Here is a 144,179-nt window from a genome sequence, read left to right as displayed (position 1 = left end):
TGGGGGAAAGCACCACGGGGTGTGGGAAGCTTTTTGTTAGCCGACTGCATTTAAAGAGGAAACGCGGGACTGCATGAAGATGGTGACTTTGTCATCAGTAATTCGACCTCTGGCTTCTCAGCTTCAGCGACAGCTCTTCAGACACACCAGGATGAGTCAGTGGCTCACTCCCGTCCGTGGATGTAATCTGATAGCGTGTTCCAGCAGATATGTGTTGTCGCAAAGTGAGTACCTGCTCTTGAGAACACCAAGACGTGCTATAAACTGAATTGTGTTCCGGCTACTGTTTGTGTGACATTTTGGCACCTGCCTCGTGGAGCTGACGATCAGCAGCAGACTTTCGTTCTAGCTATTTTTGAAATGTATTGGACTGATACAGCAGATTTAATTGAGTTCCCGCTTCCCTGTAGTGTTGATAATCGTAAAGTGTCGTACAGGGACGTCGTATGAGCCTGCGTATTTAATCTCTTTACAATCCAGGATGCTAGTATGTTTGGTTTAGAAGCATCACTATGACGTAGCTGTGGGTAGAACCTGACTAAAGTTATAATATGTTAATACAGTATTTTGCATCCCATTCAATTATGCATACTCCTAAACACTGCAGCAACACATTGAGTATGTTCCTGGTACATGTTTTGAACCTTAATTCAAATCATACAAACGCATATGTGAGAAGTGGCTGCGACTTGTCCGCCACACCCATGAACCGGCCTTTCTTGTTCTCTTGTGTCAACTAGAACCAGTATGGATATTTTCATTCAAGGTGTCTGACTCAGAGACAAACCATTCATGAGCTCACCTCCCCCAAAGGTTAAGGGCCCATTGTGCCATACGCACATGTTCACTTCAGGGTATTGAATACTAACATAGGATGCTTTGTCACCCATAATCATGTGCATAATGTATTCTTGGATGGTTTGACTTAATTCTACAATCAAATTACAGAGGACTTAGAATACTGTATGTACCAGATTTCACTCAAAGGTGCCCCACTCATATCAATATGTTTTTCTGTTGGAGTGCTGCACCTATCTGTCCATTGTGTTCAGGTTAATCACTTCCAATGTCAAATTGGCCGTTGGAATTTTGTGTGTGCAGAAAACAAGTGTTATTTGACAATTGTTGTTAACATTTTGCAGCATGGTAAGGTAGTGGTTAGCACATCTTATTGACAGCTCCAAGGTTTGAGGTTTGAATCTCGGTTGCGGCCTTCCTGTGTGGCGTTTGCATGTTCTTCCTGTGCTTGCGTGGCTTTTCTCCGAATAGTCTACCTGTCTGCCACTCTCTAAAAACATGCATGTTAAATGAAAACTCTAAATTGCCCATCCGTGTGAATGGTTGTTTGCATGTTCCCTGCAATTGACTGCACCCTGTCTCTCAGCCAAAAGTCAGCTGGGATAGGTTCCAACACACCCGTGACCCCAATGAGAACAAGTGTTATAAAAAATGGACTCAGCCTATTTCTTTGCACAAAATAAAAATATGTATTATAAAAAAGACAATGCATGTTCTCTCCAGGTACTCTGGCTTCCTCAACATGCCGTAATCTAAATCAAGGGTATCCAGACTTTTCTTCATAGGGCCACATACAGAAAAGTCAAAAGATTGCCGATTTCTTAAATCCTACTATGTTTATATTGCAGGTTTTTCACTATATTTTTTCACATGGACCAATATTAATGCAGATCTAAGTAGTGATAAAGCGCAAGCCAAGATGAAAGAGTGCATCAAAGGCAGAGAATGTCCAGCGGTTGAGATATTTTTACAGTTGTGAAATGCGTTGTACAAATAAAATTGTATTGTATTGTATTTTATAGAAAAAAGAAGATAACATGGAGTATCGACTGCAAAGAAAAAACAGCTTATACAACTGCACGTCTATGATAAAGGGTAGCTAATTTAATATAGCCAATCACCATTAGTTAGAACAAATTGTAATCAGTACTGTAATACTGTACTGAATTGAGAGTCTTTTTTTTTTTATCTCTACCCGGGCTGTGCGCGCTATACAAGTGAAAGACCATTTACCATTCTCACTCCCTCACTGATGAGGGCTGCACAACACTTGCTTCCTGTAATTACCACTTAGGGCAGCAGAGGCTGCTATGGCTGTTCTCGCCATCATATGTAACATGGGTGTACTTTAAAATTAAGTTTTTGTAACCAAACTAGAAAGCTTTATATGAAAAACCAAAATTCATAAAAATGTATATCAACACCCTGCTCAGTATAATACGCACGCCAGTCGACAATGGGACAAAATTAGCATCTTAGTATGGATGGATAGATCATACCTAGCACTCAATTTAGATCACTTTTGTGTCTGTGTTTATTTTTTGGGGGGACAATACACAGCCGAGTGTTCAAAAGAATGATCAACAGACCTCGCCACTCCTCCTCACTAAGTTCAAAGTTTCTGTCTTGTCCTCGTCCTCATGTTTGCTTACTGTGTGGTTTTAAATCCCTGTTAAACTTAAATTCTTAGCTACATTTGTTAGACTTAAGTTGGGAGCCCTCGGAATGAACTTGATGGCTTCACCTCCAGATTTCAGAGACGTAGTATCTTGCACCTCTACTGACGTTTGCTGCTGTATTCTGGAGTTCTTAAAAGTTCCATTTAGGTTTGGCATTGTTCTTGTTCAGTTGTCTGTGGCTTTGCGGCGAGGAATACTCGTGACGTAGACAGGAACGGACTCCGAGCAGACGCGCAGCGGCCGACTGAGCACGAAAAGCTCGGAAAGCACGTCATTCGCACCGTTGCAATAACAGAATTTGGCAGCCAAGTGCTCCCAGGAGGAGTCGCTAAAGGCTTAAGGAGATGAAGGTCATCCCCCAGTCAGACCTGTTCAGCTTTGCTCGCAGCGGAAGCCTTAAGCCTTGTGCTGCATGATTGCGGATGACGACAACAAGTGGTTGTTTCTGAGTCCTTGAAAGATACACTACAATGATTGTTTCCTCTGTAGATGCACTTTTTAATGCTTAAGGCAGTGAGAGACTGTCCTCATAGTCTGCCCTTTTAAACACGCAAGTACATATCGGTATGCTTTCTGTGACTTTCAGGAGAAGATACAATCAGACGAAGGTGGGGAGAGAAAAAGCAGACTTTTGTCTAATTAGTCAGGTCCTTGTACAGACTTTGGCCTGGGAAGGCTTTTTGACCCAGCCAGTGGTCCAGGTCTGATTCCCTCCCTGTGGAGGGAAGCTGGGGGCGTGCCAGAACATTCCGCAGGTCACTTTCTGTACAGCCGGCCCACTCGGCTCTTATTTAGTCATTACCTTTAAGGAAGAAATGTACGGCTAGAAGGAAGTTGAGTTAGTCAGCTGCTACTTTTGCATTCAGTTCTTTCAGGCAGCCCAAGAAGCAAGTCTGTCTCGAAGTGTCTATTACTGAGTCATTTCTTACGGTGACATAGTTTCGTTAAAATTTCATTCTAAAATGGATTGCTGTTTCACAATGCAGGAAGCAGCCGAATACAACATGAAAAGTAGGTTTGTTCTTTATGTTTCCATAGACATACGGTTATAATAGTGTCTATTTTGACATGTGTTGTCTTTCTCTTATTTGATCCACCTACCCCTTCCACTATCCAGTGCACCCCATGTGGCAAGGCCCCCTCGCAGTTCCCGGAGGTGACCGCCAGTCTCCGATTGATATTGTCGTCCGCAAGAGCGTCTTTGATTCCCAGCTGAAACATTTGATCACTGACTATGACCCAACGACTTGCCAGCAAATCTGGAATAATGGATACTCCTTCCTGGTTGAATATGATGACACTACGGACAAGTCAAGTAAGTGATCTCCTGTTAAATGTTCTCAAAATAAAGTGGCTCAGCTATGACTGAACCCTATACAGTAGTTTGCTATTTGTCATTTCCACAGCAGTATTACTGAGAGCAAAGTTTCCCCTTTGAATTCCAAACAAACTCTGCAAAAGATGCTCTCCTCTGTCAGCTGTCTTAAAGAGCGTCCTGGGGTAAAGTCAGTTGTGAAGAACCACAGATAAATATACCATGTGGATCTGGTGACTGTCATGTGACTGTGGCTGTGTCAGTCATTCTCTAGAGTGCAACAATAATAGTGACTGGGTTACGCACTCAAACTAACTGTTGACAAATCAAGTCTTGTAACAGACTGATTGTTGTAATTTGTTTAAAAAAAAAAGAAAGATTACTCTGATTTAGGTCATATGTTTGGAGTCTTTGTATTATGAGCTTACAATGTTGCTGGGAGAACCACAAAATACGACACGTTAAAATTGAAATGTGGATTACAATGCTTTATTACTCTTTTAACAGACTATATACTTGGTCATTTACGTTATGACCATTTGGCTCTCCATAGGTAATACAAATCAAGCATTATTAGCTTTGTAAGAGGCCGAATCTTTCATACAATCATTGAATTCAACTTCATTAGATTGCGCAATTGCTGATAAAACAAAGTTATGACTACCCGGCAGTTGGCTTAAGTCTGAAATATAAATCAATTCTGAATGATATATGACAGCAACTTGGGTAGTTCAAGGTCAAATCAGTATGCAGCTATTTGTTCCTTTTTAGTGATGTTCACCTGTTGCCATTTAAGTTTTATGCCAAAGCGAGAACAGTCTACATATTGAAGAAATATTGTAAGACGTTCAAGGAAGCAAAGGTCAAATGCACTCTGGTCATTTTTTGCAAATATCTCTTCAAAAGTGCTACGTTATTCCTTAACGCAACAGTCGTGTTTCGTAACCTGTAAATTATGGTAGTAATACTGTTTTTTTTTTATCAGTTAAGTTGCAGTTCTGAGTTTTAGCGGGATATTTGAAAGTTTGACATACTGTATAGCAACTAGTTGGAAAGAACACTTTATCGAGTGCTGACTATTGTTGAGGTGCCCTTGAACAAAGTACCGACTGGATGTATTGCAGTGGGTTAATAGCTGCAATTACAGTTATATGACAATCAAAAAAAACAAAAAAAAAACTCAACAATCAGGATATTTGTAGGCCTGTTTTACTTTATGTATAACCTGCTCACCTGCCTTCATTTTCTTTTCCCCAGAGACAGCAACATAACTAACTGTGATATCACATTGTCTCTTTTTTTTAATGACTTTTATTGTTAAATTTGCATATTAAATTCAACATAGCAAAATCACGTTCTCTCATTTGATGCCACAGCTTTGAAAGGGGGCCCTCTGCAAGACAAATTTCGGCTGTGCCAGTTCCACTTCCACTGGGGCGAGAGCAACGCCTGGGGTTCAGAGCACACCGTGGACAGGAGATTATTTCCTGCAGAGGTATGCTACGATCTCTATACTGTGCCGTTTCACTTATTATAGACCTTTGCTTAGATGTTTAAATGATGTTGTCAGGTGAGAAAATTACTTTTCAGGATTATAAATGCTTACCTTCAAAGTCAGTTCCACATGATGGGTGTGTGTGCAAGCTTGTTTTGCAAAGAGGCGTACGAAGGGAGAATACATTTTAGGAATAACATGCAGTACGTAAAATGGAATATATGATAAGATATTAGGGCAGCACATTGGAGTAACGTTTAGATTGTCTACATGATAGTTGAGTGGTTCTGGATTCAAATCTTAGCTCAAACCTTTCTGCAGAGGTGGGCGGGCCAGCAAATTTTGCCGGCCTGTCAGAGCGGCCGGGTCACCTGTCCGTCATGGTCACCCCGTCATTATTTCAAACCGAACGAAAACTGTAATGTCAGTCCGTCAGTCCATCAGTGTTAGTTTAACCGCTAAATTACTTCTTCTTCTCCTCCTTCTTTGCCTTCTTCTTTTCCTTCTTTTTCTTCTTCTATGGCGGTGCATTGTTGACAGCTAATCGGCATCAAGAAGGTACTTACAGCGTCACGCGGACTTACAACACAAGCAGACAAACAGCCAAATATAAGTTGGGTGAAATAAAACTAATGTTGGACAATATCATTGTGGTCCGTGGGACCGAGAGGTACACAACACAGCCAGCTTCGTTTACTGGCCAGGACCGAGACAGAAAAAGGGCTTGGAGAAAGAGAAACGGTGAGTGTCCAGGGTGTACTTTGCCTCTCACCCAGAGTCAAATGGGATTGGACTTCAGGCCACCTGCTATCCTAATCAAGATGAGCGGTATAGAAAATGAATGTAATAGACATTCATTTAGTTATATTGTGTGTTGGCTTTTGAGCGTGAATTAACAATCGTTATTACATCATACGAAGTGCAGCTGTCTGCACAAAAACGAATGGAGTAGCTTACATTAATCACTCAACCCCACAGTTCCCATCAGCTCAGTTTCAGTGTCATTCAGCTCATTGTTTTTGTTTCAGTGACCTGAATATTTAATGTTATGGTACAGTGTTAACTGCTGCCATCAGTGACCCCCGGCAGGCAGATTTATGTCCCAAAAGAAAAAAAGGATACTGTGAACATTACTTTTCCAGCACCAATCACTTGCACGCAACTCTCACTGTTAAAGTAGCATGCTAATCACAGCGACGTTAACGTGTCATGCAGTGCTAATGCTGAGAAACAAGAAGGGTGCTTTATAACCTAATCTTATGTTTTGTCCATATTGAAATGAGTTTTTTTCTTCTCTGCTAGTTGCATAACTGCTACACCAACAGCATATGTGCTGCTGCAATTTCCTTCAGTTATGGGTGCGTGTTCTATATGTCTTTTGCCAAGCCCTAATTGCCGATGCTGGGAATGTGCTCGTGTCACAGTTCCCATCACTCAGCTAGCTACCTTTGCATTAAAATGCGCTTGTGGAGGCTCAAATTGCAGTCACTCACATATGACAATGAGCAGTTGTTGTAAATTGCATTTTTTCCTGTATGTACAGTAGTCTCATTGATGTAACTTATCACTTACTATCAGTGTGGGAAATAAATTGAGATTTACAACCAGAATAACAAAACAATAAAACATGTACTACTCGTACAACCTTTGAACACATCACCCAGGAGGATTTTGAATCAGCTGACATTTAAAATATTTATTGATCATGTTTCGTGCTTGCGTAGGTTTTCTCCGGGTACTCCGGTTTCCTCCCACATTCCAAAAACATGCATGGTAAGTTGATTGGTTACGCTAAATTGCCCCTAGGTGTGATTGTGAGTGTGAATGTTTGTCTCTGTGTGCCCTGCGATTGGCTGGCAACCAGTTCACGGTGTACCCCGCCTACAGCTCGAAGAAAGCTGGGATAGGCTCCAGCACGCCTGCGACCCTTGTGAGGATAAGCGGATTGGATAATGGATGGATGGATGGATGAATGGAAATTTACTGAAGACCTGAAACATCCAGTTAGCCAAAATACATACAGTACTGTGCATTTTCAGAAATCATTTTAATAGTTTTGGCATAATCCTGCTAACTAACATACAAATGGCCTAATGTAACCTACTTGGTACAATAACAATCCCCAAGAAACACGTGGACCAATATGTGCCATACATTTCTGCAGGTGCTACAATGACTTAGTCACAAAGAAAGTGTTGTACAGTGTACTGGTCAGAGAGAAAGCACGCAAGGGAGAGTCGATGAGGAGTTTGAGTTCATAGTTTATTGTCTCTTCCACCTGCATACAAACTAATGGTTGACGTGTACTGTTTGTGTTTTCAGCTTCACTTGGTCCACTGGAACTCAGACAAGTACAGTCTGTTTGAGGAGGCGGTGATGGAGGACAATGGCCTGGCTGTAATTGGAGTCTTTCTCAAGGTAATACACACGCACAGTTTCAGAACGTTCAGAGAACACAGTCAGCATGTACTTTGCACAAATTGTATGTGGTTACACGGTGGTTCAGTTATTAGTACATTCACTTCACAGTTCTGAGGTTACAGCCTTCCTCTGTGGTCTTTGCATGTTGTTTGCATGGGTTTCCCCAGTTACTCCAACTTCATCCAACATTCCAAAATTGTGCATACAAGGTTCAATGAAAACCCAAACGTTTCTCTAGATTTTAATAGTTGTTTGTCTACATGTGCTCTCTGATTGGCTGGTGACTGGTTCATCGTGTACTGTGCTTCTCACTTTAAAATAAACTGCAATAGGCTCCAGTTAACCCGCAAGTCTAAGGAGGACAAGGGCTATAGAAAATTGATGGATGGATTTGTCCTCAGGAGATCTCAAAACAATTTTTTTACCTGCTTGTTGTTGAACTTACTACAGCTTAGTTTGGCTGCAAGCTACTTGGGTCTGAAATAAGCTCTCTTGGTAGCTGCTAAATTCTCCCTCCATCAATTTACTACCTAGTATTAACAGTTAACATTAAAGAATTAGCTCCACAATTTGAACCATTAAGAATGACCCGATCATTTATCATGCACATCCCTAATTCAAACAACTCTACACTTGTGTAGGTGGGAAAGAGACACGATGGCCTGCAGAAACTGGTGGATGCTCTCCCTGCAATCAGACACAAAGTAAGTCCCCTATTAGACACACGCATGCACTGAGTGCCTTTTTGCATAATGAATACCTCTGTGAGAATATCAATCCGAGTTTACAATAACTAACCTTCTTAAGGCAACATTTGTCATACAAATCTTACATTGGACCCATTAGATTATGCAGGTCTACCGAATAAAGTGGCTTTGTCAACTTATATGTAGGTCACCTGGATGGTTGAATCATTTCCAGGGGACTGACCTGCTCTCATGCCTCATGCTAATTATTAAGTGACAATCCAATGGCTGTATATTCAATGATGTTATCAAATGCGACAGTCGATAATGCATTTAATAATGCAATAGTGTAAAGCTTATCTGTGATGCTTATTAGTCATATGATTTAGTTGTGATTGTACACTCTATATCACAGGTGTCTAACTCAATCATTTTATGTGGCACTACAAAGGAAATTATGTGCCTTGATTTCATGTTTCTTGCTGAATTACCAACATTGTATTCACTTTAGAAAATGTTGGAATGCTTGTTGGCAATCCCTCGCTTAAAGTAAATGTAACAATATTTGAACAAACCGTTTTTGCTGGCCTCTGAATTCAAAACGAGTTATTCATCAACTTGTTCCGTTTATGTAATATGAGGCAATCAAAACGGCCCGCCGAAGTTATTTGGCCCATGACAAAAATTACGTTGAGACATGAGCATTTTTTAACATACATTCATATTTGTATCTTAAAATAGCCTCAATTGTGTGCTGTGTGTAATTTCTGCAGGGAAGTGTGGTAGAGTTTACAAAATTTGACGCTGGCTGCCTGTTGCCGAATAACACTGAGGATTACTGGACGTACCACGGCTCTCTTACGACGCCTCCTCTGACAGAGTCTGTCACCTGGATTGTCATGAAGCAGCCCATAGAAGTTAGCCATGATCAGGTATATGAAATAGCCTCTAATAGTCACCATTCTTCCACTCCTATCACTCTGATGTGTCTTAGTTTCCTATTGGTTCTGTATGAGATAAAAGACGTTTTTTCTTTTGAGCGGCAACAGAAAATTACATTTTTGTGTAATAATGTACAGGACATCAGCATTTTTTTCAAAGTGCATAAGTGCTATATAAATTCTCCACTGGCGACGCTCCTCCCCCAAACCAGACATCTGTCGTAGTACCAAGACTGACCTGTGAGAGGCAGCATGGCGCCACAGGTCATCCGGCCTCCAGATAATTCAATGAAGATGAAACAGCACAAGTACTGGCAGTAGCAGAAGAAATGGAAGAACCTCAGCTAACTGTTAAAAAGGGTCTTCTTTAACTCTTTAACTTTACATATGTGGCTTGATTTGTACTAATTAATTGGTTTAGGTTGGAAAAATGCATAAGAGCTGAACAATACACCTCCATATTAATATATTTCACTTTTATGGCAACATTTTCAACACGGGTACGTCCATTATGGTTCCAATGAGACACAATGTGTGTAATTTACTGCTTGACAATAGAAACGCATTGGACAACGAGGAGTACACAAACAAAAGAAATGCCATAATGCGAAGCAACATTTGCAAGGGGCCGACCAGAAACAGCTTTTTGTATCGGTCTGACGCAGTTAAATTTATATTATATATGACTGATCTTACTGGACATTATTGTGTAATTGGGTTAGGGTTATAAATATCTGCATATACATCTCCATGGCACCCCATCAAGTAGTCCTAGGTTGTTGACATGTTACGTTTAAAATGTATCTTGTTTACACTTACAATTAAGACATAAAACAAAGTGGATGCTACTGCACTTATTTAGTCTTCTATATTCGTTTTAAAATTGTTTTTAAAATGATTAAATGTACATGAAAAGTAATTGTTAGCAAATTAATTATAAAGAAATGATTACCGTTTTACTTCTGCAAATGGCATACATGTGCGAAGTATCCATTTAACTTGTGGTGACTCCATTATAGTTGGAAACTCATCTGACTTGGGAGAAACATACACACTAGTGATTGGAAAGTGAAGCGTCAGGATGCTTCATGAACCAGTTGTATTTTTTTAGTAATTGGTAAAAGGTTCTGAGATGTTTAGTGACATCACTTCAGATTTTCTCTTGTTTATTTTTTGGCTAGCTTGCTGTACAAAGTTCTTGTCTCTTGCATGTGTTGGTGAGTGTGTGAAAATGGAGCTACTGTAGGTCATGAGCAAAATCAAGGTCTTCCAGTTCTGAGAAGAGGGTCCATCGCGCACTTCTTGTTTTGTCTTCTGTCTTCTGGCCCATCACCCAGTCGATAACGATGTGGAAGAGCAATGCTGACATTGCACGTCCTTGTCTGACTCCTTTCTCTACTACCACTAGACTATTTGAAATGCATAGAAGGTCTTGATGAGGTCCACCGTTCTGTATGTTGTGGGATTCCATACATCCTTAAAATTGTCCAGTGGCCTTCACAGTATATGCTCTTGAAGGCCTTTTCAAAATCTATCCAATTTATACTTGCCTCTGCCAATTCTGTGCATTGTTATATGACGTGAATGCAAATAAGATGTTCAGCGCATCCGCCATGCACTTAAGGAATAGTGCCTGTTCATTCCTGACCTTTTCGTCTACTGCCTCTATAAGATGCCGCACAATGATTTTTATCAATATTTTGCTTGGTATCGATAATTAAGGATGAAAATAATGTGCCAGTTGTTACAATTTCTCAAGTTGTCCAATGGTAGCTTTATTATTGTGTCTCAGTTGTTCATGGTTTCTACTCATGATTTTGGTGATCTTTTAATCTTTCAGAGCAGATCAGTGCGAAAAAAACCCCCAATTATTAGATTTTTTTTTTTTTTTTTTGTAAAGCAGAAGTCAACCCAAACATATTTATTTCAAGCATATGTTCCCAGCAGGACCACTAGTTGAAACACGGCATTCTGGTTAATTTTGCGTTTGTGGAATATAAGTTAAGCAGCAAAATGCACTTTTAGCCATCTCAGGGGGCGGCCATTTTGTCTTCTGTCGACTGAAAATGACATCACAACTTCTCACAACGACCAATCACGGCTGACCTTTTTTCTGAATCTGAGCCATGATTGGTCGTTGTGAGCAGTTGTGATGTCATTTTCAGTCGACAGAAGACAAAATGGCCGCCCCCAGAGATGGCTAAAAACGAGTGTATTAACACTTATTCCACAAACGCAATATTTATCAGCATGCCCTGTTTCAACTAGTGGGCTTGCATACAACATGACTTCCGCTTTAAGTTACCATGTACTAAGGACATGACACTTACGTTGATAATCTTGATTTGAGTTAAGAAGGCTCAAGATAGTTTTGCCCTCTCACAAGACCACCGGTTGACATCAAATATTTACCGATTGAAGTGTCATACTGCTGTCCATTTTCTATGCTGCTAGTCCTCATTAGGATTGCCGGTGAGCTTGAGCCTATCCCAGCGTACTTTGGGTGAGAGGTAGGGTACACCATGATCTGGTTGCCCGCCAATCACAGGGCACTATAGAAATACTGTGCCTGAGAATAAAAACAACAACTTCAGCGCACTGCTTTTTATTAAAATTCACTTTCTTAGCATGTTATGGTGCTCCCAAACAAACATTAATGTTTGTTTAGTTCCCCAATTCATACTTGATTAGCATTTCTATTTTCTTTGTTGCATGAAAATGTGTTTGTTTTCTATTTGGTTGATAATCACTCTACTTCCCAATGCTTGGTATTTTAAATCCTGGAAGTCTTTGTATAAGTAATCAATTTCTGCCTTTTGTCCCTTCCAAGCTGGCTGTCTTCCGGAGCCTTCTGTTCACCTCGGCCGAGGAGGAGGTCCAGAAGAGCATGGTGAACAACTTCCGTGTGCAGCAGCCCCTGCGGGGTCGCACCGTGCGTTCTTCCTTCAGCCCCTTCCTAAAAGAGTCGCCATCTGACCAAGATGACCAGCACACCCACTGATTCCACCAAGTGCAGTACTTTGCATCCTGTTACAGTTGGTGCACCAAAACAAGTGTATTTTCTCAAAGAAATGTATTACAATCAATCGCTCTTTGACAGACAAAACATTTTTTATCATTTACAAATGGTACTGGAAGGATGTGAGGAAAGTTGTATTTTCGGCTAGTTTTGAAAACGCCATTCAATTTGGGCTATTGGTTTTGCAAACTAATAACTGGTTGGTTACAGGTGAAATCTGTTGTTTTACATATTTGTATTCACATAAATTATATTTATTTTAAATTGACACTTTATTGATTTTATGTTTAAGAGGTTCTATCAATCAGTAGCTGAAGGTGAACGGTGGAGCTGCTGGCGTAGACTCAACAGCGCCGTGTGCTGGCCACAGTCGGTGTAAAAGTGAAAACAACTTTTTGCACCGCGCTCACGTACAGTATACTGATATTACACCAGATTTTATACTGAGAGTCTTTGTTTTTTTTACCCTGTCTGTGACAAGAATCCCACACAACAAATTCAAGTTTTTACGCAACATTAATTAGCACTTATTCAGAACCGCTCATATACATTTACACATGCCAGTTTATGTGGATATATTTGATCCTAAATAGATAATCTAGTACAGTGCCTTAAATTATGTTGAGCGGACCTCCACAATTTAATTGCTGAGAGGAACTCCAATTGCACTTCTATTGTGGGGTAATTGAAAAGAATGAATCTCCTCAGTGGTCTCAAATGATCTTCTTTCCTTGTTGTCAAGGCTTTTGTTTACGTCTACTGCCACATTCATTGTGATAGTTTCCACCGCTCAAGGGCCTGCTCAAGGGCCTGCTCAAGGGTTGTCAAAAGCTAGAATGACCGCATTTCCTTGCGTATTTACAGAATTTTATTGTTTCTTGATGTCTTTTCATAATGTTCAAAAAGCAGCCTTAATTTGAAAGAGCTCAACCAACTCTAATCATATCCATCAACCGTGCCTTGAGGGGTGAATCTTACTATGCAAGGTTTGGCAAAGAGGCACAACTTTGAGGCGGTCTGTAGACAAAAACACAGCCCGGCTGATTATGAAATGGGGGTCAAAGGGGAGTTAGGACGAGACGACAAAAGTTTGACAGTGTAGAAAACTATTCTTCAGGTGCTTGCTACATAGAATGGTTCTACTTGAAGAGTGTATCTGACTGTGATCATAAGCGACGGCCACCATTCATTTTCATTTGAGGCTGAGCACTCACGGTTGTCATTCTAATCCCATTGTAACAACATGAATGTCCATAGTGACCCCCCTCCTCTCTTGAAGTAGCCTTTTATCCCATGAGCTCAGCCACCCACCCTGAGGCATCTCCCCAGTAGGTCCTTGTTGGGGTCCAAGTGGACTGGTTGTGTAGTGAAAAGACATAATACGCACTCGCAAGTGATTGAAACAGGATGTGAAAGCTACACACTATCCTAGATGAGCAGGTCATGGCTGGCAGTTTCTTGCCGGGCATATTTATGAAACGTAAATTTGTGCATCAAAACAGTTTGTGTCAATTTTATTGTTTGTGGTTTACCATCTAATGCAACACAACACTGCCTTCATCTCATGTTTCATAGATGCATTTGAATGATGTTGTCTGCCATCATGTGTCATGGCATTTTATTATGTGAAACTTCATTGATGCCTATTTGAATGCTATTAATATGAACATCATCAGTATAATGTTTCATCCAAGTGACTCATAGCTTTCTTTGTTGCAATCAACATTTATTCAATGATGATTTCAGTGTAATTTTGTCTCTGTGGGTCTCTGTATGATTTTTTTTTTTAGCACTGTATTTTTTTTTAGCACCGTATTAATGAGTCTGACATTATTCAGATAACATGCATTCTTTTTTACAAATCAATTGTTATTAGTCAATTTCATGATGCCTTTTATCATCTGCAGCTCTTGCAAACCATTCTGTTTTTCAGTCCGGGGATCATAGAATGTCCATTGTCATGTATGTTGCACACTTCCTATATGCACTACATATTATGGCTGCTGTTTTGTTCATGTTCATGAGGCGGTCAACATTCCTGGACAGCAGGGACTCATCAAAGTCTCTCCTCTCACAGCATGCCTTTCTGGATGACTCTTCTGTTGTCTCGCCGTGCAACCAGGAAGCACTTTTCTTTTAAGGGATTATATGAAAACAAATTGTTGATTGTCCAGATGGAGATGGATGGAAATTGACATTAATTCATGTCATAGGCATAGCAATAAATTGGTGTGTAATGTAAGAAATAACCGTGTCTGTGATTTTTTTTTTTTTTGTGTATCCTTGTTAACAATCCAATTTTATATCCACATGATAGTGACCAATGTAGACACCCAGGGACAAAATTATTGGTACCCTACCTAAAGAAAGAAGAATAGTCACCGAAATAACGTGAAATTGAGAAAATAATTCATGAAAATTAACTGAAAAGTAACTAATGAAAAACAGGGGATTGCTATTTTGTGGCCCTACAAAATGGAAATTCTGTTGTGCCTGCTCCAGATGGCATGATTAAACTCCTTCCACAATTGTACAACAGGATTTAGATCAGGGCTCAGATTAGTCCAAGGTTCTGTTCTTCGCCATTCTTGGGTGTTTTTCACTGTGTTTTGTGTCATGAGATCCCATGACCTTCATCTGAAACCAAACTTCCTGACACTGAGGTGAACATTTCACTCCAGATTGTAATGAGTCTTGAAATTCCCTTACGTCCTGCTCAAATTCAGGACAACTTGCGCCGGATGCAGCAAACAAAATCCACAACAAAACTGAGACCCCCCCCCCCATGCATGTCTAAAGGTATTCTGTTGTGTTCTTTTAGGGAAGAAATGTAAATTAAAAAGTTCCATATTGTAAATTATTCATACCCTTTCTCAATAGTACTGACATATCCAACGTTTAATAATATATAAGTGATCAGTATACTCTTCTGAAATTAAGGATTCCTGTTTCCTCAATATTGCCATCAAAGGAGCAATCAAATTTTATAGCTGTATTAAAAACAAACTATCACATGGACAAAAACATAATGTTCAGACCTTTTGCTCAGAACAGAACAGGAGGAAGTCTTGCTGTTGATAATGGCCTCGAGTACATTTGCAACACAAGAGATGTTCAATAATGTTCAGTTAGGCTCTGGCCATGTCAATGTAGTGTAGTGTCAATGTCAGTACTTGGCAACTATCCCTATTTCTCAAGTTCTTGCAGGTGGACTGTGTCTTGAGTGTCTTTTATTTCAACTCAACATTCCTTGTACATGAACATACAGTTGTCCAGTAAGAATCCTTACAACACTCTCAGTGAGAAATGAAGGACCTGTAACTGTCCCTCAACGCAATGAACAGGCAGGACGTTTTCAGAGAGGTGCTTGACGTTATTTGCAGTTTGGCACAATCAGACAGTGCCATCATCAAACACTGTAAAAATTCAGTATAATAAAAGCAACACAAGATCAGTACAAAATACAGTAAAACATAAACCTATCTTTTTGTGAGCATGAGAAAAAAACTACCTGCCACTGACAGCAATCCAAAACTTTAACTCTTTTTCTTCTTAACATAGCTAACAATTTAAAGGGATCATTCAGACGGGACGGTTCATTTTTCAATAGCAAGCTCAATTTATGTTTTTTTTTTTTTTTTCATTCAAAGTCATTGTAAATAACGTTGCTAATATTGCCAAAATAATGGGGATCAACCAGCCCCAATACATGTTAACATCTCTACTCAGGCCCACTTCAACCTCTGAAAACATCACAAAATGATGAGCCTTTCCATGTGTGACCAAAAAGAGCCAGAATTGAGCAGGCTACATGCAGCTAAGGTGCACTTGTCACATACGTCGTTTCATGTCATGTGATCACCAAGATAACGCAAACACATTGCGTTCCGAGAAGCTTTTTTCGTTAGCTGAATAGATTACATTTAAAGTGTTAGCTTGACTGACTTTATCTCCGAGGTCCATCCCTGCGCCGTCTATCCAAAAATGAGGTGCGTTGAATGGCCATACTCGGCTGAAGAGACGGCCTCGCTGGAAATCTCTTAATCTTTCCAAGTCCAACTTTGACATTTCGACAAGCCGACTTACGGGCCTAATATTTATCCGAAATTGACGCGCAGTGGCCGGCCCACTCGCACGGCGACGCCGCTGTATCTCTGGCTGGACAGAATTAAAGCGTTCGCTGCAAGAAGACCTCCTCTGTAGCAAACACGATGCTCCTGGCTGGCTGACCGGCAGTGGAAAACACGGCTGAAGGTGGACACGGAGCTTCTTGGATGCCTAGACGGCAGATATCCGTGAAACGGAGCCCCGTGTCTTTTCAAAGTTTATACCTCCATCCATTTTGTCGAATTATTAGCAATCACACGGCGCACCGGTGATGCCGAGCGGAATCCGGCAGAACACTGGCTACTGTCTGACCGGTGGCGGCGTGGAGCAAACTCTTACTCGAGCAGGCAGCTTGTCCAAGACACGAACCCTCGTGTATGGACGGTAAGAAGAAGATCTCCTTCTGCTAACTTTGACTATTAGCAATCGAAGCTAATTCTGCCACGAGAGCTAGCGGGAGCAAAGAGCAATGGCCGCTTAGCTGCCTATGGGAAAATAACAAAGCGTTTTGCTGAATGTCCGAAAACTACGATCAATTGTCACTGAAATTCATATGCACATTCCTGGTATTGTCCACTGTAACAGGTAATTTAAAAAAATAAAATAAAAAAAGATCGAAAAAACGATCAGCACAATTATGTTTGATTTTGTGGAGGTGATAAGTGTTTTCATAGGAGCTCACGTTTGATGTTAATAAAAACTAAATATTATGCCGCCCACTATATTTTCACAGTTTGAAATGGACTAGAGTAGGAATGTGCAAATGCATTTTATTGGCAATTAATCACTTTCAGACACTAGGTGACAACAGAACGTGACAAACCAAAACAAGGAACAACACGGATCAAGCCTCCCTGTGATGTCGTTGACAGTCTGAGATGGACAGGAAAAGAAAAACACGCTCCAAAAGTGGGCGTGCCAATTTGCGGCTTTAGTCGTCACAAAAAAGCCCATAAATCACCACAGATTTTTTTGGGGGGGGGGAATTTTAGTGCTGAAATATTTTTTTCATACAGACTTATTACGTATAGAAGTGCTGACGTTCAGCCCAATCAAGTGTCCCTTTAAAGATCAGAGCATAAACAAATAAAGACAACACAATTATATAGGCTATGTGAAAGCACAGAACATTTACCTTAGGTATGTCATATATAGTATCTTGAAAATCAGGACATAGTTTTGCTTTGTGTCCTAAAACTCCTCTTTCCAAAGAGAGAGTTTGTCCTTGAGACCCCTGGAAACAACCACAGGATTCTACACAATCATCCACGTGTTACCTCTTGGGAACTAAATTTGGTTTATTGAATACATTAACTTCAGCAAAGCAAAAATAAACCATGTAGCTAACCAAAACCAGTGTTGTTTTCTATTCAATGTAAAGCAGACAAAACACCAACATTCAATGTTTTACAAATGGTCTTAATGTATATATACTCCCATTGTTCTCCAGATGATTCACCAAAGCAAAGGCCTCTATTTAGACAATATCAAAGCAGGAACAAATTTGAAAATAAAAAATGTTGGTCAATGCCTTTCGTAGGAAACCCCCATCCCATCCTCGCGGAAATCTTTGAAGGCCCCTGACACAAGAAAAGGATGTTTAGTGGCCCCCACCCAGACACCTGGGGTCCAAAGGGTGGGTTGTTTATGGACTCTTTTACACTGTTACCACAGCTGGGTGTGATCCTACTCTCCATTGGATTCAAAAGATAAAAGTTGCCGTTGAAGTTGACCTTGCAGGGTGTGTTTTGTGTTTAGCTGCAGGGGAGAAAGCTTCGGTCTGCCGGGACACAGCTTTCAGTCTCCTCTGGGTTTCCCTCAATTGTATGAATGTGGGGCCTGATTGTGTGCGTGTTGATGATTGCAGTATACCTATGTGACATCCACAACTCGATAGTAACTCAATGATTATTATTATTTTATGACACAACTTGTCTTGAAATCTGTTTAAAACAGTTCCCATGTGTCTTAATAAAAGGTCACTGACATTCTTCGATCAAAACACAAAGTATATAGAATTACAGTAGCCTATTTGTTATGCTGTACTTGTAAATTGTAACCCCACCTGTAACGCTGTGGTTGAAATCATTCGGTTTTGGAGAGGCAGCTGTAACAAGCTTACGTTAATAACAATGTTAGCTAATGTGCTTATCTGGTTCGTACTCATGCTTTAAGCCTTTGTTATTGTATTTTGCCACTTTTCCGAATCTGTTAACAACAACAATTTCTCGAAAGACGAATCCAACAACTTTTTGAGATGAGATTGTCGACTTTTGGAGACTCTCAAACTTCATTCGAAGCAGATGTTCTCCCCTTCGCGTCCAGAGATGCTCACGGCAGATGTTTGTTTTAAAGTGGAAGTCAACCCAAACCTAATTTTTTCAAGAATATGTTCTATGCAGTCCCACTAGTTGAAACAAGGCATTTTGATAAATATTTAGTTTATGGAATAAGAGTTAATCCCCCTGTTCTTAGCCATATCTGGGGGCGGCCATTTTGTCACTTCCGTCGACTAAAAATGACATCACAATTGTTCAGGGCTCAGGTAATGACCAATCACAGCGCACCTGTTTTCTGAAGCTGAGCTATGATTGGTCATTATCTGATTTATATGGCTAAAAACGGGTGAATTTTGGTGCTTAACTCATACTCCACAAGCGCAATATTAATCAGAATGCCGTGTTTAGACAAGTGGAAGGCCATAGAACATATTATTGTAAAGAAAAATTTTGAGTTGACTTCTGCTTTATGGTTGTGTGTATGTCTGGGATAAAGGACATTAACATACATGCAGTACATGATGGTTTTCTGGTGTCTTTTGGTGAACTTACCAGTAAAGAAAAATGCAGTTTAATATCATTTGTTGATAAATTTTTTTTTTTTTTTTTTTTTAATGTCACGGGGGGCCAGTCCAGGGTGAAGTCTGTCTTTTTTACCGATGGGATAGGAGGAAAGAACTCTCCGAAATTCTAAAGGGGATATGCGCTATAGAAAATGGATGTATGGTTGTTAACTTTTTTATATCTATTGGTATGGAAGCTATGGTATGTTCGAGGTGAAGTTGTGCACTAACACTTGCATGTCTTCCTGTCATTCGTTTGTGTTCTGTTTGAAGGGACCAAGCCTTTATTGGCGAGATACATTAACAGGAACCTCTTCCTCTGAACAGTAGGCCAACCACAAGAAGCTTTCTCATCATCTTCCCACATTTTCACTCATAACTGCTCCTTGGACTGCCTGGGGTGTTTGTGTAGCATTCCTGAGCTTGGTTTTCCATGCAGACACTACACAGCTTTGCTGAGATGCATTTGTGCGTTCGTCTTATATTACTGGCTTATGATGAGCTGCGTTACATTTGGCCCACTGGGATAAACAACAACGGCCTTAAGAATCATAAGCAAATTTCACGGTAAACATTCAGCTTTTATTGCCAGATGATTCAAAAATAATACATAATAATAATAATAAAAAAAACAAATACATAAGCAATGCTGTTGAGTGTTGATTTAGAATGATGGACATCAATTGTGGAAACCCACTAGACATTTTTAATGGGTCAGACCCTAAAGAACTGTCTGGGAAAGAAGTTGCAGGCACATTTGCAAATGTATCCCACACCCACACCACAGTGTCACTTGGTGACTTGGCCTTTCCCATCAGAGCAGATGGATGTCTCTCATAACTGTAATTGTTAAATGGCAGTGGGCACATTGTTTGATTTATTCAGGGGCCCAAAAGTCATTGCCACATGAAAAAAGATCATTATTGAAATCATATGGGACATTGGGATAATCACAGACCAGCGGCTCACAGTGGTGGGAAAGATTTCAAACCATGCACAAGTCTTCTAGTTTCTGCTGAGTTGGACAGATACAAACTTGAAGGAAAGCTTCCTACAGGAGAAACTGTCATTATTTCATTCTTGTCCTACGTTAGAATACCCGAAATTAAAAAATGTCATTGTCAACCACACAATGTCATGTGACAGAAAGAAATGCATTTCTACATCTACTCTCCCTATCCTGTAGTAGAGCATATTTGTTATTTTGAATATATTTTTGGAGTCGGGTCGGGGCCGCATGGTTCGGCTCTGACCTTCCCGTATGATCTTTGCATTTTCCCCCATGCTTGAGTGGATTTTCCCTGGACACTCCAGCTTCCCCGTCCATTCCAAAAATGTGCATGTTTGGTTGAGAAATCGTCCAACGTCCATAGGTGTGAATGTGAGTGGGAAGTAGTTGTTTGGCTGTAAGTGCACAGCGATAGCCTGACGACCAGTTCAGGATGTACCCCGTCTAGAAACTGGATGGATCAATGGATGTTTGGGTCTTTGTCATACTAAAGGTGAAACTTCGGTTCATCTTTATCACTCTAGCTCCCAGGGTCTCACGTTCAGGGCTGTGTACCAAAATTGACTCAAGTAATACAGTATTTTTATTTCCCAACCACAAAGTAGCACCATATTTACTGTACAGTATGTTGTTCTGCTGGGGATGTACATGGTTGTATGTGTGCAAAACACTATAGTTTAAGACATTATGGGAAAAAATTAAAAAATTGCACCAAAAAACATAACATACCCAGATGTAGCACACAACGAGACCAGTACTGGCTTATGTCGTAAAATGCACAAGTCATAGCTACCTTTGGGCCAAGGTGGGGGAAAATCCTGGATTGATTGCCAGTCAATCACAGAAAATGTATTGAAAAAAAACAATCATTTATGTTCACCTTCAAACCTAAAGCCAATTTAGAGTTTCAACTTGCATATTTTTGGAATGTATGAAGAAGCCCAAATACCCGTATGTGAAAATCCAAAGTCCACGCGGAAAGGCCTGAGCCAAGATTTGAACCCAGAACCTTACGACTGTGATGGAAATGCACTAACCAGGACCATATGCAACTTTGAGCAGCCACAAAAATAATACGTCAGGAAAATCCTACTGGATCAGCTAACCTTTTTTTTCCCCAGGGTCATTTAAAGTCTGTAAATGAAATCTCCCCCCCACCAGGGATTAAAATGAGTGCATTAAATGTAATGAATGAATGAATCATGGTGTATTTCTGTCTCCTGGGCGGAGGCTTCACTTGATATGATTGTCCTACATTCTTCAGGCTTTGGGAAGCCAGACATGCAGAGCCCCCTCTGGCCAGTAATATGGACTGAACCTGTCTTGTCCGAGCACAGGAAATGACCTATCTGTAGCTACATGTGTGGCCCCTGATGTGCGAATGAAAAAGAGTAAGCGCAAATGACAATCTGTCTAGTTCTATGAGCTAGAAGTGTGCGGAAATGCAAATGTGGACTGTCAGTTTTAATTGCGCTGGGGCTCGTCTCTTGCACAGCACGTTTGCGTTGGTGACCGTACCTCCTGGCACACAAAGATGGTATGAGCAGCAGCTGCAGCACGCACTCAGCCTCTGATTACATTTAGCGGCTCCTGAACGTTGCCACAGTCATGTTCCCATGTGACAACGATCAATGAAGCACAGCTCCCTCGCTCAAGCTCAAAAGCTGTCGGTTGAGTGCGCAGCGCAATAAATTTTACCACGCCCTACCCGTAGGCCGGACACAGGGCCACTACAAATAGAATCTGAGACATTCTTGAGTCAATATGAACATCATTTGCATGAGCACACTCATTTACTGTAGTTTCGTATCTGTACATGTTCACTCTCTGAGATTTTAATTTGAAAGAAATAGCAGCCCTTTTTAAAACGGTTCTACAACTGCATGTCATCTATACATAATCTGGTTCAAAGTGGGTCATGAAAAGGGACAGTTCAAATACCGGAGTTACTGTATTATGATAGCACATAACTGATGTTTCATCCTAACAAAAACAAATGTACTATAAAAAATAAAAAGAGTCCCAATAACACATGTTCTCCAGTTCATGTGCGGGCGTCAGTACCATCAACTTCCACGCAGTCACCCTGTGATTACACAACTACAAAACAAGCCTGGCTGGTTTTGAGCACTTTTACTGAAAGAAACTGGTTGGACTTCATGTTGCAACAGCAACAAACCTGTTCATACCTCCGGTATTTTACACATGATCATGGGCCATCGTTATGTGGGCGCACACTACTTGTCCTTGCGGTGCTGATGGCACATCAAAAGGAACTTGGCATTTACTTCTAAGAAAAATGATGATTAATCCTCTCCAGGGTTTAACAGGTTGGTTTGGAGATCTTTTATATCCACAATTTTGTCACACAGTCTTTAATGCACAGGTGTGAAACTCAGGGGCAAGGCCCAAAAACAAATCTGGCACGCCATGTCTTTTTATGTAGCCCGTGGAAGTTTGCACAGCCTTTCATTTTCTATAGTGTCTTAGCTGGAGCCTATCCCAACTGAGGGATTGAGAGGCGGGGTACCTCCTGAAACCGTCATCAGCCAATTGCAGAGCAATTTTGGGTCAAAATCCACTACTTGGGCCAGATTGACTCAACTTTCTGGGTTGTTTTTGCAGAAAAGCAAGTTGAATAATCGGTCGGGCCCTATTGTATAGATGTCACAAGATAGTAGAAAAGCACTTTATTTCTATGAGACAAAGATAAAAGCCTGACAAAATAAAACTCCTCCCCTCAATTCAACAACGATGCATTGCACAAAGATGCCACCAGATAGTGCCAAAGTAATATCTTAAAATATGACATGGCTTTGCCTGTGCACAAAAACAGCAAATAGACAAGTTTTTCAGCAAATAACACATGATAGGTTTTCAAAACACATCTGAGATTAGGCGAATTTGTGAATATTAAAATGCAAATATCCTGTAAAAGCCCTTTAAAAAAAACAAACAACAATTTCATGGATTGTCATGATATACGGTAGTGGGGGTGCAAATGACGGAACCGTGGAGGAACACTGTGTTTTTATTGAGTAATTCACACTGTTCAAACGGTTACTGTTGCACTTGTCTACATTCCTCCTACAAAGAAGACACATTATTGACATTGAACTATCATAAAAATAACATATTTGAGATATTGTTTAATTTTAAATGCCATTAAAACAATTCCTGTTTACACAAATGAGTGACAAGTAGGTTGTTTTGCATTTTGATCACTTTGGACAGCAGGGATTCCAATTCACTGTGTGCCTTGTGAAATTATCGAATTTCACTGACGACAAACGATGTTCAGTACCTTTGTTTAACTATTTATGCCAGCTAGCAACGTATATTAACAGGCAGAACAATAAATTGATGTTCCACTAGATGGCAGAAGGAACATAAGTCGCCTGTGCATCTGCTGTTTGTGACGTATTTGTTTGGTGGTGTGCAGTAAAAAAATGGATATAACGCAACATGTGGCGTGTCTTAAATAAGGTTGGGCACTGTACCAGAACTGTGAACAAACATGAAGCCATAGTATAGTGCCAATTTCCGCCAGTAGAGGGAGAAAACGTTGTTTGGGGGCATGATTTGGAGGCAAGTCAGAGCCAAGCGAGCGCATGGGGCAGGCCTTGGAGGAGGGACGACATGGCAACTCGGCCTCGTTCTCAGCGCACTGACAGACAGACTCTCTGCTGTAGAAAACCCGCTGCCCTGACTCACACCGACCACACTCAGCGGAAGCCTCGTGGTTGAGCCTGGCCGGCATCAGGCAAGCACACCGGCCCAGGAGGAACAAAAGAGTAAGACGGCCGGTAACGTGTGCCGCTTTATGAACCTATAGAATCAAGGCAGCACAGAAAAGGGAACCTCCACGAAACCATGTCGGGAGCAAAAAAAAGACACTCGAATTCCTCGTTAAGCAATGAGGAGGACCAGCAAGTCACGGAGAAGATGCTGGGGAGCCCCTCCAACGTCGTCGCCGGGGGAGACAAAGGCGAGCAAACGGTCGTCTTGCAGAGAACCATCACGCTGATGAACGGCGTGGCCATCATCGTGGGCACCATCATCGGCTCGGGCATCTTCGTCACGCCGACCGGCGTGGTGAAGGAGTGCGGCTCCGTGGGCTTGTCCCTGGTGGTGTGGGCTGTATGCGGGGTCTTCTCCACGGTGGGGGCGCTGTGTTACGCCGAGCTGGGGACCACCATCACCAAGTCCGGAGGGGACTATGCCTACATCCTTGAGGTGTACGGCTCCCTGCCGGCTTTCCTCAAGCTCTGGATCGAGCTGCTCATCATTCGGCCGTCGTCGCAGTACATCGTCGCCTACGTTTTCGCCACATACCTCCTCAAGCCCATTTTCCCCGTGTGCCCGGTACCGGAGACCGGGGCTAAGATAGTGGCCTGCCTTTGCATCCGTGAGTATGGATGATGCAACTTCTAGTAAAATAGGAAGCTCAAAGCTCACGCTGCTTTTTTTTTTTTAAACTCAATTCAGTGGTGTGTGGGTAGAGAACCGGGTGATCTACATCGAGCAGCGTTTCCCATTTTATTTCCGGATAGGGTAACAAAAATATCGCCATAAAAGCGCATGCTTGTGCATAAAGCGAGCTATAGCAGCGAACAAGTCGCACGTGTTATTACGTCAGTCACGTACAGCACACAAATGACAGATATTCATATTAAATGTCATATTGCTCTTAAATTAATTTATTGTATCAATATTTCAACTTTTTGTATCCCTATCTTTTTTCAAACACTTTTACTTTGAATTATAATTGTTCAGAAACTTTAAGGCCTCGAATGCTTACGACAAATGTATCCCTTTTTGCAGCGTGTGAAAATGTGTAAGTATAAAATATTTCCACTTCAGCAATTACAGACGCAACTTGAGTGTAAATTCACTAATTCTGAGCTATGGAGTAATTATTACACCTACCAATGTTTTTAATAATAATAATAATATTGCTTCACGATATTGGAAAAACATGAGATATGGGTGTTGAATATTTGATCTCTGTATATATTATATATATACTGTATGTATATATATATATATATATATATATATATATATATATATATATATATATATATACACATATATATATATATATATATATATATATATATATGTATATATATATATATATATATATATATATATATATATATATATATATATATATATATATATATATATATCTCCGTATATATATATCTCCATCCATTATCGATACCGCTTATCCTCACAAGGGTCGCGGGGCGTGCTGGAGCCTGTGTTTAATATTCAGTGTCCATCATAAATGAGTACGCCTCAACAGGTTTGTAAGGACACTTTTAGTTTCCTTTCAGAAGATTTTCTATGGAATACTATACTACAAAATACTCCCACAAAAGTGGGCCATTGAATGCAAAAAAGATTTGTTCATTTGTATGCACAAAAAAGTAATTTTCTTAACAAATATATTCAAGACCATGTTGCATAAAATAAGTTGACCCAGAGAAAAAGACTGACAACTTGTTTATTCCAGGCCTAGCAAACATGTTGCTGTTCATAAAAGCCATGGCGGTCATACAAAATACTAGATATAGTCATTTTTGTTGTGGGCTGTATTAATGTTTTGCATTCATTACATTGATTAAACTTATTATCTTATCAACTTTACTTTCATGTTAGGAGTTAAACTCATTGTACAAAAAATATTTTGTCAAAATTGGGAACTTGTTCTTATGTTTGGCAATTTTTGGAAATTGTTTGTATGTTCATTGAGATATTGAATAAAATATTTTTCAAAGGGGTGTACTCATATGTGCTGAGCACTGCACATGTATCGATAGTATTGCGAAACGTAACATGTACCAAAAGAAATGGCATCTTTATCATCTAATGATTTTTTTTCATGTGTAAAAATAAGCAGGCTCAGTGTATCCTTATCTAAGTGATTTAGTGTGAGTAATGCTCCAGATTCTGTTTTCCTATTGGATTGTGTGTGCATTTAAGCTTGCATCTGATTGGTTTAGGACAGATAAAAGCTAAAAAGATACAATTGTTGTAATTCACATATTTGCGATAGACGTATTGCATGTGCCATTATTGCGATGACAGCATATTTTCAATATATTCCGCAGCCCTAAAAAAATACTGTATTCATAAACTATGTGTGTATCGGTGTTCCTTGTTTATTTAAAAAAAAAAAGTTTCGTTTCAAGTTAATTCAATGTGAATTTTTAGCCTTTTTGTTGGACGGTACATGTTTGATTAAGCCGTGATGGACTCAGATAAAATTCAAATGACATCTCTTGTATAAATGTGGGCCCATGTAGGAACATTAGCAACTAATGCATTGCCATGTGTGGTAACAGCCATTATGTAGCACCTTAATGTATAATCTTCTTACGGTTTGAGGGCTAATGCCGTGTGAAACCACATGGCAACTAGATGGAGGTACTATTTTTTTTCTTACCTGGCTATCTTAATTCATTGTGAAAGTGCATGCCTGTATAGTTGGTGCGCACATGCCTGTGATACACGTTCATCCCAAAATGGAATGATCAGCCTGTATTGATCTGTATTGGGTCAGTTGTATGTATGCTTGGATCAGTCTGTTTTATATGAGGCGTGTGTGCTCTCCACTCTACTGTAGAGAGTAGACTGTCCTTTCTCTTGAACAGAGAGCCTCATTGTGCTCAGTCTCATCTTTGTGTTGTGGCTTCGACCTGATTTAGGAACTGTGAAGAGACCTGCTGCTTTGGTTATTCACTTGTAATGGCGTGCAGCGCCTTGAGGTAGATGAGGCATGCCAGCAGTGGTGGTACGGTGGCTACGGTGGGAAATGTTTTCAGCTCCCAAGAATGAGTTTATGTTCTGTGTTGAGCGCAAAGAGCACTTACATAAAGGTGCTTTCTCTCTCACTGGCCAACTCTTTTCTTTCTCTTTTCTGTCTTGGCAGTGTTGTTGACCTTTGTGAACTGCTACAGCGTGAAGGCAGCAACCAGAGTTCAGGACTTCTTCGCTGCAGCCAAGCTGCTGGCTCTCGGCCTGATCATCATCATCGGCTTTGTCAAGCTTGGCCAAGGTACCCCAATATTTATATACCGGTCGACCAGCATATATTTATTTTTTGTTGCATTTTCTAACCATCTCCTTCAAAACTTTAATCCATAATTGGCCTGGGTCAGAACAAGAATTCATCCATCCTTCCATCTATCACATTTTTTAAAAGTACCACACTCACTGCAGGTGAATTGGAGCCTATGCCAGCTTTTGACAAGAGACATGATACTACCCGAATTGGTCGGCAGTCAATCGCAGGGCAAATAAAGACAAATATATAAACAACAATTCACACCCTCTTAGTTACAATTAAATTAACCCACGATCAATACAATAATATTATGGCTGTCCGATGACAACACGATACAAAAAGTTAGGGATAGTTAATTTTCGAGTGAAATTTCAGGATGATCGGTCCATTCATGGACTTCCCTCCACAAATGTAGGTTTCACATAGCAGGTCATTCAAAATTTCTGCAGGAATTTTTCTTGTTATAGTATGCAACTTTTTAGGTCAAGGGTGCCCATTACATCAATCTCTCATGTCATTAACTCAATCACTGCTGGACCTCCCAGTTTTATGTAATTTATATATATTTATATAATTTATTATATGGGTTGCACATATACCCGTTAAACAGAAAGGAAATGTAAAAATTGTGTAGCATAAGAATTTCCAACATCATTATTCATTCCCCTTGAGGCTACCAGCTAGTTACGGCTGTACCAGGTGACGCAAACTAGCGTAAGCGAACCAGTTTCATCTTACCGGTAGTTGTTCTTCTATAAACCTGTTAACTAAAAACTACTTTACATCAATTTCAGATATTAACTGGATGTAAATGTAAGCCAATGGATTGTTTTATACCTACTAATAAAGAACAAAGTAACATAGGTGGAATTTAGTAGAAGGCCATGGAACACACTGAGTTACAGATGTAGGGTGTGTGTTATAGAAAACTGCAGGATGATTCTCACATTCCTTTTCAAAGATTGTACACTACAACCAGGTAGCTGCTTGTTAACATTCTCTGTATGTTGCCAAGACATGCTGTACTTTACAATAGCATTCAAGACTAACAACCGTTTATTAGATAAGCAGGAGACCGGAGTCGCTCTGCCAACCGATTTTGTGCCAGAAAATAGTATTGTTACTGTAAAATGGGAATATCGCAGCTTTACCACTTACCTCTCTGCTTCTGTTTCTTATCTGTGATCTTTCACTGTTTTGCTTAGTGCCTAATATTTACTGCTGTTTCTAACTGTTCTTCGGATTCTTAGATGACCTCAAATGGTAACACCAAAGCTACATTTTTATTGCAAACACAGTATCAAAGTAATTTAAAATCATTGTGTTGACTCCATGCTGTCATTTATGTCCTCTTACTGCATCTGGTGAAAAGCATCTGCATCAAATATCTTTCCATAGTCTGTGTAGTCTTCGCCAACTTGTCAGTGTAAATTTTACACTGATATCATGTTGGAGCGTACTAAAGACTTAATCAATAATGCAAATGAGTGCTTCACACCTACACTAACGATGATTGACTGTGTGAAACAAGGATATTTGTAATATATAGTTTTCATTGTTTAGTGATCATTTCCTGACTAAGCAAGAAAAAACCTGACATCTTTGTACTTGGTATAGTAGTGTTTAATAATTGTACAGACGCTACTCTACTTAGGAAATTTCAAGAACATTCTGATATACCAGCGGACTGCTGTGTTAGCTACCATTTTTGTGCAATACTTCTGCGAGACAAAATCAAAGAACTGCAGGCCTTCCTCACCTCAGTTATGGTCTGTGTTCATGACTTAACAATCAATCAAACAATCAGAAAACACTGCTGACCAAAAAGAAGGCTTGTCTTAATCTTGAGAAAAAAAATCATGTGAAAAAAAAGATTTTTCAGAGACTGTTCTATAAACTGACAAGATGAAATTTGAACTTTTAGGAAGGTAAGTGTTTCGTTACATCTGGTATTGTAACACAGCATTTCATAAAAAGAATATTAAATTATTTTTACATTTTCTCAACGGTCAAACGTGGCGGTAGTTTGATGGCCAGGTGCTGCTTGGTTCCTTCACGAGCTGGACAACTTGATGTGATTGATAGAACCATGAATTCTCCTCTTTACCAGAAAATCCTACAGGACAATGTTTGGCCATCAATTTGTGACCTCAATCTGAAGCAAACTTGGGTTCTGCAATAGGATAACCAGCAAGTCAACTTGTAAATGGCTTAAAAAATAATAATAATAATAAATAAATGAAGGTTTTAGAGTGTTCTAGTCCAATCCTGATTTGAATCCAACTGAAATGCTGTGGCATGACCTTAAAAAGGCTGTTCATGCTCAAAAACTCTCCAATGTTGCGAAATTAAAGCACTTGCTTGAAAGAGTGGGCCAAAATAGCTCCACATAAATGTGGAAGACTCATTGCCTATTATAGAAAACATTTGATTGCAGTTGTACACGGTGGGCCATAAAATCTCCCAGTAATTGGGAGATTTTATGGGCCAGATATTTTTGATAGCTCTATTTTTTCATCAATGAATTAACTCACCATTTAAAAAATGCATTCTTTGCTTACTCGGGTCCTCTTGTTTTGATATTTACATTAGTCTGAAAATCTCCCAGTAATTGGGAGATTTTATGGGCCAGATATTTTTGATAGCTCTATTTTTTCATCAATGAATTAACTCACCATTTAAAAAATGCATTCTTTGCTTACTCGGGTCCTCTTGTTTTGATATTTACATTAGTCTGATGAATGAGTTCAACATAATAATACAGGAGCAAAAACAAAAGTGTGGCATTTATATTTTTGTTCAGTCTGTATAGCCCTCTTTTTTATTTTATAAAAAGGTTCTTTGTGGCTATATGGTCAGTTTGACTGACTGTCACAGATTAAGGGCAATATAATAATAAGAATAAGAATAAGAATAAGAATGCCTTTATTGATCCCACAGTGGGGAAATTTTCATTGTTACAGTAGCAAAGATATAGGTCACACAGGGGCGGCGGCATAATGTGGCCATTAATGTATAACATTGACGGCAAACATTTAGAATCAAACCTATGTAGATATACGCAGTAACATGTGTATATACACATGTGTATACACACCAACCTACATCTACATAAAAAATATGAGGAACACTCATTTCGGCCTGTACATAGTACAGAGGAAAAAATACTCTAAGTGACAGTGCTGCAGTGCTGTAGTGAAATGTAAGGAACAGCATTGGATAAAAATAAAACTAGACTAACAGTAGTGGGGAATGTTGAGTATTGCACGGTATTACAGTAGTGGGGAATATTGGGTATTGCACGATACGAGCTCAGGTGCAGGACTGCACAATTGCACTAATGTCCGCCAGTTTGTAGAGACTACACAATGTTCTTGTTAAAGAGTCTGACAGCAGCAGGCAAGAAGGAACGGCGGAATCTCTCCTTTGCACAGCGAGGGTGTAACAGTCTGTCACTGAAGGTGCTGTGGAGTGCTGTTAGGGTGCCCTGGAGGGGGTGGTCCGGGTTGCCCAGCATTGATGACAGCTTGGCCAACATCCTCCTGTCCCCCACCGAGTCCACAGAGTCCAGGGAGCAGCCCAGGACAGAGCCGGCCCTCTTGACCAGTTTGTCCAGCCGCTTCTTGTCCCGGGCCGAGACGCCGCCTGCCCAGGTGACCACTCCCTGGAAGATGACCGATGCAACCACCGAGTCATAGAAGTTCCTGAGGAGTGTCCCCTGAACCCCAAAAGACCTCAGTCTCCTGAGGAGGAAGAGTCTGCTCTGACTCTTCCTATAGAGGGCGTCTGTGTTGTCGCACCAGTCCAGTTTATTGTTCAGATGAACACCCAGGTACTTGTAAGTTGAGACTCTCTCAACATCTGTTCCCCGGATGTTCACTGGTGCAGGTGAAGAGTGCTGGCGCCTACCGAAATCCACCACCATTTCTTTGGATTTCCCCGCATTGATCAGGAGGCGGTTCTGCTGGCACCAGTCCACAAAACCCTGAGTAAGTTCTCTGTACTCCCGATCATCTCCGCCTGTGATGAGGCCGACAATCGCAGAGTCGTCAGAGAACTTCTGCAGGTGACAGGTAGGGGTGTTGTAGTTGAAGTCCGAGGTGTAGAGGGTGAACAGGAAGGGAGCCAAGACAGTTCCCTGTGGGGCCCCCGTGCTGCAGAGGAGCACGTCAGACACACAGTCCTGTGTCCTCACATACTGTGGCCGGTTTGTGAGGTAGTCCTGGATCCATGTGGTGAGGTGGTGCGCCACCCCCGCCCGCTCCAGCTTGTCTCCCAGTAGGGTGGGCTGGATGGTGTTGAAAGCACTGGAGAAATCAAAGAACATGATCCTCACAGTGCTCCCCGCCTTCTCCAGGTGGGAGAGTGAAGTGTGGAGGAGGTAGATGATGGCATCATCCACACTGGTGCCAGGCTGGTATGCGAACTGGAGTGGGTCCATTGAGGAGCTCACCAGGGGGCGCAGGTGGACAAGGACAAGGATAATCTGATTATCTGTGTTAAATCTTGCCTTCGGGGATTTACAGCCTGCCCTCACAGTGGTTTTATACAGGATCACTCGACTCCCATCTTAACAGAGTTCAAGATTGTCATATCTGATCACCTTTTGTATCTCTTTGTCTAGTAAACCAGTCAGCACTATTTGACGTATTGTATCACGTGTAATGCCTCTATGCATTTGGTAGGTTAGAACAATCAACACGTTTTTTTTCAAAAACATGTTGTTCTCCTTCACCCAGGAGCTCAGTTTTGGTTGACGGCAGGGTTTGGTACTTCCACAACTACACTTTTGTATGATTCGTTGTATTCTGACGTTTGGGGGGGGGGGGGGGGGGGGTAGTCATGTCCAGCACAAGTCAAGCGCAAAGCATTCATTCATTTTGATGCATGGGGTTTGTGCTTGAGTTGTTGGCGGTGTAAAAAACAATGGTCAATGTGACACCCTGAAGTGGACACTGATTGGCTGTCATTGTGTTTGGCATAACCTGATAGGCTAGTGTTGTAGGTGAGAGTTCCGGAGGAGAGAGAATACGTGTAAATGGATATGTGAGATGTGAGAGTTGTTGGTCCGATGAATGGTCAATTAAAAATATTCCCTGATGGTACTATTGATAAAGTCAGAGTGATTTGCTGTGACTAAAGCCACAGCTAATGATACAAAACAAAGACGCTGATGTAGCGAGCCATTGCACAGCTCTTCACCAAACGAAACTCGAGAACAGCCCGCGTTTGAGCAAGTGTGCGACCGACGGGCTGACGAATGTTCTTGCCAAATGAATAGCGATGAACTGCAGGCCGATCAACATAGTTGAAGACAAGGGATTATTTGAGGTGTTGCAAACAGCGTCCAATGACCCATCAGACAAACCACCGTGTAGGACTACATTGATGACTTCAATCAAAAAGATGTATGACGGTGAAAAGAAAAGCAAGCTTGCTGTTTTATGGGGGATTCGGACAAATTTGCAGATCACTGGACCTCAACTTGAAACCACGGTTATTTGGGGGTGACTGGACACTTTATTGATGGTAAATGGAACTTCAACTCATTTTGTACTGATCGTCATGAAAACAGAAATCAGGTGTTGGTTGGTAAATGCGAAAAACAGTTCCTCAAGGTGGCTAATGACTGGGTAATTGAAATAAAAGATATACTGTACACCATAAATACAGATACATGCATACAGACGATGAGGGGCTTTGGGGCTTTTCTCAGCAACTTTCAAGTGAGATTAAAAAAAGATGAATTAGATCAATTAATTACAGATACTAATTAATGAATCTCTCTTTTTCAAAATTTTAATCTATTGACAGCCTTAAATAGAATACACGCTCAATCCACCGGAACGCCCAGAAAGGCGTAGCGCGGTCTACCAAATCCCCAAACATTGTATCCTAAACTTGCCCCGGTGCAAAAACGAAGATGTGCCAGTTTTTATGCCGAGCGCACGTGCGTCTGTCGACAAAAATAGAGTCCTAAATGTCACTTGATGTATCAGGTATGTGGCATTGGGTCGTGGTGATTCAGGACAGTAAGTAAAACGTTAGTCTTGTCATATCTTTTTCGGAGCAACAAGTGTATTTTGAGAAAGTATCAGTGAATGTCAAGGGTCCAGGTGCAATCTATAGCTTTTCTGCATTTTGAACTTTATATTAAAACACTTTAGTTCAGGGGTCACTAACTCCAGTCCTCGAGGGCCCCTATCTTGCATGTTTTCGGTGTTTCCCTCCTTCACCACAGCCGATTCAAATGATCAGCCCATCAGAAAGCTCTGGAGAAGCTTAATAACGATCCGGATTTTGAGTTGGTGACTCCGGCTTTAGTTACCCAATGAGAATCGTCTGGTCAAAAAGGTGCTTTTAAAATGGAAAGATTTACAATCGGTTTTCGGCCATGTATTAATCCAATCATGCAGAGTAGTGCAGTGTTGAAAAGGGTAACAGTCATTTTTTTAATGCATGTTGTATTTATAGACAGACAATATTAGTACATGCTGACGGCGTGGTTTGCATGTTTGCTTACAACTCTGAGGTTCGCTGCTTGAATCTTGTCTCCGGCCTTTCTGTGCGACCAGTTCCTGCGATGGATTTCTGCGGAGCACTCCAGCTTCCTCCCACATTCCAAAAACATGCATGCTAGATTAACTGCATTGAGGACTCTAAATTATCCAAAGGTGTATGTGAGGGTAAATGGTAATTTGTTCATATGTGGCCTGCAGACACATGTTCATGCCTCTCACCTCAAAGCAGCTAGGGTAGGCTCCAGTTTACGAGTTACGATTCTTGACCAGTTTTACTGAGGGGGCTGGTCTTATATTTAGTCGTACATGCACACATCAATAAATGGCAAGACCCTAACAAAAACTAGAACAACTGATTTTGATAAATCAATAATTGGAAGTAAGATGATAACACCTTAATTGGCCATACAAACTGTATGAAAAATATGACCAAAGAAATGTACTTTGTATTATTTTGAGCATTTGTTGGTTACATTTTGGGAGGCTTTTATCGTACTGTTACTTAAGTCATAATAGCTAACACCAACAGACTTTTGAAGTATACTGTAAAAAGGAGCTTGGAGTCTTTACTGGGCAGAACCCAAACAGCCCTAAATCCCTCAATTGGATATGAAAGCATCACAAGGCAGTTAGGTCACAATTTCTCTGGATTATTAGGCCAGACTCTACAAACAGTTGGGTTGAAAATAACGCAATTTGGGGTCAAAAATGGACCGATCCACAAATTGGGTCAATTTGACCCACCTTGAGTTGTTTTGTACAAATTAGCCCAATTTTGGGGGTTGTTTTATACAAAACAACCATTTTCAACCTATTCAGGCACTCAAAGCGCTTCACACTGATTCGCATTCACCTACTGATGGTGCAGCAACTGGGGGTTCAGTATCTTGCACAAAGACACTTCGACACAGTCACAAGGGCTGGACATCAAACCCACAACCTCTGGGTAGGGAGACGACCACTTCACCACTGAGCCATACCAGCCCCATAATGAATATATTTTAGAATAGCAAATATAATACGGGAGGTGCTTAACTAGGGCTACACCGGTTTCTGACGGGGCTAGAGCGCCCCATAGCTCCTGTGTAGCTCCATCACTAAGTGGGCTGTTGTAAGTACGGCACTTTGGTCATCAGGCGCTTCTCACGCGTAGTATGTACAGTGGCTTTAGGGCTACCCCATCTAATAGCAACATGCCCGGGGGCTGTTGGGTTAGTTACCGACGCTGTGTCTGAGAATGTGTGTGCATGTTGCAGGGATCAGGTCCGTCAGGAATGTGGCTCGGATACCCTGAAACCAGAAGAAATTACAAGGTCTACAGGAGGGGCTGTGAACTCAAGTTATTTGCTTAACACCAGTGCTTTAAGTGGGCTCGCACACACCAGTACCAGCACTTCAGTTTTAGCCTCTAGTGTACCAGGACATTTTATGGCGTACTGGGACTTCTCTTGAGCTCACAGTATGCTCTCGTTCTATTACTCTCTTGTGCTTTGTGATACACCCCTGCACCTTGCGATGCAGTCTCACAAGTCATTTTGGCAGAAAAAGGTCTTAAGAAGAATTAAGAGTGACGTAGGGCGTGTAGAAACTTTGAAGCAAGTTATTTATACAGCCATTATTTGAAAACAGTTGAACCGAGAAATATAGACGTGGCTCCAAAAGGGCCAAAAGAGAACTCGGACTGGTGATGAAGCGGTTGACGATGACACAGGATGACATGTTAATCTTGCAAGTGAAGAGCAGCCAGCTAACATACTAACAGTAACACAGTAACGTGAGCACTTCTGATTCACTTGTTGCCAGAGATGTTAACCCTATACGTGTGTGTCGGTATACACATATATATATATCGATATCTATATATATATATATATATATATATATATATATATATATACACACACACACATATATATATATATATATATATATATATATATATATATATATATATATATATATATTATATATATATATATATATATTATATATATTATATATATGTATTTTTAATCTTACACAGTGTTTATCGCTCAACGTGGGGAGGGGGGTGCGGGCGGGCGGGAGTGGGATGCGGGAGGGTGGGATGTGGACTTTGGTCATGAAAGTCAGCCGAAGTTTGCAGTCGGAATCGCTAACGGACGCTCCGGATTAGAGCCGAAATGGGCAAGACGAGATCGGTCTAACAAAAAACGAGATTTTAATTTTTTTTTTTCCCGTTGAAAACATTTTATACGGCGTACACAACTTGGAATGATCAAAAAACATAAAATACAGGGAAAATGTACAAGTTGACAGGTATGCACGCACTTTCTGGTGTTTGATTCCTGCACTCTGTTCCTTGTTGTAGTTCATCCAATCTTTGAGTCACTAATTGTCCGTCTGAACCCCCTCTAAACGTTGAAAAAGTCATCCTCATACTTATACTCATCCTCATATATTTTGGGAAAATGTGCAACCCTCGTTTAATTAATGTACTTCATCTCCAACCTGTTGAACTAGGATGGCGCTGTGGATGGTCACCTCGGCACTGAACCTTCTTTCTCTTTTTGGATGTGTGGTGTGTTTGTTGCTGTCGTGCTGTGTTGACGCCAACTATTACACATTCTTTGTGTTTTTTTTGCATCGTTTGCAAATAAATTCTTCTGATCACTAATTGTGACCTATTTTCTCTGTCTTGTTCATCCTCAACAGGTGGCGTTGATTCACTTCTCCCTGAAAATTCCTTCGAGGGCTCTCAGTATGAGTTTGGCAACATTGGTCTGGCGCTCTACAGTGGTCTGTTTGCTTATGGTGGCTGGTAAGTGTGATCAAATTGTGAGCCACTGCACTGTAATCCATCCCTTGTTCATCACAAAGTAACATCTGTTAGCATTCTATAATACATAACACCACATAACTAACATAGACGTACACACACTTGTGGTAAATATGGAAAATCAACCTAGCTTCTTTAATGATTACCTTCACAATTCAGATCATTTGTAACCAAGATCTTTCTCCCTCTACTGTATGCAGGAATTACTTGAATTTTGTTACTGAGGAGATGATTGAGCCTTACAAGTAAGTCCTTGACTAATGGTCTGACTGTCGTGTGAGCTACCTAGCGTAGGGGTCCCCAACCACCGGGCCACGGACCGGTACCGGGCCGCACAGATGAAAGAAAAAAAAAACATACCGTACTTCCACTTTATTTATTATCCGAGTCTGAAAAGTATTTTATTTTGAAAGGTGACCGTATTCTCTCCGTTACATCCCCCTATGACTGCCTCTTAACGCATGTCAAATTGTCTCCGTCGCGTAACGCTAATAGCAAATGCACAAGCTAGCAAATTAGTAAAGTAAACAGACGTATTTGGAAGGTGAATAGTTACTGGGCCGCGAAGGGTAAACTTGTTTGAACCTGTCCGTGGCAGAAAAAATGGTTGGGGACCACTGATCTAGCCCATCAAAGATGAAGTATGTTCTATTCATTGTCATTGTTTCTGCCAATCTCAGAAATCTGCCTCGAGCCATTATCATCTCTTTGCCAATCGTGACAGCAGTTTATGTTCTCACCAACCTGGCGTATTTCACCACCCTCTCAACCGACGAGATGCTCAACTCTGAAGCTGTGGCTGTGGTAAGGGCTTTTAGCAGTTGGTGTACAGACAAACAAACAAACAAACAAAAAAAACACCTGTGGTTACTGTGATAACAGAGTTGTCACTATTTTCACAGGAGATATAAGCAACTAGTTTTGTCGGGAAATTGTGAAGAATGAAGGAAGGTTTACAAGGCTTTGCAATAGTGTCAACATGGTACAGTGCGCACCTGTCGTTTTGTCACTTCAGGCTTAAATCATTGCCTGCAAGCTGTAAGGTGTACAGTTAGGCTTACACCTAGTTACTATCATACAAAACCGCTTGTTGTTTGGTAGCCTCCTTTTTTTTTACACTTGATTCTCACACATGCACAGATGAGATCTGCAAGTGGCTTATAATAATAATGATCATCATCTTTATCGTCACCATATCATACACATTTTTCCTGCAACATAACATTTTCCCCACTGCATTTAACCCATCACAGTATTGCAAAGAGTACACCAACGATCCACAGTTCAATATTGTATGTAGTACGCAGTATATTTCTTTTTGTGTGGAATTGATTGTTAATTAATCGGAGAACATGGTCAAAAACGGGCCTTAGCTCATATTCCACAAACACAATATTGACCGCATGCCGTGTTTTGATTAGTGGAGGCACATATGGAGCGTTTTGAGGTTGACTTCCCCTTTAAGAAGATAAAACACTTTTATTTTTGCCCATTGTCTGCTCTGCTGTGTTCCTCCATTGAATTTATTACATCTACATCCAGCATTATCAAAATACATGTAATATGTCAAATAATATTGTTGGGACTCTGGGATCACTGTCTTAATGTCCTGTAGGATTTTGGCAATAGGCACTTGGGTGTGATGGCCTGGATCATCCCAGTATTTGTGGGCCTGTCCTGCTTTGGCTCTGTCAATGGTTCTCTCTTCACATCCTCAAGGTAACATGAATACCCAGTGTCCTGCAAATGCATGAAATTTAGGGTGACCTCATATGTAGTTATGTAAAAATGTATTTTGAATTAATACTGATCAATGGACAATGTAGGTTATTCTTTGTGGGCTCCCGGGAAGGTCATCTGCCCTGTCTGCTGTCAATGATCCACCCAACCCTGCTGACTCCACTTCCTTCTCTAATATTCACTGTGAGTATAGTGACCTCATATACTGTCCTATACACTGTATAATGTACTGTGTATAATTTTAATTACTTCCTTCAAGCAAGTTTAACTTCCTCATCTATTTGGGATACCTTCAAAAGGGCCAGATTATGGAAAGTTGACTTTTACTTCGTCGTCACGGTAACGAAATCCATATTAGCCACTGGCTATATACAGCAGTATATATAGCAAGGTAACAGTCAATCACTTGCATGACTGGACCAACCCTCAAAACAGGCTAATTTTAGCAAGCCCAAAAATGGATTTGTGCTTTTATTCTTTTGTCCTTTGTGTATGTATTTATTTTACAAAGGGTTGACTGTTCACAATATTAACCACTCTTTGAAATCTATACACGAGAACATAAATGTATGGGTTTTGTTGTTATGATGTTCATTAGATATATTACAAATACATACACCCAGTAAATTAACGCAAAGTTATCAAACCAAATTTAAATTCAATAACCTAATGAGTTTACATCGGAGATCTGACAGCAGAAAAACATTTTAAAAACATTTTTCGACCAATGGTTTGTTAAAAGTATTGTAAAAACACTCACATTGTATTTAATAATGTTTTTTGTTCCTTTCTTCTCCCCAGTGTGTAATGACGCTGCTTTACGCCTTCTCTAATGACATCTTCTCCGTCATCAACTTCTTCAGCTTCTTCAACTGGCTGTGCATCGCCTTGGCGATTGTTGGGATGATGTGGCTTCGTTATAAGAAGCCTGAGCTAGAAAGACCAATTAAGGTGAGCCTATTGAGTTAATCAATCAGAGTACAGCTAGGAACGATATTGATTTGTTCCTGATTTACTAAAGAGTTTGCTACGGATTTACTTAAAGGAAAGTCAACCCCAAAATTTTCTTAACAACAATATGTTCTATGCAGGCCCACTAGTCTAAACACGGCATTCTGACTAATATTGCATTTGTGGAATATGAGTTAAGCAGAAAATGCACCCGTTTTTGTCCATCTCAGGGCGCGGCCATTTTACCACTTTCCGTCGACTGAAATAACATCACAGTCGCTCAGGTTTCGGGTAATGAACAGTCATGGCTCAGCTTCAGAAAACAGGTGAGCCGTGATTGGTCGTTACCTGAGCCATGAGCAACTGTGATGTCATTTTCAGTTGACAGAAAGTGGAAAATGGCCGCCCCCTGAGCTGGCTAAAAACGGGTGCATTTTGCTGTTACACTCATATTCCATAAATGCAATAGTAATCACAGTGCTGTGTTTTGACTAGTGGAGGCTCCTAGAACATATTTTTGTAGACATTTTTGGGGTTGACTAACTCATTCAATGCCAGACTATGTTAAAAAATTGCTCTTGATGGTGCCAGCCATTTTTCGACCATTTCGACTCATTTTTGAAGGCCTGCAGAAAAATGAGTTCTGTAGCTATAGAAACATGGAACCTACCAAAAGAAAGCTTTGATCCTATTCTTTCATCAGAAAAGAAGTGTTTCTACCCTTTACCATTCTTTAGTAAACAGAAGTTGAACATTGGTAAGTTTTTTGAAAATAGTCGTTTCCAAGAAAGATTCCGAGAAAAAGAGCTTTTTGCGAAAGGACGCATTTCAAGCAGAACCTCCTCTTCGATGCTGTTTTTTTTTTTGCATTTGTGATACTTCAAATAACTAAAAAAAAATGCGCCTTGATCACGATTTATTGTCTAGATAAACCACTACACTGTCCGTGTTCACATTGATGCCTCTAAAAAGGGTAGTCACTTCTCTCCTGTTTGATTCTACATTGACACTTTTTCTGTGGAATTTTATTCAATTTTCCACACGTACGGCGGTCCCCACGATCGCTTGCATGTTATATCTTATATCTTTTCAAACAAAGATGACGATGGGACTGTGTCACCATTCTTTGATCGAAAACGTTCTGTGTTGAGCGAGAGTCGCACTTGGTCACGCAACTCCGCCGTAAAGCATACACGCAATCTCATACGCTCCATATAAGGAATTGGGCTGCTCCGTTGTTCTGTGGGTGGTCCTACCCGTTGTGAAAATCTGGCCACGCCTACCATCTAGCGGTGATTTTTCATACTGAAAGCATTCCCAAAGCCTTGATACTTGCCGGGAACCTTTCCGGGAACCTGCGCCAAGAACCTTCATTATAGTTTAAAAAAAACGAAACAAACACAGAAAATAATAGTAATACGTCATGGCATCCACGAACGATTCTACAGACGTATTTATACGTCATGGCGTCAAAAGAGTTAAGGGTTGTGCATATAAAAATGGCATACAGAAGCTGATCAAAAAAACGGACGCACCCAGGACTGTGTCTGCCAAATGGGTAATATTTTTTATGTGCAATCTTATTTATCAAATCCGAGCTAAATTGCACCAGCTGATTGTGCGCCTTTACATATCGCGTCTATAAGGCAGCTACAAACCAGCATGCGCAGCGGTGCCAAATGTTGCGCAAAATCAGGAAGTGGTGAGAAGAACTTTCCTGCTGGTCTAAACAGTTTTGAAATGCCAGAAAATGATTCACTGACTTGTAGCCAAGAAGGAGTCATGCAATTCACTAGAGGTGGGCGATATATCATCGATATCATCGATATCATCGTATATCTTGCTTTCACAATGTGTAATTTTCGAGTATTAATACAGCCTCGAAAAGCATAACGAGTCAGTCGACGGCCGCAAAGTATGAGGAAATGCTGAAACCCTCATTCGGCAAATCAGGTTGCATTGACGGCAGATGAGCAGGAAGTGATAATCATTCGACGAATCAGCGGGCAGGACCCGGTCACGTGACTCTGTCCTTAATGCAGCCGCTCTGTTTCAAGTATGGAGGAGTGTCCAGCGGGGAATAATAGCAAGGCGCGAGTCCACGTCGTCCGTAGTCTGAAAATGGTTTGGGGTTGACAAGACTGACGTCGATGGGAATAACATTGTTAGATGTGCCAAAACGGTCACCGGGAAGAGCAATTGTGTTCCACCACGGGCCATATGGATTACGAGGAAAACTTGGCGACCGCCCAAGCATGCTAAACAAAAGCTTAGTAAACACACACTCAGAAAACAGTCGCCGAGTTGAGCCAACAAACGCACTCACGCACACACACACACACACACAAATTATATGTACCATAATGAGAAAATGGACGTTTGATCAGTATTATTGAACACACATATTCAAAATTCCACGTTAATTAAAAAGTTGAATCGTGTCACAGTTTTGGCAATCAGAGATATCTTTTCTTTGTCTCACGCCGCCAACAAAGATGCATTCATTAGCTGAGATGAATGAATGAACACTGATGTGAGATTAAAGGGCAGGAGAGAAGCTGAATGTTTGTCAGCTGCTGCTATAGTGGCTTGTCCACTGGCTGCAGGACTCTCCAAACACACAACGGACCATTGTACCGTTGATGCACTTTGTTTGCATGCGGGCATGTGAAAATTCACATGCCCGCATCCCATGGATTTATCCTGCTAAAATCTGGAGCAGTCTGTCAGAAGATTAGAGACAGGCCTCAATTTCTGTTTAACCCCAAGATGAAAATCGTTCTATTTAGCTAACAACTAAAAGTTTTTTTTAAGGAAGTCATGACATTTGTTTTCCTTCTTGTAATTTTATGTAGCTTTAAAGCACATTGAATAGCCTTGTGTAGCAGCAAGGAAGATCTATGAGGATGGATGGCACTATACAAATAGCAAGTCTGGGAGACAATTCTTGCATCCTCAAATGAGATTGAGGCAGAAATTGTGTGTGCGCGTGTGTGTGTGTGTGTTGTGGGACTGTAGACCGGAGTCTCCTTTTTCTCTCCCTGTTTCCCTCTCCCTCACTGTCTCCTTTATTTGCCTGTCACATTCCTGTTGCTCACCAGATACGTTTGTATTGCTTGGTGAAGCGCTTAGGGCAATTGATCAAGGACTCCCCCGGTTCACTTGCGCTTGATACAATTCCAGATATTCACCGCATAGCTAAAAGCATGGTCTCACGCTCATGTGATTGCTAAAAATGTGGTCTGTTCAATCTCTTGTCTTTAGAACGGCATCGTGATCAAGAAGAAGATGGTAGTGTTGGTGTGGTGTTTAGCCAACCGACTGTTTGTATTCTGACTTGGTCATTTGACTTTGTAGGTGCACCGTATGAAGGAAGGAAAACGTGCACAGTGCGCAGAGGCGCGTGGAACAGGATGGGTGATACTTAACGCCGCGTTTAACCGACTAGTAAAATACAAAACGTTTAATAAATCGTAGACGGTTAAACGGTTAAACGACTAGTCGCGCGCGTCCCTAATGACGACAATGGCCTCTCAGTTACGGAGACCTTGTTGACCAAGACTGAGTGCACCGCAGGCTGTAATGGTGATAACCAAATTAGACCGATCTGAGGTTGTTACCTGTCACCTGTTGGGGTTTTCAGCACACTGGGGTAATTTTAATTTCATTTACATTTTTTTACACATTGCATTGTCTTCAAGCTATTCTTGTCTCATATCTAATTGCCGACTTCCTTTTTACTGACTTACTGATTTTCATTTGTGCACTTTCTAGGGAAGATCTTATTTTTCGATTTTATTATGTGTGTCTGCCGTTTCCAACAAAATGCCAAAGTACAATTCTAATTTGAATTCTTACCAATAAATCTTTATGGAAGAAGTTTGCTTCATCTCCAGCATGACGGCGGGGCCTGTTTAGTTCCAAATTGTGGGGTGCTGTTCACACTTGAAAGAAACTGTTCATTTTTCAATCAACAAGCCACACCCTCCTCGGCGCATCCGTCCGGCTGTCGGCCTCGCCTGATCAAGAAACTGTGGAAAACAAAGAATGTGTGTGATCACAACTCCAGCGCGGCCTCTATCGGCATCTCCTGTTGTCGCCTACTTCCCAAGATTCCAGCGTCCTCCAAATGATTCACATTTGGATTTTGCTCCTGTTCTGCTCGTGAATTTTTTTATGTGATGCTTTCATCGCAGGTGAATATCCTGCTACCAGTGACGTTTGTGCTCGCCTGCCTCTTCCTCATCATCGTATCCTTCTGGAAGACTCCAAAGGAGTGTGGGATTGGTTTTGGCATCATTGCCACTGGTCTACCTGTCTACTTCTTTGGCGTGATGTGGAAGAACAAACCCAAGTGGCTGCTGAATGTCATCTGTGAGTAGCTGTCCTTTCTTTCACTTGCCCTCGCATAAAAAAAGCCGAGTATTTTTCAGGGGACAACTTTGGCAACGTGGCCCGTGTGTGTTTTGCAGTCTCAACCACGGCCTTTTGCCAGAAAGCAATGAAGGTGGTGCCTTAGGAGTCCCGAGCGCTCCAACGATGGCCTCCGAGCTCCGACATCACAGCTCAACGATGCTGAGCCCTGATGATCTCGCTCTCTCTCGCTATCTACTCTCCCGATGACACATGCACGCACACACACTCTTGCCAAGAAGTGATGAAGACCACATCAGGCAGGAGCCTGAAGTATACTGTACTTCAATGTACAACTTTTGTCCGCTGCTGTGTTGACTTCCATTAGTCACTGACGAATCTGCACTTACCTTAGGATCATCTTTATATTCCTCGATGGTGTATTTTTTTTCTTTGTAGCTCAATTCATGAGAACTTTTGGGGTTTAGGACTGTGGGGGAAATGAAAATATTGGCAGGAAGACATTCAAAGACAACATAAAACCCTAGAGCTTTTTTTGTATTGGTCTTCTGTTTAACAATGTTGGTTTAACCTGCTGTAAACCAGGGGAATCATAATGTGGTCCTCGAGGGCCACTATCCAATGTTTTAGATGTTTCCCTACTCCAACACACCTGATTCAAATGATCATAATCATGATTCATCATTTGGCCACTATCCAATGTTTTAGATGTTTCCCTACTACAACACACCTGATTCAAATGATCATAATCATGATTCAAATGATCATAATCATGATCATAATCATGATTCAAATGATCATAAACATGATCATAATCATGATTGAAATGATCATAATCATGATCATAATCATGATTCAAATGATCATAATCATGATCATTTCAATCAGGTGTGTTGGGGTAAAGGAAATATCTAAAACATTGGATAGTGGCCCTGGAAAACCAGATTTTGACACCACTGGAGTAAACCTTTGAGTTGCTGGTTTGTGTCCCATCTTAATTACTGTCATTTCCAGACTATTGAGCCGCACCCACTAAATTGAAAGAACTAAAAGAAGTTGCACATACATAGGCCGCACTTGACCATAAAGGTGTCCACGATGGAACTTGGGATATTTACAACGAAAGCTGTTACACAGAAACATTTTTAACTTTTAGCCCATTTAGGCCTAAAGCCACTGGCTCAACATCTGGACAACTGTTGAATCACCTTCTTAAACCTGAGGTTCTCCCAGAAATTCAACTCCTACAAAATAATTGATATCTCAGCCCCTGTAGCAGATAGAAGCATCATTCCAAAATAATTTGAGAGCTTACACACGTGGCTTTCACACAGGCCCGAAATTATTATACTGTATGACTCGAAGATATAAAAATAGTGTCGGTGCAAGAGAAGCACTATTTTTAATTTTTTAAATAATCGAGTGGTGATTGATAACCATCCTCTATTCTGTTACAAAGACGTCAATATCGTCATTGTCTACAAACCATATAACTTAACCATATATCACATTCGACTGGTTCCACTGGTTCAAAGTCCACAAGCGCGTCATCTCCATCACTGCCGTTATTTATTTAAGAGCCCCCGCGATCGTCTGCCGTCCACCATTACGGCTCGAAAAGATTCGGAACATCCTCCGAGCTATATTCTGATGCATTTCATTGCCTAAAAGACTGACAATTGGATTAAAAAAAGAAAACGACATACACTCCCGGCTTTAAAGGTAGAAAGACGCAACAGCGCTCCCAGTTTTAGTGGTACAAATGCGGTTATGCGCTCCCATCCTTAATGGTTTAATTAACACACACCTCGTACTGTATATTACCTACACCAAAATTGCCCTTCAAAAACAGTTTTTCTCTGTACTCAATGCTCATGCATTATATGGTCCCGAGATTTGCTTATATACTCACTTAAAGTATACAAGTAGCGGCTTATAGTCTGGAAATTATTACATTGTTTACAATACAATTATTACATATTTGTTTGACATCAGCACCCAGAAATGTTAAGCACATGTTTTTTGTTCTGTTCTTCATATTTTAAAAACATGTGTAGGGGTGTGTGTGTGCGTGTGTGCTTATTTCCTTGATGTCAACGTTAGTAGAGGGCGATAGACAATGCTTAATTTATGTTGTAAATGGTTTTATTTTCTTGTCTGGGAGAGAGTTGACACACATTATGAACTCCTAGTTTGTCTTGTCCTCATCATGTTTTTTATTTTCTTGGTTTCGAAAATATGAGTTTTATTGCTAGAGTCAGCCCCTTTCTCAGCTTTTAGGCAACCAACAAAAATGTTTTAGATTGTTCCTTACAACGGTCAACAATTGTTGCCACAGAGACAGTGTCGGCGGATGCAATGTTTTTTAAGTAGAACCCTGTAGCCGTGGTGAAAAGCTGACGGGGAAACTAACTTGTTTAGGACTGTAGATATTTTATTTATTTATTTTCTAAAAAACACTGTTGGTTACTATTAATCTACTTTGCATTTTATGGGAAGTGCTTTTCAAATAAATATTGAAGGTTTTTTTTTTCCTGCATTCTTGTGTACTGTTGTCTTTTTGTGTTTTGTCTGTTTGATTCCTTTGCTGTTAATCGTGTCATTGTTTTAACGGTGCCTAAATGCCACATGACCATGTCACATATTACTGTCAACATTTGACCGCTACATACAGCAACTGGCAAGTTAGCCAGAAAGTTGCGATTAAAGACGTGTGTGTTGTTGTTGGGGAGCAAAAGGGTTAGGGTTTCCTTGTATTTAGTTTGAATAAACATAGAGGAAGTATGGCTTGCTGTGCATTCCAGTCCGCATTCGCATTTTTCTGTTCTCAGCCTTTGTGCCTCCCTCCACCTCCATTGCGTCCAGTTGTGTGTCACATGTTCTCACACTCCTCGGTTCCGGACTGCAATAGTACTGATCCGAGCTGGGCGTTCCGTCTATGTGACGGACCGGGCCGTCTATCCGCCCAGCTGTGGTGCTGATGGCAGGTTCCGCAGAATACATTATAAACATTTAAATGGTAAATTGCCATAGTCCACTAATTGCCACTAATGATCTTACTCTTAGTGGACACAACAGATAAACTGTGACCTTTCCATCTGTAGTGGAAGCTGTAACGTCGAAGCTTTCATTTTCTCTCATTCTTTTATTTTTTTAAGAAAAAATATACTGTACCCTAAAAGTTGCACCAAAACTTACATTGCAACGTCATGATTCAAGATTCCTTGTAAGACTTGAGCTTATCCAAAGTAATCCTTTACTCCACAATTGTCATTTCTTTTTTCGTGGGCTTCTTTTGTGACTTGTGACAAAAAAAAAAAAACGGGTAACACTTATGGCTATGTGATGGAAATTGAAGTTATTACAACCTATGAAGTTACAGTACATATAGTTTCTTTTTTCTGGCTGCTCAGTACAGTATAAATAATTCAAGTCGTTGAATAACAATTTTATATGCAAATTCAGCACCATTTCACCATTGTACCCCAGGTGCAACAGTCAGTTCCATAAATATTGTGACACAGTCCTCCTATTTTTGGCCCTAAACACCACCACAATGGGTTTGAAATGAAATGAGCAAGAACTGCTTTAACTGCAGACTTTGAGGTTTACTTTGAGGGTATTTCGATCCAAACCAGGTGAACGCTGTCTGCATTACAATAGTTTCTATGTATGCCTCCCACTTAGTCCCCAAGGGACTAAAAGTAATGGGGGCAATTAACAATCATAAGTCTAACATGAACTTTTTAATAGCCTGATGTCTGGAAGGCATAGACATCAGCAGACGTTGGACATAGGATAAGATAACCTTCATCAGCTGTCTTCAGTATTTTCCCTTCAGTTTTGTCTTCAACAAGTGAAATGCATGCTCAATTTGATTCAGACTTGGCCATTGAACAAATTCCTCTGGTTTGCCCATTTAACAAACTCTTTGGTTGCTTGTCAGTAGGCTTCGGGTCATTGTCCATTTGCATTGTGAAGCGCTGCCCAATGTTTTGCTGACGGCTGACGAATGCGGGGAAAAATGTCACAATAGACAGATTAAGCATAGACGGAAACCCCTTTATATAGTCCGCCATTCGTCTGCAGTCCGTCCTTAGTCTATTTTTAATGGCGAGTCTTCGATGGCGGGGGGGCGGCTGGGGGGTTTGGTTGTGCTAATGAAAGTTTAGTCGGACTTGCCGATGGACGGCCATTTAAAATTAGAGGCGGACCGGCCTAAAGACGGGTACTATGACCCCCCCCTGGAAAAAATGGCGAATGACGGATGACGGAAGGGTACGCTGCAGACGGATGACGAATAACGGATGCTCAATTTTTAGTAAAATGCCCAGCTCTGCTTAATACTTTGCCTTCCTTGTATTGGAATGGTTGATCAATCGGTGAAACACACTTGTTTATTCAAGAAGAACAACAATGTGAATTGTGAAAGATTTAGAAATAATTTAGAACACAATTTAGAATTTCAACACAACTCCCTTTTTGCACTTAATGACACTTGACACACAAGAATGTTAAAATGTTATTTACCAAAAAATGCCTGTAGTGTACATAGTTGTGGTAGTTTATGATTGTGACGGTTCGACTCTGGACTGCATTCGTTCTATTTACATTCGTTTCTACAGAAACGAATGTTTTCAAATCCAAACAGCTTTAGAGGTATCACAATAGTTTGTTTGTCAAAATGAAATTATATTTACTGCAGATAAATTGAGTTCATGTCAAATGTATCCTTTTTTTTTTTTTACATGTGGAGGCCATATTAAAGTAAAAAACAAGTTGTTGTTTTATCTGTTTGATAACATATTAACAGATTAATGAGCCTTTGTTACCACTGGGAACTGTTCAACAATGGTGCCACGTGATTGTGTATTTGCAGTAAACTGTTGTGGGGGCCAGGGGGGGCGGGGGTTTACATTGGGGATGAGTTGGCTCACTCATGTCAAAATGACACTAACTCGATGAATGCTCCCAGAAGCAAACAACTTAATCCTCTCAAGAATTCTGAGTATTAAGCGAAGGCCAAGTGAATGTAGATGACTGATGTATGATTGCTTTTACACCCTTATGCGACACTCATGATGTATGCTGAGAGCTACCAAAAGCTCTTCCTCACTAAGACCAACACCAAGTGCACCTTGGCCAAATCAAAATCATAAATTACAAAGGTTGATAATGACAACAACATCTATATGTTAGATCTGTGGAATTTCTTGACACTCATCTTCCAACTTGAACTTAATTTTGAACTTTGGCCACACCACTTTACCTCGTTCCAGAGTCTATTTTGCTTCTTGGGTCTTAATTATACACGTGCACAAATGCATCCGTCCATTTCCTCATTTGAACCCCAAAGAGCACATGCAAACTCCCTTTGGCAAAATGGTGGAAAACCACGAGGTTGCTTCAGTGATTGCCGGTTAAAATGTTTCAGTTATAAGGCGGAGAAAATCATGTTGAATTTGTCGATGGCTGAATTGATACTTGCAAAACAAAACAGAAAAAAACCCCAATAAAATCTCTTGTGCAATTTTAATTGAGTATATTCTTTATTTCCCTTTCTTTGCTGCATTTCATATCAATTTGATAGTCAACTTAAAGTTACGTTCCCACTGAATGAAACAGAAATCTTGATTGTAAAACCTTAAACATCCTACTTTTGCCAGTATGTACAGTATGTGTCTGCTCTGTGATTGACTCCTGATCGATCCAGGGTATACTATACACAGCTGTGACTCTCCTCAACTTCTGATAATAAGAATACAAATAATAACTGTAACTTTGGTTACAGCCACTCAAAGGTTTTCTGTTTTGAATGACTGATAGCAGCAACAGGCTACACAATGGACTAGTGGCTAGCACGTCTGCCTCGCCGTTAAGTGGATGTGGGTTTGTCCGTCCTGTGGGGAGCTTGCACGTTCTCCCTCGGCTCTCTCAAGCTACGTTGGCTTCTTCCCATATGTCCAAAAACATGCATGTTTGCAGAGATGGGCATGTCTCGGCATCTTAATTTACGAGCGCGGACTCCGCTCGCATTATGGACATAATGACCCAGAAGCGGGCGGCTGTGCCGGGGATGGTGAAGGTTTGACAGGGCGAACGATCCTCCCTCTGTCAGTCAAGCTCATTCTCTGCCTCTGGCTAATTAAAAATACAAGGCATGGTGTTGGTTTTTAATGTCACCTGTGTGTCCCCGCTCCAACTGTAAATCACTCGACCCGGAAATGTTCACCGCACCTGTGTGCGTGGCCGCCTGTCTTGTGTACACTGGGGCCTCGACAAAACTACATTTTTCGTAAAAATTGTGATCTGACATGACAGTGAGCACCTTGTTTGATGTTTCTGGTTGACTCATTGCAATTTTTTGCGATGCATTATGGCAATGTTTTCCTATGTGTCCTCCTTGTCTCGTGTTATGTTTCGACCCAACAGGGACGTACCCGTGTGTTGAAATTTTTTTGCCATAATAGTGAAGTACTGTATATCAATAGAACCTTTAGAGGAGTATTTTTCAACTCTTATGCGTTTTTCCAAGCCAAACTAATGAATCACTTCCTTTAAATGAACATTCTAAATTGTCCTTAGATGTGAATGTGAGTGAATATATATTTGTTATAAGGTGTCCTCTGCGATATAATTGGCTGGCAATTGACTGTACCCCACCTCTCGCTTGCCAGATGGGATAAACTTAACTCTGGTCACTCTTGAGGAGTATGGAAAATGGATGGATGGACTAATTGCTACATGAAAATACACAGAATTTGATGGCGTTTCGTATTCCCATTCATTTTGTTTGTTCACATTGTCTCATAAAGAAAGAGAGGAAACTTGACAGGACACTGTGGACGTAATACATCAAACAGTCTGGGTCCACACAGAACATTGATGTGTATTCACTTCCCCGTAGAAAAACAAACACATCAAGTGACAAGCAAGACACACATGCATAAGGAAGCTCAAACACATAAACAGATCAGCATCTACAGGAAGTTAAAAGGGATTGCGTGTGTGTAATGTATGCGTCAAGACACACACATCCCCACAAGTGTGACGCCCCGGCCTAAAAACCACACCTCAAACAGTATAAATGTTTACCAACAATTGCATTCAATCAGCAATTGCATTAAACCGACTTTACCTCTACTAACCTGTTCCATTCATTTTTACTGTATCAATTACATAGGAAAACAACAACATCACACAAATGTTAATATCGCTTTCTCATGCCTCCAAAATCATCACTTTTCAGCAGACCCCAAAAAACGTGTGAAGCCCTTTGAGACTTCTTTTGTGATGAAGGGCTATGAATAAATTTGACTTGACAGTGGTCAAATATCTTTACCCACCACTACAATGGACTGAAAATTGAATGAAGCATAGATAGACTTTGTATGTTGATAAGAGATTAAAAAAAAAAACATTTAGGAATTGTAGACATTTTCTGTACCTGCATGGTACACAATTTCAAACTGCACTGATATTCAGACACTTGAGGCTTTGTGTGTCATACAGTAATTAAATCAGCAGCCTGGGTAATTGCCTTTCCTTTCCATGCCGTTCATCTAATCTCTGCCCTTTTTATTCTCTTCTTGCAGCCACGGTCACGAGCAGGCCTGGCACCAGTCACAGCAGACGAGTATTGACGCAAACATGCTGACTTATTGAAGCGTTTGACGTGGATGTGTGTTCATTGGCGAGGCCTCAGGTGCAAAGTGACCATCTGTCTTCATTAAAGTCAAACAAATATTTGGAGACATTAGATGCCACACTTTCTCTGTTTCCTTGTCTTTACTCAAACAATATAGGAGAAGAATATGTAAAGTAGGTGGGATTCATCAATCTAAATAAACCATAATCTCTCAATTGAACGGAATACAAATATGTTTTTGGGTTAGTACTATACGAGGATTAATTTATTAAAGAATTTAAATGAAAGTGTCAGAATTTATATTTTTGTTGAAAACTTGTATAAAATGCAAGATTAGAACCTCAAACACAATCTGTTCCAGTCCACTGGTCCACCTCCCTAACTTTTCCCATAAGAAACACAGCAATAGAAATTGAGCCAGCGAAACATTGTCAGCATAACTTTTTTTTTTTTTTAACTGCAAGGCAAATTTGAACTTCCTAAATGCCATACTAATGTTTCCATGTTGACAAACATTTTGAGAGCTGTAGCGAAAGACGCTAAAAACAAACGTCAGTGAAACCAGCGACAACTTCCAGTGACTCGAGAGCTATCACAAGAGAGTGTTCGTACAAGACTTCAGAGGATACACCATCTGAAGCACCAAAATGGGACAAAGTTTTATGGACTAACGAGATGAAACTTTACCAAACTGATGGAAATGCTAATTCTTTGAGACAGAGAGAGAGAAAAATGATCAACTCATACTCCCAAACAAGTTAACCGTCTGTTTCTAAATTACCACCACAATACATCCAATTCATGCCTTACGTTTCAAGTGGAGTTAAATTAAAACTAAAATATGATTAACACCGTTTCACTCGACAACTCTGTGATTGGGCTCTCCAGCTACTTCATTTTAAGTCCTGCTGGTATGCGGCCATTTTCCAACAACCCTGTTGAATGGCTCTGCAACTAAAATAAAAAGGGTTCACGGAGGCTCCTCAGTGGAACCTTCTGGATGTCATGGCTTGGCCTTGCATGGCTTCTACTGGGAAGGGCTCATCAATATTCAATGATGTAACACGATGCAGCAACAAGATATCAGAAGTCGCCAAACATTGTGTCTGCCAATTTTAAGAAAGGTGCGACCTGATTGGGAGATTCTTCATCGTACAAAAAGGTAATGAGCCAAAACACATAGCCAACAAGTAAAAGATTTTAGACTGACTCACTAGACTCCAAACTTGGAGGGCATGCATTATACCTGCTAAAGAAGCGACTAAAGGGAGTAATCCCAACAAAGGAAAGAAATTGCAGTGGAAGCTAGTGAAATCACTACAAAAGTGTTAAGATTACGGAATAATCCGGAATCAGAGGGGACTCTAAAAAGATGGAAGTCAGAAGGTGTTTTGACCAAAATATTTACAAAAAAAAAAACTTGCAAGACTAACAAAGTACAAATAAGACCATGGACACAGAAGAACCATGTGCAAAAGGCAAGGAAAGCAATAACGAAAAGTGCTTGCCATGAAAAGACGAGATAAAAATCCCGTACCGCAAAATACCAACTGAAAATATCCTTAACAACAAAACCAATACTATGACGAAAAGGCAGAAAACAAAAGCAAAGTACTCTGCCTGACCAAGATCGACGTGTAGAGAACGCGATACTTGCGACAATGGTCGAGAGCAAGCAGAGGAATAATCCGACAAGGAGCAAACAATTTGGCAGTCCTTTTATACATGGCTGATTACAATGAGAGGCAGATGTGCCGTTGGAGGGACCCGCCCACCACTCCAGTTGAAAAAAACCCACACCAACGCAGAAAAGCGTCATGAAAAAAAGAAGAATGCAAACGTGTTGATGTTAATGGGTCACGGGCAGCAAAGCATTTGCAACTTCTTACATTAATCTCTAAATCGGGACATTGTGAGATTTGTCAATCCTTTCTATCTATATTCAATTGAATGTACCACGAAGACAAGTAATTATTAATGTTCACACTCATAAATGTTGGTGGGGGGGGGGGGGGTTCTGGTTAGCTTGGATAGCATCTGAGAACAATCCAGGTGGTCCCTTTCCTATTTGGCCCGGAGGGCATGACACCCCCTGTTTAAAAAAAAAAAAATTTTTAAATGTGGACTCGTCAGACCACAGCACACTTTTTCACTTTGCAGCAGGCCATCTTAGATGAGCTAGACCTAGAGATGCCGGCGGTGTTTTTGGGTGCTGTTGGTATATGGCCTTCATTTTGCATGGTAGAGTTTTAATTTGCATTTGTAGATGTAACGACTAACTGTGTTAACTGAAAATGGTTTTCCGAGGTGTTCTTGAGCCCACGTGGCAATATTCTTTCCACAATGGCGCCGGTTTTTAATGCAGTGCTGCCTTAGGGATCAGCGGCCATGGAAATTCAATGGTGATTTTCCGCCTTGCCGCTTAAGATTCAGAGATTTCTTCAGAACCACCGAAACTTTTGATTGTATTGTGGACCGTAGCTTAGGAAATCCTTAAATTCCTTGTACCGGTAATTTTACTTTGAGAAACGCTGTTGTTAAAGTGTTGGACTACTTCCTCGTGCAGTTAGTTGATCACAAAGTGGCGAACCTCACTCCATTCTTCGTGAACAACTGAGCCTTTTAGGGATGTTCTTTTTATACCCACTCACGACACTCACTTGTTTCCAGTTAACCTCTTTACTTGTGGAATGTTCCCTTTTGTTCCATTCCTCAACTTTCAGTCATTTGTTGCCTCTGTCACAGCTTTTTTGGACCATGCAGAAGGCATCACATTTAAAATAAGACAATATTTACAAAAAACAAGGTTTATCAGTTTGAACCTTAAAAATCCCGTCTTTGTAGTGTATCCATATTAATATTGATTCAAAAGGATTTGCAAATCATACTATTCTGTTTTTATTTGCAAATGTAAACAACAAAGATCACTGTTTCCGATAAATTGCTTGTTGTTTTGGCTCATCACAACACATTTTTACCTCCAGCAAACATATCATTAGAATAACTGTTTTATCTTGTCTATCTGTTGACATAAATGAAAATAAAAAATACAGAGACTGTCACTTCTTGCTGCGAATTGCTGACATGACATGATGACATGATGACATGATGACATGATGACGTGATCATGTACTGTCAGTCCTGCACCCCTAAAGAAGGATGGAGACACACTGATTGGTCATCGGTTTTTGGACTTGTTTTGAAACATTGACTTAGTTTAGGGGAAAGCATTGCAGTTTTGTGTACAGTTTGTTTTCTTTTGTAGGACTGTACAATAGGCTTTACAAGATTAAAAGTTGTAAAGTTCACTACAATGTCTTTCAAAGCATATAAATAATTGTTAATTGGTTCATTATAAAACCTAATTTAGCTCATTCTTACATTAGGTTTGTTGTAGATTATGTTGAATGCTTAGGCATATCAAGTCCACAAGAGTAGACTTGATACACTGGATGCCCCCCCCCCCCCAAAAAAAAAATCACATTTTTTGAAAAATGGAATCTTTGTTTTTCTTCCTGACCTACAAGGAGTAAAAACACATAAGAAATAAACCTTGACTCAGTCTTTGAAAATTCATGCACTAGAGGGCTAATGCTAAATTGTGTATCAGATCTAAATATAACTTCCTGGAAATAAAAGCTGATCTGTTGATATCTTACCTCATCTCTTGAAGCCAAATGTTTTCCAAATGTATAGAGAAAAAAAGAGAAAGAATTGGCCCCCTATGAGGGAACATAAATGTTGCAGTTGTCTGTTAATGGCGGCACATAATCAACACCTGCACGTGCTGAAAACACATGACACAAAGTATTTTTGGACCATACTCATACATTTTACTGCAATCAGTGAATCACAAGTGCAAGAGTAACAGTCTCATGGCTTCTCACATGACTTGGCTCATTTTTTTAGAGGCCCTGGCTCCCTGAAATGTAGAAAATATTTCATATCAGGGACTTCACTATGCCAGTGTAAAGGATTCTGCAGAGCTAACATGCGAGCTGAAAAGCTGGACAAGCTGGTAGTCTCATATTTATTATTCAGACACAAACACAACCACACACTCGAGGTGTCTCAGAAAAGCATCCAAGGTATGCTGTCCCCGGTGTTGAGAAGAAAGGTCATGTGCCATATGCAGTAAGCATTTGGCCAGCTAATACTTACATGGGTGTGTGTGCGTGCATGCATGTGTGTGTGTTTGTGCTTGTGAGGGATTTATGGGAACATAGAGAGGAAGGAAAACAAATATGACAATTTGTTGATGAATGGCTAGAAAGGATGACTACCTACAGCATGCAAAGTCTCCCATCAAATCAATAATTTATTCCAAAACAATTGAGCTTCCTCTTGGAAGTGATATGAGAACAGAAACAGGGGCAGAGATGAAAGACAAGGAATCTCATTAAACCACAGAGGGATGATCGATTTGCTGTATATGCACATAGCAATTGTGGACCTCATTTTGACTGACGCTTTTAATTTTGCAGCAGGTATCATTTCTCCATAACAAGAACATAAAATTTTAAAGAATTTCAAGTCTACAAGAAGTGTTCTACTTTGGATCTCCAACTATCAAAGAACACATCTGGAAGTGGTTCTGTTTCTTTTCTTTTCTTTCCCCAACAGTGGGTTTTGCTACGTGAGACACTATCCCCCCCTTTGGGCTAAAGAGTGTAGTGTAATTTCATCAACTCCCCTTCTCGGTGTCTTCATAGTGCCACAGTGTTTATAAATAGAAGTGGTTCCCAGGCAATTTGCAAATCATCACATTCGTATTCAACTTTGTAATTTCAGTAGAGCACAAATGTGTAAGCAAAATGCCATGTCAAGGTATCAAGGTTCATTAATAGCTGTCTAACTCTGTCTGTGACATTTCTTATGCCCTGGGTTTAATTATTTAAGTAAGCTTGATCTCTGTTCACCCAGTTCCTGCGCCCCTGAACCAGAACAGAATAAACTTGATTTTGCTTGTGTTTGCACAGTAGTAAAGTAATTACAGTAAATAATAAATATAGAATAATCCTCCCACCCCCAAAAAACCCACTGAAGTAGAAGTAGAAAGAAAAATAAATGTTGAAGTAAAGAAAGATACCTGAATAATAAGTAGTTTCCCACTTACGTACAAATTCGGCTTATTCCAACATATCCTTCCGATACGCTAGAGAGCGCTGTCAAATTTTGACAGTTACAGTACTTGCATCAAGTTTCCGGAAGCAAAGAGCTGTCACGGCCATAGATATTAAAACGACTTTTTGAGCTACGTGCTTACAATGGCGCATAGGTAGTGGGGGCAAAGTGGCAGTGTACAATACTTCATGAAAATAGGCGACACGTCAATTAAACAAAAACGAATTAAAATGATGCTTGCACAGTGTGCTGCGATTCATACAACGACGTTGTTATTCATTTGAGGTTGACAAAAAGTAAAGTTGAGTACTCAGTAAGTCGAACTATTTTCACGTCCAATAATGTATTACGTTTGACGGGAACATTGCCCCCTCCACTGTGGTAGCCAGGCAGGCACTTAGCTTAGCCGGGCTGCTCCAGGAACGCTGGCGTAACTAGTCGTATCTGTAGTACCAGTACTTCCGGAAGCAAAACCAGCCGGTGACAGACCGCATTGGATTTTACTGAACATGTGGGAAGTTTGTATGGATGACAGTTTAATGTTCTAATTCCTTATCATTGAATAAAATCGCCAGCAGCCATGGGGAAAAAAGGCAAAAACGAAAAGAAGGTGAAGGGAGCAGAGAAGACCGCTACCAAAATGGAGAAAAAGGTTAACAAGAGATCCAAACGTGAAGAGGTGACAATTGTTTTAATACATGACCATAATAACACAACACTTGTAGTTGTGTAGCCGTTTGTCATGCTTAAAATCAAATTAAATGCTGTATAAAACAAATTCCAACATTAGCGTATTTTGTGGGCACGATTTCTTAATATAAATAACCACGCAACTCATTTACTGCATTTTATTGAAAGGCTTAACCTGCTGTTTTATCCTAGGAAGATTTGGAGGCTCTGATAGCTGAATTTCAGAGCATGGATGCCAAGAAGACTCAAGTAGTAGAGACTGCATGTCCTCCTCCATCAGCAAGGTGAGTGCAGTGTGTGTGTCAGTGTCATACTGACATCAAATATGAACAGAGAAACAACTAAAACGGAGAAGTGACGCCGTTTCCCAAACACCGCAATCCATCAGCAAATCGCAAAATGTACTCTCAAAACTTGATCCAGTTTTGATATTCGTTTGAAAGCCTCATTTTTAATAACATGGATTTATTAACTCGTTTTGTAATTCTTAACATCTCTTCACGATTTTCAGATTAAGTGCATCACTTTCTGCTCACCCAGAGAAAGATGAGCTCATCCTGTTTGGTGGTGAATTCTATAATGGAAAGAAGGTAATATAAAAACTTTCTAAGACAGACATACATATCATATCTCACTTCCTTCGAATGTTCATTCAATACAGCTGAATGTTATGAAATGTTATTGAATGTTTAAATAATAAAGCTCAATAGATATCATGTTTTGCTTTCTGTTTGTCACAGACTTTCAATCTTGATTCTTGTTTTCTTTTTTTTTTAAGACATACCTGTACAATGATCTCTTTTTCTACAACATTAAAAAGAACAGTTGGGTTAAGTCAGAGATCCCCAACCCACCTCCCCCACGATGCTCTCACCAGGTACGTCACAGTATCCAAACATTGCAAAAATTCATTGTGCCAATTGACATCGCAGCCTCATTTAGCTATATTGAAAAATGACAACGTTGAAATATTTTTTAAAAATGTACCAGTTACCTACTTGCATCACTTGTGGGCAGGTGTTGTCCTGCTAAACCCTCATTCAGGCCTTTTTTCAAAGGTACAATATCTAAAGTTTAACTTATTCCTTGCCCCCTTCTCCCATTGTGTACCACTGCCTCCCTCAGGCGGTGGCAGTCTCTCAAGGTGGGGGCCAGCTGTGGGTGTTTGGAGGAGAGTTTGCTTCTCCAAACGGGGAACAATTCTACCACTACAAGGACCTCTGGGTGTTGCACCTTGCTACACATAGCTGGGAGAATATCAAGTATGACAGGCTCAGTTGAAGGCTCATTGATTTTGATTCAAATATCACTTCAAAGGGGAGGTCAACCCAAACATATTTTTTTCAAGAATATGTTCTATGCAAGTGCACTAGTTGAAACAAGGCATTCTGATAAATATTGTGTTTGTGGAATAAGAGTTAATCCACTCGTTTTTAGCCATCTCTGGGGGCGGCCATTTTGTCACTTTTGTCGACTGAAAATGACATCACAACTGCTTCAGAAAACAGGTCAGCCGTGATTGGTCGTTACCTGAGCCCTAACTAGTTGTGATGTCTTTTTCAGTTGACAGAAGTGACAAAATGGCTGTCCCCTTAGATGGCTTAAAAGGGCTGGATTTTGCTGCTTAACTCATGTTCCACAAACGCAAAATCAGAATGCCGTCTTTCAACTAGTGGGCCTGCTGGGAACATATTCTTGAAAAAATATGTTTTTTGTTGATTTCCGGTTTAAGGCACTATTTAGGATTTACCTTCTTTTTAAGCACATGTTAACCTTTCATGTTTTTGTCAAGAGCACCTGGTGGTCCATCGGGTCGCAGTGGCCACCGGATGGCTCTCAGCAGAAGACAGCTGCTGGTGTTTGGAGGTTTCCATGAGAGCACCAGGTAGGCTCAATGTGAACCAGGTCAGGCAATTCAAACTCAAGGCCTGCACGTCACGTCTGCATTTTTTTAAATGTCCATTATCAACGTTCTGCAGTTAAATAGGACTTATACAGCTCATTCTACAACTCCTATAATCAAACAAGTGGCCAAGCAAAAGTGGACTTTGCAAATAGTAGATTTAAGAGCTGGTGGCAGCACCCGTTTGTTGACTCAGGATGTATCTTGTTTGTGGCTCTACTTTAGCCCCAGTTAAAGAATCAAACTTCGGGCGGCACTTCCTCACATGTCACAAAACATCGGGTCAAGATACAGTGGACAAGACAGTCCGATTCTGTGGAGTTTTGACACAGCCTTTTGATGGCCGTTTTATGTCACAAAAAGTTGACAAAAATTAGGTCACCCAACTGATTTGGTATGAAACCTTTCAGAATCAACAGTTCCAACGATGACATACGATACCTGTTCTACAAAATACTTCCACAGATGTGATTGATTGATTGCAAGAGAGATTTGGAAATGCACACATACACAAATATGTCATTTTTTTTGGAGCAAATTCATTTCATGTTGCAAAAATAAGTAAACACCAAACATAAAGGTTAAAGTGTAATCAAATTGCAGGTGAGTCTAATCACCAACAAAATTCTGAAAATTGCTTATGTTCACTGAAAAATGTGTTTAAAAAGTCTATTTTTCAAGGGGGTGCATTCATTTATGTTGCCCACTATACATATTGGATACTGTAATCATCCCTGAAAACAATCATAATTGCAATGATCCTGCGACTAGATTGATCCTAACTCCCCTGCTAAAGACACTTGAATTGTTTTCAAAGTCATATGAATAAAATTTGCAATAACGTCAATGATAATCTGCAATTCTCGCTTCAGCTTGACTGAACATACACCATCTCTCATTTTTCATTTATTTTTGATGCAGTTTCTCCAACCTTTTTTCCTTTCTTTCTTTCTTCTTTACTGTTTTCCATCTCACAGAGATTTTATCTACTACAATGACATCTATTCGTTCTCCTTGGACACTTTCTCTTGGTCACGCCTCTCTGTGTCAGGTGTTGCCCCCTCGCCGCGCTCCGCCTGTCAGATGACCTCGACACCAGATGGCTCCGGTGTCATCATCTATGGAGGATACTCTAAACTGGTAAGTGTGTGTGGTTTCAAATTTGTTTTTATTGTTTGATTATTTTTTGCTTTGTTTTGGGGCCCACAATTTGAGTTGTTTGTGAGCATCAGATGCGCCGCCTCTCAACAGATGGGGAAAATTGGAGCAATTAGGGTACTGTAATACCCGAGCATGTGGGCAAGGAGAGCCACAGTTGCTGACAGACTTTCAGCTGTTTATTGAACAGGGCAAACAGTCTAACACACAAATACAGACTACAAAAAACACCAAAAACATAACAGCTCCTGATTTCTCACACTTGGCCTCACCCCATAAATACACACTTTTTACAGTCTTGATATTATACAATACGGTGCTATTTTTTAATGAGTATTTTTTGGTGAGGGTGGCTTTAAATTAATTTCAAATAGGAAAATGTATTTGTTAAATGAGTACATTGAATTAAGAGCTTGGTCACGGAACAAATTAAACTCATAAGTCAAGCTACCGCTGTATCTGTAAATGCAATTTCCTAATAGATGCTATGCTCCAATAGAGACTGAAAAAGGACATTGAGAAGGGAACGATCCACTCTGACATGTTTCTCCTCAAGCAAGAGGGTAAAGACGGCCAAGGTACGACCAACATAAGCACAATGTCAAGTAAAGTAGCCATCTTGTTTGATTCTGAAACACAATATTATTATTTTTACATGTCTGCGCTTGCCAGAGAAGTGGGCATGGTCCAGGTTGAGCCCCTCTGGAAACAAGCCGCCTCCCCGCTCTGGCTTCTCCATGGCGGTGGGCCCGGCAGGGCGCGCCGTGTTGTTCGGTGGGGTTTGTGATGAGGAAGAGGAGGAAACGCTGGAAGGTGACTTCTACAATGACCTCTACTTGTACGACACAGTGAAGAACCGCTGGTATCCCGCTCAACTCAGGGTGAGCTGCTATTAACAGACCGCTTAAATTCACATCGAAAGATTACAAATGCAGTGAAACCACGGTTATTTTGGTGCGACAACCTAAACACATTGGATAGAGGTGGATAGAGTATTGTATTGTAGAATATTGTACTCAAGTACTGAAGAATAATATCGCTGGCGTCGGGCGGAATCCTCATACCTCCAAAATCATCACTTTTCAGGAGACCCCAAAAATGTCACATTTGTTCAACCATGAACATTAAATCATCAAAGGAAGAAAGCCATTTTCAACACTTGAGATTGGTCTAATTTGTAAAAATAGCAACACACTTGTGGACTGACCAATAGTATAGATTTGTGAAAAAATGTGAAATTTACCAAATTGCGACAGGAGGTTTCAGCCTGACGCCAGTGCCATGACTCAAGTAAAAGTAAAAAGAAGCCCCGAATTATTTATTACTGAAGTGAAAGTATTCAGTGAAAAAAAATCTCCACAGTTACTGAGTAACTGGTGAGTATCATGATTTATATATTTTTTTCAGTGCCTGATCATCAGATAGACAAAAATATAAAATAGCAATGTGCTAGTTTAGATATTGCCCAACAATATCACTTCAAATAAAACAATAATGAAGAAAGTCTTTATTAAGAAAAATAAATTAAGGCAAATTCAGCCACAACAAATGGCCTTCAATAAACGTTCTTTGTTTAGACAGCACAAGTTTGAAGTGGAGTTCTTGTAGGGTGATGTGGACTTTTTAGGCAGACACAGATGACAACGCATGACAGAAAATGAACTGAAAACTGAAAATGACATCACAGTTGCTCAGGACTGAGGTAACGACCAATCACGGCACAGCTTGCGAACATCACATGACCAGACTCAGAAAAGAGGTGAGCCCAGATTGGTCGTTACCTGAGCCCTGAGCAACTGTGATGTCATTTTCAGTCGACAGAAGTGCCGTGTTTAGACTAGACTGACTTATTATTGTAAAGAAAATGTTTGAGATGACTGAACCTTTAACTGAAATACTCACACGAGCATGTTGTGGCACAACGTGGTACTGCACTAAAGGCACACAACTATAAAATCAGACTTATCCGTATACAGTAAAACCACCTAAAAACAATCACTTAATAATCCACAATATAGTGTCTGTGTGGACCATAAACTGCGGTATAGCTGAGGAACACTAACACAATTTACATCTGTTGGTCTGTCTTTTCAGGGTAACAAGACAGACAAAAAGAAACGTCGGCGAGGGAAGAAGGATGAAGCCGGCGAGGAGGCAGCAGATAAGCAGAAAGAAGACGACGCCCCCCCAGGGCCCACTGAGGTCATCAAGGAGATTGTTACAGAAGACGGCACAGTGATGACCATCAAGGAAGTAATCCCTGGAGCTCCGGAGGCGGAGGAGGCCATTGATGATGAGGAAGAGGAGGAGGAGGAAGAAGCGGATGGTACGATCGAATGCACACCCTCACAGAATTGCAAGCTAGTGTCACTGTGAATCAATGAGACTACTGCGGATTTGTTTTCTTGTCCGCGCACACCTTATTTTCTTCAGAGGTTGTTGCCATTGTTGAAGCAAGAACAACTATCGATTTCTCAGCAGACATGAGATCAGATCTCAGCTTACCCTTGTCGGTAGTCTGCTAGGAAAAAAAACTTTTAAGCATAAGCAAGAATCCTGTAGATATCAAACAGAATCTGACACAAGAATATATATATATTTTTTTAAAACTCCAAAAATAAAAACAAATTCTGTGAAAATGCAAATCCACGGGTGTCCACCGTAATTATTAACCAGAGCTGGGCAGTCCGTCCCTGGCCCAAAGCGGTCGGACCCTCCGGCCCGGCCAGATGCCCATTTTTGGGGCGGAGGGGTGGGAGGTGACAAATTAAAAAAAAATGGATGGACTAGGCATGGCTGGAAGTGGATTTTAGTCTGGCCCACTAATCGGCCGTCATGCGTGTGACGTGCTCGCGAGGCGGCCAAATTTCATCTCAGCCTACTGTGTGAAAGGCTTCTTTTTAGGCTTCTTTCAAAACAACTTGTGTCCGGGAGTATATTCAAGCTGCGCGCAGCACTCAAGTATAGCACTGGCACATCATGAACTTTCCTACTTCGGGAAATACGCCGTAGCAAAACTGCTGTTTGCTGGCATGCCTTTATTTTGAAGGCCGGGAAGTGTGAAGGAGGGGAAGTGTGGAAAATAAGTAACTTGTTGAATGCTTGCATACTTGTCGTCTGTTGGACCCAAATAATTATACAATACAACAAAACCAACCCCAGGGCTCGCAATGGAAGTAAGTACAGTACACGCAGCTGGGTAAGTACGTGAGTAAGTGGCGCATTTGAAGCATGTCCACAGCGGGTTTGAATAGTAAGTTAGCCAGCTAATTGTCTTTAAATAAACCTCTTCCGTTAGCATCTCTCCCGCGGGGGCCTCATGCATGTTTTTTAAAAAAAAAATTGGGGGGGGCCGTAGGAATGGGGCGGGTGCCGACAATGTTTATGAATATGGCCGGGGGGTCGCGGCCAGAAGGGTACCCAGGTCAAGGGTGGACGGCTGTGGCCGGACAGGCGAAAAAGGGTCAAGTGCCCAGCTCTGTTATTAACCTTCAAACAACTGCTACTTTGACACACACGGAGCAGCAACGTGTACAATCTGAACATACGGCAATAGGCCTAGGCCTCTCGTCGCTTTGCTCTGTGGGGACTAAGTTGCCTCCAGTGTAGCTGTGTGTATTTTATGTAATCAGCTAATTTTGAACTCGTTTTCCTATCTTATAATCGAACAGGTAAGGGATCACCATTACTTGACAGGTGTTTGTTTTCGTTATAATAATTGCAAAGTGTCAAAACAGTAGCTATCGTTTTGATTCATTTTATGTTTCCTCTTCCATTATTATTCAGAATCAGCCCTTGTGGAGCCCTGCCCACGATCCAGCGCCATGGCAACGGCGCGTCAGGGCAAGCTTTTTCTTTACGGCGGGATGTTTGAGGTGGGCAGCCGCCAGTTCACCTTGAACGACTTCTACTGTCTGGACCTCCACAAGATGGAGCAGTGGGAGGTCTTGGTTGAAATGGATCCAAGTGAGTGCGTCAATTTGGAAAAACATCTTATCAAGACCATCTTGAAAGTCTCACAAATAAACATCGGTGTTTGTGTGAGTTTTCACTGGATTTTATGATTCACTCTCTTTAGAGACCCAAGAGTGGCTGGAAGAGTCTGAGTCAGAAGACGATGATGAAGAAGAAGAGGAGGAGGTGGCAGAAGGAGCACAGGGAGGGGGAGAAGAGGAAGAGGAGTCTGATGAAGAAGGCAAGGGATTACACTCCACCTATTTTGTTGGTTTCTCATTGTTGGTGCTTCTCACTGAAATAACAGTTAGGCCCCAAAAAACAGACCAAAACATTATTAACATAGCAAGAGTCACCAAGGTTACAGTTTAAATGAATATAAAATAAAAGCAGTAATAGCACATAAGTAGAAAAGCAAAATAAATAGGTAAGAACAGTACGATCATGGCAAAGAACATACAGCTGCTTAAAGCAGAAGTCATCCCAAACATCTTTTTTTCAAGGATATGTTCCCAGAAGGCTCACTAGTTGAAACACGGCATTCTGGTTAATTTTGCGTTTGTGGAATATAAGTTAAGCAGCAAAATGCACTTTTAGCCATCTCAGGGGGCGGCCATTTTGTCTTCTGTCGACTGAAAATGACATCACAACTTCTCACAACGACCAATCACGGCTGACCTTTTTTCTGAATCTGAGCCATGATTGGTCGTTGTGAGCAGTTGTGATGTCATTTTCAGTCGACAGAAGACAAAATGGCCGCCCCCAAAAATGGCTGAAAACGAGTGGATTAACACTTATTCCACAAGCGCAATATTTATCAGATTGCCCTATTTCAACTAGTGGGCTTGCATAGAACATACTCTTGGAAAAAAAAAAACCCCGTTTGCATTGCAAAATACTAAAAGTTAAAAACAATAAAGACACACACACGCACAGTATCTGTTTGTGTGTCCTTCACTCCAATTATTACACATTATCCTCTTGGTTGGCTTAACCAAACTATCCGTAATAAGGCTAGACTGGACAATTAATCAAAATTTGATTTTGATTTCGATTTTGGCTTCTCTCAATCCGTGAAACAATATAATCGAAGAAAAACGATTAATATGCAGAACGGCGTGGTGCGTTGACAAGTTCCCGGCGTTGTGAAAGTACCCAGAATGCTTGCGTAGAAATCGTGTAGTGTATTTGATTCTTCTGTCTCTGAGTGTGCTTTAAGATGTTTAATGACACCCTACTTGGGGATTACCATTAAACTAAACACACCAGGAAAAATAATTACACAAATTGCATATTTAAATACAAAACATGCTTCATTTTTAAAACATCGCTAACGTTAATGCTTAAATCAATTTTGGCCGACCGCCATGCTCAGTAAAAGTTAACATAGCATCTGTCGACCATAGTGAAGAACAGAAGTAAAAACAGAAGTAGGGGGTTAATCCATTATAATCTTGAGGCTAAAAAGTATCTAAAAATGGATAGTGAGAGTTGATCTGCTTCTCCCAAAAGATTCAGTCTTGAAATCTTGTGACTAAGTCATCATTGTTATCATAATTAGCGTCAGTATAAAAATGACAATTCATGTTACCCAAATTATTAATCACAGAGAAACACTTACTGGCCTTTTAGCACAGTTCTGTCTGTGAAGAAGAACAGAGTGCGACAATAGTAGGAAGAAATGGACAGAATCCAGAACTGTTGAAGAATTTAGCTTTATGTTGATGGATTTTATTCAATGCGTGTTTCTGGAGGCAGAGCTCAGCTATCGCCAGACATCACAGGCTATTCTCACTTGTGGTACGAGCTGACTAAATAAAATAAAAACAAGAGGAATCTGTCTTTGTCCAGATGACGATGAGCACCCAGCGGCGAAGGACGGGGAGACGTTGACAAATTACCAGGCCCGCACAGAGCAGTACTGGATCGGACTCGCACGCACCAACATGGGTGCGGACGCCAAAGACAAAAAAGTCGCCAAGGTCGCCTTAGCTATGGCCAAAGTCTTCTATGAAGACCATGCGGAGGACGTTTGAGTGACTTCGACCACGCTTTGTAAAATACATTATGTGCACGTTATGTTTCATATAAGATGTCATTGAACTTGTAGTGCCAATTGTCAGCATGTTAGGTTGATTGAAGACTCTAAATTGCTCACAGGTGTGACTATGATCCTGTCCAGGGGTATTAGAGCTGGTATGAAACCCACTCAAAAGAAGTGTATTTCCATATTCATGAGAAACGAATCACATTTTAAAATATGTCCAGGGTGTTGACATCTGACCCATCAATTTTGTATTTCAAATGAATGAACTTGCACTTGCATTATTCATCCTGGGCAACAGGGGGCGGCTAGTGGCCGACAGAAGCGGTACTGTACTGGCCTCGTATATTCATGATATAATACGGTAAATATGAATTATTTTATATTTAGCGACGTAGCTTCTTTAAAATGTGTGCAGTGCGTTGAAACGGATTGATCAATTTAAGAGGGTAAATCCCCACATATGCAAGAATGTGTCGACTTCATTGTACAGGTATTTATCAAATTTGTACTGGCCAGCATCTTTAAAACCTACGTGACCCAGGAGACATCAGGGCACCGTTTATGAGAACCTGAGTAAAGTAGAGAAACACGGAACAACAAATTCGTATATATTGGGGTACAAATAGTGGTTCTACATTAGTGCTGTTTTACAATAAAACAATACTATGTTATTTTTGTGATGATATTTTGGCAAGGGATTTTTGAAACAGCTTGTTGAAAGTGGGATTAAATCAATGCCAAATATAAATTCAATACTGTTACTCAACTGCAGATTCACGGTCAATTGTCAATCTCTCCCTGAAGCGCCGTTTCCCGCCCCCTCTGACCGCATTTTGGTCTTTGGTTGACATATAGGTCGAATATATGCGACCTGACCGTTCAGGTTAAGGTCGCATTGCAAAAACTCGGATACATTAACGATTACACAAAAAACGGATTTCACCCAAAAATCGGAATTGAGCATTAAGACCTGCAGTCTGAATATAGCCTACATGTATTGTAGCAGCTCTTATCTAGGGATCTAAGAATACTGCATTCGTGTGAAAATGGCAGGAAAGTCATAGGTCTCAAATCTTCCTTGATATGTGGCCACCAGTTCCCACTCAGTGACTGTGAGTGTGAACATTGTCTGTACTGTATGTGCCTCATGTTTGACTGGCGAACAGTGCGGGGTGTAGACCCCACCCCCCAGCCTCCCTCTCGGGATAGACTCAAGCTCTCTGCAAACCTGATCAGGGTAAGTGCCATTGTATAGAAAATGGATGGATGGATAGATTTGTCTTTATGTGGTTGTCATTTTTGTCAGTTCAGTTTATCGAGTGATTGACATTTCAAAATGTGTCACTATTGATGGCTTATGCAAGAATATTTCATCCCCGTATGTGTTAGGAAAGATGACCCTTTGGTTATCAAATGTATTTTTACACTTGAGTGAATAAAATCTCACCTGACAAGTCCACATTTCATTATACAGTTCCCACGTTTTAATATCACAACTTGATTGTTTTGCAACGCTTCAGCTTGCTTTGTACATGCTTTCCGCTTCATTGCAAGTAAGCATTGTAGTGAGCTGAATCAAGTTAAAGTGGGAGAGAGGAGCGAGTAGCGGAAAGATGGAAGAAGAAGGAGAAGAGGAACAAAAGATGCGGAGCGGAGAAGGTGGTGAGGACAAAGTGCGCGACGTGCCAGAGAAGACATCAATCACTGGTTGAGCACCAGTCTACCCCGCTCTGACCTATTTTATTCTCCATCAGCATGCTGAATGAGGGATGAGAAGAGGCTGATGAATAATAGAGGAGGAGAAGAGATGGATGAGAATGAGGCTGTCTTCCAGCCTCCCTCCTTCATAGCCCCTGGTCTCTCTGCGTTTCCCCCTTTTTAATTTTAACTCTGGTACAAAAAAGGTTCCATAAATAACCAAAGACATTTTTTTCAGGGTGCATTAAGATGACGTAGGGGGACGTAGTATTCGATAAAGATGTTCCGTACGTGTGTTAATTGTGCAAGGAAGAGAGAAAGAAAATTAGTTTAGAACATTTTTTTTTTACACGCGCACACAAACGTTGCTCGAGATCTCTTCCAACCACATAAAAAAAACACGCAAATCGGGACCTATTTTTTTGTCTCGTCTAACATTCCTAATCATTACCTAAAGTTATCTATAGAAGACAAATTAAATTGCACTCATTGCATTGCATTCATTTAACCTTTACCTTAATAAAACTTCCAAAAAAATCTCATGCGACCTCAACTCAGTGTGACGTTTATTATTATTTTTACAATTGTTTTTATTGTAGTTAACATCTGAGTTGTCACTGCATGATGTTGACCCTTGTGGAGTTATTTACTTGCAATTTCAGCATCTGTGCCTGCAGATATGTTTAAAGATCCTGTTGAGTCATTTTTGTAATTTTTTTCTAAAAACTACATTAATATAAGTTTGAAGATACAGTAAGCGCAGAAAAATGTGAAAAAGGAAAAAATGTGAAAAGACCAAACAGTTTAGTACTGATGTTCAAAGTTGTATTAAACTTATCCGTTGTTTGGAATTTTTCGGGATGGCTAACATGGGGCCCAGTGACGCACTTGGACCCCTGACTAGAGTCGGCCCTCATCCCACAATATAGATAGATAAACGTGAGTTATTTAGTAATAATTACTTGATCAATTTCTGCCACTACAGAATGCAGTTTGCCATGTAGCTACTGTATGCTAAGAAATGCATCTTCCTTTAAGTATTATTTGTTTGGGCTGCAGTGTCTGTTGTGTGGACCCACTCATGGCGCACGGAGCGAGGCGTTGGCAAATTGGAAGACCCAGCCGCCGACCGCGAGCCAGCAGCTAGCTAACGGCCTAAAAACTTGCCACCATCTTCCCCGGTTCACCTCGTGGGTCCACATAACAAAGACACTTTCAGGGCAAGATAACGGTTTATCACGCTAGCTGATGGTTAGCTCACGGGCTAACAGCTTCTGGAACATCCAACATGTCAGCACCTCCCTTGGTGTTGTGTAAGCGTGTGGGTCCACATAACAAGAAACACTTGAGGGGAACTTAACAGTTCATTAAACACGTTATTCATTGTAACAGACATGTGTGACTCCAGACATTTTAGCACACATTAGCGCCTTTCAGACCAAACAGCCCAAGAACTTTGAGTTCCTGGGAACAGGAGTTCCTGGTAGTAAGAACTTGTGTGTGGACCACTAGTTTGCGTTCTCACAGAGCGACAAGGTGGGCAAGGTAGTTTATTCAAATTGGACTGATAATGAAAGTCAGTAGGGGAGGGGAGTAATCTACTACCCCTCCATGCCCGTGCAGCTATTATGAAGTTCTTAAATATACCATTGTAAGGGATTGATCTGTTTTTCCCAAATAAAAAAAAAAGAATAGATTGTGCTTTGCAAGTTTTTATTTGTTTAAAAAAACAACAACAAATGAGTGATTTTAAAAATTAAATAAATGATTGGTTCTGGCCAATTTTGTCCACCAATTTGCTAATCCCTGCTAGAAAGCCCAATTGGAAGTCCCTGTCTTGCACTCTGCTCTCCCCCGAAGAGCTCGCTCCAGTCTGGTGCTCTCCTCTGAACTCAGGAGCTCGTGCCTTCTGGCCTCCTTGAGGACGTGGAGCTCCTGCCTGCGCGTGTCCATTTCCTCCATGAACTTGGCCTGGCTTCTTTCCTCCATTCATTCTAAGACATCCATGAAGAGGTTCTCTCTGTCCTTCTTCCGCTTAACCTATATAGGCATATGAGTGTACAATGAGTAACAGTACATATTTAGCAACAACTGCAATATAATACACCATTTTGCAAAGTCTGATTTTATTGGTCATTAGTTCCCGCGGTCTGAAAGGGCCAATTGGCTGTCGTAAAAGTCACTAGAAGTCGGTAAATGACACCATCACCCAATTGGCGTAAAGGCCTAGAAAGACCAAAACGACGTTGACCAACAGTGACAGACGCTTACCCCCTGTGGCGTGGGGCCGGCTGTCGGCACATCACGCTGGAAAAATACACCACAACGACAGACAGCGACGCTGACCATTAAAGTAAATTCTGCGCATGCATAAAATGTAATACCCTTCCATACCATCAGCGGCGGTAGTCACCATTTCTCATGGTTAGAAAAATCCAACCGGAAAGCCGTTGGTCAGGGGCGGTTTATAAAAATATAAACAATACATTCAGCTATATTCTTCGCTCGCGATGAACTCCCACACGAAGTAAACCATCACGTTCTTGACACGGTATTGTGAAATGCTTACATTGTCAACCCTCGCTCTTGTACTTGTAAGAAGATTAAGGCAGCGAAGGCGTGCTCACTGTTTATCCACATTTGTCACTTCCCGTTGGCGCTCCGAGCGCTGATTTGCTAGCTAACAGCCAATCAGAGTGACCAAATTTCACGACTCACGACACCGATTCAACATGCTGAAACCCTCACCAGACGCTTATTGTCGAGTTACGACACTATGACGGTGGTCACTACACCAATCAGACAGAGCATTCAGACGCCACGACACTTCACGACCTCCGACGTCGGTTTGCTCTATCCAAGCCTTAATTGTACTTTTGACTGTACAGTTTAGACCAGAGGTTGGCAACCTTTTACACTCAAAGAGCCATTTCGACCCGGTTTCTATGGAAAACACGAAGAGCCGCGAACACTTTTTGACGTAAAAGGAAGATATGTGTATATATATCCGTCATCGTTACCGCTTATCCTCACAAGGGTCGCGGGCGTGCTGGAGCCTATCCCAGCTGTCTTTGGGCAGTAGGCGGGGGACACCCTGAATCGGTTGCCAGCCAATTGTTGGGCATACAGAGACAAACATCTGCAATCACAATCACACCTAGGGGCTATTTAGAGTGTCCAATCAACCTACCATGCATGTTTTGGGAATGTGGGAGGAAACCGGGGGACCCAGAGAAAACCCACGCAGGCATGGGGAGAACATGCAAACTCCACACAGATAGGCCGGAGCTGGGATCGAACCCACGACCTCTGAACTGTGAGGCGGACGTGTTAACCAGTCGTCCACCGTGCCGCCCTTTCAAATGAATTAAAAAGCTGGAATTAAATTATTCATCTCGCAAACAAAATTTATGAATTTAAAAATACAGTGGAAAAAAAGAGCACTATTTCACTGAACAATGAAAATAAATATTTGCAAAATAACTGCCTGAATGTTTATTTTACTTGGTTAATGGGACTTCTGCTCCTGAACCTTTGTGCACGTGCAGCATCTGCAAATCAGGGATGGAAAGTCATTTTCATCATTCCGCAGGACTATAAGCTGCCGTCTTTTTAAGAAGAATCTCAATGACTGCACAGGCAACGGAAAGACTTTCTGGGGGCTTCTGTGTACTTCCCTCTATCGCTCGACACATTATAAATAATTTTTGATCTGTAAAATATCTGCCCCCCCCCCTTCAGGATGATTAATTATATATCCCATAATAAATCTTTTTTTAATTTTTTTTTTATACTTTCAGCATGATCCAAAATAATGAGTTCACACGTAAAAATATCTTAAGTATAAGTGGAACAACATGAATGTACATAGTGTCTTGTGAATGAATGAATGAATGATTTTTTTTTTTCAAACATGTATAATGATCAAAAGCATAACTAAAAATAACATAAAACATATCAACATAACATACCATATTAGGAGTAGTATATTAGGAGAGTTTTAAAAGGTTTATTGGCTTCATGTAAACGTAGTCAGTGAGGCCCTTGACTCTAAGGCTAAGTTCACACCACAGGTCTTAATGCTCAATTCGCATTAAAAAAAAAAATCTGATTTTTTTGTGTAAGTGTTCATATTACATTGTAAATGCGACCTCAGTAATTGGGGAAAATCACGAGGTGGCGCTTTAATATCTCATTTCATGGAGACATCACTAACGATGACGTCACGTCAACAGTGCTTAAAAAAAATGAATCGACCATGGCTGAATCACTACGAACGCCATAAATGTCCACTTTATGCTTCATGTTTCAAGTGGGATTCAATTAAAGTAAAATATAAAGTCAACAGTGTTACTCAAAACAACTTTGCAGATTCGATCCTCTGCTGCCAGCACTTTCCCTCTGCCTGCGCCGAGCGCATTTTGGGCTCCGGATGACGTCAAAGACCGCGGCCGCATTGAAAAAGATCGGATACGTCTCCGATCTAGGACCACACATGAAAGCGACCCAGGTCGCATTTGAAAAAATAGAATTGAGCCGTTCAGATTGTCATAAAAAAATCAGATACAGGTCGCATATGGGCAAAAAAATCAGATCTGGGTCGCATTTGCCTGCCGTGTGAACCTAGCCTAATTGATTTAACATGTGTGATGTCATGTTTTTATCTATGCCGTCACATGCGTTCCTAAAGGTGCTCGTCCTGATCTTATTGTGCCCCCCTGCCACCATTCATCTCTCCACCCACACGTCTTACGTCTTTCCACCCGCGTGTTTAGAATCTTTAACCTTAATCCCTAACCTCACTGTGATTTTATTACCGTAATCTGGCCCGGAATGGGTTTAGCACTCCGAGACACGGAAGGACAAGGACAACGGCAGAAGGACTGTTGAAAAAGGAAGGCTTGGGTAGATAATAGTTACTGAAGGGCATATTAGCATCGTTTGTATTTTGGTATACTTCAGACCCAGGGGGGTTAGTGAGTGGTAGTTTGACACAAACGGAAGCCTGTTTAAAATCATAGGCGGACCGGCCTATAGGCGATTACAATTTTTCCCAGCCGGACAAAAAGGTGGATAGACAGATGGCAGAAGGGTACCCCTGCTGTAAGCAATAGGCAATAAACGGAGCTCGAATTTTTAGTAAAATGCCCAGCTCATCACATTTTTAAGTCAAAATGTGATTTTGACTTCAAAATGTGATGAAAGTTTGTTTGACTACTGTAACAATCTGCCTGCAGAGGTGGGCATTTTACTAAAGTTTGCCGGTCATTCATTCGTCATCCATTAGCAGCTTTGGTACCCATCCGTCATCCATGTCTGTGCACGCCACTGAAACATATACATGGGAGCTTTGCACACTGTTACCTTTTTCGTGTACCGTCACTGTCCTCGACTCTGAACTGTAAACGTAACGCACCTCTCAGTCTCGGCACCTTTATTATACACTGAAACACATGTACTCCTCCATTTCACAAACACCGGTAACTTTGCACTCCGTCACACACAGCTCAAAAAAACAAAAAAACAATTAAAGCATTTTCAGGAATTTATAAAACTCTCCCTGCGATTGGCTGGCAACCAATTCAGGGTGTCCCCCGCCTACTGCCCGAAGACAGCTGGGATAGGCTCCAGCACGCCCCTTGTGAGGATAAGCGGTATCGATAATGGATGGATGGATGTTTGAACACCTTACACTTACAGTATGCTAATTTTGTATTATTCGTTAATATTAAGCTAGTAGAAGAGTTCTGTTAACCGAAATGATACAGTTTGGTTTCGTTGAGCAGTTAGGTGTTTAAATAAACAATGTTTGAACGTCTTTTGTTTTATGTCAGTTTGACACTCAACCTTAACCGGGCGGGAGTGGCAAATAAACAGCTTGAAGCACGCACGCTTTCCATTTTATGTAGAGAATCTATTTGCAGAAGTGCTGAGTGATGACCTGCACTGGTAAATATCCTGGAACCACAGGGCACATATAGACAAACATCCATCCATAAATCAATTTGCTACACCGCTTAACCTCATAGTGTGAGGATTGTGTTTGAGCGGGGACCTATCCCTTAATTCCCTTTGCTTACTTTTGACGAGAGACGGGGTGTACCCTGGACTGGTCACAAGCCAATCGCATGGCATATATAGACAAATAACCACAAGCAATTTATAGTCTTTAATTAATCTATCGTGCATGTTTTGGGGAAAGTGGGAGGAAGCCGGAGTACCTGCAGAGGGCTAACCACTAAATTTTACCATGCTGCATATCCCCTTTTGCTCTCCATTCAACCTCACAAATCACTACAAAAAAAATGACTCCAACGATTTAAAGGGGACATCAACCCAAACTTATTATTTTCTAAGACTATATTGTAAGCAGGCCCACTATTTGAAACAGGCCATTCCGATTAATACTGCATTTGTGGAATATGAGTTAAGCAGCAAAATCCACCCGTTTTTAGCCATGTCAGGGCTGCCATTTTTTCACTTCTGTTGACTGAAAATGACATCACAGATGCTCAGGGCTCAGATATCGATCAATCATGGCTCAGCTTCAGAAACCAAGTGAGCTGTGATTGGTCGTTACCTTCGCGATGTAATTTTCAATCGACAGAAGTGAGAAAATGGCCGCCCCCTTAGATTGCTAAAAACAGGTGGATTAACTCTTATTCCACAAACGCAATGTTTATCAGAATGCCTTGTTTCAACAAGCATAGAACATATTCTGGGTTGGCTTGCACACCAGGGCAGTAGTTGGCGATGTCACTCTAGACACACCAACTGCTTGCCTGTTTTTTCGTTTGTGAATTTTACATCAAGTGTCTTTGAACACACAAAAGATTGTAGTTGATGATTGTAGTGCAAGAATCATGGAAAGCACATTTGAGGTGTGGCACAGAATGAAAAGCGTTGAAAAGCTACAAGTGCGTGAGGATTTGAGTGAGAGCGTGTGTCTCTTTAAAAGGTGGAGCGTGTTTCTCTAAGCAGGAGGAGGAGGGAGAGAGTGGGGTTGGCTGCCCGCATTGGAACAGTCCTCTGTAATGAGCAGATTTTCTAGGGGAGAGAGAGCGAGAGAGAGAGAGCGAGAGAGAGAGCGAGAGAGAGAGAGAGAGAGAGGATAAGAAGAAATTGTGGGAGCAAGACAAGCAGGTTATGCGTCAGCCGCTCCTCCACAGGGAAGCGTGGAGATGAGTAGGAGATGCTGAAGAGCATGGAAGACAGCAAAACAAGATGATATAAATGGATATTATCTCATCGAGCTGAAGGCAACCCACGCAGAGGATAAACCACTTATGGACGCAGTGGATTAAAGACCTGCGGACAGGCTGAGACAAGCTGCAGGACGAACACGGGCGGAGATATTCATCTATTCACTTATTTATTTTCATTGTGTGCGTGTGTGTGAGGGGGAGACTGCATTGCTGCTTGCTGGCACTCTATGGACAGTTTGAATTCATATTCGTCCCTGCTTTCCCCCCCAGCCTTTCTAAGTACGCGTTTGCTCCCCGCCTCGACGTGTGTGTGTGTGTGTGTGTGTGTGTGTGTGTGAGTGCGAAGCCAAAAGTGAGCTACAGATTGACTTAGTTGTGTGATGTAACGATGCGATGCCTGATCACCAAGCGCGGAGCTGAAGACAAACATCAATGTCCGGGGAAGGAAGTGCTTTTTCGATCGATCCGACAGCATGTCACATGCCCGTGCAGTCGGGGCCTCGGTCCTGATTGTAGAAGCCTAAGCGTGGATGTTTGATGAGTTGCCATTGGGGAGACTTCTGTGCTCCACGCGCCACAGGGGAGGAGGAGAAGGAGGAGGAAGAGGAGGAGGCAGCATAGTCACATAGGAGGCGGCTGGAAGCAGGAAAGAGGCGAGTGAGTGCTGTGGACCGCGTAGGAAGGCCCATGGCGGACCGCTGGAGCTTTCTCACGGTTTCATCTCCAGCTGAGAGGCAGCGATGGGACCGCCGTCCTCCTTTCTCACATCTCTCAGGAGCCAGCAAGTTGTGAGTCGGTGCTCCAAAGAAGCCAGCGGGAGGATGGTGTGAACTACCTGCCAGGAGATCCCCGACGGCGCCGTGCAGGACCACCTTGTTTCTTCTTCCTGGGTTTGTAAAGCTTACTGCGTCTGAGCACAGCGGCCTGCGTTGAACTGAGTGGGAGTTCTCTCCCTCCCACTCACTCCTCCCTCTTCTTCATCTCCTCATGTGACCTCCACCTCAAACCTCAGCTCCATGGACTGATCCCTCTAGCACCAACCTGTCCTCCTTTCTACTCCCACTCTTTTCTTTTTCTTTTCTTTTTCTTTTTGCCGAGGCTTCAGGTGAATTGCCGAGACCTGTTTCATGCATGTCCACTGGAGGCAGATTCAACTTTGACGATGGGGGGTCATACTGCGGTGGGTGGGAGGAGGGCAAGGCGCACGGCCACGGGATATGCACGGGACCCAAGGGCCAGGGCGAGTACTGCGGGTCGTGGGCCCACGGCTTCGAGCTGCTCGGAGTCTACACTTGGCCCAGCGGGAACACTTACCAGGGCACGTGGGCGCAGGGCAAGAGACACGGCGTGGGTGTGGAGAACAAGGGTAGGTGGGTCTACAAGGGGGAATGGACGCACGGCTTTAAGGGACGCTACGGCCTTCGGGAGAGCACCGGGATGAGCGGCAAGTACGAGGGGACGTGGAACAATGGGCTGCAAGACGGATACGGCACTGAGACGTACTCTGACGGAGGTAAGATGGGGAACGTTTTTGGATTGCTTTGGGTGTGAAGGGAAACACATTTAGAGAAATGAATGCCTGGCAAAGGGCAAAAGGGGATTCAGAAAACTGTGTGACTGAAAAAGGATTGACTGCGGGTGACGGAGAGTTTAGAAATGTACAATGGTACGAGGTCATCAAGAGGTCTTATTGGGTCATCCTGCCCTGCGAGCGCTCACACACAGACATTCAGAAGTGACATATCGTCTCGTCCGACGGTACTCATTTTCTCATTGTTCTCGACACAGAGCCCTTTTACGCCATTTGTTAAGGTAACCAATCACAGCATTGCTTTGGAGCCCGATAAGACAAATGTTTCAAAGGTCTCAAAGTAGAGGTTTGAAAGTAATAGCTTGATAGTGATAGGGACTTTTTAAATGGTCAATACAAACTAACACAGAAACAAAATGTAATAGCACCCAGAAGAGCGCTGAAAGTTGCCAGGGCTGAACTTTAAAAAAAAAAGAAAACAGTGACAAAAATTGCAGATGCTGACACTACTACTACCACTTGGTTTACAGGAATATATCATTTATAACTCGGGAAGAGGGGTGAAGTAACTCAAAGGAGATAAAAGCACTGACATTTGGCCTGCAACTTTACACAACAGGCTGAAAACGCAAACATTTCAACATCGGTTTCAAACTGTAATTTTTTTTTCCCAGCACGGCACCATGATACTTTGTGGGAAAATGCTGAACACATGCACATGCGTGTTATATGCTCTGGGTAGTCAAGTACATCACAACCAAAACAATGGTAGACCACAATACTGCTGTTGGATTTGTGGCTCTAGACCTCTTCAGCAAAGTGTACAATGCTAATGTGTCCATCAGAGTCCAACTGGTTGCATACTTCAACTTTTATTAGTTTTTTTATGCACTGGTCCTAAATTAGGGTCACTGGTAAATTGGAGCTTGTCCCACCTGACTTTGGGCTGACTTGGGATACACCGTGGACTGTTTGCCGGGCAATCACAGGGCGCTTTGTAGACAATCACGCCTATAGCAATTAAGAATTTTCATTTAACCTTACATTCATGTTTTTGGAGTGTGTGAGGAAGCCAAAGGACCAGGAGAACATGCCAACTCCAAGCTGTAAGGATATGCCACAATCAGTTTCTCCCATAAACCTCACAGATGGTATTCACAGGGTTTGGGTTGCTCCAGGCCAGAAATGCATATTACATGCAATTTCGCACATTGGTGTGAACAATACTGTAGTCTGTGCGTAAATTCCCTTTCAAAAACCTAAAGGGAAAAAGTACCTGTTTGTGTTGCTTAAATACACTCTACCCTTTTTGTTCTTCGTATGGTATGAGGGCACGTTGTGGATTTCGATGCATTCAGGTCAGGTCAGAGAAGTGTAAGGGGTGAAAATGATACAGGACAGAGGGCAAAAACAACAAAACAAAGCTTCAAAATGAAAGTCTCAAGAAAGTAAAGTTATTTATAACATAAACAGAATGTAGGCCTTAATTTGTTACATCAATGACGAACAGAACATTTGTGGAATGTTTTTCCTCCCCTTTAATGAAAATAATGACTATTCCTATTCTATTTAACATGACCGTACAGCCATCCAGGTTGACAAGTTGACAACGAGTTTGCATGGTAACCCCAGGCTCCTCCACTGCACTGATGCTAAAATGTTCATGGTAACTTAAAAAGTGCTATTCAGGACGTTTGGGGCTGTTGGAGAGCGACAATTACTGATACAAAGTGAGATCCATTGTTTATACATTTTATGATTACAAAATACCCAACTAGCAATGACTTTGATCGTGTCGATCGGGGCCCCATTACGTCAAACGCAAATGACCAGTATCTCATGAAAGGGGTGTTGATCGCATGGCATTAACTCAATAACTGCCAGGCCTCCAGTTTAATGCTATTGATATATCTGCCTGTCAACAGCAGTGAATGAATCAAAAAAGTAGACTCCTGCCTATCATTGGGAAATTTGTCACTTGATTGACATTCAGAGGAGCCAGTCACACGCCTGTTGAATGCCTCACCGCGCATGCGCATACAAGGGTGCTAAGTGGCAAAGCTAGCACTTTGCATTCTATACTAAACTTAATAATAAAGTCTAAAAATGATTAGTGGACCAAGTAAACCAAGTATTTCCATGCATAGCAAAAGGAGGAATTTTTTTTGGAGGGGTCGGGGGCGGGGCGGTCAGTGGGCCATCTTGGACTCGCTGCGGAGCAGGTGGGCCCGCGCTCGCAGCTGTGATGGGCACGTCAGCCCACGTCGCATCGTCGCAGCCGCCGACGGACGACCTGGGCCAGCCTGAAATAATGACGAAATGAAGACTCAGGGACTGAGGTGCCCACCACTGGCTTTTTCCCCCGACGCCGGAGAATGAACCGTGGGATGGAGGGGTTGTCCACCCGAACACCAGCATGGGGCTGGAGGCCCCCCGGGTGGCGTGTCACAGCTGCCGGTTGATGTGGTGGTAGTAGTGGTGCTGGGGAACCGGGCCGGCCGGCTGATCTGTGTCTCGCGCCGGTTGGTCCGCCCCAGGCGCTTGCTCGCCAGCTGAAGGAGGGAAATGTGGGGCGGCATTTTGGACCATTGATAAACATTAATGTCAAGTGCATCAAGTGCAGTTCCAACATGAATGATGTTCATTGCAAAATGTGCTTGCGGCTGGTTATCAGCAGCTCCTGTTTGGACTCCAACTCTGGCTGAATCCATTCAGCACAAATCATCGGAGTAAAGTAAGGACAAAAAATGTACACTAGTTGCATTGTGCAATATGGGCTCATGCATTTATGCAAGGTACACCGATATAATATTGCATGTATAAAGAATTCTACGTATATTTTAAAATAAATAAATTAATTAATTAATAAGTAGCTAGACTTGGTTCTTTATAAGTAGCTTGCATGCTGATAAAGTGTGGGAACCTCTGGTGTGATACTGTAGATAGCTTGATATCGTTTGATAGTGCTACATCGATAGCTAGCTAGCTACCTAGCTAGCTAGGGGAAATAGGGGAAATTCACTGTTCTGTAGTCTTTACAATGAAAACAAGATAAGGCAAACCAGGTAGAACTACTAATAATATTGAATATATAAAATATGAATCACAGTGTTTATACAAGTTAAAAAAAAGAAGAGGTTATAATTCCTGTGCAATCTGAAGGTCCACAAACAGGTGCACGGTGAAGCGTTAGAAGTGTGGAGTTAAAAAAAAAAAACGCAATCATCGTGTTGCTCTAGAGCACATGAGGGACCTTATTTTCATGCCCTACGCAAGTCTAGTACAAAGCACAGTAAAACTGTGTGTATGGATGGAGTTTTCTTTCTTTTAGTATTATCCTAGACTAGCACAGGTAGAAGGGGGTGTTAACGCCAGTGAGGGAGGGACCACAGCCGACTTGTTTGCCATTCAGTGGAAGGGGCTCGCTCATCTTCTTTAAATTCAGGACAGCGAGAGCTGCGCATTATACATGGCATGTAGATGTAGGTGATCAGCGTACACAAAGTACATTTGAAAGGAACTGCAAGAAGATCTCCACTTGTGGATGATGTAAAGTTGGCCGCTGTGAAATGGGCACTTGGAGACCAGACCGCCTTTTACCCCAGATTGTGTATCTGGGTGTGACATCATACATGACGTCATCAGTGTCATCAAATTCCTTTGAGGAAATGTGCTCACTGTCAGTGACTGTGTGCATTTTTGTTCACAGAGATGTTGTGATTGCAAAGACACATAAACATGGTGGTGTGTTTGTAACCTGGGCAAAAGCGCTGACGCGAATATGCATGCAGTCTACTTACATAAGTCTACTATGAACAGCAGGATGTTCTAGGACAATACGGTTCAGGACTACACACAAACACATGCACAATCCATTACGGACGATGTGGTGATATCCGGAGACTAGATTAGTTTGAAGGGTTTCATCAGGACAGAGATGGCTTGACATTCAGCCAGACAGATGGGCCAGAAGAGACAATGTAAAGGATAGCGGGATGGACAGCTGTACAACTGCATGAATCACTTAGATGAACACATGACATAAAGAGGCCTGTCTGGATGATCATCGTCATCAGAAGAACTTTTTAATCAGGACGAGGGAGCTTGTGAATATGATGAGGAATGACCAAAGTCATGCAAAGGCTGAGGATGTTTGAATCACTGTAATGCATTTCAACTTTTAGGGTTATAGTTTCGTAGGTGGCGAATGCGGACATTGTAGCAATTTTTTTGCAGGCGCAAGCCTTATTGCGCCTGTTTGGGGATTTGGCTGACTGCTTTGCCAAAACCGCATTAGACAAGCGCTCTACCTTGCGCCAATAGCAATAATTGAAAATAATTATAATCTCTGGACTGAACGTGTGATGTTTGACTCTTTCGTTTCTTGCTTGTGAAAGTCGACCGAAGTTTGCAGTCCGAATCGCTAACGGACGCTCCGGATTAGAGCCGAAAAGTTTTTTGTTTTTCCCCGTACAAAAATTGTTATATGGCGTACGCATTTAAAATGATCAAAAAACGTAGAAAATACGGGGAAAACGTATAAGTTGACAGGTATGTCTACATGAAAGCACACGACATGAAAATATGGGTGTAGCAAAATAAAAAAGGATTTGAAACAGAAAATGAGTTTTGATTTAAAAGATGCGAGTGAATCGAATCAAACGGAATCGTTCTACTTTATATCTTCTATCGGAGAGGTGCACACCCCTACATGAAATGTTTCGGACTGTCCACAAAATCTGACGATAATAAGTATTATCAGAAGGTGTTCACATGACAAAACGAACTCCAGGAACAAAATATATTACCTGAAGACAGTAACGGGCAGACATTACTGTCCCTTTTATTGACACCTGCCGTGAACCAACAGTCAAATGACATTTACATAAGTAGTGGAGAGGTCTAGACATAAGTGGGTTCAGATGTCGGCTCAGGCTCTTTCTGGCTTGCTTCCATATTCCCCAAACCATGCAGGTTAAGTTAATTAAAGACTTTAAATCTCTATAATTGTATGTGAGTGTGGAGGGTAGTTTGTTCCTATTTGCCCTCCAATGGCCAGCTTCCCGTTCAAGCTATAGAAAATGGATGGGTGAATAACTATTATGTGCAGTATTTTGTGCATGCTTGCGTCTTTAGTTTGTGATCATGTCCATGAATCCAGGAGATGGGAGATAATCGCTTGATTTCATCGAGCTATTGTACAGCTGTTGTATCACAGGAGTTTCAGGCTAGGTTCACACCACTGGCAAATGCGACCCAGATCGGATTTCTTTGCCCATATGCGATCTGTATCTGATTTTTTAAGACAGTCCGAACGGCTCAATTCCGATTTTTTAAAATGCGACCTGGGTCGCTTTAATATGTGGTCCTAGATCGGATACGTATCCGATCTTTTCCAATGTGTCTGAACGGCCAGGTCGCATATATCCGACATTGCCGTCATCTGGAGCCCAAAATGCGCTCGGCGCAGGCAGAGGGAAAGTGCTGGCAGCAGAGGATCGAACCTGCAAAGTTGTTTTGAGTAACACTATTGACTTTATATTTGACCTTAATTTAATCCCACCTGGAACATGAAGCATGAAGTGCACATTTATGGCGATCGTAGTAATTCAGCCACGGCTCGGATCGATTCATTTTTTTACACACGGTTATGACGTGACGTCATCGTTAGTGATGTCTCCATGAAATGAGATATTAAAGCGTTGCCTCGTGATTTTCCCCAATTACTGTATTTCTACTTCCTACCTAATCGCTTCACTGTATAAAAGCCCCGACACGCTGGACCACTTCCACAAACACAACGTCAGAGTGACGTCGTCTCTCTCCTTCTGCGCATGCGGGCCACTTTGACGACGCATGTGTTTATACAGCAGACAAGGCAGAAGTCGCATTTATAATGTAATATGAACACTTACACAAAAAATTTAGCATTAAGACCTGCGGTATGAACCTAGCCTTAGTCATTGCATAGCAGAAATGTGTGAAACTGTGGATTTCAGTGGAATGCGGATGGCAATCTGTTCTAAAATGGTGGTTGACGTCCCACTCAACACTTTTTAACGGCACTGGCAATTTTCAAGTAAAATTTAAACATTATTGAAGATCATACACGTGTAAAAATGAGGCAACCTTAGTAATATTAAGATAAAAATAAAAACACTCAGTCTTAATATTATGAACCAATGCAAAGATGAGTCACATATCAGTATCACATATCTCATTTTTGCAAACGTGCATAACTGAAACACACGTAAAATAAAGTTAACCACAGCAAAATTTTGTACCCGAACTGTGAGTCTGAGTTTCTCATGTAATTTCTGGAATAAAACGTTTCATATCAGTTTCACAGGAAAAAAATATTTTAATGTGATTTTCCAAGCTGTGACAATGCATTGATGTGTGGTGGTTATTTTTTCTCAACTATTTATACTTTATTTCCCGTTCAATATGTGAAACATTCATTATCAATCTTCATCTCGGTCAACTCACCTTGTAAACAAATGCATTTTCACGGCTGTTATTTCTATTTACAATTGTGGCTGAAACGTTCAATCAATTCCACTCGTGTGTCTCACATTGCAGGTGTTAGTTTCCCCTGCGCTTTTAAGGTCTGCCATCGTATCACTCCTGATATATTCTATACGAGTGTAGTATCTCATTGACTGTGCATAAATCCAGCAATCTTTCTCTGTCGTGTATCATCTGGCAGATCCACTCTCCCCTCCACTACATCTGATATGAAACAGCTCTCCTCTCCTCTCATCTTGTTGCTGTTTGGCTTTTTACTCCTCTCCTACGTTTGTTCTCCTCCCACCTTTCCCTTTCCTCCCGCATCCCACTGCATTTCCACAGAGCTCCTCTATACAGTACATTGGGTTTCCATAGCAACGCACATCGATGTGCAGCAGGTCAGCGTGTCACGAGAGACTCTGTACCTTGCTGCTATTGGTCACTCGGAGGGCTGTACAAGGCTCTGATTGGCTGGCTTGGCCTTCCGGGCTAATGGTGTTTACTGAGATGAGGAGCTAAGCTGACTGATTACATCCACATACACACACAGACACACGCAGACGCACCCCCGCATGCGCACACACACACACACACACACATTTACACGTACACACACACAATGAGGAAGAGAGCAATAGAGAGGCAGATTATTTGTCACTGTGTTAGGCAGCCGGTAACAGCCAGAGATTACAGTAGTCAGTTGTTGTGTCTGACTGCTTAATGCAGCGACACAGCCACAGCAAATAACAATTCCCATGTATTATGAAGACCTAAGGCCCTAATAGAGCAAACCGACGTCGGAGGCCGTCTGTTTGGTGTAGTGGCCACCGTCGTAGTGTCGTAACCCGTCTGTAAGCGTCTTGCGGGCGTTTACGTATGTCGGCGTCGCCAGTCGTGACAATTGGTCACTCTGATTGGCTGTTAGCTAGCAAATCAGCGCTCGAAGCAGCAACGTGAAGTGCCAAATGCGGAAAAAACAGTGAGCACGCCTCCGCTGCCTTAATCTTCTTACAAGTACAAGAGCGAGGGTTGACAATTGAAGTATTTCACAATACCGTGTCAAGAACGTGATGTTTGTTTACTTCGCGTGGGAGTTCATCGTGAGCGAAGACTAGAGCCGAATGCATTGTTTACGTTGTTATAATCAGCCTCCGGTCAACAGTTTTCCGGTTGGATTTTTCTAACCATGAGAAATGGTGACTACCGCCGCCGATGGTATGGAAGGGTATTACATATTATGCATGCGCAGAAGGTACTTTAATGTTCAGCGTCGCTGTCTGTCGTTGCGGTGTATTTTTCCAGCGTGACGTGCCAACAGCCGGCCGGACGCCACAGGGGGTAAGCGTCTGTCACTGTTGGCCAACGTCGTTTTGGTCTATCTAGGCCTTTAAAGTGGAAGTCAGCCTAAACATTTTTTTTTCAAGAATATGTTCTATGCAAGCCCACTAGTTGAAACAAGGCATTCTGATAAGTATTTGTGGAATAAGAGTTAATCCACTCGTTTTTAGCCATCTAAATATGTGAAATATGTGCCTTCGCTCAATAAGGATTGAGAAGTGTTTTTCAAACTTTTTTGAGTCAAGGCACATTTATTTAATTGAAAAAAAAATCCCGCGGCACACCGTGAGTCGAAATTGTGAAAAAAAAAGCTTATTTTAACAATATAAGTGTTATATTGTTTATGTAAGCATTTTTTAACATTGAAGAATGACGTTATATTATAATGTCTTGAATGAGAATTAAATAAACACAAAGAAAAAACATTTTATAATGTTTCATGTTGATACTTGGGCCTGTTTGGATAAACATGCGGCACTAATTCGCTTGTCTCTAAACAAAAACATTTAGCTACCTGCTGCTGCTGCTGCTACCTGCTGGTATGGAAGAGTACTACAATTTATAAAGACATGATTACGCTGCCAGGCGCTAGACCGATGGCACACAAATTGGATAATTTACCACGGCACACCTGACAATATCTCGCGGCACACAGAGTTTGAAAAACACTGGTTTAGATGAATAATGCTCAAATGGACGTCGGCCTTGCTGTCTGCGTTGCCTGTTGTATGCCTACCTGTCTGTTTTTACATTAGTTTGATGAGTTTTTCCACTCTTTCTATTCCCCTCTAGTGAGGTCAGTGGCCTGATCTTTTTGAAATCACTATCAAAGTTATTACTTGGATGAACTACTTGCATTCTTTATGCGTCTTTTGATATTGCACTTTTATTTCCATAGATCGCAAACACCATCCAAGATGTAGGTGAGAGTGCAGTGCAGTTTCTCTTAGCACCAGAATAGCGTGAAGCCCAAAAGGCTCTTCCTTCCCTGCTGATTCTGCACAAAAAAACACATACTGTATCAGCATAATAATAATACGTACATGCCTCTCTTATATAAGGGGAGTTAGGATGTTTGAAATGCGGATTAGTGGAGCTGTCTTTCATATGAAAATTCCAAAAATCTCTTTTGGATATGTAGCCAGGATCAGTGCTGATGAAGTAATAATTGGACAAACCATCGAGGGAGTTTGCCCAGAAAGCACTTTGCGTGGGCTCTTTCCTGGATTATCTGAAAAAGGCCACAGATTATTATGCTTGCCATAATATCAATTTGTAGTGATCAATGACCATTTATGCAAATGTTACACATACATAATTTGTGGGATTACAGTTTTCCAACAGTCATACCTCTGTCAATGAGACAGGTGCACAAACAAGAACTTGTTGAGCAAAGTTCCCCAGCTGCTTCAGGTTTGAAAGGTACCTTCTCCATACTGCCTGTTTCAACTCCTTACACACATTTTTAATAGGATTTACATCAGGGCTTTTCAGAATAGTCCAATGATTTGTTCTCAGCCATTTTGGATGTTTGCATCTGTAAACGTAGAGCTGATGTAGTTGCCAAAAAGCTGCGCTTTGGTTTCGTCTGTCCAAAGGACATTCTCCCAGTAGCTTTGTGGCTTGCAAATTTGCATTTTGGCAAATTTCAGCCTCACAAGCTTCAAGTTATTTTAGTGTGCATTGTGGATTTTTCGTTCTGTTATGAAAGGGCGCCAGCACTTTGGTCCAGTTCGACAGGTTGTATTTTTCTGCTGTTGCACATCATCCATCCATTCACTATATTGCTCATCTTCATTAGGGTCGCCGTTGAGCTGGAGCCTGACTTTGGGTGAGCTGTGGGGTGCGCCCTGAACTGGTCGCCAGCAAATTGCAAGGCACATATAGACAAACAACCATTCACAATCACATTTACACCTCAAGACACTTTAGCATGATCAATCAACTTAACATGTTTTTTGGAATGTGGCCCACCCAAGCACGGACGGGAGCTGTGTGGGAGTTTTTAAATCCACAAGTGTGGAATTTGTGCAGTGGAGTGGACTAATATATCAAATTTTAATCCATAAAATCATGAGGATTTTTAATCTGGTATCATACATTAGTTTTTTGTTGCGCCGTCGCAGTGCACTGAAGCAGTAGAGTAGAAGCATAATGATGCTGAGATGATTTTTGCTTGCTTGGCAGCAAAGGGAACACTCAGTAGTTTGAATGGCCAGAGGAAGAAATTGGACCACAAAAAAATAAAAAATAAAAAATAAAAAACAGGACGGCATGAAGCAAAGTCCGTTGTGACACTATTTCTGAAAAAACATAAGTGAGGCTGTCGTTATATTGTGAATTCATTCTTTCCTGTCCGTTTGAATGAAGATGCAGCCAAAAGCGATGCACCTTATGGTTTAGTGGCTGGAAGTAGATTAAACATTATGCCTGCTGGAAGCACGTCTAAATTCTGGTGCAGGTGGTCTTGGTGGCAATCTTGGTAGATTTGATCGAGGTGCAGGCAGACAGATTCTGAACTCCATGGCCATGTGTCATGAATTTCATTCATTAATCTTACAGCGAGCAACATACTTTCTAAATCATTGTAGAAATGAATTCATTGAAGGCATTATTATCTCTATAATATTTTTGAAATCACGCCCCCTGGCCACGGCACAGTTATGGCGTGTGGGGATTGTAATGTTGGGTGTTACAAACAGACAAGTGCCCACTTCAGAGTGGTGATCTGTAATCACCACAGCCAACTTTACATCATCCAAAAGTGGAAATCTTGCAGTTCCTTAATGTATTTTGCGTGCGTCGAACTCCTGCTTGGAATTCAGCAAATCGGTTCTGCTTCCGCCATAGAGACCGCGTGCCTCTCCTGCATTGAATTTAAAACCATATGAGAGGAACCGCTTGCCGGGAAGCAAGTCGGCTGTGTCCACGCCCACAACAGCGCAAATGCCCATTTTCCCATCTGTGCGCGTCTATGAAAATACCAAAAGACAAAAAACTCCACCCATGCACACAGTTAGATCATGCTTTGCACTAGACTTGGGCTGAGCGTGAAAATAGGGCCCATATTGTAACAAGACCTATTTCTAAAACCGAAAGGATCATAAACAAGATAATTATGGCTCAAACCACCCATTCTTCTCATTCTCTTCTGTTTCTAAATCTGTCTAAGCAGCAACCATATACAATAGCGGCAATACAGGACACAGGAAACTGAAAGGAGTGCAGTTCCGCAGGCATATTTAGTTCTTATTTGGTATCTTGAGGGGTGTTTTCAGATGCTGGACTGACAAATTACTAGGACCCCATTAAAATGTTTATATGCTAATATTTTCTTGCAGGAATCAGCAGACTGGGGCTACTTTTTTTTTGTTATTGCTTTGCATTTGAACGTGAATAAGTTCAGAACAGAGCTTCAGGCTTATAGGCATCCTGTTCTGGGATTCACTTTTGCTGTCCCTCCTGGTTTCCCTTTGCTGAAATGAAGCAGTTAATGTTTGATGATTAAGATAATCTTTGCAAAGGGACATATTATGAAAATTGGTCTTTTAATGGCTTGTGTATAAATACCTCTGTCTCTGGAGTCCCTGCAACAACCATGTCATCATTTTTTTCCACTCCCCATTTCTGAAAATGTATCTGCGAGCGAGTTTAATATATATAACTGCCCCCCCACAAAGAGGTTCTTATAGGTGTCCTTTCCCTGTGAGTTGACAAGAGGGTTGTGAAATAAAGGCATAATGTCATCTTTCAACAAAAACATGTTGGCCATTGAATAATCACCCTGATCAGCTTCAAATTTAATGTGAAGAAACATTTTCAAGTGATACTGCAGCACTTCTCAGAATGTACAGGCGAGTGACTGCAGATCAAACTTATTTTACTTCATGGGCCACATTGCAGTTAAAGAATGTTCCCCTGTTAGCCATTATGACTGTAAAACAAAATATGTACAATATAAATTACCTAATCGATATTACAAACCGTTACGGCCGGCGACAGGTGGAATCAACCACAAAGCAGTTACAGAGTATACAGAAAATTTAATAGTGCTGATTTAAAAAAAGTTAAAGTAGCTAATTAAAATAAATACAAAAAGGGCAAAAACGGATAAACAAAATGTGAAGACAAAAACACTTGAAAACAAGCCGCAAACTACAAAAACAAAGACTAATGAAATACGCGGCTGACGGTGAAAAGAGGGAGCAAGTGTCAAACTCTCAGGAACCATTACAAAAAAACAAAATGAATTGGACGGTGAGAACAAACTGAAGCAAAACAGAATGCATACATTGCCAAACAAAGGAATCAGAGGGACAATCCTAAATCTTCTTGGCGGCTTTCTGGCATTTTAAGACTGGGAGCTAATTACCAATCGCTCCCAGGTGTGCACCTCCAAGACTGTGAGCTGATTGGCAATTGCTCCCAGGTGCACGCCTACATGTTCACTCCCCCTAGCTCACTGCCACTGACTTATATATGAATGGACTAACAAGGGAGAAGGGAAGCCACCAGTGGGAATCTTATGTTGCCACTCACTAAGCCCACCTCGCCTGAACACATTGATTTCTCCATGGCGTTTTCATGAAGAAGTGCTACATACACATTTCATCTGTAGAAGTGCAATTCTCATAAGGTATATCTTTGAGTCCTACTCAAAGATTCATCTGGATGATTTTGTCAAAACAATCAACAATGCATTGAAGAAAAAAAAAGCCCATCGGGACAAAATTTGCTGTGAAATGCAAACCCAACCTCTGCCTGTCATAATTCAGTATACTGAGATAATTTAGTCTGAATGGTTGATGCAAGGAGTGAAATTCATTCTTGAATAGGTTCTTATGACTCCAAACAGGGATCCTAGCATAAAACCTGTACTGTACTGATAACAGTCTTTTCAGCTCAAAAATAATAGAAGTTGTCATTAACAGTGGCAATGTAAGATGGCTGCCCTCAGTCAGCTTCAGTCGCGAGGGGCCTATTGATAATCTAATCATACAGTATATAAATCCGTGCTTACTGCACCCCAAAGGGAAACGGAAAAACACAAGTAAGAAACAGCTGACAGCAAAAAAGAACAGAACGAAAGAAAGAGACAGAACGTGACATGTAAAGCTCTCAATGTTAAGGAAATGTGCAATTTTGGTAGAGATTTTTAAAATGATTTGGTGGGCTGGATTTGGCCCCCGTGACTTGAGTTTAACATCTGTGCCATAGCTGGACTTGGTAAATGCATGCACTCCTATAAATCTAAGACTGATGAGGCCAGTCTTGTTTAGGGTCATTGCAGTTCCCGTGGCCTCACACAGTGACACTTCTCCCAACATGCAGCTGCTGATATGGAGAAAAACACATAAATCTTTTATCGTGTACCTAGATTTCAAAGTACATTTTGGTATGTGTGTCCTCACTTTCATGTGTGTTCATGTACAGGTGTACATCCTTACTCTGCAAAATATGTACAGTATTTTAAAGCCTTGCAACAGGGCACCAAAAGCAGTCTATGACGTGTATCTTACTTGAGACAGTGAATGGGTCAATGTGCCATATTTTTTAAGAATATGTTATATGCAGGCCCACTAGTTGGAACAAGGCATTGTGACAAATATTGCGTTTGTGGAATATGAGAAATCCACCCCTTTTTAGCTAGCTATTTTATCACTCCTGTCGACTGAAGATGACATCGAAGTTGCTCAGGGCTCAGTTAACGACCAATCGTGGCTCAGCCCTAGAAAACAGGTGAGCCGTGATTGGTCGTTATCTGAGCCCTGAGCAACTTTTATGTCATTTTCAGTCGACAGAAGTGATAAAATGGCCGCCCCCGGAGATAGCTAAAAACGGGTGGATTAAGTCTTATTCCACAACGCAATATTTATCAGAACGGTTGATTTCCCCGATGGGAATGGTGCATGACCAAATTGTGGAGCTTCTGTGTTGTTTACGCAGCCTTGATCTGCCCACGTTAACGCTCTTCTACTCGGCAGCCTTGTGCTACGGTAGCCGCGACCTGAATTATAGGCCCATATAATTCAAAAGTGCTTCCTGTTGGCCTCCAGGCAGAATCTGCTAAATCGTTTTGGCATGTGAGTTGCAACTGTACGCACAGGGAGCTTTACGTACCCACGTACCCAGTGCTTGCTACACACAGTCAATGGTGATGGTGAGACACGGCTAAAGGCTAAAGACCAAAAAGACGCTGGCCAACAGTGACAGACGCTTAACCCCTGTGGCGTGGGGCCGGCTGTCGGCACGTCACGCTGGAGGAATACACCGCAACGACAGACAGCGACGCTGACCATTAAAGTACCTTCTGCGTATGCATAACATGTAATACCCTTCCATACCATCGGCGGCGGTAGTCACCATTTCTCATGGTTAGAAAAATCCAACCGGAAAGATGTTGACCGGGGGTGGATTATAAAAAACTTCAACAATGCATTCAGCTATATTCTTCGCTCACAATGAACTCCCACGCGAAGTAAACCCTCGCGTTCTTGACACGGTATTGTGAAATATTTACATTGTCAACCCTCGCTCTTGCACTTCTAAGAAGATTAAGGCAGCGGAGGCGTGCTCACTGTTTATCCGCATTTGTCACTTCACGTTGGTGCTCCGAGCGCTGATTTGCTAGCTAACAGCCAATCAGAGTGACCAAATTTCACGACTCACGACGCCGATTCAACATGCTTAAACGCTCACTAGATGCTTACTGTCGCGTTACGACACTACGACGGTGGCCACTACACCAATCAGACGGAGCATTCAGACGCCACGACGCTTCACGACCTCCGACGTCGCTTTGCTCTATCAGGGCCTTATAAGCTCATCAGCTGTTGCACACTCGGTCATTGTCAGAGGACACATTCTAACACATCTATTTGACAATGAAGAAACACTCCACATTGCTCGGATTGATACCTCCGTTCTAGAATTTGGATGTTGCCAGTCACAGTTTATCATTAAATTGGTCTCTTTGGAATGGATCTTGTAAAGAACCACCACCAAATGCCTGCTGTGCAGACTCTATTTTTCAGCACCATGGAAAGCGACACACAGCCTTGTGTCCCTGCATATTTTAGTAACAGAGGCATTGCACTGGATTTTCCAAAAGCATTACAGTTTTTTCTTAGTTGCTTTAGTACATTTCTCATGGGAGTTGAATTTCTCAAAACTACTTGTTCAATTTTCACATCACTGTGTCACTTGTGCAATGTGTACATCAACAAAGCAGTTTCTCATTTCTTTGAACAAGTGGCAAATGCTTTGGCACAACCATGCAAATGATTATGTCGAATTCTCTGCTTCCTCCGACATTATCAATGGCTTATGTCATGTTGATCAAAAAGTATGACAATGCGTCTTTGTTGAATTGTCTCACACCCCAAAACGTTTTAGCATTAGTTCATTGTATACTTGTAAGTCTTTACATACAAAAATGAACAAGTTGTCACAATATGTCAAGCATATTTCGATACATTTCTATTTACCTTTTTTCCCCCATGTGAATCTTGACTTTTCTAACGAATGGAAATTCGTGAAGCATTTGGTCAACCAGTGATCAGCAAGTTTTCTGTAATAGCTCATTGTAGGTGAAAATAATAGTTGTGATGTGTATACATGCAGTATATTCCTTAACTTCTTAGAAATTCCATTCCGAAATTGTCATTTGTCGTGGTATGAAGCAAATGTTGGTTGAAATTCAGATTCAGAAGTCAATTCAGAAGGTGGACTTGTTGTATTTTAGAGGGTCGTGCTGTCTGCTTAACAAATGAGATCCGAGGATAAACTCATCATCAGTTGGGCTCATAAAGTTTACATCCCCTAGGGCAGGGGTGTCAAGCAAATTTTTGTCGCGGGCCACATCGTAGTTATGATTTCCTTCGGAGGGCCGTTATGTGTGTGAACCCAAATAAATGTACGAATGCCTTGTATTACATAAACACAACAAATTGATGGATAACTAGATTTAAAATCAGCGGCTGTACTGAAAGAAAAGTATTTAACTTACAGTTGCTCATGATTAAAAGTGTGATTATTTTCTACTCTTTCGTTCAAATGATAGTTGAACATGTTTTAATCATGTGCAACTGATGAACAATGTCCGAATTAAGTAAATGAATTAAACCAAATATATATATTTTTTATCAGTGTAGTAAAAACTGCGTGTTCAAATATTGTTATATTAATCTTAAATGGGAGATTGGTAACATGAAATGTTTCCAATATCTCAAAATTTTTTTTAAAGTGAAGACAATTTGCAATGTTAGTATTTTAACAAGAAACATGAAGTCGATGCACATAATTTGCTTTCGCGGGCCACATAAAATGATGTGGTGGGCCAGATCTGGCCCCTGGGCCTTGAGTTTGACACAGGTAACTTAGAGGTATGTAAACCTATGAGCACAAATGTATATATCACCATTCACTACTAGTTAGCAGACATACAGTTGTGCACATAAGTTTACATCCCCTAGGGCTAGGGGATATAAACTTATGAGCACAACTTGTAAGTGCAATTTACTTATCAGCCTCTGATGTACTTATAGCATTTTGTTTTTCGTACTACTCAAAGGAATTCAATTATTTGTAAGGTGAATAAAAAAATGACACTCAGAAGCCAGTTAGTTTAGCCTTGGTCTTGGCCCTGGTTTAGTTCTGAAATGGTCTATCATCAGATGAGCATTCAATCCCAACGATTTATAATTGGGCTGCTCAAACTGAAGTTATGACTTCAGATGATATCTCAGGTGCAAGCACTTTACGTTCTATATATTTGCTGAGCTCTACATTATGGTTATAATAGCGTATTTCTTTCAGTTCTGAGGACTGTGATGTGAAAGTTGTGTCATACTGCAGAAGTAGAGCAATTTAATATGGATATGAAGGGCAATGGCATTTGTTTGCCTTGTGTGTCTTATTTTGCAGCCTGGTGCATTTATTTCAAGCCAGCCCCAGCCTCCTTCGATTGACCAAGCTTTGTGGTGGATGTTTAATGTTTAAAATGCTAATCCTGTAACACTGTTCCATGGGTCCTTGTATGGACTTTGATCTGTCCGTCATATGGTTGTGCAGCTGTGTCCTGACATGATTACAAAGGCCTGAGCAGATGTGCTGGCCAGATGTCTTTGACACGGGCGCTTTGCTGTGTGTGAGACAGTTGCGAAGATGCTGCCCAAATGAGAACATGATACAGTGAACCCCCATTTATCATGGAGAGTACGTTCCAGACCAGATTCAGCTATAGTGAGACCATAAAAAGAAAAAAACCTTCTTATACTTTTACCCATTCCACATGCTTTAAACACATTTAATCTCAGCAAAAACCTAACCTGTTTTCACTCTCTCACTGTCAAGAAAGGTGACTTCTAGTAGAGCGGCACAGTGTTCGACTGGTAAGCACGTCCGCCTCACAGTTCAGAGGTCGTGGGTTCGATCCCGGTTCCGGCCTCCCTGTGTGGAGTTTGCATGTTCTCCCCGTGCCTGCGTGGGTTTCCTCCGGGTACTCCGGTTTCCTCCCACATTCCAAAAACATGCATGTTAAGTTGATTGGACTGTCTAAATTGCCCCTAGGTGTGATTGTGAGTGCGGATGTTTGTTTGTCTCTGTGTGCCCTGTGATTGGCTGGCAACCAATTCAGGGTGTCCCCCGCCTACTGCCCGAAGACAGCTGGGATAGGCTTCAGCACGCCCCGCGACCCTTGTGAGGAGAAGCGGTATCGATAATGGATGGATGGACTTCTAGTAGAGGTTTACTAGAATCCTGAATCATAAAACAAAACAGAATTTAACATGCATATTCAAACACAAACTTTTCAACCAAACCACGTAATTTCGTCAACAAAAAAAATACACTAGATTAATATTAACCCATCATTATAAATGCCACAAGCGGGCCTACAGATTAGCATAGATATTAGGTAATTAAAACCTTCAAACAACTGCTACTTTAACATGCACCTAGCAGTAACACATATACAATAAATTGAGCAAAACACAAAACTACCACGCATATTTTCTCTCTGCTCTGTAGGAACAATGAATAAGAAAATGTCAGAAGGTGGCACGGTACTGTATTATATTGAAGGGGCATTACATTCATTTTTGCTGTTGTCATTATCATTACAACTGTGGAAAAACATTACAAAAAAAAAAACCCTAATCACTTAAAAATGTGCGCTATAGTGGGCATGTAAACGGTGAACCGTGATATAGCAGGGGTTCACTGTAGTGTTTTTTTGTTTTTTTTTAAATAACCCTTGTAGGCGCATGTTATTATTGTGTGACTTTGTTCTATAACGTAAGCAACAATACAATTGGTTTATAAAAATGGCTTCATTCAGCACTTCTCACTTCAGTGACACTTAAACCCACCGGGGAAATGGTTGTGTGTGTTTACGACAGAGAGAGGGAGCGTAGCTGCAGTCCTCATTTGGTCATGTAGTTTGGTTTAGTGCACAGAATGATTCACAGACCTGTTACATCACAGCTACGGCAGACTGGATGGATCACTTGTACTCTATTGGGACACACTTCCGTTTGAGAGAGCAAGAGGGTGTGTGTGTGTGTGTGTGTGTGTGGTTGAGGGAGAGGCAGATTGATGGAAAGACACACACACACACGCACACACACACACACACAGATGCCCTACTTTTCAGCAACATTGAGATATAAGTCCTATCGTGCAGCAGTGAATGTGTGTTACTGTTATGCAATTTCAGTTGTGATGAAAGAACGGGAAGGCAATGACTGACAGGAGCAGAGCACCTCTCGACTTATTACGGACAATATTTGGATTATTTGGAGGCAATATAAAATGCAGTGTAGGAGGCAGAGGTGACAGCGGCTCTAGGATCCCGCCAGAAGGCGTTTTGGGGGTTTGTTTACAACATGTATTTTATCTTTAATACAGATCAGAAGTTTAATTGCAGTAAAACCATGTATAAATAAACTCATCTCATAATAAAGTTTCCTTTGATAATATGTATTTGTTGGACTTCCTGCTGTTTCTCGGTCCAGGAACACCTCCTAGTGATGGCCTAGTGGCCATGATTGACATAGGAGGACAAATGACTTGACTTGACACCAGGAGTGTTTTAATCCAAATATTTAGTAGATTTTAAGGCTACAAACGGAAGGGAAGAACTATTTTGTGCAGCAGTCTAGGAATATGTCGTGACACAAAGCAACGCTCAGTTACAGCCATTCTTCAAAAAAAAAAAATTGGGTTGACTTCCCTTTAAAGCTTATTCATCAGCTGGCTAATTTCCTATTCACATGCACTTACCTTACGGATGCCCGCTTCTGGGTTTTAAGTTTGACAAATCGCTTGCCACCATACGATGTATGTGCAGTAGTTCCCCACACTGTTTACAACTGTTTATGTGTCAACCAAGATAGTATTTAGCTGCTAACAAAGCCACTGTTGGTCACTGTCATCATCAGAAAAAGGGGCATCTGTCCAGACCAGTCCGTCAGTCTGACGCAATGCCCACCTCTGCAAACATTTACAATGCATACCATATTATACTTGTGGTGGAAATGTAGCTTTGGTCAGCTGTTGAAAAGGTTACAACTTAAACTGCTTTGTTTTTCAGAGGAAAAAGTGAATCTTATTTTACAAGTGCAGTAACTTGTTGTGTTATTTTACTACAATCCAATACAGTACAAAACTAACTGGTATTTTAATGAAATCATCACTCTGGTAAGTAGGGACTTTCTAGACATGATCAGAATATACTGTAAGTATAAGTGCTGAACATCTTTGAAATACAAGAACATGTTTTTTTACTGTTGCCACATCCAAAGTTTTATTTCCCCTTGGTGCAAAACAATAGGTTCTATTTTCATAGATGGTGCAGCTGAGCTTGAGCATAAAAACTGGCGCCTCTTGATTTCGTGCTGGTGCAAGTTTAATTTCGCCTGTTTGGGAGCACAGCTGACATTTTGGAGGCACAAAATGTGCATAAACTTTAAACCTGCTGGAATCACGTCTAACTATTGGCACAAGGTAGATCACTTGTCGAACTTGATTTAACCGGTGCACAGGTTGACAGATTCTGAGCTCCGTGGACATGTGTGATGGATGTCATCATATTTCATTCAGAAATATGATAATATGACAAGCGTGCGTCGAACCATTTTAATAATTGCAGAAATCAATTAATGCAATGCATCATTATTAGCATCTTTAAAATCCTCCCACCGGCCGCGACAACTATGGAGGAGAGGTGTGGGGGTTATCAAACAGACATGAACGATTGAGTGGAAGGTGGTCTCTGAGTACCCATTTCAGAGCGGTGATCTGTGATCTCCCTGGCCAACTTTATATCATCCGCCCATGGACGTCTGCTTACAGTTCCTTATAAACTTACTTTGCACCTCGACCTGCCGAAGGACTAGAGCAAATCTGTTTTTCTTTATTCTTTTATCAGCGCTCCCCTGGCGCTGCATTTAAGGTCGTCTGTGTTCACGCCCACAACGGCGTTGAATGCAATTTTTTTCAAATCTGCCACACTGTCTGACTTTCACTTGTCTGTGAAAATAACAAAACAAGGTCTACCCCAACTCCATGGAGATTTAGACTATGCATCATGCTAGACGTATGAAAATAGAGTCCACTAAGTTTGGCACCGCAATGATTTGATTGTCTTATTCTCAAGTCGGTACCACAACAAATTCTTAGAAACCAGAGGATACCTGAAAGGAAATATAAAGGTTTTCTTTCTTCTACTTTTAATTATGTCCAGTTTTGTGTCAGAAGAAGGCTGGAAGTCCAACAAGGAAATCATCATACAGTAACTACTGTAAAAATACTTTTGTTCAGATGGGGCTGAATGTTTTTTTCTTTCTTTCACCAGGCACATTTCAGGGCCAGTGGGTTGGTGGGATGCGGCACGGCTATGGCGTTCGCCAAAGTGTCCCGTATGGCATGGCGGCCGTCATCCGCTCCCCTCTCCGTACCTCCATTAACTCCCTTCGCTCCAGCTCGGAACACAGTAACGGTACAGCTCTACTTGACCGGAGTGGCACAGTAGTTCCCGTTCCTCCCCCTCTTCCTGGTACCTTGTCCACCAGCGTTTCCATGTGCAGCACAGGAAGCGGTGGCAGTAGTCCTGCAGTGTCTCGAGGGGGCTTCGTACTGACGGCGCACAGTGAAACTGAGCTCTTAAAGGGGAAGCGGAAGAGTGGACTGTTCAGGAGGTCTATTCTGTCGGGGCTTAAACTGAGGAAGTCTGAGTCCAGGAGCTCGCTGGCTTCTCAAAGATCTAAACAGAGCTCGTTCAGGAGTGAGGCTGGGATGAGTACTGTGTCTTCAGCTGCGTCGGACATCAACTCCACCATCAGGTATGAGATGGCATTAAGCAGAGTGAAGAATTGTAGTGTGTTCTAGTTTGCATACTAGTAACAAGCAACATTAGTGAGGACAACTAGTTGTCAATTTAGTTTTAGGATGAGGGTTAGGGTTAAAGAGACATTATGCATTTTGGTAACTTCATACTCTCGGACTTTCTTGGGTGAAGCACACTGCACACGACAACCACTTGAAACACGAATGGCTCTGTCTCGTGCAAATGAGCCACTGCTCACCTCACCACCATAGCTTTCGTTAACATGACGGCCAAGGGAACTCGGATGCGGCAACAAGGCAAGCGACGCCTTGTTCTCAAACAGCACAGTCTGAAGACAAAAGTGAGCCCCCACAAAGACATTTTTACTCATGGAAGCAGCATTTTATCACACTTCTTCATGCCACTGAATCATATTAGTCAATTTAGGTGCGGATTTGTTTATGTGACTGTTGAATATTTGGATATGTGCCGGTTATTAGAAGCTAGCACTGATGATGCCGATAGCTATTGCTAACCTTGCTAACAGTGCTTTGCTTAACTTTTTTTTTTTTTTTTTAACTTTGACATAATTGTTCGTCCATGTTATCATTGGAGACTGCAGTTCTTGGTCCAGAATAGATGCCAAATCATGAGCAGAGAAATTTAAATGGGGTGGTATTATACGGGTAGCGATCTGTCAAAAAATTAGTCACGCGAATATATTTTTGATTTCAACGTGTTTTTGAAATATATGCGCGATATTCACGTGTTACTTTTGTTTGTTGATGTTGTCTGAGCATTTATCATGACTTATCAATTGTAAATATTCAAGAGTGCATGTGAATTGTTGAATGTTTGTGGATCAGCGGACACTCATTTATTTTTGAGACAAACGTCACAGGCCGGTTCAACATATTCACACACACAGGTCTCAGATATTCCCATGAGGAAAGGCCGTCCCTCCTCCGTATGCCGCTGTTTCAACGGAAACGGAACAAGTCATCTCCCGTTCCGCGTTTAAAAATTGGAAATTGAAAAATGGAAAACGAATCTTTTAACACAAGTCAGGAAACTACGGAGCCCCTAAAGTGACATGGAAGAAAAAACAACAACTTTGTTTTCGCTTGCAAAGGTTTGCTTTCCTTCACAAACGTTTGCTTTCCTTCACAAACGTTGTGAGGTAATGCAATCTTTGCAAGGGAGAGTTGGGTGTTTTTTCTTGCCAATTGGCCAGACTGCTCTGCGCCAAGCTGGGCGATCTGGTGCAGAAAGATTGTGTCAAGGTGTTTGGCATAGTGGCAATTTGGTGGCAGAAAGTCGGTTTAAAAGCTTTCCCAGCAACTGGTCTATTGCGATTTTAGTGAATTTGATCTGGGGCACAGGCACTCTCAGATTCTGACCTTGGCAGACTTATGTGGTGAGTATTTCGTATTTCATTCATGTGAACAACAGGCATCAAACCATTATCATTATCATTGTTTTCATTATAGGAGTCACTGATAGTGCAGTGGTACACGTGCCCGAATTGTGTGCGGGCAGCGTGGGATCAATTCCCGCTCAGTGATGGTGTCTGTGTGTGTGTGCCCTGCTAATAGGGTTGCGTCAGGAAGGGCATCCGGCGTAAAATGCTTTGCCAAATCAATGATGCGAATTGTGCGTACACTTGATTCGCTGTGGTGACCCCTGAGGGTAAAAAGCCGAAACGATAACAACATTGTTGTCATTATAGGGATAGTTGTCATTTTTGCAACGTAAATAAGCTGATAAAGAGAGTCTAAAATAACACTACGTTAATTATTGAATCAAGCCAATTGTATATATATATATTCATATTGGCTGGCAACCAATTCAGGGTGTCCCCCCGCCTACTGCCCGAAGACCTCTGGGATAGGCGGATACACTGTATATTCATGCAACAGTTTGTTCCTCTAAACTAACTAAGATCATCTTTCTAGCCTTGGAGATGCAGATGCGGAGTTGGCAGTCGCTGATGATGATGTGGACGCCACAGCAACAGAGACCTACTGTGGGGAGTGGAAAAATGACAAGAGGACAGGATTCGGAGTAAGCCGGCGGTCCGATGGGCTGCAGTATGAGGGGGAGTGGCTGAGCAACAAACGCCACGGCTATGGCTGTACGGCATTTCCTGACGGAACTAAAGAGGAGGGTAAATACAAGCAGAACATCCTGGTGAGTGGCAAGAGGAAGAACCTGATCCCGCTCCGGGCCAGTAAGATCAGAGAGAAGGTGGACCGAGCCGTGGAGGGAGCACAGAAGGCAGCAGACATCGCACGCCAGAAAGCTGAGATTGCTCTTTCCAGGTAGTTAATTCAGCAAAATAACACATGACACTCATTTTCAGCACATCCTCCTCACAGTTCTCAGGCTGAGGGCTCAAATGTGGGCTCAGGCCTTCCTGTGTGGGGATTGCATTTTATCCCCATGTGGGTTTTCTATGGCTGTTCCAGCTTCCTCCCACAATTGAAAAACAGGTTGGGTTCATTGAAGGTTCTAAATTATCGTTCAGTGTGAATTTGAGTTTGAATGCTAGTTTGTCTACATCTGCCATGCGATTGTCTGGAGGCCAAGGTGTATCCTGCCTCTTGCCCAAAGTCAGCTTGGATAGACTCCAGCTCATCCTAATGAAATGGGATGTTCGATGCCACTTTTTTTCAGACCAATACCGGTACAAGAATTCACTCTTTGAGTACTCACTGGTACTAGTACCGATACCGCTAGTGCTTTTGATACTGAATAACTGAATAACATTTAATTCAAAATAATGACAGCACATTGTGAACCAAACCTTTCCTTCTGACGCAGATGATGATTCGCCGATGTGTCAAACTGCTGGAGTATAGCGCCAACTACAGCCAAGTAGGACTTATTCGATATCAGATTTTCTGAGACTTAAGTATCAGTGGATGGTACCGGCAGCCTCCACGAGTACCCAACAGTATTCGGCGTTAAATGAAGAAGCCGTATTGCGAGAGCCAGTGCTTTAAAGTAGTATTTTTTTTATGCATTGTATTTCATAATCAGTATGTATAGATAGTGTTTTGTGCCTCTAAGTAAACAACGGGATTTAGACATTTGTTGCAAATGATTGTTTAGCTAGTTTGATCATTCTGATTTGAGATTTACTGCGAGTCGCTGATAGTGTAGTGGTACACACGCCTGAGTTGTGTGTGGGCAGCGTGGGTTCGGTTCCCGCTCAGTGACGGTGCCTGTGTGTGCCCTGCGATTGGCTGGCGACCAGTTCAGGGTGGAATCCGCCATTCGCCCATAGTCAGCTGGGATAGGCTCCAGCACCTCCCCGCGACCCTGTACAGGATAAGCGATGTGGATGATGGCATGACATGACATCATTGCGCATGCACGACTGAATTGAACCCCTGTGCAGACACAGAGGAGTGGTACTAGACAGTGTGCTGGTAGTCACGGAAGCAAAACAGCTTTTGACCGTTCCCGTAGTTTAAGTATATGTTGTCCACCCATTGTACTGAACGACATTGCTCACTATGTTGGATTGCAAAACTTTCAATACAAGAATATAAAAAGTTCCTTTGAGTCCGTATGAGGACTTGAATGAAATTCAAAGCTGCGGATAAAAAGATGTGCCGCTACGGACGAGTCAGAACCACCTTTGACTGCCCACAACGAATGAACAATGAACAAAGGCTGATGGTAAAGCAGAATTTCTGCCATTACACATATACTGTATCAACATGTAAATTCCTACCGTTATAGAATGGGACCATGAATATATTTAATGTTTTTCCTTGGCGGACCAGGCTTACAGCAAAACAGTAACACAACACAAAACAATAAGCCACTGTGCATTGATCCAGCAAAATTACAACATCAGAGTTGTGACACAATCTACCAACAAGCTTTTGATTTTTAGAGTACAAGGAAGTATATATAAATATTATAATATTCCTACAACTTGCTGTCCTCTAACACAGCATCCTGCTGTAGTTTGTGTCTGCTGTTGGTGCTGTGTGGTTGGCTAGGTGTGAACACAGCAAATGTCCTCTGCTGGTGGCTCCACTGTTGCCAACTCATTTTCAGGGGATGTTGTGTCATTGCAAACATTGCAAAAGGACATTCTCATTGTGTGATAATATACTTTCGCACATAAATGTATGTGCAACATTACGTACATAATACACAGATTTTTATCTGTATGTGACTTTGTGACTTCCTAACCGCACACACTGAACTAAATCATTTAAATGATTTCATTAACAAAATGCTTTTGTTCTGATTATGTAACAGAAAAAAATATTTTGAGTGTAAATGTGTGCATTCGAGTCACTTCACCAGTTACAAAAAGTTTTCACACTAATTTTAAAGGGGGAAAAAAAAATCTTTACAATATGTTCATATGTTTTATGCGGCACCACTAGTCAGATTATTACTTTTGTCGAATATGAATTAAGCAGCAAAATCAACCCGTTTTATACATCTCAAGGCATTTTGCCACTTTGTCGACTGAAAGTGACACCACAGTTGCTCAGTTTTCAAACGTCACATGAACAAACACAGAAAAGAGGAGAGGTGTGTTTGGTTGTTACCTTAGCCCTGAGATGTCATTTTCAGTTGACAGCAAGAAGCAAAATGGCCGCCCCCGACATGGGTAAAAATGGGTGGATTTTGCTGCTTAATTCGTATTCCACAAACGTAATAATAATCAAAATACCGTGTTTATAATAGTGGGTCTGCATAAAACACATTATTGTAAAGAACATTTTAGAGTTGACTTCCCCTTTACAGGCAGCAAAATTTGTTGTTGGGTGCTTTTTGGAGAAAAAGTTGCTACGCTAGCCTGAAAGGTTGCAGAATCTAGATAAAAAGTGCTAAATTGGCATTAATGGGACTAAAATAATCACCAGTTTGAGCCCTCTTGCAAGGTTTGGTCCATAATACAGTTCAAACGGACAGTTTGCTTCTAAAGGCCGCTGACCTTGGGCTGCTCCAAAGTGTGTACAAGAACATTAAGTTGTCTAACTGTATATCTTTATATTAGCATGGTTGCAGTTAGTGGTACAAACATGCTCAATATTTGCTACCTTGTTGATGTCATAAAATGCATATTGGAGAGCAACAATTATTTTCAACCCGCCAGGAGAAGTGAGGCTTGGGTGTGAATCTTCACTGCCCCGTGTCAGTGCAATTTATATACAACAGTGACTTGGGAAAATGCTGACTTTAACACCTCTTCCCCCTGTGTTTCATGTTGTGCTGTGTGTGAATTTGATCTCATCTCTCTCCTCATCTTGTTGGTCGTGCTTCCCTGTCCCACAGTCGGATCAGTGTGGCCGAATCCTTTATTATTTTATCTCTACCCGATTAAGAACAGGATTACAGTTAAAGTGGAAGTAGGATTAAGGGAGGTTATAGTGCATGTCTTAAGACCGGGATGACTCACTTGAAGGGCAATGACAGTCAATCCAATACAATGTAAAACAGGAAGATATTATTTTGTTGACGAGTGTATCTGACTTGTAGAGCAAACGTCTCAATCCGCTTGGACCGGCAGGTCACTGTTGGAATCCCATTGTGGTCAGAAAACCAATGAAACCACGAGTAGGTGTTTGAGAGATGCTAGTTTGCTTCGTGACTATTGTTGAGGTGTCATTGAGCAAGGCACCAACCCTCCCCGACTTCAGCTCAGGGACATGGAAAAGGTCCACAACACCCTATTGCAAGTTACTTGCATGCGTGTGGTCTATGTGGTGTAATGTTTGAAAACACAATAGAGAGCAGTTTGAATTTCAATTGAATTTCCTTGTGGGAAAAAAACAAGACAACATTCACTTTAGTCAAAAACACAGTGCTTCAATTTTGAAAAGCAGTTGTGCAGTTTCAGTTTAGGATGCAAATCCAAAAGTAGCTTGCCACCTTATATGTAGTCATTGTATGATTTGAATCTCATGTACTCTACATCAAAGTATCCATGTTTCCTTTTATATTCCCCTTGATTTTTTCTTCTTAATTTGAAGTTGGTCTTAATTTACTAATAGAGCATTATATTGAGTGTAGCTCTGGTATTATGAACACCTTACCTATTGAGATAAAATGACACCCGGGGTGTGTCCACATTTTTTTTGATGATTACAGAAAAAGACTAAGGATGAGCAGACCACTTTGATATTCATCACCTTTACTGTTAGAAAATTTGATTGTTGAGCTATGCTATGCCAACGGTACTTCAAAGCGTTAGACTTTGTGCGTCCTAGTCAATGGCTGACCAAGCAAATAGTGAACATGAGTTGAGTCACGACAAAAGAAGATGAACTAATTCTCAGATAAGATTTGTCACGCTGTGGGAAGATTTCAGATTTGATCAATCCCATTTATGAAAATGATTGTCACATTTACGTATGAAAGCGTCAAATGATGGAACTCCATTAGCCATTGTTGCTTGTTGGATTAACAGCAGCTGTGCGCCATCCGTGTTTTATATCCTTTAGTCACTTGTAGTTGCATCAAAATTCATGAGTAAAAGCGTTGTCTGTCTTGCTGTTTTTACTTTGCACTGTTTGCTTCATTGGACGACTGCGTTTGTTATCAGCAATATTATGAAAGCGCTACATAAATAAAGTTGAGTTGAGTTATTGAATTAATTGCATCTCCCTGTACTCATGAGCAGGAGCGTAGGCGGACATTTTTCAGTGGGTTAACCAGGTTGATGCAACACTCCAGTGAGGCGTGGCCGTGCGTGCGTCCGTCATTCTTTTTCATCCCATCCACAGTCAGGGTTTCATGAAATAAAATTCACACATATGCAGAACAATGTCCATCACGAGCAGGAACAAATCCATAATCAAGCAGGAAAATATCCAAGTAAAAAGCATCGTTTTGTTGAGCTTAACTTACTAGATAATGACATTTTCTTTACAGTGGCTTTGCTTTTTGTTCTCTCATAGTCTCCCTCTAACTCATGCACTCATGCACATCAGTTGTCACAGAAGGCCAACACCATTTTGCATAGATGATTAATTCAAATCATATCTAAAAAGCACAATGACATAAAAGTCTTTTAAATCCTCACAATTCTAAATGATGCTTTTTACTTTGTTTCGGTTTGTTTCTGCTTGTATTATGAGTGTGTGTACAAGATTGGTATATGTGTGCATTTTATTTCGTGAAACCATGACTGTGGATGGTATGATCATTTACTTCACGGCCATGTTTGCATGCTATGGTGTGAAATGTGTAATGATTTTGACTGACCTTGACTGTAAGAATTGAATGTTCTTTACTTAAAACAGCTCATTTTAGCATTTGTATTCAGATCAACTGTACATTTATTCTTTAAATATCCCCCCAAAATTTGTGGCAGAGTATCAACAGGTCTAAGAACCTGGCATCCATGTGAAACTGGCAGAAAAGTCACAAATATCAAAATGTTCCCCTATGTATGCGGGTGGCCAGTGGGGTGGCCACAGAATGACAAGGGATGGCCTTGGCCACACTGTAGCTCCGCCCCTACTTATTGTCCTTATTCCTTTCACTCACAGCGAAAGGTGTCCCACATTAAATGACAAACTATCAGAATGAAAGCAATCATTGATAGTGAGTCAGTAATACAGATTTTGGGATTGTACTATATTTCTGAAGATGGGGCTAGAAGCACTCTCTGATTAGCAGTTTTCATAGAAACCAATCAATTTTCTAATAATGGTACACACACGGATGCCATCTTCAATAACTGTTCAGTAAAGTACATCGAGCACATGTAAAAGGGAGGCCTGAGTCGTTGCGTTAACCTTGAATTTAAATTGACACTTGGGTGATCTTAACATTGGCACTTATATGAAAGCTTTGCATGTAAAAATGACATCAGTACTAAAATGTTCCACCCAAAAGACTCTGTAGTGCTTTAAGGGCTTTTTTTTGTGATTAGATTTATGACAAATTGCCCCGCCCCCTTTTGGGGCGTGGCTTATATAAAAACGTGATCTCATCATGATCACAATCAAAAATACTGTGGCGATTGCTCCTCCACTTTCACAAGCTGAAGCGGACAAGAGCATGAATGCGCACACGAACCCCGACGCTAAACTCGTGTCAACTCCCAGGAGGGAGACGGCGGCTTGCAGCGAGCAGCAGATTGGATCTTCATACCCCCAACCCCTTCCCTCCCAGGCTAAAGGTAGGATAACGGGACGGCTAATAGCAACAACTAGCTTCAGGCCGTTAAAACAAAAAGCGTTAACACAACAACATTAGCTCCTAACTGTCGGCCCAGCATGTGGAGGTGAACATGAGCCTGCGTCTTCATGTCGCGGCGTTGCCTCCCAAGCAGTCGCGTGCGGTGTCCGACACTGCTTGCAGCCGCCACCTTCTGCCTGAATGAAGCGGCGTGAGAGTGAGGTAAGCCCTCATCGAACAAGCGGCAATGTTCAGCGAACAAAAAGTTCCAGGGAACGTACCTTTTCGGCTGTTCCAAATTGGACGGCGTGTTGTAGGTCGAAAAACATTCCTCATCCAAATAAATGTGCACGTCCACTCATTCCCACTTCAGTCGCTGTAAATATCCTGACTGGTGTTTAATGCCTTGCCCGTCGTAACTGTGATCAGCAAAGAAGCAGTGATTTTTTTTGTTTTTTTTAAGCAAAGAAGCACTGTGCGCTCATCCCAGCATAAAGCTATACGTAGCTCTGCTCACTTCCACATTTCCTCATTCTCATATAAATCAGCCACGGAGAGGTTAATCCTTTTGATATGTTGATGTGGGCATTAGTAGGGATGTCCACATACATTTTGCTGCCAATTGATCGCCGTTTTTGGATGTTATAAAGCAATGAAAGTACAATGATTTCCAATGGAGAGTTTGGAATCGGTTCCTCCCGTGACTCCGGCCGAACATGGATAGAACGCTAGGGGGTTTTATCCTCATTATCAAGGGGCGTTATTCAAGGAGTTACTTATTTCCTAATTTCTCCCACATTTATTGATAAAATAGAATATGACAACTCTTTTCATCTTCCTGATCAAATATATAAAATGAACTTGTTAGTGAAAACATGGCCACCCCGGCCCCACCGTCCCTTTAATAAATTGAGTTGTTACGTCCTACTGTCCATCAGTGGTTTAGTGCCACATTCAATTAGATATGAGAGAACACAGAAGAAAAGTGGAATCCGGTACTCCATGAAAGACTTAAAACACTTTAGCTTTCTCTACTATCGTAGTTGTTCACTATGCAAATGCTTCTGTGAGCATGCAAGAGAATACATGAGCTAGGAAAGAGCCAATCCTATTCGACTTTTGATGACTGTGTTAAGGGTACTCACCGCCACATACTCAACACAACAGCACCCTCACTTCTAATAAGACAAAGAAGCCATCTCACATCATTTTCTCAGATGTCATTATGTGTTTTTTTCCTGGAATTTCTATAACCAGTAAGTGCACAACCTCGGACAGTCAGAATGTTTCATTTTCTGTGAGAAACTAACAGAGCAAAAAGAATCTAAAACAGACATCCATCCCGACGAGCTAATTTAGGTATTGTTTAATTGACATCTAGGAAACATTGGAAATATTTTCCAATCCTTTGTGTAATTACAAACATTTATATACAGGTGACGACATAACAATCTCAGCTCACACAGACGTGCAAAATCAACTTAAAACACTGTACGGCAGAAGTTGGCACGATTTGAAATGATGAAAAAAAACCCTATAAAATACAGGGAAAACCTACAAGTTGACAGGTATGGGACTGACACACATGGTTCAAGTAACCCAATTCTTATTTGGTCACCCAACGGCCCTAGGGTGACCATATGTCCCGCATTTGAATGATTTTTGATGCGTTCCGCAAATTGACTCGCTGTCCCGCATGCCTGATCGGCAGGGACCAATTTTCAAACCTGTGCCAAAAATCTTGTTTTTTATCAAACGCTTATGTGAGGACTCAGAGCAGACAACACACAGGAGGCTATTATGGGGGTGGGTCTTAGGCTGTGTGTGTGTGTGTGTGTGTGTGTGTGAGTGGGGGGGTGTATGGTGTTCGGGCTGGTGTGACTGCGTGCGAGACTGTGAGAGGCAGGGGTATGCTGTCAATCAAACAGCCGGACGCACATGCAGGCAATAGTTTTTTTTAAAGATATGCCTACCAAAAACAAGCATTTTAGCGACGCGTTCCATACATTTGCGTTGAATTAATGAAAATGAAGTACTGTAAGGAGAAGTAAGAAGACTGCAAAGAACATGAAATGCAGTTATAACAACTCTGGCCTGGGAACTCGTTGTCTGTGGGTGAAGCCAGTGAAAGACGAGTCAGATAAAGCTTTCTGTGAACTTTGTAGCTGCTGTTGCTCTTATGGGGAAAACGGAAAGACTTGAGTTGTGATGGACATAACCTAAAGAGTTTCATCAGTGCTTTCCTTGGTTCTGGAAGTGCATAGTGCTGCTATGGTGGCACGTTTGTTTACAACGGAATTTATTGTAGTTACAGTATTGTTATCTCCTGACTATTTTTGATATACTTCTTGTTTTATTTTCGTTTTATGCTATGGCTGTTTAATTTGAAAATAATTTGAATTGCAGTAGTTGTAGTAGCCTGTCTTAGTTTGGATTGTCTTTGTTACTGTAGTAAATTGTTACTGCACTTCATGCTCTACATGTTGACTTGAGATTTGACATGGTTTTATTGTGTGTGTGACTATTGTTAAAGTGCATCTACCTCAAGAAGTAATGAGACTGAATAATTTCACACTTTATTGTGAGCTCCTATTGCAAGGGTGGAGCTATGGGTGGGCCTGGGCACAGGCCCAACCAGATTGGCAGACTGCCCACCCAGTGAAATTCATGAAAAAAATATACTTTTAAAATGAAATTATTTTTGAATTTGTGTTTCCTTGTGTTTTTTTTACTGTATTGAATATTAAGAATGGCATAATTGTGGTTGTCCGGGCCGGAGGGTCCGACCGGTCTGGCCCTGGGACGGACTGTCCAGCTGAATATGACTGGAGGGTCGCGGCCGGAAGGGTACCCAAGTCAAGGGTGGAGGGTCACGGCCAGACCGGCAAAAAAGGATCAAGTGCCCAGCTCTGGTGACCTGCTATTCATTTCTTGATTCATTCATTTTGCTCAAAGACCGATCTAAAACATCCCCTCTTTATTTGCTTAATAATGACACTCTAGTGTTTTTATTTGTCACCTAACATGTGTTATCTTATGTTTATAAGCACTTGCAACATTACTGATGAAAGAGCGCGCAGCCTCCGTGGATTGTTGTTGCCTCTGTCAGGCACTGTAGCCGGCGGAGGAAACGTAAACAATAGCGGGGCTACCGAGCTAATGGCTAATATGACTAGCCACTCAGACCTCCGCTGCCGAGCCCCTTTACCTCCACGGCTGATCCATATAATACACAAAATGTGTAAACTGGAACTACAACTAGCAGGAAATCGCTTCGTTTGGGACTGTTGCAATTTAACTCTCCTTGAGGCTAACTGCAGCACAAAGTAAAGTTTCATCGCCAGATTATTATGTATAATAATTCGAAGGACTAGTGAGAATAAATGCTTTAGAAAATGGATGGATGGATAACAAACGCTTTGACACTCCTCTGTGTCGTTACAGTCATGATGGCAAAAATGGCCACGACTTGTTGAAGTGAGTGATATTTTTAATAATTTGTTTTATTTTGGTCTTTGAAAATGTCTTCACATGAAAATGTCTTCACATGAAAATGTCGATTTCTACTGACATGTTTAGTTTAAAAATATGTGTGTACAGTACGTGTGCATTGTTGAAATGTCACTGCTGATTTAGAGTGATTTATTCTTTGAAGCATTAATATTATATATATTTGTTAAACACTGCCCGCACGCAGTCACGGTATAATGTTCTTGACACAATTTTAAAATTAGGAAATTTAAATAAATTGTTCAAGAAATGAATTTCTATAGGGGTGCAGCTCTGTGAATATGGTGCAACTCATTTAAGTTGGTTCAACTAAGAGAAAAGGTTGGGTGCGCCAATGCAACCAGTACAAAAAGTTAGTCAAGAGCCAAATTTCTGACCTGTAGTAATATGTTGTAATAATATGGGTTTCATTAAGGCACTTCAGCGATCCCACTTTTACTCAAATTTATGTCAACGCTACAAATGGGACACTTCGCCAATTCATTAATTATTTTCTGGGCAAGTGACTGTCAAACACAACATGTAGAAAGTACCATTTTTACAGTAAGGCCACCAATCTATATATGCACTACTTATAAAACATATCACACGGCATGGACACAAAGAGACATAAATCAGCATCCTCTCTCTGACTCTCTGTCTCTCTTTGTCCCTTTCCCTCTTTCTCTCTCTCTGTCTGTCTGTGTCCCAGAGCAGATCAGCAGGGTATTTCCGGGTCTCCCATCGGGAAATACCCGTAATACCCGGCCTAATAGATATACCCAGAGAGGTGAGACACAGTTATACAGCAAAGCTGTGTCAAATATCACTTATTGCTATTTATTATGGTTACATAATAAAACATAAATTTAATAAATATAAATAAAAATCCGGGTTAAAGGTTAGTGTACTGAGTGTTTGTGTGCGTGCTGTGATCCCCAAGTAATGTTATATTCTACGTGTAACTGATGTAAGTGATGGCACGAGGCTGTGAGGAGTTCCACACAAATACCTAATTTCCTGTAATCTTTCTCTCATTGTGACATACTGTAATTCATGTACTCTATAAGTGCTCTCTCTCTCTCTCTCCTCGTTTGAACCCCCTTCAAACAAATCCTGCTCACAGTGTGTCCTTAGGGTGTCCGAGGTCTCCTAAGGTCACAACTTACATCACTTTTACAGCTTGTTTCCTATGACTGCTTGTCTCATCCCAATGATCTGATCAGCCATATAGCCGAAAAAATGAATGGAAAAAGTCTGTCCAATAGTCATAAAACAGACATTGTGCTTGCTCTCCCTCATCTCCTTTTACTTAAACTCGTGAGTCCTTTGAACGTGTCTGTAATTAAGCTGTTTCACAATTAATGATAAAGACTCACTGATGTTGAATATGGGAGACCGGTTTCCTCTTATCAAAGACACTTCTGCGTCTCTCCTTTGTTACAGTACCTACTTCCTTCTCATACTTCTTATCACAGCTCTATCTCTCCTTTCTCCACTCGAGAAGGGATCACGTGGTATAATTATGCTTCCTTTCAGCATGCGCTTAGGTTCCATACAAGATGTTGATTTATTGCTACAGGAACAGGTTGCTGTGGGTGAAGAGATGCGTCATACAGTAAGTTATGAGAATGACTAAGAGGTTTAAAGTTGCTTTTTTCAGACAAATATTTTTTCCAGCAAGGAGAAAAATCTCTTACCTAGCTGACAGTTTGGGCTGAAGTGACAGCCCAAACTCTCGGGAAGGTAAGAGAGTTGTCTCTTCACTGGAAAAAAACATTTTTTGAAAAAAAAAAAAAATACTTTAACCTATTTTTAAAAGAAGACAAAGTGAGCGCCATGGCGCTATGACTAAGAGTTTTTTTGTTTTGTCTTGTGAGGACCAAGGTGAAGTCAGGCTGGGTAAGATTATCAGAACAAGGGATTTGTTTTTTGTGTGTGGGAGATATCATACTTTTACTTATTGCACTGTGGTTGTCCGAAAAGAATGATTTTGTAATAAAAGCATCGTCCATCCTCCAGTGCCCCCTCCCCTTAGCAAAAAGAGGTGTTTCTAAATTGCTGTGTGCCTGACATTACATGGCTGGCACACAGTGTGGATCAGGGTCAGATAAACAAAGAGGCAGCGAGGTGAAAATCAATGTCCATCGACATGTAACACTGCATCAAGACGGCTGCTGAACCCCTGAGAGCAAAAGGAGGCTGGAGGGAGGGTGGGGCGAGGGATGGGAAGAGATGTCTGCATCAATTTCCCTGTGTGCCCCTCCTCATAGCATGAAATGGTTTTGTATAATAATACTGTAATAAATAGGGGAAATGTAGTACCAAAAATAACACATTTGATATTTGTTGTCTATACAGTATGTAATATGTTTAGTATTTACATTATTTTAGTGTGTGTTCACCTCATACACACAATAAACAGTTCTCATCCTAATGTTCTATGACAGCTTTAAATGTTAATGGAGCAGACTGTTGACAAAGACACCTCCCTCTTTAAAATAAATAAATACATAAATAAATAAACATATACTGTAAGTAAATAAAAAATACAGCTAGCAAGACCTTATGGTCTGTCATTCTATACAAATATTTGTTTACAGATAATAGGTTGACACTGTTGTCTCACAGTAGAGATGTCCCAGGTTCATATCTTGCCTCAGGCACTCCTGTGAGGATTTTCATTTTAGGCAGGGGCGGAACTACGGGGTGTCCAGGTGTGGCCAAGGCTACCCCATACCTAAGTGAAAATGTTGATATTTGTAATTTTCCTGCCATTTTCACATGGATGCAGTATTCGTAGACTACTTGATACCCTGCCACAAGTTTTTCTTTTTAAATATTAACTGCATATTTATAGAATAAAAGTACAATTGATCTTAATATAAACCCTAAAGCAATCTGTTTTCAGTAAAGAACATTCAATCTTTGCAACAAGGCAGGCAGTTGCCTAGGACCCTGAGTTAAAGGAGATCCCAAGAGATGGCTGACGCTGGCCAATATGAATGACGAAACAGTGGCACTGCTAGACACACACGTGTTGGGGCCACTTACTAGCTGTTGCTGGCTGGTGGCTAGTAGGGGGCCCTGAGAGGCGCCCTATATTGGGATAGGTCAAAGGCACAACTGGAACCCCCCGATGGCACTGCAGTGACTTGTTGAAGTTTGGGAATCTTCTAATGGGTCCCTATTAGCATGTTTGTTGTGAAACACACAGAAAACTAAAGAAATACAGTATGTCTTCACTGATCCATCTCCCTGGGTGCTACAAATGCTCCTGGTCCACGGCGTACTGCGCCTCTCACCCAATGCCAGCTTGATTAGACAGCTCACCAGCAACCCTAATGAGGACAAGCACTATAGATAATGGATGGATGGCTGGTTGAGTATGACATAGAGGATGGGTCTTCTGTGAATCCCCTCTGTCGGTGTGTTAGCGTGTGGTTGTCCCACTGTGGACTGTAGGTCTTACATTCGTGCTTTCTTGGTCCATTACTCAAATGTTATTGTCACACACATGCCAATCATGTGCTCATCACTGTATATCTCCTCCACTTCTATGTTCACTCGTGGGCAGATAGTTATCTGAGTCATTATGGATCATTGCCAACCCACCTGTTTATCTTCACAGCCTGCTGCCTGCCTTTCTATCACCGTTAATCTGCCTCACCCCTCCACATCACCTACTTTAGAAGTATTCATCAAATCACGCTCCCCGTTAGCGTGCCCCTATTTTCTAATTTAGTTTTTTTCCCCCCACGTATTTTATAAGAGAGATGCCATTTACTTCATTTTTAGTGCTTCAGCTGGCTAGCGATCGCAGCTAAACGCTGCCCTAGCACGGATCCTATGAATCATTAATCCTCACTCTGTGGCGGCAAATAAGCAACAGTAAACTTCTGACAAGTATCGTTATTACCAAAGTAGGACAAGGAGAAGCAAGAAACATAGAAAAGCAACAAATGGTAAGAGGAGTAGATGGGGAAGCCATGCTAACACGCTAATATGCAATGTAGAGCCAGAACCACAACCAGACTAATGGCACTTTTCCATTAGCCCGGTTCCACACCGAAATAACCTCACTCTGCCCTGGATGTTTGCTTTTCGATTAGACTTTTTCGAGGCCGAGCGGTTACAACGGAGCTGCTTCTTAGAACCATCTCGGAGATGGCCCTCTTGGGCCGACCAGGGCCGTGTCGTCACTATTATCTGATTGGACGACAGCGACACAGCAAGGAACTCCCATTTCCTTGTTTTATACAAGCTGTCGTCAAAGTTATAAAAATACAGTTTATACAAGAAAAACATACATATAAACATTTACAACAACGCTGAACCGTATTTACAATTTAATATGTACTAGCGGATGCATTTTTGATGATTCATTAAAGATAAACATTTTCGCAAGCTCGCCGGTTCCCATTCACTTGAATGAGAGGTCTCCAGTAGCAGAGCAGAGATTCTCGGTACCCCATCCCGACCGATCGTGGCACCCGCCTCGGGGATGGCGGCTTTGGATGTCCGCTACAGGTATTCAGACGTCACAGAGTGAGAATGACAGTCCATTGACTCGGAGAAGCGGCCAAATGAATGAGAGTGAGAGTGCTTTTACGCACTTTTAGTTTCTTTGCTTGTGTGAAGCACATTGATTTGCCTTGTGTATGAAATGTGCTATATAAGTAAATATATAGCACAATTTATTGTTTTTCAAGCCTTAGAGCCAGGAAATGTGCAGTTGAGGTACTTACCACATTGCTTAAAGAATCGCTTTCATCTGTCAGCCAATCAGATGACAGTGATGTCATGGCCCTCCTTGGACTGCGTTCTAGAAACAGGTTGGAAGATGTTCTGAGGAACGGTTCCATTGTAAATGCACAGCCCCAAAAATGTGTAATGGAAAGGGTGATCACACAAGGCGGAATCTGACTGTTTTGGGATGGAACTGGTACAATGGAAAAGGGGCTTAAGTGCATAGGGGGTACAGGACACTTTTAACAGAGGTCTGACCTGTATTACAGTAGAGAGTAAGCCAAAGCAAACGAAAAGGTTGATTCAGGGACTAGGCCAAAATAATACACCTACTAAGTAGACACAGATGACATCTGAAAAATGGAAATGCTACCGCACACTGTAGGTCAGCCAGGAGGAGGAGCATTTAAGGTAAACAATCTATTACCATAAAAAAATACATTAAATATTTATACCAGGAATGTTGTTTGTGTGCATTGGCGCTATGTTGCACCATAGAGTGCTAAATTTTTATTTTGCATTTTCAGATCTGCACAATAAATGTTCTGAAAGTTTCACTGCATCTGAACAAATGTGAAAAAACTATTATGGATTGCTATATTTGTTTCTAAAGACCAGAGCTGGCCACTTGACCCTTTTTTGCCAGTCCGTCCTCCATCCTTTGTCCTCCGTCCGCAACCTGGGTACCCTTCCGTCCTCGTCCCTCTGTTCTTATCCATAAAGATTATGGTCCTCCGACCCCGTCTGTCCTCGTCCTTTTAAAGCACTTCCGTCCTTATCTTCCGTCCGTCCGACCCCTGCTGCAGCCATCCCCACACCCCAAAAAAAGCATCCGTGCATGACATTATTTCAAGCTCATTAGCTGGCTAATTTCCTATGCACATCCACTTACCAGCTCAGAGTATCGTGAGTGGATTGAATTGTTTACAACTGTTAAGCCATCTTTTTGGCTGCCAGAAACCACCGTCCGATGTGATGATGAAGATGATGATGATGATGATGAGGCAGAGCAAGCCAGGGGACATCACGAGAATACTTAAGATTATGTAATAACACAATAGGGCTTTGTTGCACGTTTTCACTTTTTATTGCATTATTTCGCAATAAAAATAATTCTTGCAAGATAAGGCTATGTTATTTTAGGAGGAGAATGAATGTCTTCCACTTCATAGCTTTCAGTGTTTTTTTGGGAGTCCACTAGAGGGCAGACTATGCCTGTGAGAACAATAATGCAGGGAGGGAATGCACATGAAAAAGAGCACTCCAGTGTTGCACGACAGTCTTGCTTTTTAAAAGAACCCAACACAACACGTCAAGCCAGGACTTCACCCGGTTAGGGACGAATAGAGGGACGGACGAAAACCTGCCTCCGTCCTTGCTGAGTCCGTCCTTTTTAAAAGTGTTCTCATCCTCCGTCCGACTGTCCACAAAACGGACCAGCTCTGCGAAAGACACATAACATGCTCTGATAAGAACACGACATGAAAATCGTAGATGGCAATGAATAGTGTTCACGTGAACCCTCACATAAATGTTAAAGGAAAGAACTCTGACCTGCTGAGACTCTGAATATAAGTAACATAAATTCACACCATAAGTAAACAAACACAACGCCAACTCAAAAAGACAAATCATAACATGTGGTACACAGAAAATAATGTGATACAAAACCATTTTTATATGTTTACATACGGTTCGCGAAGAAAAACGCAAAATGAATACGTAATATGCATGCATGCACGCTACGGTTCAGTCGTAACGCTCATGGCGGAAGGAGAAAATAAATACTCTGTCATGATTTTTTGTGTAAAACTGCTCACTTATTGAATGAAAATCAAAGCAATACCTCTCGCCTTTATGCTTTTGTGCTTGACAGAAGTACAGTGATTAAAGTGGCTCTATTTTCATTATTATCAACTCACTGTAAAAACATGGCCGCTGTCTCACTTCTGTATCGATTGACATTTTTTCAAATTTCCTTTCCTGTCTGTCAGGACTGCTCATGCACAGGGTAAAGCAGAGGCAGCTGTTGGAGCGGCCCAGAAAGCTCAAGAGGAGAGTCGCATGGCCAGAGTGACTGCCAAGCAGTTCTCCCCTTCCTTCCAGCACCCGGGAAATGGTGGGTGCACATACACCCATGGAATTTTACTGATACTTATATGCTAAACACATCTGCCCATGTCCACACTTTAGTGCAGCACTTAAGACTTGTGTGTATAATGTATGTATTTGATTTTATACATATACAAGTCTTAGGAAAGACCAAGTAAACAGTTAATTAATCAGTCTTGCGGCACAGTGATACATGAGGCTAAGACGTCTGCTTTACAGTTCAGGGTTTGAATCTTTTTGGACTTTTCTGTATGGAGTTTGCATATTGAGCCTGTGCGTACGTAGGTTCCCGCCCACATGCCTATGGCCAGTGCGATGTTGTGTCACTTTGCCACACTAATGAAACATTTCTGACTATGCCCCTGGATTGATGGATGAAAGAAAAGAGAACCCGAATTGAAGTGATGAAAACCTATTATTTCTCATGACAAACCACTTACTTTTTTTTTGCAGCACAGTGGAGGGGCCGTGACAGCAGTAACAGGGATGCTAGTAGGACTTTTTTTTAAATTAATATGTATCAGGTATGCAGAGATTGCTGTACGAGTACCATCCATCCACTTTTTGTGACACTAAACTGAACACTAAATTAGCTTACAGGGCCACAAAATTATACACTACAAGTAAAATACACACAACTACTATTACGCAACAAGAAAACACAAACGAAAAGTAATGTTAACGATACAACATGTAATTAGCTGCAATCAAGCCCGTTAGAAGGCTGTAGCTATTTACAAAGTAGAAATGCAGCTAGGCAAGCTGGGGGAAAAAAACACATTCTTCTTCTTGTCGATTTCAAATGCTGTCGCATACTGTTGCATTACCGTTACCTAATGTGGATCATAGATGTACGGAAATATTTATGAAAACCTTATGGAAAGCAATTGAATACAGTTGAACTAAATGAATCTTGGTTAGTCCACAGCCTGTCATATTTAAAATATATTCTATGTTTTGAGTAATTCATTTTCATTAGTTTTAAAATTCACAGATTTATGCAGATTTTAAGGAATGTAAATAAATCAATTCTAAAAGTGGTATGATTTAAATCAAAGTGACTATATGAAAATACGTGAAAATGAATTATGCCATGAATAATTTTTCAGAGTGCAATCCAACAAATAAACCGCAATGCTAAATTTCTTTCCGGTCACACCTTTTTTTCGCAGGCATGGAGGTGCAACGTCCCAAATGTCAGGTGTCCAGCGAAGTAGAGGGTGAGGGCTTGTCGAGTAGCGCTGGAACCGCGGACAGCCCCGACCTCTATGTGAGGAGCACAGGCTCGGATGACCCCTCCAACGCCACACCGGATCTCAGTCCCCCTTCTTCCTCACCTCCCCACAGTCCTCCTGCTTTAATTCGGCCAGCCCAACGCAGTAAAAGTGCTCGCTTTCACCGGCAGACTGCAGTCGACCACGGGGACAGGGGGAAAGAAGGGGGGGATCGGGGTGAGAAAGAAGGGCCTGGAGGACAGACAGAAATTCAGGTCTTGATAGAGGGAGGCAGCAGGGAGAGTGAAGGCGGAGTAGGAAAGGTGGAGTACATGCGGGCAAAAAGCTGGAGTGATGAAAAGAGGAAAGGGGTCTTCCACAAAGGGGGAGGGGCACTTAGCGGACAAGGCACCAGCAGGACCAATGGACACAAACACAGCTCCTCCAATCACAAGTCTCGGGACCATAGTTCATCTAATCATAAACAAACCAGGAGGGACAGATGGACAGAGACGTCCTCTTCTGCTTCTTGGACGTCTGGGCACAGGGGGGCGCACAGCAGGGGAGGGCGGCTTCTCGAGCAGGACGAAGAGAAAATTAGCAATTACGAAATGGAGATGAAGCCTTTACAGCCCAGAGACTCCACTACCCATCAGCCCTATGGGCACGGGGAGGAGAAGCACGGGCACAGTCATTCTCACGGAGAGGGGCGCTCACGCACATTGCAGCGACAGAGACATAAGAACCAAGACGGGAGGGAAGGAAGGGAGGGGAAAGAGGGCAGGGAAGGCAAAGACCAGCTGGACAGCGTACGACTGGGCGACAAGGTGGATTCTCGGCCTATACGACGGGACCTCACCCTCTCCCCCCCTCTGAAGTCCTCCCCCATCGCACCAGAGCAACAGGATCACGGACCCATACGACGTAAAGGCCACTCAGTAAGACCCTTGCACTGCACAACACACACGACAAACAGAATTCTAAAAGACGGTGCCACAAATGACACCAAATAGTTGTATCGAGGCACCACTAAATTGTACAGAATCGGTTTTGTGACAAGCTTGTCCAGTCTTCCTCAACACACCGCAGTGAAGCCTTTGGAAACACGTTTGTTGCGTGTTTGGGAGATGCAGCATAGATGCCGCTCCATGGCCCGAGTTGCTGTCGTCCAGGATAATGCCTGTTTTCCATTGCCGCCGATGGTGGGAGTCCAGTTGCCAAACAAACAGAGCAGAGATGGCAGTATTTATGGCACTCGTTCCCCATGCTTCTCTTTGACCTCAGTTGCTCTTACACAGCTGTGCACTGCTTTGCACACAGATTTCCACACTTCCCAGGCCAAATGGCTGTAAGAGTGCAGACTCGGACACTTGCACTGATCCACTGTCACGTGTTCGGTAATTTCATTGGTCGGATGTGACGAAGATTATGGGTAAATATCGTCAGCCTGGTAAAATAATGGCCTAAGTCATTTTGACAACATTTTTTTTTTTTTGCCTTAAACATCTCCTCATGCTGCATCCTTCGTTAAACTGCATCCTTCGTTAAACAGATCATTCAATTTTACGCATGAAATGAAATTATTGATACGCATAAAATTATCAGAATGCGGTTCAGTTTTTCGTGTTTTCTGAAAAAATTGAAAAAATGACTTAAGCGATTATTTTAAGAGGGTGACGATTTATTGGCGGCTTGAAGCTTGTCCGTAAAAATTCATAAATAAACCGCGTCACATTGAAAGCCGCAGGGGTCAAAACATAGGAAAAAAGTAGCAGTTTATAGTCTGGAAAGTACGGTCATTAATCTGTTCTGAGATCCAACTCTTGCCATATATAAAAGCATTATTAACTGCAGATGAAATATTTTAAGTAACATTTTAACACTCTTAAGTGTAATAAAAGTGGTTATACAGCTGTTTAATGAAACTAAAACAATACATTATTCACCCACTCTATTGCTCCACATTAAAACTTAATGCTTCTGCCTTTGTGGTTTACAGTCCTTTCTTCATGTATCATTTTATTGTTGACCAATAGTTTGCAGTGGTGTAGAACTGCATGTGCTAATATATATATATAAATATATATATATATATTGATGATGCTTAAGCACCCCTAAATTGAATCCCAGCACCTCTAAAATTTGAGGGATTTTCTTTTTTTCCCCCCTCTAATTTCACTTTTAAACAAGGTAGAACAGTATACAAATATGCAGTCCTCTGTTGAGACATAATAACGAGAAGAATATGGCACACCCCTTGCCTCAAAAATGGTTTGTTCCACACAGTCCTTCCCTCCTCTCCCCAACCAGGCTCTGAGCAGGCCATCTGCACAGAGCAGTATATACCTCCAACAGTCGTAGTGTAAGTACTTGGCTTAAACCAATAATGTGCTGACCCCTTCATAACTTCTACCACTCAATGCCAACACACAATTATCTTTACCATTTTCCATATTTTTGGCATTTAATCTCACTGTTTATGTTGGTAGGGAGGAGACAGCACCACTATCCCCTCTTTGAATTGGAATGAGAGAAGCTAGCTGTTGTGTCATGGGAATGTGTTGGTATTATTAAAGTGACACATGAGTGGGCTGAACATTGGCACTTCTATATTAGATCTGTATGTAAAAATATCATGAATGTCAGCAGTAAAATCCATCCCCCTGAAATAATCTGTGGTGATTTAAGGGCTTTTTGGGATGAGATCTACCAGAAACTGGCCCGCCCCCTTTTGGAGCTCGGCTTGTTTTTTTTTTCCATCCCAGCCTGTTCACATCATAGTGGGGAGACAAGCATTGTAATACGTGTTATTTCCTGGTTTGGTTTGTCACATTCTGCTGTCACCTCGTGTCTGTGATCGGGTGCCACCAGAATTCATATGCACATTCCTACTTGCGTCCATTTCAACATGTTAAAATATAATATACAAAAGCAATCTGCACAATGATTTGGATTTATTAACATCAAATGTGAGCTCCTATGAGGAAAAGCCGCGATCACTTCCACAAAATCAAAAATATTGTACTGATCCGGGGTTTTTTTTGGGGGGGGCATATTTTTTTGCATTTTTACAAGTTAAAGTGGACAGTAGTAGCAATGTGCACATGAATTTTGGTGGCGATTGGTCGCAGTCTTTGGACATTTGGCGATGCTTAGGTTTTGTTATAGCTCCATAGGCAGACAGGCAGGCATCCATGGCTGTTAGCTCCTGTGGTTTGTCAAGGCAGAATTAGGTTTCGTCGGATAAACAGACAAGGTTAGCAGAACGAGATCAGCTTCTTACCAGCCAGACGTGGGTCTCGGTCGCCTCCCGTCCATGCAGCCATAGCGAGGCGAATGCTTTAACCCTTTGCAATTCCACCTGGCAGTTTTACCTGAACGAAAGGTGCACCAAAGTAAATTTGATGCTGTTGAACCATTTGGAGTATCGGCATAGTTTTGGTCTCTTTTTGAAGATGACACTTTAAAATTTTCTCCTCAATAATTCTGAATAATTATGGAAGTTTGAATACATAAAAGAAGGCCGATCCACAGATGACCCACGGCCTTCTATGTAGCACTTAAAAAGATTCTGACACTTGATGAGAAAAAAGTTGACTTTGTGAAAAAAGGAAGTCAAGCTAACCCTAACAATTTAAATATAATGACCTATGAAAAATTCACCTTCCAAAAAGCCTCTCGGAACGTATTGTGTTTGAGTATCTTGGTGATTTATGAACGAAAACAGACCGGCGTAACAAAAACGGCACTTAAGCTTCATGCAGGCTGCTGATTTCTTGCTCTTTTATGGAAAGGCTAATCGTTTTGCGTTGTTTTTCAGAGGTTGACGTGAGCCTTAGTGGAGATGTCCACATACATTTTTCGGCCGATTGATCCCCGTTATTTTGACATTATTAGCGATGTATTTACAATGATTTTGAATAGACAAATAGTCTCCGGTCCCCCTCGTGACTCTCACCATGACATGGAGGCGTGACCATATTCTTCGTTAGCAAAGGGCGTTATTCAAGGTGTTCATTTTTTATTGATTACTCCAAAACAATTTTACATTATTGAAAATGCAAGCTAATATCATTTTCCTGATTAAAGGCAATACATAAATTGAGCTTGTTAGTGAAAAATAGACCATCCTGGCAGGATGATCTCTTTTAAGACAAGAAGCTAGGAACAACCCAAATTATTGGATGCCCATAAACACAACTACTATTATGACACTCAGAGAGTGAGAACCAAAGAGAGAACTTTATAAATCCAAATATTCACAAAAGTCAATTTCTGTTTAAGTGGTTTGCATGTTGTGCATTGCATTTCATGTAAAAGCCCCCCCGAAATGTCCAAGACCCATTTTTGGTACTCAGTTTAGGGAACTGGTTCACTTCAGAAAAAATGCACACTATTAATGTAAGTATAGAGGTGCTACTGGATCACAATGGGTTATCTTCTACCAGAAATTAGGTTACAATAAGTTTGTTTGATAAATCTAATCTCTTCCTCTTTTGCTGTGGCTCAACATTTAAATAACCTTTACCAGATTTGATGGTGGAGTCACAGACTTTCTCCTAAAGAAAGCTTTTCTTTCATAAATGTGGGGATGATGTTGCATTAAAATGTACAATGTTATTTAAGTTATCTTGCCCGGCCGGGAGCTCAGCACCCCTAATCATTTGATCTTAAAATAGCCCCTGTCCTGCAACACAGTGATATGACTAAAATGATTGCTTTCCATGTTGTTTTGTGTCATAAAACAATGTCATCCCTTGTATAGAGATAATCCTCAGTCACAAGGTTCTACTTTGGGAAATATTCTAAAGATGCATCTGTTGTATATGACCAAGCAGAAGATTTTCTTGGTTATATATGATGTAATCCTTTCTATCTTGACTCAGGTGCATGGCGAATTCACCACAATAAGCATTCAGCAAATTACAGTAAAATGGGTAATATGACGTGGGGAATACTGAACACTGAGCACACCTATGTACAAAAACCCACCAACACTGTCATTGTGTGTGCATACAGCTTCACACTCATGCTGGTTCATTTCCATATCATTAGTCTGCAGCAGTTATGTTATGTAGTAGTTGGGTGGCTGCTGGCTTCCGTTGCATGAACACACGCACGCCAAGAGAAACCCACTGGTCCTCTCTGCACCTTAGTAACAGCAGATAGGAAAAGTAGGGCTTCCTCTCAGATGCCCCCCTATTGGTTAACTAGCGCTCTGTTGCTAGGGAACAGCTTATGCATTGATTCGACAGCGGCCAATCAGTGGGTGGGTGTCAGCAACAGCGGTGGGGGGTTTGGGGGGGGGGGCAGTAGGTTGAGATGGGGTGTGTGTTTTGCAGCTGCAGACAACCAAGCGGGATTTGTGTACGACAGGTTCGGAGCATACAGTTATTGTCACACTGAGATAAACAAACGCAGAATGCTGCAACACGCTAGCCTCGCTCATAGCTTTTGTGCAATGACTAGATTAAGTGAATTTCACCAATAAGGGACGTCAAGATTGCTCTTCATCAGTAAATTGTTCATGGAGAATGTGCTTAACCTAAATGAAGAACTGAGATGGATGAAATTGCAAAGACACCAGTTCAGACATTACTGTAGTGGATTGTGCTGTAGCGCTTGAGTGGATTCTATCAACACTGTGTGCTATTTTGAATTGATGTGCAATTACTTAGTGTGATCGCACCTGGTGTTACAATATGTACTGAGTGCCAAATTTTGTTGAATGCCCCCCAAAAAAGTGTATTTGAATTAAAGCTCCAAATCATTCATACCCTGCGCAGGTTTTGACTAAAAGTGCATTTATATTGTGGTGATAAGATTGGGATCTTTTAGCTGGTACAGACAGAAGAAAATGACAAGAGATATAATGAGATACGACAATATGAGCTATTACTAAGAAGAAACACTCGAGTAATATTTACAGTATACATTTTGATCAAAGATTCTACTTCCAATATTTTTATACACTTAGCGTAAGACCAGGCATGCCATTGTAATGACAACCATTGAGAGCAAACCTTATTGGTCATCATGTTTACCTTGATTGTTTTATATACAAAATAAAAAAAAGGCAACTATAAAACAATGATCTGTTGCAAGGGAAGCTCATAACCATCTAAGGGACTTTGGAATTGGCTTTCCTGAAACACTTTTGACATGCTATACATACATACAGTACTGCCATACTAGATATTACTCATGTTTGAACCACCAAGTGGCTAAACATTAGCAAATAGTGACACTTGCTTGCTGTAGAATGTCAAGATGCCTGACTGACCCACTGACACTGGCAACCTGCCTCTAGTACAGGAAATATTCAAATAAAGACACCTTATACCTAAAAAAAATAGATTGTCATGGTATAAATGGAAGAGCTAATGTTATGTTTTAAGTGTCAGCAACCATAACAAAAATGCTGAATAACCAAGCTTATGACTGGAAGATAAGAGTTGTGAGGCGTTCACCATGACATGATTCCTTTTAACAATGAAACTTCGACACTCATGGGAAAACACTCCATACTGTATGTCTGCCACTCATTGTGCTTCTGAGTAGCATAGTTATCTTGCTGAGTAGATCCAGAAAGAGCAGTCTGTCAGATTTCATCCACCTGTGGCCTGATAATATGCCACAGATCTGGGATAAGCCCATTATAGGGCTCATCAGCAGAACCCTCATTATCACAGTGTTTCAGTAATGCTGCCTCCCGATCAGTGCTTGAAGTGTGTTCAACATGACTTTAAACTTTGAACTTTGACTGTCTTGCTTTCTTCAGCCTTGACTTCGTCAGACTCTTCCGCTGAAGCCTCTGGCATTTGGTCTCCAGGTCGTAGTCAAAGTTCCATGACTCATCACACATCTGGTCTCATTGGAATCATCATCATCATCATACTCTGCTCATTGCTTGATGTGACTGTGGAAAAAATGTCAGTGGTAGCTGAGAACTGAGATTACAGTTACTGTATTTACTGGGATTACATTGAATCTGAAAACTTGTAGTTTGGTTTGCCATTCAACAGGACCACACCAATTAGTTCAAGCATCTGAAAACTGCTGATATAACCACACATGTACTGTACGTAAATACCATAATGAGATGGAGCTCCATCTTGCAAAAAGTACACTGGAAATGTAGCATCGTCATTTAGCCAGAATGGAAAAATCTATTCTTGCAACATGTTAAGATTTTTTTTGCGTTAAGATTTCTATCAACAAAAAGTGGGCCAATAATTCATTCAGTCACCCCATATCTCGGCCCACACCATTACTTTATCTGCACCAGGCATCTTAGTGAGGACTAATGTTAATCAAGTGAGGATTCATGTTAATCAATATCTGTTTTGGCAGATAACTTCATTTTTTGTTTTCTGTTGCAATGCAATTGCAACCATGTGACTACTGCATCTGGTGATTTAAAGTGTACCTCCAGTGGCCCATTGGGGGGTATTGCTGGGCAAATGGAGTGATATTGTTAAGTGTGTTCCCATCTTTGTATCTAGTCTTGTATTCACCAAAACAGAGCACCCGCAATCCCGCTGGTTAATTTTAATCAGAGATGGAAAATCCAGGTCCAGAAAGTAAAAACCCTGCCACAGTTTGGCTTTATTTTTTTTATTTTAATTGTTTTAGCTCCATTGTTTCCTCATGGGAGGCCTCCATGCTGGGAGGTGTGGCTGGCCTTCCTGCACTATGTGGTTTATGTGGCCCAGGGGTCTCTGTGACGGTGGCGCTCCTCGTGGCTATGGGCTGTCATTCTTCTCAGCGTGGATGAGCTCCCCTTGGGTACTCTTTCCTCATATGGTTTCTCTGTGCCTTGCCATGTCTTTTGATATTTTTACTGCACAGCACTTTGAGTTGCATTTTTATGTGTGAAAAGTGCGATATAAATACAATTTGATTTGATTAGATTTCATTTAGCCACGGATGCTTCTACTCAACCGACAGGTAAACGAGCTCAGTTGAGTAAAAGCACCTGTGGCTCAAGCCAAACTGTGGCAGGGTTTTTACTTTCTGGGCCTGAATTTCCCATATCAGATTTTAATGCAAGGCGCTATAATAGGAACAGATGTGACATCACGTCATTTACTGGGAATTCCCTTGCACCCACCAGTTGCTATTGAGTGATACGTCATATAGTCGTTGATATGATGGAGTATTCTCAAGAAAGTCAAGAAGCAATTGGCCAACAGGCATATATATTTGAGCCAGAACGGTCCTTGGATTCAGAATCCGGTGTTCTAGCGAACTTGAAATATATTGTAAACAGAAAGAAGGGTTGCATGTTTTGACTGGTAGAACTGTATAGGTCTGTCGAACTGTCACACAGAATCACCGACCCCCACCGCCGCACACACACATGGATTAAACCACATTGTCATAGTCAGTCCAGCGGCATTTTTGATTGAGAGATTCCTGCAGTTTTTCATTGATAAGGTTTCTTTCTACAGCCTCTGTCCATCTCCCTTGTTTGGCGTGTTAATTTCTTTTGAAGCTGTTGCCTTGAAGTTTTTAGCGGATGTGGTTTGCCAGACTAAGCCATCTAGCTCCCCTTATGACTCTGTTCCTCCTCATTTCTTTATCGAGGAAGTCAACCCAAACATATTTTTTTCAAGAATATGTTCTATGCGGGCCCACAGGTTGAAACAAGGCAATATGATTAATATGAAATATGAGTTAAGCAGCAAATCCACCCGTTTTTAGCCATCTCAGGAGGCGGCCATTTTGTCACTCCTGTCGACTGAAAATGACATCACAACTGCTCATGGATCAGGTAATAACCAATCACGGCTCACGGCTGTTTTCTGAAGCTGAGCTATGATTGGTCGTTATCTGAGCCCTGAGCAACTGTGATGTCATTTTCAGTCGACAGAAGTGACAAAATGGCTACCCCTAGAGATGGCTAAAAACGGGTGGATTTTGTTGCTTAACTCATATTCCACAAACACAATATTAATCAGAATGCTGTGTTTCAACTAGTGGGCCTGCATTGAATAGATTCTTTGAAAAAATATGTTTGGGTTGACTTACGCTTTAAGGAAGTTCTCCCAAGTTTTGGTAAATTGGTCTTGGCCATTATCCACAGCTATCTGTCTTCTGCTGTAGTCCCCCAACAATGCTTTGGTGCAACCCCTGCTCTAGAAACCTGGCCTTGATCAAGGTGTGCTGTCAAATTTTAGACCCATCTCCAAGCTGCCTTTTATTTAAAAGTGTCTGGAAAATGTGGTGCACATGCAGTTGAAATCTTTCTTGGATGAACATATCATTTACGTTTGCAGTCAGGTTTTAAGATTATGCAAAGCACAGAGTCAGCCCTGTTAGAAGTTTTTAATGACATCCTCCTGGCTAATGACACTGGAGACTATGAGTCCTATTTTCGTTCTGAGCACAAGTCTAGCACAAAGCGCAGTCTAACTGCGCACATGGGTAGAGTTTTCTTTCTTTTGATGTTTTGCTAGACTTTGCGCCGGGAGAATTTGGTGTAACGGAGCACTTGCGCCTTTGTGCACCATTGTGGGATAGAACGTAGTGTTTTCCTAGCCCGTCCTCACGGCATCCCTCATTTGCATCAAAATCAGGGTAGGACGGAACGCACGCCCAAATACGACATGCTTGAACATTGCAGAAACAGAAATTAGGCACACTGGAAGTCATGCATGACATTGGCACACAAACTGTATATATCTCCGCTTTCAGATGATGTAGTCGGCCGTGAATGTGACAGACAATTGGAGACCACCCTGGACAGGGGTGGCCAAGTCCAGTCCTCAAGAGCCACAATCCAGCCTGTTTTAGGTTTATCCCTATGTCATCACACCTTTCTCAAATGATCAGCTCATCAAGCGCTCTTGAGTGGTTTAGAATCTTATTTGTTTGCTCTGAGATCCGCACTGTCCCATTGTCGTATGGTGTTCCACAGGGTTCAATTCTGGGGCCTCTGCTGTTTCATTGTATATGTTGCCCTAGGGTTGTATTTCCTTCCACTGCTATGCAGATGACTGTCAGCTCTATGTCTCGCTGAGCAAAAAAGACGAGTTGGAGGAAATCAAGGCCTGGATGGCACTGAATTTCTAGAATTTCAGAGAAAAGACAAAAGAAGTCATGGTGTGTGGTTGATCCCAGTCGCTCTTGTACATCCCGTCCTGCTGACCTGGGCCCCCTTAACTAAAGCCAGCAGTAGCTGCCCTTGGCATCAATAAAAAGACGGCATTGCATTGTACAGGGGCAAAGCTTTATTTCTCAGATCTCGAGCACCGTGAAACTAAAACATACAAAATACAATTCATATTACACTTACCATACAAAACACACATTTACATACATTCAATTGTTAATCGCTTTTACAAACAAGTAAATACAGCCAACACTCCAGCAGCCGCCACATACCTTGCTTCGCCTACCAAGGGTGCGCACCTCCCTTCGCCCTGCTCCTAACCAGCCGACGGCGAAATAACTGCGCTCGGCAATCAACACATGCCCCGAAGGTCAGGTACAATAAAATAAAAAACAGGAATGGACTCATTGTATCCACTTACATTGTGTCTTTCCTTTACCGGCCAATAACCTCCTCGCTACTAAAGGATCTGAATCTATATGAATGACTTTCTATTAGTCAACAGGTTAACCAAAAACCAAATTGGGAATTACACATTGCAAAATCAGTTCAAAGTCTCACAGTCAGCATGCCCTGATGTGAGCACGGGACCAGCTGGTGAAGATCAGCCCCATAGGCAGCGCCAGCCAGGGAGGAGACCAACCCACATTATGTTTAGATTTTGAAGACAGTATAAATGTGAGGGCTGCATGTTAGACCGCGCCCCTTTTCTGCCCTCGCCCGTCTCGGGTGAGAGCATTCGCGAGGATGGAAAAGCTGCCCAGATCCGATCATTGTATGATTCCTGAACTTCAGAGATGGTAAAGAAAACTGATGAGAAAATTCAATTGATTTGTGTTAATCTTTATTTGTCTTGGATACCTTCTTGAAAGAAAAAACAATCACGCATTGAGTAAGTAGTTGTTTTGTAAATTGCTAATTGGGCTTGTGGACTCCAGACCTACAAAACATTCCGACACTACCTGACTCTCCCTCTCATACACGTTGCAAAGACAGACAGGTGTGTGGCAAAAGTGGCATGTGACGTCAATTTATGTCATTTCTGGAGCACGCAACCACATCCACAATTACACAATTAACTAATTAATTTACTATGCTGGCCACTTACACCAGCTAAGCTTATTCTTTGGCTTTTGACTCAGCATGGGACTCTGTAATGTTTTAGCGCATCGTGGTGTTTTACTGTTATTAATTTATTGTTTTAACTGATTTTGTTGTTGTATGAGAATTTGTTTGATTCTGTTCAGCACTTTGTGTGCAATGGTGGTTATTTTAAAGTGCTTTATAAATAAAGTTGAGTTGAATGGGAGTTGGAGGAGTGGGACATTGACTGAGAATAATATTTCATTTGCATGCTTGCACACCTTTTTCATATTCCGACCTATTCCAACCTACTGATTCCAACTTATTTTCACATCCACTCTCTGGCTTTTGGGGCCAGTGGTGAAATATTGTTGTACCAGATCAGATTTGGCTTCCTCTTAGTATCTCAATAGCTTTGCCTGTAAATTCTCTTCATGGCACAATTTAGCGAAATACTCCTCGCAAACTACAACATTCCAGCCAAACGGGAACATTTCACAGAGTGTCCTGTGCCTAAGTTTTGCAGCCACGTTTCTGCGATCAATTTACATTCTAGATGAACAAGTTCAGGCACGCAAAAGTAGTTCTTTTCCTTGTTTTTTCACTTGTTATTGAGACATCCATACGCTTTGCATTCCGCCCTGATAGCTTTTTCATAGACCAGAATCCTGTGTGAGCAGTTACTGCCACGGCAGCCAATATCGATCCAGATTCACCTTTCAATAACACCACGTCTTGGCACCTCTTCCTGTAGGCCGAGAAGAAGCATGTATGTCTGCATGCGTTAGCTGCGATGGCGTCTCGGATAGATAGGTCCCGAGAGCTATTGTAAGCTTGCTTTAATACAGCCAGTGTAACCAAAACCCGTTTAGATGCAATTTTTCTGAATAAGACATATTTATTTTTTCATCTGACAACAGAGGTATTCTTTAATGACCTTTGACATTGTAATGTACAGTGATTTTATCCTTTGTTTAACCACATAGGTCATTGGCAAACCATTTCTCATTTACAATGACAATCTGGCCAAAAGGCAGCACAAGAGGCAGTTACATATAAGTGATAAGAGCAAGACAATAAAAACAACATACCGATAATTTCAAACATAAAACATAAAAAATACATAAACACAATACACAACACATTAATTCAGACCTAATTGTATGTGTTGGAATCCATGGGCCAGAAACTCCTGCATCAATAATGCTAATTGCCAGCCACATGGGACAGGTGGTCAGTAACACTGGCCTTCACCTACGTGACCCTAGTTGTCAGTGACCATCTGCTGATGTGTCATTAGCAGAGGTGGGTAGTAACGAGTTACATTTACTCCGTTACATTTACTTGAGTAAGTTTGGGGACATTTTGTATTTCTCTGAGTAGTTTTAAATCACTATACTTTTACTTGAGTAGATTTGTGAAGAAGAAACTGTACTCTTACTCCGCTACATCAGACTACATTGAACCCTTAAATCCCCTCCGCGAACGTACTCGGCTCTCTCTCTCTCTCTCTCTCTCTCTCTCTCTCTCTCTCTCTCTCTCTCTCTCTCTCTCTCTCTCTCTCTCTCTCTCTCTCTCTCTCTCATGTGACTGTGCTTCACCAATCAAACGTAGACGTATGGCCGTCTCGTCACATGATCATATTCAACTTCAGCTGCGAGAAAGAGTTGTTTTCGGTGAAACGGATCGAAAATGTCTGCATCTGCAGCCTGTGAGAGACTTTTCAGTCATGCTGGACTCCTGTTCACTGCTAAACGATCACAGCTTCATTGCAAGAGCCTTGAGCGCCAACTACTGTTAAAGCTTAATAGTGACATCACTGAGTGAATCTTTGGGGAAAATGTTTGTTTTGCATGTTTTGTCACATACATACAGACTGAAACACACACACGCCCCCCCCCCCCCCACACACACAAACACACATTGAATGGTTGTTTAAAAAAAACACAAAAAAACGAGACGTTGCTACAGTTACTCAGTACTTGAGTAGTTTTTTTCACCAAGTACTTTTTTACTTTTACCCAAGTAATTACACGTTTTTGGATGACTAATTTTACTTCTACTTGAGTCATATTATTCTGAAGTAACAGTACTTTTACTTGAGTACATTTTTTGGCTACTCTACCCACATCTGGTCATTAGACACCAACTCCTGTGGCAATGTTTTAGTCTTAGGTTGTAAATACAGTGGAACCTCTAAAGTTGCCAATGAGGTTGGTTGGATCATACATTTAGGAATCAAGGGCGGAGCCAGAACGTGGCTAATAGGTGGGCCTGGAAAAATCAGGGTGGGCCTGAATATTTCTGTCATTGAGCACAATCCTCCTGTCCCGACACATTGTATATTCACGTAAAAAGACAAAGTGAATAATATGGAGTTCAAATCTTCCTTATACAACCATAACTATACCATCCTTAATATTCAATAAAATAAAAAACAACGAAACACAAATTCAAAAATAATTTACAAAAAATTTAGAAGTATATATTTTTTCATGGATCTCACTGGGTGGGCAGTGTGTCAATCTGGGTGGGCCTGTGCCTAACCAGGTCCACACATGGCTCCGCCCCTGTTAGGAATATATATGCTTCTGATGTCACACTAAACTTTGACGCGCTTGCAAAAGGGTTTCTGCCTTGGATTTGGAGCCCCCTGGAAAAAAAATTCTCACTCAAATACTTACAGAATTTTTGTGGCTCTCTGTCACTGTCAGTAATGGGCCCTTAGAATGTTCATTATTTATCTCCCCTTTACAGCGAATGTCACTAATGCTCATTTCGTCGCTGTCATGTGAAAAACACTTACCTCCATTTTTTTCATTTTTCTTATTTTTACATGAGTGGTGTTTCCACGTTATAGACATCACATTAATGTGAAAATTAAAACAGTTTCCAAAATTGGAGTTACGAATTTTTCACAGGACACAGACGATATGAAGTATTGTTACTGCACCTGGGTTTTGGAGTTTTCCTTGTTCTTTAAGTTCTTTCTGGCTTTTTTTAAAGACTTATTCTGAATGTAGGGCCATCATAAACCAGGGGTGTTGACATGAAGAATAAAAAGTTTGGTTAACATCCCTAATTTACAATGTTGAGCTTTAAACATCGTGGGATCTTTTTTTTTTTTTTAGCCTAGAGCAAGTGTAGTTCTTGGTGCATTCTAAATCTGCATGGAGGTGAGGTAGAGGCCTTGTTTTGGTATTTTCGCAAAGGCAAAGCGATATAAGAACGTTTTTTTTACGCTGTTGTTGGCGTCAACACAGCCAACTTCGAAGCAGCTCCTCTCATTCGCTTTAAATACAGCACGTGCGGTGCATGTTGATAGTCCTTGACACGGTGGAATAAGAAACTGATTTGCTCGAGTCTTGCGGCAGGTCAAGGCACACAAATTACGTTTATAAGGAACTGCAAGCAGACCTGCATGGGCGGATGAGGTAAAGTTGCCTACTATGACTTGGAGACTGCCTTCCACCCCAATCATTCATGTCCGTGTGGGACCCCACATCCGCTACCCCTGCCCTCCATAGCTGCACTGCAACTGGGATGATTTTAAAAACATATAATAAAGATGAAAATGGTAATAATGCATTCAATTAAGCGATTTCTACAATGATGCCATTCAGCACATATGTCCGCGGAGCTCAGAATCTGTCTGTCTCTGCCCCTATCAAATTCATCACGGGGTTCAAGCCTTCTCTGTTGTTCCCTTTGGAATGACCTTCCACTGGATGTTAGGCAAGCACCCTCTCTGTCCATTTGTAAAACCCGTTTGAAGACACATTTCTATTCGTTGGCTTTTGATCTGACCTGAGACCAGGGGCGGAGCCATGGCTGGGCCGGGGTGTGCACAGGCCCACCCAGATTGAGAGACTGCCCAGCCACGTTCTGGCTCCGCCCCTGCCTGAGACTGACAAATTTTCGGCTGTTTTTCTGGTGTATGTTGTAAATAGTGTTTTGTGTTAATTCATTGATTTCACTTGTTGCATTATGGCTATTTTGTTGTTGTATGTAAAGTGCTATGTTACAGTTGTAGCTGTTGTGAAATGCGCTACAAGTCACACCAGCCATAAAATGCATAATACAGATGAAAAAAACCTAAATATCCCTCTCGGAATCCAAGTTGTCTCTATCGCGTAACGCAAATAAATGTGCCCATATAAATCAAATTAATAAAATTGTGCGCTTAGTACACATAATTTCCACCGAGCAACGATGGCAACATTTAGCTAACACCCACACATGTGGCATTACAAGAAAGTTACGGTAAGATAACTTTAAATTCACCAAAACGGTCATAGATCGATTAAATAAGTATTTTATTTATCTCCGACCATGTAGAATGTTTCCAAGTCTCCAAAAGTATTTTTGTATCCAGTCGTAATTATCTGTTCTCTCCTCCGCTCTCGTGCGTGCGTGTGGCTGGCTGGCTGAAGACCATGCATTGCCAGGCACGGCGCCTTTTAAAGGAACAGTACACTTTTTTGTATAGATGGTTTGATAAACAGTCAAATTGTCTTTTAATCATACTATTTTATTTACTTATTCAACACAATATTAGATTTTAACCGTTTAAATTATTCATGCATTTTCATAGCTTTTAGGATTTATCTTTATGTTCTTTATGTGGGTTAAAATAACATGTGAAATTATATACAGGTAATAATGTGTTAATAATTTCACACAAGTCGCTCCGGAGTATAAGTCGCACCCACGGCCAAACTATGACAATTATAGACTTATAGTCCGGAAAATAAGGTAAATAAAATTGTATTGGATTGTATCGGTCCCTGTCAGGAAGCGTCTGGTGGGCGTTTCAGCATGTTGAATTGGCGTCGTGAGTCGTGACATTTGGTCACTGATTGGCTGTTAACTAGCGAATCAGCGCACAGGGCTAAAATAGGAAATGACAAATGTGGATAAACACTGAGCAATTAATCTTCTTACAAGTACAAGAGCGAGTGTTGACAATGTAAGTATTTCACGATACTGTGTCAAGAACATGGTGGGTTGCTTTGCGTGGGAGTTCTTCATGAGTGAAAAATATAGCTGAATGCATTGTTTACATTTTTATAATCTGCCCCCGGCCAATATCTTTCTGTTTAGCTTTTTCTAACAGTGAGGAATAGTGACTACTGCTGGAGATGGTATATAGGGTGTATTACATCTCACGCATGCGCATAAAGTACTTAATGGTCAGTGTCGCTGTCTGTCGTTGCGTTGTATTTTTTTTTACCAGCGGGACTTGCCAAGTCAGCCCGACGCCACAGGGGGTAAGCGTCGGCCACAGTTGGCCAACGTCGGATTGGCCTATCTAGGCCTTTAGACTACCTGCACCAAAACTTAGAAATGCGTCGAGCAGGTGTCAAATTTAAACACATTTTGTCACCAAAATATCATATGTGGCGGGCACGTCAAAGGACCCACCTCTGTAGACCTGTATGAAAATATAGCCCTGTGTATTATTTAAGTTATTCAGACCTTTAAACCCAAGTAGTGACGGTTTCTAAACACAGAGCTCAAGTGAGTCTTCCTATAAATCTACTGACATATGTAATTTGATTGAAAATGTGCCCAGGAGATACAGTTTTGATGATTCTCCTGCTCCTTTCAGGAGAATAATGTATCTATTTTTAGCAGCGCATAGGTTACATACACTGAATTTTCTAAAAACGTGTGCGTTTTTGTGTGTGTCATTATTTATGATTAAGCCTTTTTATTTGTCTCCCCCCGCAGGCCTACAGCGCTGTCCTGGTTGCCATGGTGATTCTGCTCAACATTGGAGTGGCTATTTTGTTTATCCACTTTTTTGTTTAAGAATAGCATTGTTTATGGAATGGGCCTAGACATGCAACAACTATAAACTTCTATAGTTATTAAGAGAGATCTGCTGTCCCTCTGTGTTCCTGGGAAAATGACTGCAACCACCTGAAGAGGACATCGAGGGCTACAGACCATTTTGGTCCAAAAGATTTGGGCTGCAGATGTCTAATTTGCAAGTGTGTTCAAATCTTAGTCCAGCTACCATGAAGGCAACACTGCAGTGCAGAGCCCGCAGACGTGGATGTAAGAAGGGTACACCGGCCTTGGTAAAGAGGCTGCATAATACGGTCCGGAAACTGGACTAAAGTGAGCTTGAGTAGTTCACATATTGACTGAAATTGGTCTGATTACCAGGCCATGGCATTATAGCAAGTGATGCCTGCTTCCACTGTCTGGAGACAAAATGTATACCTTTTTCATCTTCAAATCATACTTTACAACAGATTTGTAATATTTCTTTAAGAACATGTTCTCTCATGTATAATATGTTGATGGATTATTTATTTTGTAAGCCCTTCACTTGACTCAATATGACTCCAGCTTTTTGGTTCTTACGCCTGCCCAAATGTTTTGAATGATGTTGTATTTCTTTAATCTCTGTCAGGAGAGACAAATGCAGGGATTGAATCACAGCACCACCTAGACACACTCTTGAAGGCTGCCTGCCTGTGTAACCTGGGCATGCACACACACTCTGGGCTTGTTTCCCATCCCACTCTTTGATTCGGCGTCATCTGTATGAGTAAAGTGCATGACTACGGTGTGCCTCCACAAAGCCATTATATGTTTGCAATGGGCAGAGAGAGAACGTCTCACGAGGACATGCTCTCTACTCATCCACATCCAGCATACCACTATTTTCCAACATTGTCTTTCCATCCTACTCTTTCCCGCCTCCATACACCCCAGTCATTGAGCTGTGCTTCCTCTGAGTTGGTGGTAGTCAGGACAGACCCTCCTTGGCATAGCCTAAAACCTGCTGTACAACTGACAGAGGCTTTTAGAGACAATATTCAAATGTGTGTGCCACTGTAGATGTGACAATACAAAATCCATCCCAGCTGACTTTTGGAAAGTGGTAGGGTACAGCCGCAAGGCAGCAATAGGCACTAAAATTTAGGCTGAAATATCAGAATGAACCTAATATGCACTGTAACCTTCCAAGATTCAATTATTTTGACCTTCCCTAAACTATTGAAAGCGCGTGTCCAATTGTTATCATTTTTTTAGGTACTCTTTGCACAACTTGCTGATCTCCAGCAAGAAGCTGAATGGCAAAACTCACAACTGTTGTTTGATCGAAGAAGCAACCCTTACGTTTCCTGATTCAATTAGAATTAGTATTTAAACAGTACTATCCATCATGCTGTTCTCAGTTTGAAATCATCTTCATAAGCTATAACAATTGATTAACAGTACCTCACCATTGCGAGACTTCCAGTTGGATGTTTCACACAGGGAAGTGGCCATTGTGCTTTGAGCGTCGCAATGTCACCTGAACCAGAATCCTTGTCAGTGTACAATGTTCACACAGTATATAAACAAGAGACATTATATCTATACATACATATATATGTATATATATCAATCAATCAAATCAATCAAAATACTTTATTTGTCCCCGAGGGGCAATTTAGAAGGCGTAATAAGCAGCATTGTAGGACAACACAACATCATAAAAACAACATCGCTTACAATAATAAATGCAAAAATATATATATCCATCTACTGCCAAATATAACGTGCTCTGTGCTTGATGCTAAGTGCTGTGTGCGTTCAGTCCATCAGTGCCGTTTGGGACAATATATGGTGTTGTTTGTTTTCTAGGTTAGGGGCCTCATTGAACTGCAGGCCCAGAAATTTAAATCAGGGACCCTGGTCACACAAACCCTGTTGATGTGTATGGCTAAAGATAGTTGAGATCTATTGTCCTGAACTCCCCAAAAATATCTTTTGTTTTGGTGGTATTGAGGACCACTGTTTCTCCACAGCTGCCCGCACTGTCAATAATTACGTGTCAGGAACAGTGATGAGGGTTGAGGACTTCAGGCAAGTTGGTACAGAGGCCTCTGCTAAGGTCTTGCTGAATATTTTGGTAAAATAAACAAATAAATTGGAAAAAAAAAATCTGTGAGCTGGTCTGCACCGTTTTTTAGTACCCTGCTGGCGATGCCATCGTAAGCCTACGTCTTACAGGATGCTCTCTCAAATTTGAGGTTGGGATTGGAGTCCGCTTTTGGGTGGGTTGAAACTGTTGAAGAAGCTATTCAGCTCCTCTGCCAACCAAGCATCACCGTCTATGACAGGGGTGCCCAAGTCCGGTCCTTGACAGCCCCGATGCTGCCTGTTTTACATGTCTCCCTCCTCCAACACACCTGATTCAAATAATCAGCTCATCAGCAAACTTTGCAGAAGCCATGATCCTGTTCATTTGAATCAGGTGTGTTGGAGGATGGAGACGTCTAAAACAGGCTGGATAGAGTCTCTCGAGGACCGGACTTGGGCAAGCCTTTTTTTCAAGCATTAGTTCTAGGTCGGTTGTAATTTGTGATGTTTCGAACTTCAGTTGACACCGTCTGGAGTTATTGCTGTCGGTTTAGTCTTCAATGTTGTTCTTTATAATCCAACTTGGCCTGTTTGATTCTCCTTTTCATGTTAGCCTTTGCAGTGTTGTCACGCTGCATGTCATGAGACCTGAAGACATTGTCTCTGTTTCTAAGCAGAGTCCTGACCTCTCTCATAATCACAGATTTTTTGGCACACACCTTGTGGCACATCAGTGGTAGCAGTGCCCACTCAGTGTTTGATGTGAGCAAGTGCAGATGAAATGCAATTGTGTATGTCTTGAGATTCAGAGATTCTGTATTCTGAAAGCAGACATGCGGCTGTTAAAAAAAAAAAAAAAAAGTTTTGGTTTGATATACCGTGAGGTGATGGTGGGGCTGTAAACTGATAACATAAACATGAATATGTGGTTTAATTTGGGTCAGGTGATGTGATTGTATAGCCCTTTTTATCTGTTACATGTTCAGGTAGACCTCAGCTAGTATTTTTCCCTTGTGTAGCACACTTTAAATGCTGATGGAATCTGGGGAACACTACTATTAAGTTCACATGACTGAAATCTCCGGCAACTATGTGTACTGCCTCTGGGTATTTATTGAGTTGGGAGCTAATGGCATTACGTAGTAGGCTAAGGGCCAAGTTAGCATTTTCATCCGCTCTACACACTGACGTGATCAAAACCACTGATGTAAACTCATTGCAGGAGAAAAAAGTCAGCATTTACAGTAGCTGTTAATTATTCTAAGTCTCAGAAGCTGTGACTATCTACACACTTAGACAGCAGATTGCAACAGACATAGAGAGGGATTGGAAGAGTCACAGAAAGGCATAAAAGTGGACGCACTCGGTAACGTATAGTCGATAAATGGTACAAACACCTGTTGTGAATTTTTCCCATTCACCTCTTTGTTAGAGAACAGCAAGTTGTGCAAAAAGCAATGAAACAATGAACTGTTGATATGTGCAAACAAAAACTTAAAGAAAAACTCAAATTAAGTTGACCTGTACTTCTAGTGCATATTGGGTTCATCATGGAATTACACCCGAAAGGCCAATACCACTAACTTTTTATGAATAGTGTATATCTCATGGTTTGATCTGAGGAAGATAACTAAATTTATTAAGGTGCAAGATGTCTGATCAAGTACGTTTGGTAGGTATTGGCATGGAAATCAATTAACCGGGCATTAAAGGGACGGTGTGTAGAATGTTTTTATTTTTCAAGGTTCATTCATTTTAAAAACCCACTATTAATTTCAGTAATATGCAAAAAAATATATGTCACATAAACGTACATTTTTTAATGTAGGTGATGTAATCGTTATTTATATTACATACATCCCTACAGGAGGCTGCCATGTTTCGCTGCCAATCTGTATGCTACGGATACTGGAAGGTGACAAACTTAGCGAATGTAGTCCCTCAACAGCATGAGTACAGCATTTGTAACAAATGCAACACACTTACTTCGTCACTTGAGGGAATACTAGAAGTTGCTTGTGATGACATTTTGCTTACACCTCTACTGAGGAAATTGATGGTAGGCTTGAAAAGTTTGGTCTCCGAGGCACCGTAGTGCGCGTGCTTCAAAGCGCATTCGCTTAGAGCTTAGGTTGTTGGATTCTATTAGTTCATGACTAGACGTCACTAAATTCTACACACTGTACCTTTAAGAATTCTATCGATTGTGTGGAACTGAACATTGATAAATCACCTATTGAACAAAAAGTAAGATGGCGTGCAGCAGTGGTGCAAGCAGCGAAGGTCCTGCCACTTTAGTGCAGTAGTTTGTGAGTTAAAGAACAGCTGTGGAAAATTGAGCTACTGACACAAGGAGTAAGGCATCTCCATCGGGCAACATTATTCTGCTTAGTACGACACTAGCGCTAAACCACAAGTTCCAGTTAAATCGACGTTCCTATTGCATTTAAAAGCTATAAAAAGTAACACTGTAATCGATTATTTGATCAATCCTGTTAATTCCCACCCATATTTCAAAGAGGACTTTGTCAAATCTTAATGCATACATGTGTAGTAATTCTACAGTTTTGTTAGGTTTTTTTTGTGGTTGTGCAGGAAATCTATCACAAAAAAACAATGCAAAGAGGGCACCTTAGTCAACATGCATCTTCTTTACATGTCACGCTGTGTTTTTAGGCTGAGCAGGGCTTGATAATATTCCAGGCAGGCTGGAAGGAACTATGATAAATATTAATATATACCAAAATGTGATTAACCTGTGCCCACGCACCACCACTCTCAGTTTTGTTCAAATTGCGTTTGTGTTTCTGTATAATCTCGACAGTGGTGTACTTACTATTTCATAATGCTGTGGAAAAGATCATTAAAATGCCTACTCTAGTAACGGCCTGAGACATTTCCACATAACTGTAGTGTGGTTAAATTGTTGTTCAAAGCAATGACCAGGTTCAAAGTTTGTGTTTTTAATGTTTCTCCGTAATCATCAGATTCAATGACAGCCCAAAGTACTTTAGTGTACTCTAATGGCAGTCATTAACTTTCATGACTCGTCTGCGTACAGCAGATTTGTCTCTAAAATCCCTCTGGCAGATCAGCCTCTGAACTTGCATTCATGAAAAGTTCGTGGGAGTGTCTAAACAAATGTGTGTGCATCCTCCATTCATGTGATGGGATAAAATGTCTATACCACCTGCCACTGGCAACTATTTCAGGGGGTAGTGAGCTGCTGCTGTTTTTCTGAACGACATCATCTCCGCTGTTGTCTCATTTCTGTCATTTCTCCCCATCCTTCATGTGTTAAAACCAGGAGGCAGGTGATATTATTTTCATTCATTTGAGTCCTAGATTGATAAAGGTTCTACTGTTTGTCGTCAGCCTGGTGACGATGCACCTTGTTACACTGCAGCATGTTACAGCATGCCAAGCTCTCGCTATAGTTTGGATCTTTCTGTCTTCCTTTCCTTCCCCTGTTTACTTTATTTCTGGGAATTACTCTGTTTTGGTTTTGTTTCACGTTGAGAAATTAAAGTGTTTAAAATAAAAGTGACTATTGGAAGTTGTGTTTTTACTTTGAGAGCATGAGTGTCGCATCCCTGCTGGAGAAGAAGAGGTACATGCCTATTTTGGAGGGAGGTGCCTGGTTACTATAACAACCGATTCTCTCTTTCTTCCTGATGGAAACGGCCGTTCATCCCAAGAGCTAGGCAATAGCAGGAAAGACCAGAAAAAAAATGGTTGAGGAAATGTAAGTTAAATTAACAGATTAAACAACTAATACGCCAAAACGTATTCTGCCAAACTAACAGTGTTTCTGGGTGTCATTTTCATCAAACGAATGGCCACGTCAAGCGCTATCGCGTCACGTGTGAGTTTAAACCTGAAGATTTGCTTCCATCTGCTGGTGTCAAACTCAAATCACAGCATCACGACCTCTGACGACAAAGGACAGCCAGTACTTTCTTGGTCAAGGGTCTTATTTGTTACTGAAAACAAAGACTGTCCAGATCATTCGTAGATGTGGTGATAAAATAAATTGTTATCATCCAAATGCATAATGTTAAATAGTTTACAATAGTTTGTTGAATAAAGTATATTCTATCTATCTATCTATCTATCTATCTATCTATCTATCTATCTATCTATCTATCTATCTATCTATCTATCTATCTATCTATCTATCTCAATGAGCAGGTTGATATCCTGCCCCCTGGTGGCTTGCATCATAAATTGCCTGGACTCCTGTTCTTGCTTAACATCCCCCAAATTCACCATGTCAAGGCCCTGGCTATAACTGGTGGTGATGAAGGTCTACTAGTTGAGTGCTGCGTGGCTTTGTGCTCCACTTGTAATGCCCTTGCAGCAACAACTGGTCTTCGAAATTTACTCAGAGCCCCTGGCCCACTCAGGTCATAATCAGACATAGGAAGACAATAATACTACAGTAATCGTCTGGGTTTACTGGGCTGATATCCGGCTCGAAGGTACCATTAAAAGATAGGTAATTATTTATGTGATGATAGAAGTACACAAATCACTGTTGTGAGTCCGGTTAGAACTCCAATAACGACGATCTTGGGTTCGCTGATGTTTAATAAAGTTGAAGTCACAGTAAACAGGTGTTGATGCATCAAGTCAAGAGTGGTTCTACAAACAAATAATAAGGCATCAATGTCTAAATTATGCAAATATCACAACACAAACATACAATGAATAAGAACAACGTCAAGTTCATAACACGTAAGGAAATTGCGGTGATACGCCTCCAGTAAATGTGCTCGAACATCGCATGTTACCATTTGGCAGTGAAAGTAGGCGTTTGTACAACTAATACACAGTGCAGTACCGAAACGTTCGGTAGTGACATAATGGTTTCGGTAGTAACAATATTATTGTCAATATTATTTCTTTTTGAATAAAGTAAGTTTTAAATAATATAATACATAGATATATATGTAGTACATAGGTCTTTCTGACTTTAACAATGTTTTATTCCATATTTTATCTTAATTTGAAGGGAAAAATAAAACCGAAACAGTCTCTACCGAAACATACAGAAAGGTTTCGGTAGTGACATAATGGTTTCGGTAGTGACAATATGATGTTTATTTTTGAATAAAGTAAGTTTCAAATAATATAATACATAGATACATATGCCATACATAGATCTTCCTGATTTTAACAATATTCTATTTCATATTTTATCTTAATTTGAAGGGAAAAACGCCAAAATGCCAAAAAGCCTAGCAGAGACAGAGTACAGGCAAAGGGTTAGAATGACCCAGTGAAATCCAAAGAATATTTAATAAAGGAAAAGAGAAAGAAATATGAGATGGAAGGAAGAAGGAAAGCTGAAGTCTACCAATAAATTATCCAGCAGAGGGCAAAGGAAAGTCAGAAGAGCATGGAGGAAAAGACAAGACCACCAACTCTGAATTTGAACCAATTCAGTAGAATGGCCCATATATACGTCATATCATTATGGAATAAAAGGCATTTAAATAACATAAACATTCCCAAAAATCAATGTAAATCCACACATCATTTTTAGTTCTTCATTGTTAAATATTGCCCTGGAATATTATTAAGTTTTGCAAAAGCTCTATTAAGCAATTTTAAATATAAATCCATAATTGTTCTGAGAAGCAAGAGCATATTTAAAATATTTTTTGTAGAACATCGGCAAATTATCATTATCGTGTTTTTTGAAAATATATTGATTTTTTTTTTTAGCCCATATCAGTCGCCCATAATGGGTACCCTTCCGTTGTCTGTCATTCACCTTTTTTTTTGGGTGGGGGGGAAGTAATACCCGTCTATAGGCTGTTCCGCCTCGGATTTTAAATGGGCTTCCGTCAGTGATTCCGACTACGAACTTCAATAGTTCCCCCGCCCCGGCCGATATTTGAACAGAAAGAGTGACTGGCAGTGACTCTTTGCACCATGGAAGCATGTTCACAGCCTTGTCCCTCACTCAAATCTGTCCCCCAAGCAACAACAACTCACTATTGTTCCTCCCCATGGCCATCGAAACCTCGCCGCGAACAATAGACTAAAGACGGACTACAGACGAAAGATGGATTAAATACATGGGCTTCGGACTATGCTTAGTCCATCTATTTTAAAATTTTAACCATCATTTGTCAACCGTCAGCAAAATGGGCATCCATCATAGGCGGATAGACGGACCGGTCCGTCACAGACGGAATGCCCAGCTCTGCTCTTAATGTCATAAAACGTACTTGTCTCACGCACAACTTTAAAGCAGGATGAACTGTGGACTAAGGCTTAAATAAACTTGTTTTTGAGTGTCTTTAGTTCTTTTGTGTGTTTTTTTCTTTTTAATATTGTACTTTTAATTTTGTAAAATAGATTGTTACCGTGAGTATGAAACATGCCATATATATATAGCTGTCTTATAGTAGTCAATTTCTGTCCTTTTTCCTTTAAATAAGTCTTGAATAATGCACCTTGATTGACATATTTAATATATTCATTCATTCATTCATTCATTATCCGTACTGCTTATCCTCACAAGGGTCGCGGGCGTGCTGGAGCCTATCCCAGCTGTCTTCGGGCAGTAGGCGGGGGACACCCTGAATTGGTTGCCAGCCAATCGCAGGGCACACAGAGACAAACATCCGCACTATATTTTATTTAATATATATTAATATTATTAGTATATTAATATTATTAATAATTATCACATTATTATTAACAACAATAATTATAATAATTAATTAAATGGTTAAAATATTAAAAATATTAAATATATATCAAGTTCAAATGATTTATAGACAGTCATGCGCCGAAACGTAGTCAGCGATGGGGTGCTGCTGGTGGCCAAGACGTACAGGACCGGCACGGAAATAAACCAGCCGTTCAGGAAAATTTACGTGTTTTCAAGAAATTGCAGATAGCCACCGCGCCCCTTGGTGAGGTGAATGTTTATTTTATATTTGATCATATTTAATTTATGTAATTTCAGTTTTTAAAAGTTTTTTTTTGCTTGGAAAAAAAAAAGATAAACACATTTTTAAATGCAACCACATCATTTAGGGGGGGTTAAGACCAAGGTAGGCTTCAGTCCCTTGCAATAGGCCTAACCCACTCGCCCCCCTCCCCGAATAAAGCGTACATGTATAATAAATGCTCAACTTTAGCAATGTTTTTATTTTAGGGTTGAAAGTATTTTTTGATTATATGCTAGTATTTTCCCTGTGGTTGTAGTTGTTATTAAAGCGCAATGTCGCAATGTATAAAAAGTATTAGACTACAGTATATGCCCTCGTTTGTGGTTAAGGGTGACACTATCACATTCTTATGATTAGTTAGTATATGCATGAGCGTTAACAGAATACACATTCAATCAAGAGTAAGGTTACAACCATAGGCCACAACTCAAGTCCAGGCACTCCACAAAGACTCACGCACCCAGACTAATAAGCATTTTGCGTTTGCT

The 144,179-nt window shown here is 41.3% G+C and overlaps 4 protein-coding genes across 5 annotated transcripts in view; all 4 read left to right on the top strand.

Annotated features, from left to right (window-relative positions):
- ca5a (carbonic anhydrase 5a) overlaps nt 1–14,603 on the top strand; it is a 14,885-nt gene extending 282 nt beyond the window's left edge. The window contains exons 1-7 of one of the 2 annotated variants that reach the window (XM_086027629.1): nt 1–224; nt 3,595–3,792; nt 5,169–5,287; nt 7,610–7,705; nt 8,350–8,412; nt 9,168–9,326; nt 12,166–14,603. The exon at nt 1–224 is cut by the window's left edge and continues 282 nt beyond it. In XM_086027629.1, the coding sequence (XP_085883755.1) occupies nt 74–224; nt 3,595–3,792; nt 5,169–5,287; nt 7,610–7,705; nt 8,350–8,412; nt 9,168–9,326; nt 12,166–12,336 (957 nt within the window). In that variant the 5' untranslated portion in view covers nt 1–73 and the 3' untranslated portion in view covers nt 12,337–14,603. Of the gene's footprint in view, nt 225–1,681; nt 3,489–3,594; nt 3,793–5,168; nt 5,288–7,609; nt 7,706–8,349; nt 8,413–9,167; nt 9,327–12,165 lie in introns of those variants that run through there. The other variant, XM_086027630.1, reaches the window with a different exon arrangement.
- A 9,132-nt stretch (nt 14,604–23,735) lies between these two features.
- On the top strand, nt 23,736–46,333 carry slc7a5 (solute carrier family 7 member 5). Its single transcript, XM_086028072.1, has 10 exons — nt 23,736–24,720; nt 27,256–27,381; nt 36,606–36,711; nt 36,930–36,974; nt 37,410–37,533; nt 38,345–38,448; nt 38,556–38,652; nt 39,271–39,420; nt 43,617–43,794; nt 43,893–46,333. The coding sequence occupies exons 1-10, from the start codon at nt 24,186–24,188 to the stop codon at nt 43,937–43,939; spliced, it is 1,512 nt and encodes a 503-aa protein (XP_085884198.1). The 5' UTR covers nt 23,736–24,185; the 3' UTR covers nt 43,940–46,333.
- Nucleotides 46,334–56,705: 10,372 nt separating this feature from the next.
- klhdc4 (kelch domain containing 4) lies at nt 56,706–67,779 on the top strand. Its single transcript, XM_086029638.1, has 13 exons — nt 56,706–57,245; nt 57,449–57,540; nt 57,768–57,846; nt 58,035–58,133; nt 58,382–58,518; nt 59,049–59,141; nt 60,137–60,299; nt 60,817–60,895; nt 60,990–61,198; nt 62,412–62,643; nt 64,104–64,283; nt 64,396–64,512; nt 66,123–67,779. Exons 1-13 carry the CDS (start codon nt 57,147–57,149, stop codon nt 66,305–66,307), a joined length of 1,764 nt encoding a protein of 587 aa, XP_085885764.1. The 5' UTR covers nt 56,706–57,146; the 3' UTR covers nt 66,308–67,779.
- A 7,284-nt stretch (nt 67,780–75,063) lies between these two features.
- jph3b (junctophilin 3b) lies at nt 75,064–140,276 on the top strand. The gene is made up of 6 exons (XM_086028265.1): nt 75,064–76,734; nt 97,457–97,943; nt 99,883–100,248; nt 116,323–116,447; nt 117,613–118,592; nt 134,588–140,276. The coding sequence occupies exons 1-6, from the start codon at nt 76,353–76,355 to the stop codon at nt 134,666–134,668; spliced, it is 2,421 nt and encodes an 806-aa protein (XP_085884391.1). The 5' UTR covers nt 75,064–76,352; the 3' UTR covers nt 134,669–140,276.
- Nucleotides 140,277–144,179: the final 3,903 nt, after the last annotated feature.

Source organism: Filicampus tigris, chromosome 4, assembly GCF_054856515.1.
Source record: "Filicampus tigris isolate MCC_2025a chromosome 4, RoL_Ftig_1.0, whole genome shotgun sequence".
NCBI classification, from domain to species: domain Eukaryota; kingdom Metazoa; phylum Chordata; class Actinopteri; order Syngnathiformes; family Syngnathidae; genus Filicampus; species Filicampus tigris.
Note: the sequence above shows the minus strand (reverse complement) of the source record. Positions and strands in the feature narration are given on the sequence as shown.

Bases quoted from the DNA above. Each gene is read 5' to 3' on its own strand.
- slc7a5 (XM_086028072.1), top strand. From the start codon at position 24,186: ATGTCGGGAGCAAAAAAAAGACACTCGAATTCCTCGTTAAGCAATGAG. The intron at 24,721-27,255 runs GTGAGTATGGAT...CTGTCTTGGCAG, and splicing joins AGTGGCCTGCCTTTGCATCC to TGTTGTTGACCTTTGTGAAC. The intron at 36,975-37,409 runs GTAAGTCCTTGA...TGCCAATCTCAG, and splicing joins GAGATGATTGAGCCTTACAA to AAATCTGCCTCGAGCCATTA.
- klhdc4 (XM_086029638.1), top strand. From the start codon at position 57,147: ATGGGGAAAAAAGGCAAAAACGAAAAGAAGGTGAAGGGAGCAGAGAAG. The intron at 57,541-57,767 runs GTGAGTGCAGTG...CACGATTTTCAG, and splicing joins TGTCCTCCTCCATCAGCAAG to ATTAAGTGCATCACTTTCTG. The intron at 57,847-58,034 runs GTAATATAAAAA...TTTTTTTTTAAG, and splicing joins AATTCTATAATGGAAAGAAG to ACATACCTGTACAATGATCT.
- jph3b (XM_086028265.1), top strand. From the start codon at position 76,353: ATGTCCACTGGAGGCAGATTCAACTTTGACGATGGGGGGTCATACTGC. The intron at 76,735-97,456 runs GTAAGATGGGGA...TTCTTTCACCAG, and splicing joins TGAGACGTACTCTGACGGAG to GCACATTTCAGGGCCAGTGG. The intron at 116,448-117,612 runs GTGGGTGCACAT...TTTTTTTCGCAG, and splicing joins CTTCCAGCACCCGGGAAATG to GCATGGAGGTGCAACGTCCC.